The sequence below is a fragment of the Gymnoscopelus microlampas genome (assembly GCF_963454915.1).
Source record: "Gymnoscopelus microlampas genome assembly, chromosome: 16".
In the NCBI taxonomy this organism is placed as follows: domain Eukaryota; kingdom Metazoa; phylum Chordata; class Actinopteri; order Myctophiformes; family Myctophidae; genus Gymnoscopelus; species Gymnoscopelus microlampas.
The window spans coordinates 17,204,605-17,348,783 of NC_139953.1; the positions used below are offsets into that span (position 1 = coordinate 17,204,605).

The window sequence follows — 144,179 nt, forward strand, 5'->3', positions numbered from 1 at the left end:
GTCACGGAGTAAAATTAATACTTTTTTTTTTAACAATGTGTTTATTGAAAATGTTTTACTTACAATGACAACATCAGAACACTCTCATACATACATACACACATACCCTCCCTCCACCCCCCTCCCACATCCCCTTAACAAATACTCTCATTTCCAAAAAAGCCATACCAACATAACCATAACAAAAGCACTACATTAAGACAGTAACAAACAAATTACACAATTAAAAAGAACACTAACATAAGATAAAGGGTGCAAAAACACTTTAAAAGAAACATGCACAGCTGAGATTAATAAACTGATTATCAGCCAGAGCCATGAGCTGCAGTGTGTGATAGTGATCACGTTACCTCAAGTGTCTCAAACTAGATAAGATAAGAGCTTTATTGTTAGAAGGATGCATTCCAGATAATGTAAAAGATATGCATAAACCTGTTTAATAATTACAATGGTACATACAGTACAGTATAACATACTGTACACGAACATTCGCGCACAATGCACATGCAACAGCCACCACCAGGGATCCATTTTTCTTTGTCTTTTCTTTTATGGTCATTGACGCCTGACGAAGGTTGCTGAAACATTTCAACCATGTTCTAATAAAGGCCTTTGAACCATAAAGCGATACACAGTAGGCAGTGGAGCATATTCAACCAAGACGCATGCATTATTGACTTACATTACAAATAAATCATACACACTCACACAAACATTCTCTCTCTCTCTCTCTCTCTCTCTCTCTCTCTCTCTCTCTCTCAATGTATCTATACATACTGTATGGTATACTGTATATGAATAAATTATTGTATTTGGGGAACTAAAGCAATACTGACTTTTAGTAGTGAGTCACTGCATGCTGAATTACCACCGGCGTGACTGCTGAGGTCAAACCAGAGGAAATATCTCATCCTGTTCTGGGGCCACTTCTTTTCATGATGTACCTTTTATCTAACTGTACGCATGCCTATCTTGCCCCGCACAGGCCCGTCCTTTGTACATAATGTAGACGGCTTATCTGCACTGTCCTTAGCCTGGATTTATACTTAGTCGTGCGTCGGTGTCGTGCACAGACAAGAGCTACAAGCTTACAACGCGTTGCACCGCGTCACGTTGTGAGCATGTCACCATTCGCTGCTATTCGGTGTGTGACATCTTGCACAAAAAGAATATCAAGCCCTTTACAGTGGTACTGCAGATATCAGGCAATTACATCACTGTTTACTCCTGCATCCGTGGAAAAAGATAGACAAAGGGGGGGACCACAAAGTGACTGTGAACAAATCAACTGCCTATAGTGCCTCGCAACTGAAATAAAGTAGCCATTTGTAATACAAATCTAGAAAGAGAGAAAGACAGAAAGAAAGAAATGGTGTCTGAAAATGTATGGTACATCAGAAATTGTTTGTGCATGCTATGATTGCATGCCTCAGTGCAACTCAGTAGTTTAACTTGTTTACTAGTTTAATTTTCTGTGTTAACACTACAAACAGAAATGAGGACTGGAATTGCTTTCATAAATCGTTGCTGTTGAGTGTTGATATGGTGTGCATTCGTACTTAGAGGGTGGGATGTATTGGGTAATATTTATTCCATAGCCTCTATTGGAATAGTGCTGGCATGACGTGGTTGATTGATAATAAAAATTCTGAGAAATGAATTACTTTTATAATTATGCGGTGATGGCGGGAGTGTGATGGGTATCATGGGAAATGAGGAGCTGTAGCCTAAATAGTGTGGGAACACTAGCAACAAGCTCATAATGCTGATCAATATTGGCTATAGCCGTTGGTTTTGTTTATTCTGCCTGCCGCATTAGCAAATAAACACATTAGCAAATAAACACCAGGTTTTTATATCCTATAAAAAGAATGTCACTGGTAAAAGTAAGAGTGAAAGTGGCTGGGGAAACGATATAATCAAAGCAATTAGAGCACAAATGAAAGGGGATATCCTCCCTCTTGTTAAAACAAATTATTTATCATCATTAATAAACTTTGAGAGAACACAATCCCTTCATGCTGTACCTCCCTGATAGCCCCTTTGTTAAAGTGTTTGAATCTCAAAAGCACAGCCTCACATTAGGTTTAGGATATATTCCAGATCAGTAACATACAGTGGTGTAAAGTAACTAAGTACATTTACTCAAGTACTGTACTTAAGTACAATTTTGAGGTACAGTATGTTTACTTTACTGGAGTATTTCCAATTTTCAATACTTTTACTTCTACTCCAGTACATCTCAGAGGCAAATGTTGTACTTTTACTCCACTGCAATTATTTGAAAACTTAGTTACTAGTTACTAGTTACTTTTCAGATATACATTTTTATATTATAAAACATACATTAACCACTTTAGCCTTATTTCATACATAGGCTATTTTCAAACATTTTAGTACTTTTACTTTTGCTACTTTAAGTACATTTTGATACCAATACTTTTGTACTTTTACTCAAGTAAATTATGAATTCCAGACTTTTACTTGTTGTAGGAGCCATTTTGATGGTGTTATATTATTTGGTAGTTTGGCATTATTACTTGTGGACACTGGGTGGCGGGCTCTAGTTTTGACAGCACTGGGTGGTTATTTAAGGGGTCACAGGTGCACTGATTAGTTAGGACAGAGGACATAGGTTGCTGAGTAGCCAAACAGTTTTTACCAGCAGAAAGGAGGAGACATACAGAACCACAAACCCAGAGATTCACTTCAGAAATGACTGCAATATATCAATGGTATGTTCATAACAAACTGCAACTACAATAAATGCACCTAAAACTGGATTTTTGGACTGGACTTCCATCTTGTTTGTTTTTTTTACTTTTCTACTGCGTAGGATCACTCCATACACCACTCCTCTGAAATAATGTGCAATATTGGAACAAGGGATGAATGAAATTGCCATTACACTTGTAACAGAGTACTTCTACATTACAGTATTGATACTTTTACTAAAGTAAAACATTTGAGTACTTTTTCCACCACTGGTAACACAGTAGTTTGTCAAATTGAATGTACAGTACTACTACTACTAATACTACTACTTTCCTACAGTGCATGTAGAAAACTCTGAAGGATAGACTATATAAATTCTCAATTCCTGAGGTCATCTACTCTAAGAAAGCGTGCTTTGACAAAGGATGCAGCCCATGTACCAGAATTCAAAGCATAATCTTCTGGTTTACCTTGAAGTTAGTAGTTCAAGCGACAAATGCAAGGCTCTCAAGCTCCATTGTATACACATACACTCACGTCAGTTCTCTTGTTCCCAGGAGGGCCACGGTGACTTTAAAGCCTGGCTAGCTTTGGGGGACAAATGGCCGGAAAGAGGAGAATGCATACATGCATCCAAGGTCCCACCTGCCTCTCTGTCCACTGGATGATGAATGACTCTACATGGCCACAACCTCATTTGGCTCCCAAAGCATCAGGTGATAAAACCAGAGCCCTTGTCAGGGATGGTAGCCGCTGCTCCCTCTGAGCTGCAAGGACAAGGCCTCACACCCACCCACCCACGAGGCACAGTATAGGAACATAACTGAATATTCAACGTGGACGATGCACTCAGGAGGCAACGTGGGAATGGAAATGCGCAAGACTTGGCAAAACGGTATGTGACTCGTTTAGGATGAGGTGCAGACTTATGGTCGCTTTGTTTACACTCTGGACCAAAAAGAAGTTTTTGCAAGTAATAATGGTCACGTTATGTGACGCAGTATAGGTCATACTACTCCTGAACTTAAAAGAGACAAATTAAATCACGCCGATAACGGCCAGCGGCAGAGTCTGTAGTCTACAAAAGCTAATTTTTACTTTTCATTTTACAAGCTGCCAGACTACTCTTTACTAATGAGGGGTGTTAGATGTGGATGTTGTTGTGTGTTTACAGTGCAGTGCACTGAGGTAGTAAGGAAGGGGCCACTTGGTGACCACAACACACTGGAAAATGTTTAGACAGCCGATTAATTGTCTTAAAGGGCCTCACTGGGCTTATCATTCATCAAATAAGCGCTGCGATACCGCTAATCCATTCTACTGAGGGGGGGGGGGGGGGTTAATTAAAGTAACAACAACAAAATACAAGCCACACCTAATTATATTCAATCAGTCTGCAATCATAACATTGCACGTCCCAATTACAGAATTACCCCCACCCCACCCCCTCCAACATAATCACACACGCTGCATTTGGGTTTGAGCAGCCGGCCCATCGGCTTTGAAATGTCTAGCCAGTTTCTCATTACAGTACGCTACCAGGGGATAATTGATTTGGTCTGATTCAATAGCGGACAGGACAATCTCAAAGGAAATGGGCTGTCATCTGCCTCCCTGTCTAATAACACATAGCCTTACTTTACTCTGCTTATCCCCAAAAGTAATGAAGATGTATTCGCAGACGGGAGGCTGGCCGCATACAAAGAGACACTTCTCAATGCGTGAACAAGAATTGTTCCTTCCTCAAGAAAATGTGTCTTTATTCATGAGAGTAAAATGTAATGTGTGTGTATAATGTTGCTGCCCTAGCCGTAATATTATTATTATTATTTTGTATTTGGTTATAATTTGGTATTGTTATGATTGGTTGGAATTATGTTTGTATTATTTGTGGCTTGTATTATATTGCTTTCTTTTGTTGGTGCTGTGCATGCTGAGTGAATGGTGGAGAGTTGGGTGTGGCGCTGATTGCTGGTGTGAGTGTTAGTTTTGCCTTTGGTTCACCTTGAGAGTTACTTTTTAACTATTTGGTAAATTCGTTCCTATTTAATTTGTTGATAGTTTGATCCTTATTTTTGTTTAATATTCTAAAGCCTTAATTGTTCCTTTGCCTACAATCAGGCTTTTTAAATTAGTTTGGGTAAGTAAGGTTAGTAGATGACATTTTGTCTTGGTGCTGCTTACTTTTTTTTTGAATGTTACAAAAGTTGTTCAACAATTCAAAGCTCAAACCAAAATGGGAAAAATCTTTTTTAGAAGTCAGCTATAAAAGTAGCTGTTGGATGGGGCGTGCCGGTGGGTAACCAGATTGTTTGCCGACCACATGATTGTGGTTGCCGTTCAATTCTGGCTGCAGACCGTGTCTGTGTTCATTACATGTATCACTGCACTATAGTCCTCGAAGACTGAGAGAGGCTGTTGTAAGTTTCTCAAGAGATGATGTGTCATTGTTTTCTGAGTCTGGAATACATCACAACTGGGAAAGTTGACTTATTCATGTACGCTATGGTTGGATAACTGAAAGAAAGATGGAGGTGATTGATTAGCTATCAGCCATACCTTCTCACATTCAGAACTGATTTGTGATGCAGAAGGAGAGGGGATACTGTATATATAATAATTGAAAGCCACAAAAACAATATCTGTTGATTCAGTTCCACAGTTTGAGCACATTTTCAGTTTGAATAAAGACAGCTAACTTGTGTTGATATCGCTCTGCCTGTCTCTTGTGATTGGCATAATTGTGATTACATCACATCTCAGCCAGTTCATGTTGTTGTATCTTGAATTCAGATTTCCCTGACTTTATTATCTGACATATGTAATAAGGTGTTCATACAGTATGGCACTTCCTGGTATGAACCTTATATAGACCGTATATCTGACACCACGTGACAGCACTATAATACCCAGGGGTCATACCTCAACTCAAACCTTTCTCACCTTTAAGTGTGTTCCATACCATCTGTCATGGTGCTCTTACTGAGAATGAGTTTCTCAAACCACATTGCATATTTAGTGTAGAGGTTAGAGACTTGACACTGACAAATAGCCTATTAACCCTTTCCAAATGTCAGTGGTTTTCCAGAGGCACGCTGGGAAGTGGGAAGACAATATATTCATTCTCATAGTCACTGTTGATAGTCTGTACATATCCATTCATATTGTCATATTGCCGATAGATGTTTATTGTTTTGTTTTAGATGTTTTTTTTAGATGCTCATTCATACATTCACTGTTGATAGATTGTACAATTCAATTCAGAAAATGTCGAGACACAAATAAGAGTAGAAGAAACACAATAAACCACTTATTTCAGGGATGGGTGCATAAGATGTCTAGTGGTTGGGGCCGGGCAATTGAAAGCGGAAGTGGGAAAAAGAAGAAACTGAGAAATATGGAAAATAGCAAGAGGAGGAAGACAAATGAGAAATACAGGAGGGTGAATCAGCAGAACTGTCTGGATCAAAAACCATTAAAGCTCCCTTCTGTATACCTACAGTACGACTGCATGGCCACACACAAATAAGACTCCATGGAAATGCAAATAATCCCTCCCCCAACATTAACGTTTTGTTGATACTACTCATTCAATGCCGAGTTGGCAGTGCCTGGTATCGAACCCATATGACTCAAAGTGGAGTAATTATACTGACTGAGCTAACCAGGCACACACCATGTTGTTAGTTACTGTTCAGTACGTGGATTTGATGAGAAGTAATATAACCAAGCAAAAGTGTATTGTTTAAAGGAACCTTAACTCTCACTCTTACTTGACCTCTGCTGTTTTACTGATGTTGCTGCGTTGCTTGTCTTGACCTGACTTGTCTTACTGTAAGTATAAGAAGAATGTACTGTACATAGCATGGACTCAAGGCAGATACTGTAACTTTTACTAATGCAAAAATAATCACAGTTCAAGGAAAGCATTTCCTTTGTCTGTGATATATTGTGTGTGTGTGTGTGTGTGTGTGTGTGTGTGTGTGTGTGTGTGTGTGTGTGTGTGTGTGTGTGTGTGTGTGTGTGTGTGTGTGTGTGTGTGTGTGTGTGTGTGTGTGTGTGTGTGTGTGTGTGTGTGTGTGTGTGTGTGTACACGCTTCATCTTTAATTCAGAAGTTATTGAAACACGAACCAAATGTTATCAATGCTATATTTTCTTGTCCCTCGTCAATAATATTAGCTACTGGGGGAGGTGGACATAACTGCATGCTAAGGAGCTAATTGCGGAAAGGCACTCTCTGGTGATGCCTTCATCAGGTGGAATTTCCCTAACTCATTATCCCACAGGTTTAATAACTATAATCGTATTTATCCATGGAGCAGGGAGATGGTAGTCACGGATACCTTTCTATTTACTGGATATTATGTCTCCGTAACAGTCATTTGTTATTTTTTGATGGATGGTTTTGTGCGAGGGCTTCTCATTAGTTGCCATAGATTATTGTGTTCCCTACTGAACTGTTACTGTAGAATAGAGAGCAAGGTGTCAGCATCGAAATGTATGTTTATTCTACGTTTAATCAAGAACTCAATGGGCAGATAGATGAAAACATAGATGGATGTCTCATGAGTGCATGTGATGTATGGATGATAGACGGATGAATGAATATATGCATATTCAGTACAGTACGAGGTGGATGTTTGCATATCGAGGTAGATGGGTTTAGTTAGTCAGCCATAGTATATATATATTTACATTTCTAAATTCAGCAATTCCCTGTCTATTCTTCCCCCCACTCACAAATAACCATTACAGTTTTAGCCACTATCTAACTATATAAATGGCGAGCAACTTCCGTGCCCTCGGTGTCCACACCCCACAGCTCTGTTATCGACTAAACACAACACCGTCAGACCACATGTCGCCAACACTGTCGCCACGGCGGGCGGCCTGAATTTACGTTTCGCGTAGGGCACCTGGCATGCCTCACTACACCGTTCCCACCTCGCAACATAAATAATTCTACTCACCAAATGTCGGACACAACGGAAGTGGAAGCAGCTTCCTACCGCTTACCGTGCGTACCACCGAGGCCAACACAACACGACGGCCCGCCATTGAAAATCCCCAAAACAACAACAGCACGTTGCTCTGCTCTGCTCCACACACCAGGCTACGTTCATGACACCAAAGGATTAGCCAGTGATGTCATCATTACTGCTCAACACACCAGGCTAGGTTCATGACAGCAAAGGATTCGACAGTGATGTCATCATTATGCAACCCGGAAGTACACATCGCCGGCATTGGGATGCCAGGTTGGGATGCCACGCCAGAAACAAGCAAAAACCTGCATGATTTTTTTTTTTTTTTTTTTTTTTTTTACCGTTTGGAGATTTTCATCCGACGACTTTGGCGCGGACCACCAGGGGGTCCGCGGACCCCCTCAAACATAAAAAATATTATTTCTTCCCAATTTTTTTTCTCAATTTTTTTACTTTTACATTACAATTTTTTTTTTTTTTTTTTTTTTTTTCTCCAAATGTTCATCCCATATATACACGCGCCCACGCTGGGCCCCGTGCGCGGCTAGGGGTTTCGGGTGGCCGTAGGCCGCCCGGACCTCTAGTGTTCTATATACTAGGAAATAGCCCATCTACCAGCTCATAACGCACCATGATGCAACGCATTGTGAGCTTGTAGACTGGCTGATTAAGCTTTTTTATTTTATTTCTTAATTTTTAAAGTTTGGCTGTAATGACATGCCCAAAATAGGGACGCAAAGTTGAAAGTGCTAAATGAGCTTAAATGGAGATAATTTTCAACATTAGCTTATCTCTATATTTTATTTCTGTAGGCTACTTTAAATGCTTGTTATGTCTTTGAATGCCTTTTACTGCCTGCATGTTGGTGAAGCACTTTGAAATGCCTTTGTGCATGGAATATTGCTGTTTATGATAACCATGAACAATTAATTGAAATGCACATCAAAAGCATGGGAAAGCTATTTTCACCATTATTTTTGCTAAGTAGGGCTTAAGTGGTTAAGCTCTGTTTTATACTTTGTCGAACAATGGTGTGGGCGTCACGAAAATAGCAGATCTACAAGCCTGTGGCATCGTGACACATTGTGAGTTCGAAATTCTTCACATTTTCATCTATTTAATGAACGACATGCCCCAAAATACGGACACCAGGTTGAAAGTGCATGGTTAATTTAACTTAGTTAAGGGTCAAATTAAACACTGAGGATTTTACAATGCATAGCTTCTCAGTCCCCCAACAGAAAGAGTGCAGGTGGGTTGACAAGATGGAGAGAGTGGCGGTGAAGAGTAACAGAGAGAGTACAAGAAACTCATCCAAGACCCAGGTCCAGATGTTGATTGGTGTCTGACATGGCTGGGTGTTTGGCACCTCTGGAGGATGGTTGAAAATATTGCATCACTCCATTGCTAATCTCTCAAGAACAGATTCTGCTCTGCGTTTGAATCTGTCGGGGGGGTTCGTCATAACGTGTACGCACTGACCTACAAGTGGGCGTGCCTTCAGGTCAGCAAGCAGGCCGCGCTTTACCCAATCAAATGTAGTGGGCGGGATTTACTGTCTGCTCTGCTTCCCACTAAAAACAAAACCGAAACTCATTTAACAATAGCGTCCTCGGAGCAGACAACCAAAGAAAGGAAAGATATTCACATTTTAACTTGCTCTTTCATCATAGAAACAAGTGGGCTTATAACCAAAACGATCCATGTTCTCTGGGAGAAATGGTGTTAGTGTTCTGTGTAGAAATATTGTTAGTGGGAATGAAAACATAGTCGCACAACAGGAAAGTGAAAGGCTGAAGGCAGACCATAACCCCGGTTTCCTTGCGCACGTGTGCTCCATTTTGCTCCCCCCAGAACATTCAAGGGGCTTTATTTTGTCATTGTGTTGAAATAAATTCCAGCATTGCATGGAATCAATAACATTGGTTCTCATTATCACAGCTTGTCTCTGTTTAGTCCAATACAAACTTTGTAAAACAATGTGTGATCTTTGTAAAACAATGTGTGTCACCTAAGGAGTCAAAGAAAAATATTTATGTTTGTTGTTCAGCACATTAAGAATGTCAACCGCAAGGCTGCTTCTGCTGTGACAGACAAGGTCTACCTGTTTATACCTGTCTGTCACATTGATTTGGAAGACTGAAGGCTGATGTGTGTATCTGCCTGCCTGCTTGTCTGTCTGTCTGTCTGTCTGCCTGCCTGCGTGCGTGCGTGCGTACGCATGTCTGTGTGTACTGTAGTTTATGGCAGGCTGATGTCTTGGAGCTCTGCCTTTGAACCGTCACTCACTGTTGGCGTCAGGGCTTGCATGTCAGAGGCTGTGTGTGTTGGTCAGTATAATACACTGTACACCTAATAATATAGCTGATGTGTGCTGATCAGACTTTTTACCACATGAAGCCTGGCGTCACGATTCTGATCACGATAATAAGCAAAAAATTGGCAATAATAGCAGATTTCCTCCTGACACCTGCACTTGTGTTGCAGGCTATTGATGTACTGTACACTGTATACTGGTGTTTTTGTAATTTCAGAATGTGAAACGGCCAAACGGGGTCATAATCACTTATCCTATAATTGATTCTAGAGCAGTGATTCTCAACTCTTTTCATTTCAAGGACCCCCGATTTGATATCTATTAGGCCATGGATTTGGTAGGATTTGGGACACTGTAAAGTCTTCAATGTTAAGTTAATTCAAAGCTGTAAGGGTCCATTTGGTGCCTAATTATCAATCACTTAGCTGGGAACCCACTGGAAACTCAAGGACCCCTGGGGGGGTCCCGCCTCCTGGACCCCAAACAGTAAACCCGAACCAAACCCGCACCCTAACCCTAACCGCACGCGGATGCCACATAGTCGGAGAAAAGGTCTGTCGGATTAACGCATGCCTCCCCTGGACCCTACCCTAGGTTGAGAAGCAGTGTACTTAAGGAATGCGCCCTCCAGACGTTTCTACCTTTGGTCCCTAACCCTCTGCTGACCCTTACACACCTTCGCCCCAAACCTCTTCATTACCCCTACCCCCAGCCTCCACCTTCCAACCCTTAAAAGTACCCAGTGCAAATAACATATAAGCAGTATTACTACTTTGTAGATACGACCGGCAATCTTGTTTTAGCAAACAAGAGTGGTTGTATTTTGTTAAAACCCACAAACAACCAATGTAATTTATTTCATTTTTGATTAGTTTGTCGGAAAACCCACAAACAACCAAAGACAACTAGTTTGTCCCTAGTAGTTTGTTGGTTACGGCTATGCCTTACTACTTACCTTGTCAAAGACAATATTAACAGTCCAGCCATCTGCATGTACTTTTGTGACTTGGCTTGATATACTTTTCTCTTCACTGAAGTAAAGACATTTTTATGGCGTAACTTTGTAGGAGACAAGCCATCTTTAAGAGGGTCTGTCTAAGTGGTTGTCTGGAGCTAATCGCTCAAACTGTTAGAACGATCAGTGCCACATTTCTTGTGCACACTGCCAGTAGGCTAACTTAGTACCTCCACACATTCTCATATACGTTATTCTGAAACCTTTCCCAAACTTAATACATCATAGTCATACGTCAGATGTCGCAGGCTGGCCGAGATCCGCCATTCCCATGTGGATCTTGAGAGCCACATGATTTGATTTTTCAAGTAATGGAAAGACTGATCTCCGTGGTGGCAATAGTCTCCATTCTCCAACTTTTGTCTAAAAAGCTAATTTTAACATTTTAAGTACGTTTTTCAAGTAACACACTGGAGCTAGTAGCCAGAACTGAGAACGTAATTAAATTAAGTATGTTCTCTGTCCCCTGGAGAAATATGAAGTATGGGATAGGGGTTCTCACAGTTTTAGAATAGCAACATACTAAAGTGCCAACTTCTTTGATGGACCCTCTGCAGCGTTTCCTCATTATACAGTTGGCACATTAGTACCGGACGGAACATTGTGACAGTAGTTTTGGATTCCACGTTCATGAATTATTAATGCAAATAAAAGTAAAACTGCTAATCGAGTATATGTAAATGAAATGAAATGAAAAGCATATGCAAAGGCCAGTCCCCTGAACTTTTCTTTTGGCAAGTTTGGAGGCGATAAGAGGAATAAGGCATAGTGCAACACATACAGTAGCCTACACACACTTGCACGCACGCACGCACGCACACGCACACGCACACGCACACGCACGCACGCACGCACGCACGCACGCACGCACGCACGCACATTACAAACACACAAATCGCACTGCTAGTAGCTGGGTACCAAAGTACAGAACTTTAATGAGATTCAGCTTTATTGTCTATCTCAGAAAGATGAACTGCTGTGTACAATTCATGCATCCTATTGTACTTGGGATTTGAATAGTGATGGAACACATTCACACTGATGATTTCAATTAACAATATGGCTGTAAAAGTATCAATCACTACAAAATTACAAAAACTTAGTGTCTGTCTGTCTGTCAAATAAAATGGCGTGTGTTTACTACTATAAGGCTGCAAATATGAACCTATGAATATGGACCTTAAGTTATATCGTATCTGTATATAAACATTTTGGCTGTGCTTTATAAGATGGAGGAACCAAGTATCCAGTAAAAGACTTGCAGGTCTAGTGTGTTCCACCACTTTCACCTACAGGAAATGAGAGTGTGGATAAGAAATGGGAACAAAATTACTGACATTTCAGTGAATCTCCAATTTTCCCCTCAATGCCTAGGCCTATACCACTTACTTATAGCACTTTAAAGTAGTAATGGAGAGTAAGTTTCTGCCAGGGTTTGAGCTGTATTTTAAATGGTCTTTTCACCTTTAAGTGCGTTCCTCAGAATTGGATGCATTGCAGGGTTAGCTAGTGACTTGGGTGACTTGGAGGCATGCCATTAAGCTGTCACTCCATTCAGTACTGATGCTTGTGTTTGCTGTGTCACTCCAAATATCCACTCAAAGTAGATGTGTAAAGCTACAAAGTGGTAGATGGTTCATAAAATGGAGGAATGACCATAACCTTATCCCTAATGCTAACATTCCATGAGTAATAATCCAAATGAGTGTACCGTGTAATGTCTGTGTTTTAAGTAAAGGAAACACTGAGGAGCAAAGCTGTTGTGCAGACTTTTGTTCTTTGCATTGGTGAATGGCAAGTTTTGCCTGTTTAAGATACTGTTTACTTTAGCACTATAAACTACCATTGCCAAGAAAACAGTTGTTTTGTGATGATGACACTGCAGTTATTTTTGCTTCATGGAACACTGCTTGGGCAGAACATAGTTTTATATTGTAGTGTATTGATGCATTAGCTTTATAACTGTTTTATGACAGGTGGATTTGCACTGCTACAGGGCTGGAGAGTAATGGTTTACATAGGATTGCAGTATTCTGATTACAATATTCTAATTCTTCCCCAAAACATCATTCATAGGAAGTTTAGGCTCATTTTTTCAAGTGTGTCACTGATTATAATAATACAGTTTGAAACACATTCTGCTAAATTGATTCCATTTCTCACTCAAATGCATATGTTACAAACAAAACCAAACACCAAACAAAACCCAATCCCATTTCATGTTTTGAGTTTGAGCCCTGAATTATAGCAATTACCGCGTTGTACTTTTACAGGCATAATAAGTAGTCTTTTTGTGAAATCTTTTGAAAGTGACCTCTCCCAAACGGTGGCTGTCTGTCACTGTGATAGAGTTGTGTACCTGCTCTCTAGTGCTTGTCAATCTCCGTCTCCACTGACTGACAGGCTGCAATCTGGAGGGGAGCCATAAATGTGTCACTTCAGCTGGACGTCAGGGGGCCTGGCGGTGGAGATATGATTTATGTAGCCGCTGATCGTGTCAGTTGCTCTGTAAATTGATCATGTCACTTATTCCTGTAAACCAGCGCCACTCAGAGAGCCGCAGAACCCGGATAAAAATTGAAAAGGGCATTTCAGTGACTTTTCCAAAATTACGTTTGAGATATGTTTTACAATTCGCTTATTACCATTATGATAATGTCAAAATTAAATTCTGCCAACTAGGTAATACATGTATTAACCTATATGGACTGTTCTGTTGACTCTGTCAATTCAAATGTCGTTCAAATTTGCCAATTTGAAGCCAGGGGGCTCAATATGGACACACGCTGAATTAAGACAGAAACAGGGTTCTGAAGCATAAATGATTTCGTTTTTTGTGTTTGATAAAAAATGCATTATCAGTGGATCAGATAAATGTGTCCTGTTTATTTGAGCTTGCTTCAAAGAATCGTAATAGTTACTCAGGTCTTCTTCAGATTCTCTAGTCTGTAGAAGTGGCCACTCTGGAGAAGGAAAGGAGAGAGAGAAACAGATGGTCATGTATCCAAACACATGCTTTTTCCCATAGGGTTCAGACTACTGTGTGTGTGTGTGTGTGTGTGTGTGTGTGTGTGTGTGTGTGTGTGTGTGCGTGTGTGTGTGTGTGTGTGTGTGTGTGTGTGTGTGTGTGTGTGTGTGTGTGTGTGTGTGTGTGTGTGTGTGTGTGTGTGTGTGTGTGTGTGTGTGTGTGTGTGTGTGTGTGTGTGTGTGTGTGTGTGTGTGTGTGTGTGTGTGCGCATTGTGTGCATTGTGTGCACTGTGTATGCGAGTGTATGTACAGTGTGTGCGCGTGCGTGCGCGCGAGTGTGTGTGCGTGCGTGTGTGCAAGCGTGCAAGCGTGCGTATGTACGTGTGACTCAGCTTGTATGGCAGGCAGCTGCCATCAAGTGGCAGAATTTAGATCAGTGCCCCTCACGGTCTCGTTTGGTTTTATAATTCACTCTGAGGACATCTGTTGTGGGAGAATAGTTTCAAACATGTGCACAGGCTGGCCCGTACTGCTGGCGTAGCGGTCCGGGCACCTAGGCTATACAATTTTACCTGACAGCTTGTCGTGGGTTCGAGTCCCGAACCCGACGGCCTCTGCTGCGTGTCACTCCCCATCTATCTCCCCATTTCCTGTCAGCCTACTGTCCTATCTATAATTAAGACATAAAAAGCCCAAAATACATCTAAAACAAAACAAACATGTGCACAGGCTGAGATGTGGGCAGATCACTGAGCCAAGCGAATCTCGGACTAGATTCAGTCACATGAATTTTTTGTGCAGCTGAGATTCAGCAAGGTGTTGATTATCAAATGGAACACCTGGTGAGAGATGAAAGGGAAGTATCTCGAATGCTGACATGTGTGAGTGTGTGCATGCGTCCGTACGTACGTGCGTGCGTACGTGCGTGCGTGCGTGCGTGCGTGCGTGCGTGCGTGCGTGGATGTGTGTGGATGTGCTTGCTTGTGAATGATATTGAGTATAAAAGAAGGACCCCTTCCTTGCCTGATGTAGTGTAACCACAATTATCTTACTTTAGGGTATTATTCCAACCACAGGAAGTCAGGAGAATGTCATATAATTTCCATGGCAACTGGTTTATAAAGGCCAGGAATTTGCATGATACATGTTTATTCTTGGATGGCATTTGAAACACGATCATCCATTTGCACATGCATTTGCAATCCATTACAGATTATTGATTACCCTACTAATAAATATAATAATTTTGATTACTATGAAAGATTTATGATTTATTTTTTAAAACCAGTATATTCACACCTAAAAACAGGTCCAAGTAAAACACATTTAGTTATGACAGCAGCACTCTAAGAATCTTTATTTACCACATTTTTCTTTGTAATTGTAACTGAAAACACTTGTATTTATTTTGCAATTTAGTTATGTATCTACATGCAATCAGTTATTTCCCAACACTGTGTCCTCATATGTACAATAAGATGTGTCACAACACTAAGGGACCTCCTTGGTTCAAAAAAACGAATTATATTGTTGATCAGTAAGACTTGTACAAGGCAGAGCCCCCTCCCCTTTATGTTTATTTTAGTGCAGATCAGGGGAAAAAAAGGCAAGGAATCCAAGGATAACAGTGGTCAATTATATTCCTCTGAGTTTGGTAAAGCTCCAGCACTTCTCTGCAAAAAGAAATGTCAAGATATTCTAGGCAAATTATCTTACTGCACTGGCAGATAATTTTGCGATTGCGACTGTTAGTTTTGCTCATACTTTTCTGTGCCTCTGAAGAGGAGATGTAAGTTTCCATTAGTGCTGCTCTGATGAGTATATTCTCTTAAACTAAGGCTGTGGAAAATTCATCAACTTGCCCACAGTCTGCGCTGCATGTCTGACCATTAAATCAGGCCCAAAGACATACACAGTAGGAGAAGGGTTAATTACACATAGCTGCACCTCACTGTTCTAATGGGCTGTGCCCACCTCTCTCCACCCCCGGATCACCCTTCTTCTATGTCACCACTTACGTTACAAGAATCAAAACATTTTAATTGCTTTTTCTTTGCTACTTCTTTGTGTGGCTCGATTGCTTTGCCAGATAAACTCTGCAGAAAGTGACCAAATATAGACACTATACACAGTACACATTACCTTTTAGAGTAGTGTTGTTATTCTACAGTATTTGTAACATTATACACACAAAAATATGGAGCATGCACTCATAAACCCACAACACATGGTGACCATGTTAGTGGCACAGGTATGATTCTGGTGCTCCATAAACTGTCCTCTCTGCATAGAGGATATTATAGCACCGCATATATAGATATATGAGCTATCGCACTCATCAACAGAGATTTAGCAGACAGGTCAGTTACATCACATATCACTCCTTAATGTCCTCATGTCTAAACATCACACCCCGCACCCAAACCAGCACATCACCCCTCCATAGCTCACCCACACACTGTCACACGTTGGATGTGGTTGAAGACCCAGACGGCTGGATGTCACTGCAGCGGTACATTGCCCAGATAGTTTGTTGGGGTATATGTCCGTGGGTTATTTCCATGCATGGCTATTTAAATACAGAAAGGGTTTTCTCAAACAGTGGGTTCGAGACACCAAAAGTGGATCGTTTGATGTTCAGAAAAGGTCACAAACAGAGACTTAGAGAAATGTTCTATTTTAAATATTGGGTCATAACCTCCAAAATGATGTTGTTTGCCGGAAAAACAGATTTTCAAGCTACTGTACATACGTATACATTAGACTTTATTTACATTTATACTCACTGGGGCCATTCCCGCTGACGCGTTCATCACAGGGTCATGGCCAGAGCGGTGTAAAGAAAGAGTGGCTACAACTCCATTCACGCCAATGGACCTATTTGTTTACAGCCATGGCAGATCATGGAGCATCAGTTCCTGGAAGTTAGCAGCAATCACTAGCAGCGCAGTTGAGTTGCAGCAGAACAGACTGATGCACTTTTAAAATCAGATTGTATCATGATATCACGTCTGAATCAATTTAACATATCATTGGAATTATCAGAGGTTTACTTGAATCACGTTATAATCAAGCCTTTTGTACTTGCGTTGTCACCACTCTCTCTTTACTTCGCTCTGGTCATATAGCTGCAGCTAACACAATGAATTGTGGGTAGGCTACATTTGATTTACATTTGACCAGTTAGCAAACATTGACAATACTTTTGACTATTGTCAATGATTGCCGTTTGGCACACCTAAATTAAATGGACTTATTAATGAACACATCTGGGAAAAGGGTCCATTTAGAAAACGAAAACAGAAATGACCACATTGCAATTTGCACCTTGAAGGTATCTGGTTGCATAGTGGACATTTTGACAACTAGCCTACAGTATAGTATGTCATGGTGTCTTTGTCATCCTTGAAATATTCATGTTGTTCACATCCACTACTTATTATTTACAGGCGAGATTTATTATGAATAGTAAGCATGCGATTCCGAACACAGACCATAATTTGTGTTGTGTTGCACTGCACTGCCTTGCATCACTTTTGTTGCTCTAGCAGGGAGCTGTTTAATTTCACAGAAGTTGACTCAACCTGACAGCACTCTGTCTTGGTTGCATCCGAGCCATGGTGGGAAGCTGGGAACAGAGAAACAAACTCATTAGCACTTTCACTGGCAGTGAGAACCTGGGACCTCAAAGTGCTTCGGTCCCCAGGCATCCTACGCAATTACGCACGCACGCACGCACGCACGCGCGCGCACACGCACGCACACAATCATTTGTCTATACCACAAGCTAGGGAGAGGCTCTCTGTGTCCAGACCCAGAGTGTCATGATGAGATAGTGTTGCTTGGTTACGTGCGGTAGGTTGCCCATTAAGGCAGCCTGTCTGCAGCGTGTCAGAGCTGCCATGCAAAGGTCAACTGCAGGGCGTCAACTCAAATAGCAGCGCTCATGAACTCTTTAATGACGAGGGTTGGAATAATCGCGTTTGCATGCGCGCATGCATGTGCGTATATATACAGTGTAAACGAGTGTGTGTCACAGCATGCAACCAAGTAGAAATCAGGCATGTACTGTATGTGTATGTGCAAGTGTGTGTATGCACATGCATGTGTATACATGAATTTTCTTTATGATTGATTGAATCCGACCTGTGTGTGTTTGTGCGTGTGTGTGTGTGTGTGTGTGTGTGTGTGTGTGGAAAGAGAGAAACAATTTGAAAGACAAAGTTAGAGAAAGAGACAGAGGAAGGAGGAGTCGGTGAGAGGTGGCAACAGAGAAATGGAGGGAGGTTGGCGCCCCGGTGGCTCACCTGGTAGAGTGCATACTCTCAGTCTCTAGCCGGCTCGGGGTTGAGTCCAACCCGAGGTTCTTTGATGCGCGTCCTTTCCCCTCTATCTCTCCTGCCATGTCTCTCTCCACTGTCGCTTGAAATGAAAAAAAAACTGAAAAGAAACAGAAACGAGGGGAGTGTGTGCAAGGAGGAGAGAGTGAACAGCAGGCTGCAGTGTGGTTGTCTTGAGACATAAAACCCATCAGCTTTAGGGGGTTAGAATCCAATCCAAGGCCAGACTCTGCTAGGTGTGAAGAAGGAGGAACACTGAAAACACTGAAAGAGAGAGAGAGAATAGAACATAATAAATTAGAAGAGAGAGACAGAATTAATACAGTACAGTAAGAGAGCAGAGGTGAGATAATAATGAGGGAAGGATGACATACAATACAGTTCCAGAGCCAGACTCGGACTCATGTACTTATGTGGATGGTCCCAGAGCACCCCAGTGTATTGTGGTTTTTCAGATGCATGCTACAGTATAGGCTACGTTCGGGGTATTGACATGAACTAAAAGGTTGCTGTATTAAGTTGTCAGATGGGTGGGCCACGAACATTTCCAAGATGATTTTCAAGTGGGCCCTGATCCAGAACAGGTTGGTGAAGTGGTTAAACAACACATCATCTTGCACTGGGATCTCTGTGAATGTGCTGTAACTCCAAAACTTTCCAACAGAGGAAGAGCACAGCAGTGCCTATGCTGATTGAGAACCGCATTTTCTCACCTTGAGACGAAAGAAAAGAAAAGAAAGAGAAAATAAACCCCCACAAAATTCAGCCTGCAGCTGGTTGATTGGTTGGTTGAGGTGGTGCAGTCAATGTTCTTTTAAAAAAAGAATCCTATATTATTTTAACCTTCGTTATCCTCTCCTGTTTAATGCAGTTCTCTTTGGCTTGTAAATACATCTATAGAGCTCCCCCTTCTTTGCCGAAATGATGGATGAGCATTGTGGAATTGCTTCTATACTCGGTAATAATGTTTTCCGTTCATGCACTTCCTGGCCTCTCCTCTTGACATGGTACTGTATACATAATAACATAATAAGTGAAGGAAGAATAATTCTATTCCCAGCGTTTATCGTGAAAATACACAGCTTATTATAGGGTGGGGGTCCTTTATGTGTTTTCACAAACCATCATTGTCCCTTGAGGGGAACCAATAGATCTACTGTATGTGCGTGTACCTTGATCTCTTTACAGCATCAGTACATTGTGTCTCTGCCTTGTGTGCTCTTGTTCTGCTCCTGTGATGTTTAAGTCAGTCGAGTAAGACCGTAATGGTGGGCGCTATTTCACCAACCGCAATTTACTGTCTGACGCTTCAAGGGCATGACGGTGTACATTAACCTCTCACAGAGATCTCTCACATACGTGTCGGCTTTGAGATGTCTCAAACAGCCCCTGCATACATGCAGTCACTGTGTGACATTCTATTTGCCTACTGTGAAATGGAAATGTCCAAACATTTGACAACATATAAGTCTGGATATGGGTTTCAACAAAGTCCCTGTGTTCTTCTTGTTTACACACATTTCCCCACTGTACAAGTAATCCCCTCAAATTCCCTGTCAAAACACATTCGCTTATGTTTTGTTTGTCGGAGAATTTGTTTTCTTTATCTTTTTTTTTTCTCTCAAATGAAAGGGAACATGGAAATGTTCCCTGGAAAAAGGCAAAAAAATCTCATTTTATCATCTACCCAGGCTTTTGTGAGCCCCCCAGATCGTTTTTAAGTTGCTTGATTCACTATTTAGATATTTGATATTCATTTTATCAGACACGCCCCCTTCCTATATACAAACCCATTATAACTTCAAACTAAATTTTTAACATGTTAGATTTATCAAAAACACCCGTCCTTGGTTCTGGTGACTCACCCTGCCCTCCTAATACGTGAGGGGGCCGTGTTTTTTCGATTACTTTTTTCATTTATTGTATTTTTTTTTTATTGTATTTCATTTTTTTCATTTTCCAAAAAAAATATTAAAAATAAATGAAAAAGGTTATCGAAAGAACACGGCCCCCTCACATATTAGGAGGGCAGGGTGAGTCACCAGAACCGAGGACGGGTGTTTTTGATGAATCTAACATGTTAAAAATGGAGTTTGAAGTTATAATGGGTTTGTATAGGAAGGGGGCGTGTCTGATAAAATGTATATCAAATATCTAAATACTGAATCAAGCAACTTAAAAACGGTCTGGGGGGCTGACAAAAGCCTGAGTAGACGATAAAATGACCCAAGGTTTTTTTGAAAGTGAAATTAAACTGAAGTGCAGCGAGATCAGACCCATCGCATAGAACATTTTAAAAAACGGCAGCCAGCCAACAATGTTCCTCGAGTGATATTGAATCCAGTCACTGTTTTTGTGTTAAAACTGCACAGGGGAGTAGAAAGTACATCTTTTATGAAGGCTGTTCGCTGTTCCTTACGTCGCAGGAGCAAGATGTGAGAATGTTATACTCGAGCTCAGTGTCTTTGTTGCTCCGCAGAGGGAGTAAGAGAGAGTGTGATTACAATTTGTGCAGTGTTTGCACGCTCATTTGTCTCTGAAATGGATGTAAGGCATCCACTGTTCCATTAAATTTTACAGTGGAGAGCTACCTGCTTGCTGTGCACATTCCTCACTGGGGTTATTACTGGTCTACTGGGAGGGTTTCATTTCTAGACCAAAGGATCTACTGGACCACTGAGGAATAAGCTGTGTGTGTGTGTGTGTGTGTGTGTGTGTGTGTGTGTGTGTGTGTGTGTGTGTGTGTGTGTGTGTGTGTGTGTGTGTGTGTGTGTGTGTGTGTGTGTGTGTGTGTGTGTGTGTGTGTGTGTGTGTGTGTGTGTGTGTGTGTGTGTGTGTGTGTGTGTGTGTGTGTGTGTGTGTGTGTGTGTGTGTGCACGTGCGGGGGCGTGTGCAGGCGTGTCCTGAGGGTTCAATTAACCACTCGAAAATGTTCAAACCAATTGAACCGATCAAACCAATCTACAATCTCAGCTATTTTCAAACAAATTTAGAAGAATGTGTTTTTTCTCTTTTTTAATTTCTTTATTCAGAGAATAGGGCTTAAGTAGTAACAGTTAAATGAACACAGGATTTTACTAGTGCTGCATGCATCTAAGCATGTATTTGAGTTTCAGCTGTATATGCTTTCTCATCTCCTTGTAATGAAGTCATTTTTTTCACACACACCCTTTGGTGTCTGAAATAGGTCATGAATCTGATTCACAATCAGTAGCAGGATGGCTGACGGGAGATCATAAGACATCATCGGCACATTAAAAGAACATTATGAGTGCATTAGCCTCATTATGAGCAGGATGTTATAATCTGTAGAATACGCCGAAAGATAACCATAGCTATTTGATACTTTCTAGGGCAACTGTACAACCGATTACAGTGTCATAACACAGTCATTCTACACTCATAATGTACTTCTCCGTGTCATAGGTGATCTTATTTTAGAATTAGCAAATGGACGGACCGGTCGGCTGGCCAGCGGACCAATGCCCCATCACTATATGACTCAGACATAACCACACAGTATACAGAGCTATGACTCCATTATATAGAGCAGTGGTTCTCAAACATTTTCATGTCAAGGACCCCAAATTGACACTTATTAGCCCGCCGACCCCCATTTGAAAAGATGTATGCCAAGGACCCCCATAAGAGAAGATCTTTAGGGCTCTAGCAGTGATTTTCAACCATTGTAATTTCAAGGACCCCCCAGTTTGATGTGCATTAGGCTACGGACCCCCATTTAATGGCATTTCAATCTCTGGGACCCCAATTTATATTGTAAAATCAATGTTAATTTAACTCACTGAGAGTGTACAAATGGAACCAAATGGACCCGTTAGGGTCCATTTGGTTCCATGTGTCTCTGAGTTACAGACCCATAAGGGTCAATTTGATTCCTAACTATGTATCATTTAGCTGGGGGCCCCCTGGAACTCCCTCAAGGACCAATGATATAGAGTTCCCACTGCAGATACACCCCAATATGGCGTGTGTCATGCTGACTGTGACAGCATGACATCAGACCCAAACAAACCGTGTCATCATGGCATCAGACTAAAGAAGACCCAAATAAACCGTGTTGTCATCATGAGTCGGTTCGGCGGTGCGATGTAAGTGTGAGCTCTACTTATTATATCGCACATTATTTTTGGAATTACATCATAACATTAAGAAAAACAAGTGTCGATTATTCTTACATTTGAAAGGGGATGCTATTTGCGCTCTGACTAAACAACACTGCCAAAGAAATAGGCAAGCTAGGACAAAGTTCAAAAGATAAATGCCCTACTAAAGAGTGCAAGTGAAATACGATATTTAAAAAAACGATCTAAAGAGCACATCAACGGCTTTTTCGCTGTTACTTTGACATGATCCTTGTTGACCTAACATTGTTGTTTTTTAGCAATATGCTAACAAGTCTCAAGTCTGCAGGTCCATGCAATACACACAGTAAATAACCGAATTTGCAATATTGATAATGCGCTGGACCACTTTTAACGGACGAAAAGAGCCAGGAAAACTGCAGGATATTTGTACATTTCCAATTAATAATCTAACTTTCATTTTAGCCGAAAACCCACTGATGAAGATTAAACAGCATTGTTTCCCCCTCTGTCTAATAAAAAGGCATGCTTGGGAGAAAATAAGAAAAGAAAATGTCAGAGAGAAAATAATGAGGCACAGAGTACTGTATAAAGGCTTTTTTTTTCTCTTTGTGTTCTAATGTACGTATAAAAGTGGCTCTGTCACTGCAGACAGTACAGTAGCTAATTCGCCAGGCATTCTCTGTGCATAATTGGGCCACCTAAGCAGTGGAACACAGTGCCTATGATCTGGGCATCGGTTGACAAGGAGTCCCCAGCGAGCCTCAAGTACACAAACATCTTATATCCCCATTAAGAGTTTTGAGACAAAACTTTTACAGAAAAAACACTCTTCCTCCTGTGCTGCTGTTTATTAATAGAGGAGGAGGAGGAGGTGTGATCCCATTACACCTCCTCGAGACACACATCATCGCACATCACTAAGCGAAACCTTTCCTGACAACAACTAGAGCAGCCAGAATTTTATATATTTATTTATTTTGGTTTTATTCAGATTCAGGTGAGCGTAGAGACAGGAAACCTGGAGGCCGAGAGAAAGGGGAGACACTTGAGACATGATGATTGTACTTTCTATTAAAGCATGTCTCGGCCTTGCCCCTTCCTGTCTCAGACATTTCAACACCTTATGAGCTGGAGTGCTGGCTGTATTACTGTTGTGCAGTAATCTTTTTCAAGATTTCAAGATTTCAAATTGGTATTGTTACATCTTATATACAAGTACACGAGTGGAAAATTATTTGGTTTTGTTTGCTCAACATTGTAGCAGCAATAACAATAGCAGCAATTGTAAGACAAAATAAAAGTATTTTTTTCAGCTGAGCAGGCGTAACTGAGCGTGCAGAGCATGCATTCACAGAGGAGTCCCGTCAGCTTAACGGTTTAGCTTGTGCCCTGTTCAGTAACAGGAGTCTCCATGTCTTTCCAGGTCAGGACACCAATTTTATCCAATCAGGACAGAGAACTCAGACAGGATACAGATTAAACAAGTGAAATTTCAAGTGATGACACAAAGAAATGAGCAGACACATTTGACACGTTTTAATCCATTTTCGGACCACTTCCAAGGGAGGCAGCGTTCCTTCTAGCATAGCTGCTAATTTTGTTTGTTGTTGTCAGCTGTGAGCAGAGCTCTCGGTTAGTACCCTGGGGACATCAAAGTCTCCCGCTTGCTCCGCCTCACGCCGAAAAACAAGTGCACCTTTTTGAATCTGACTGGTTTTCCAATCGTACTGTGACATATACTCTCTTTATGTCTACTATTCTTTTGCTTATTGTCCCCACCAGGCCGAAAGGCATGGCGAGAATATGTTTTGCACCCTGTGTGTGTGTGTGTGTGTGTGTGTGTGTGTGTGTGTGTGTGTGTGTGTGTGTGTGTGTGTGTGTGTGTGTGTGTGTGTGTGTGTGTGTGTGTGTGTGTGTGTGTGTGTGTGTGTGTGTGTGTGTGTGTGTGTGTGTGTGTGTGTGTGTGTGTGTGTGTCCGGCACCATAAATCCGGAGGCCGATTTTTGCAAAACACATTTTTGGATATCATTCTGACAGATTTTGTCCAAACCTTACGTAAATCGGTACACAGTATCTCTATAGTCATGTGATCAACACGGATCTGTCGAATTTTCCGTATTCCATCCGGCTTGGCTAAGATTGGCTTCCAAAGTTTGCAAGATTGTTTTGTTTTGAACAAAATGCCTCAAATCATCAACGCAGCGACGTTGCATGCAATTTCCATGAAATTTTGCACGCAGATTCCCACTAGGCCGAGGAAGAAATGGCACCCTTTTCACATTGGCCTATTATAGCGCCACCAGGAGGCCACAATAACCTACCTGACCTGGCGGAGACCTGTGCTCCGAGGAGCACTTTTTCTAGTTTTAAATATTCTTCATCAAAATCCAATGGCGTCATTGAAAATTAAACAAATTACAGTATGCTTTGGAAAGTGGCATTGTGTACCTGTGTTAATACACTGTTGTAAGTGATAAATAACAAGGCAACACATTTCATTCTCATTAATTCTTAGAACTTCGTTCCTGTTAAGCCACGCTACCCTATAGCAGCACATTTATATTTGGCTAGGGGTGCAACAGTTAATAGAACTAATCGATTTAATCATTTATAAAAAAAATATTTAATCAAATAATCGATTTTTTTTAAATTGCTGATCTACAAGCTCACAACTACAACAAGCTATTAGAGAATTGTTTGACGTTGATTCGTTGATATACAGTATACGTAAAAAAGAGAAGGGAAAAAAACGCGCATCTCGATTATTCAGTGAAACGACAAAATAATCGATGGAATGATTGCAGAAAATAATCGATAGTTGCTGCCCTATAGCGGTGCCTATAGCTGGCACGGAGCAGTTCAGGGCACTGGTTCTTGATGACAACAGGCCCCTGATAAGCTATGAAAACTTCTCTGATTATGGTTGCCTGATTGCCTGTCTGCCCCCTCAGGACTCCTCCAGTGGATCAGTGCGGGTTGAGCAGCCATAAGAAAATCTCTCTCTCTCTCTCTCTCTCTCTCTCCATTTTCAAACCCACTTCTATTTTCTCATTACTCAGGGGCGAACGTCGCCAGAGAGAGAGAGAGAGAGAGAAAGAGAGAGAGAGAAAAAATAATACTGTGCCTGTCTTTAAAGTGGCCAATATACGGAGTCACAGATTGAAACGGAGATTGCTGGTCGCAGGCATCTGCGGCCCTCTCTCCTCCCCTTGTCTGTTTTGAAGTGATCCAATATGTCTTCTTATGGATATTTATCTGTATGGCCCAAATACTCAGCCTGTGTCTCGCAGGGCAACGGGTGTTCCAGCGACATCAGAAAGATGGATTAAGTCATGCGTTAAATTGCCTCTTTGAGGGAAATGAATAAATAAAATTGAGGAACTAATTCCTTGACTGTGCTCCAACTCTCGTGTGAATGTCATTGCATAATGCAACAGGACAGATGTTGCTTCTGCCCTGTTCGATTCTATTCTATTCTGTGCTGTTCTATTCTATTCTATTTTTGTCTCCGCCAGGCCAAAGGCCCGACCGCTACGCCAGCGGTCCAGGCCTGCTCTGGGGATTTCTGTCTGTTTGTTTGTTTGTTTGTGTTTTTCTTGTCTGTTCTTCTTTGTTGTACTCTGGTCAGATCTTCTCTGGTCAAGCAAGTCAAACAAAAAATTCTAGTAGTATAGAAGTATAGAAAAGTGAACCATGTTCTAATGAAGAAACACTACAAATCATAATACCATAATATAGTTTAGTTTAGTTTTCCCAGGCATTCTACTTCAAAAACCACATAAACGCCAATTATGCAAGCAACATACAGGAATTCCACAAGATGTCCAACATAATAGACATTGTATTTAAATCTCTGGAATGCATTTAGGGAGAGTCCCTCAGTGTCATATCGAGTTGTAATAAAACATCAAACCATTTGCCCACAAGCATTATTCAATTCAATTCAATTCAATTCAAAGGGCCATTATTGGCACGAGAGAACAGACGTTTACATTGCCAAAGAAAAAAACTAAACAAACCAAACAACAATCAAACAAAAATCTAATCATCATACGGTATGATAATAATACATAGCCTTCATTTGGCACAGACTATAGCTCAAAGTACAATTGATTAAAATAGCCGATATACATACAGTAGTGTCTATTACAAAACAGAAAATTGGAAGGTATAGTATTGAGTAATATTGACTTTGACTGTCACTCCAACAGGCCAGTTCCTCTATTCTCCTCTCAATCCAGTTAACTCTCTGTACTTCCTCAATTCCTCTTCCAATCACCTGCTGGCACAATCTGTCATTGCCAATCAGCTGGCAGGTGGCTGCTTCTGTCTTGATTTTATCACCGTAGAAATAATTCTTCCATCCGTCCCTCCCTCCCTCAGGAGTCAGATAAAAAGGTGTGTGACTGTGTGGTCCTTTGCATGCGAAATCTACTGTGTGCTGGAAAGATGGTGAGGGAAACTGCCAAGGGTTTGTTGGCCAAACTCTCAATACAAACAGCACTCAATATTCCTGGAGTAGCCACCTCATGTACTGTATTTGTGTGTGTGTGTGTGTGTGTGTGTGTGTGTGTGTGTGTGTGTGTGTGTGTGTGTGTGTGTGTGTGTGTGTGTGTGTGTGTGTGTGTGTGTGTGTGTGTGTGTGTGTGTGTGTGTGTGTGTGTGTGTGTGTGTGTGTATATATATATACTAGAGCTTGCTGGTTTGATTTGATTTATGTAATTGCTAAAAACCATCACAACAATTGAGGGTTAAAAGACAATCGAGGATAAAAACTCAGTAAAGTCAGATACAAATTTCCATTGTGGTCCTAAAACTGAGAACATAGACACAAAAAAAATAAAGTTTGCCGTAGCAGACATCATATACAGTAAATTATGTGATATAATGCATAATGCAATAGGTACTGTAAGTTGTTCGCAGAAGGTCATTGAGGTTGTACAGTGTCTGTTTGAAAGCAATCACCCCATTATATTGTGCACTGTGGCAGGAACATAATGCAGTTTGGTGCATAGGAGCATTTAAATAAGTTGGTAAGAAAATGCATTTAAAAATTGATTCCTTTCACAAAACATGGCTACCATTATTGGACCATATTGGCACCCTTATTATTGAAGAAGAAGAACTCAATAGTTAAGCCCCTGTTTACAAATGTTATATTGTAATTTTATTTTCATTTACTCTTTACTGTTGTCACTTATGTTGTTTGTGTTAGACATAAAATTGCAGACCTCTTTGTTATATTGGTCTTGACTACATGCTGCCTTTTCTGTCTGCTAAAAATATAATACATTTGTAAAAAAATAAAATTAAAAAATTGGTATTTTATATATTCCTGAAGGACAGCAGAAAAAAAGGAACATTTAAAAAATCTCTGGCAAGTTAGGCCTAAACATCTGGAATGGGGTTGAGTGTCTGAGCTCCATAGATAGAGCAGAGGGCAGAGGGATATCAGTGCTTGGCCTATTATCTGCTCTAATGGAGCTTCTTCTGTCAGAAACAAAAGGCCCTGGGTTGTTTTCCATCAACTCCTCTGCTGAGAGGTTACTGGGCGTCCCCCACTGATGGAGTCAATTAAAAGCTCCATCCGTCAAGTGGCTCTGGATGCCTTTGTCTGAAACTCTGAGCTTCCCTGACAAACACACTCACATTTTCACTTCGATTTATTTTTCTTTCTTTCTTTTTTTCCTTTCTTTATTTCTTTTGACTATTTCATACACAACCATAAACAAAAACTCTCTCTCTCTCTCTCTCTCTCTCTCTCTCTCTCTCTCTCTCTCTCTCTCTCTCTCTGAATCATTCAGCCTTTTTTTCCCCGTAAAAGCTGTTTCTGTCATCACTGTCACTGTGTTGTGACTCTATGTGCATGCTATCTTACAGGTCGTTCTCTGAGAGGTTTTCAACATACAGAATATACAATATGCAATGCATTTAAGACTCCAGCATGAGCCACTATGTGAATCTTTTCACTCTTCCATACTTTTCACTTAAAACCAAAAATGAGCCTGGTGTAGCCACAATATATTGTATACTGAGAGCTATTTAGCGCAAAAGGGAAACACAATAATGGGCCAGAAAAATTCACCTCCATGCATTTGTATTTCTCCCTAAGAGGATTAGCTGAGGTATGACTTCCAGTTTTCTGATATTTGGGATTAGCTCTGGTTTGTGTATGCAGTGGAATGAGAGTGCTAGGTCTGCATTTTGAGCATGAGATGAGACAGTTGGAGGAATGTATGCGGGTATACGAGAGGGCTGCTTGTGTACAGCTAAAAATATATATCAATAAGAATGTTCAAACTCCACCCGCACCAACATCTCTTGTTCCACGTCTCTCAATTGTGACTGACCTTTGAACTTTTAGACCCAAAAGTTAATCATTGATTGTGGGCTGCCTACTATCCATTTCCACAAGGTTTAATGGAAACCTGTCTAATCTGTCTAAAATTCAACAAACAAACAAAAATAGAAAAAGGTTAGCTGGCTCTTTGACAGGTATGGTAGCTATGGGCAGTCCTTCAGAATAATGTAAGCTACAGTCAGTAAGCATAGAAAGCTCTAACCAATTTGATTTTCACTTTGTTTTCTATCATGGGCCAATGATTAAGTAGAAAGGTAATTCCTCTTTATTTTGTCTGTTGAATTGGAGACAAAATGTTTGGCTTTTCTTTAATAAAATTGTCTCCCTCGCTCATTGATGCATGTGTCCATCTAAACCTGTATACAACAATATGCTTACTTCCCACCACCGTGCGGAGACTGGGATTTAATTCCTCCATGGTGTCTCCGGCTTGGCCCGGGTGCTCCAACGAACGCAGTTGAAGCTGGCAGGGGAGGGCGTCCTCTGTCGCTGCACTAGTGACTACATGTTGCACGGAACTGGGAGGAATAGTGTGTTCCTCTGCATGCGTTACGCCCACCCAGGGAAACTCTTCACTGTCGGGTGAAAAGAAGCGGCTGGTGACTCCATGTGTATCGGAGGAGACCTGTGGTTGTGTACATCCTCCAAGAAGCAACATGTAGGGGTTGGCAGTGACTACACATGGGGGGGGGGGGTTGGCAATGACAAAATTGGGAGAAAAAATAGAAAAATCAGCAAAAGTTGTTGAAGTGAGGAGAAACTATTATATTGAGGATACTTTCACCAGCCCTCTTTAACTATACTATACATGAATGATTTATCAGACCAACTAGAGCATACATGGGCAACTGGCGGCCCGGGGGCCACATGCGGCTCTCACCTTCACTTAATGTGGCCCGCAGGTTAATATCGGAATACTGATATATTGATTTCAGCTGTTCCAATTCCAAACATGCAATCATGACCCGCTTTAATTACTTAAGTCTATATTATTAGTTTAATGACTTTTTTTTATGTCCAATGTATTTGTATTTAAGTTCATAAAGTTAACTTAAGTATAACTAAATGCATTTGAAATTAAATTAAAAAAAATACTTTTCAGGATTCCATTTCAATTTTTTTTATTTTTTTTTGCTACTTTTTATTTTATTTTTGCTACTTTTGTGTGACATACTAGAATGACGAAGTACTGCATTCATTTACGAAAAATGATAAAATATGGAAATAAGAGGTTTCTGCCCGACAGCAACAATGTGCAATGTGGCCCCCTTGAGTGAGTGTGGAAATATAGTCGCCCTCTCCATCATCAAAGTTGCCCACCCCTGAACTAGAGGCAAGAAAACGGGTTGTATGATTGGCAACACCTTAGAATCATCTTCTCTCTCTCTCTCTCTCTCTCTCTCTCTCTCTCTCTCTCTCTCTCTCTCTCTCTCTCTCTCTCGCCCCAGATCTTAATGCTATGAGACACTCACTCTGTTTACTGCTAACTAGAGGAAAAACACATCCTGCTAAATTAATGGAAAAATCTAAGGAAACAGTAGACTTGATATGCTTCCAAATTGAATATCATTAACAAAAATATTGGCTGACATTTTGTTCAAATTATCCATAATCACCCAGGGAAGAAGTTGGGCTGAGCAGATATGTGCTCCCATATAAATCTCACTATATGCTAACATTTCAACCAAGTGATGGGAATAAATTGAACGAATAGGCTGAGGCTCATTCATCTTGACTGGCCCTCTCATCACTGGCCCAAAAACAATAACCCACATTAATTACGTTCAATGTTAGCCTTGTTAACACAGTGCACATAGAAAATGGAAGGACTGTGGTGGCTGTGAGAGTAATTGGATACATCTGAAGCAAGGAGGCTTCTGAGAGAGAAATTATGTCTCTGAATTGGATGAACCTGCCTCCAATATCCACTTGGCTGATTATGAAAAATGTGCTAGCCTTTCAGCTATAATGGCTGTATACATTGCTACTGATCACAACACTATAGGCAGAGATGACATTGGAAGTTACAACGGTAATAATCATTGCGACGCTGGTTGGGATTGTGACTGATTGTGCTTTGATTATCATTATGATTGTGATTATTGCCATAATGGTGCAGTATTACTATTATTATAATATAATTGCATTGATCATGATGTTTCCTGATTTTAATTATGATTACACTTGTTATGAACGAATAAAGAGCAGTAGCAGTAGCAGTGGCTCAGGAGGTAGAGTGACAACCGGAAGGTTCCCGGTTTAATCACAGCTCCTGGCATTGTGTCAGTGTCCTTGAGCAAGACACTGAACCCCTACAGTAACTGCTCCCGATAAGCAGGTCGGTGCCTCCGCTGTTGGTGTGTGAATGGGTGAATGTAGTGCACAGAATTGTAAAGCACTTTGAATAAAGGTGTTACAGTAAATGCAGACAGTAGAAGGTCACGGTAATATTATATTTAACCCAATGTTATCTTTAATCTTTTAATTTGAAGATTACTTTGTTCACATTGTTCATAATGCTTCTTCTGTCGATGTTTACTGTATGGCTTGTAAATAGGACGCAAGGAGAGCTTAATTAGAATGTCCATCAAGGGTGAATCTAAATAAAAAGATAAGTTTAATAATTGCCAGTCAAGTCATGATACTGTAGTGTACTTGGCTCATTGGATGCTAATTGTCAAAACAGAAAACAAAGCTGATGCACATACCTACATGGGGACCTTCTGTGGAAATGACAGCCTGGGCTCTGTCTCATGTGTAAGGAAGCTTCCCAAGGAGGTAGCATTTTTATGGCCACTTATTAGGACTGTCTTAGTACAGTAGTACTAAGTAGTAGGGCAAGTGGGCACTGTCATCAAGGCGATGAGACACTGGCTCTTTTTTCTTCACAGGCTTGTTTCTTCGCAATCCACGTATTTCTGTAATGGGAAGCATCTCTTTGGTTCTGGCCTGGTGTTGATTCAGACGTTCAGATGTTTGAAGGTCATCCAGTATTGGTCAGACAGGGGATGCAGAAACTCTGTAAAGTCCGTACCAGGTGGTTGCCTGCCCACTAGATGTTTCAAGGTTGGGTAATAAGCTTGCCAAGCTAGTTGTTAGATTCTACCTCTGAGAAGCAGCAGCAGCAGTATTAACTCAATCACCATTTTTCATGATCAGCTAATTGGAAATTGGGAAGCAAGTCCATCTGATTTAGACACATTATTATTCTATAATCTCACAAGCCTCACTGTGATTTGTTCAATTAGTCTACTGTAGACTAATGGCAGTTACTGTCATTGCTCTGCACTGTGCTAACCAAGCTAACATTGAACATATTAAGTTTTCTATCAACTGTTTTTGTTCTTTTCGTTCTCCCCATTTTAGTCATTGCCAATCTCCCCTCCATGTGTATAGTCCCTCACTGCCAATCCCTACTGTTTGGTCTTAGGGAGGCTTTAGACAGCCACATCTCCTCCAATACACAGTGGGTGGTTCTAATAAACTATTTTTGTTATTTAGTCGTTTTCCTCCACAATTTAATTTCCCCTCATGTCCCTGCAACCCCTGCTGGTCTTGGGGAAGGTTTAGACATCCACGTTTCCAGCCGCTTCTTCTCACCTGACAGCGAGGAGTTTCACCGAGAGGGTGTTATACATGTGGAGGAACATGCTATCCCTCCAAGTTCCGTTCCCTACTGAACAGGCACCCCGACCATACTGTTGGAGTGGCTAGTGCAGCCAGCGACAGAGAACTCCCTCCCCTGTTGGCTTCCCACCCACAAACCTAACCCATCGTGTTTCCCACCCACGAACGTGGCCAATCATGTTTATTGGAGTGGCGGGCCAAGCAGGAGCTAGGCACCGTGGAGGAATCTCCATGGTGGCGAGTGGGTGTACCCCATGAAGTGTTTTATTGTGTCAATGAGACAAGGATTTTGAAGACAATACAAGTAAATTCAAGCAAATTTCAGAGTAAAATAGAAAGGAGTTAGGATTCATGCTCTCAGGCTCACCTCCACAAGTATCTCTTCAGCTCCAATCCTTCATCCTTCCCTTCCTCCCCTTCTTGAGTGGATTTGGATATTTCATTCATTCTCTGATCAATGGAGTCCAACAGAGCTGCAGTCAATAGCTCTGCTTCCACTGCAAGGCCAAAACGAGACTACCCAAGGCTTTCTCATTATCTATGTCAGTTTCCTGCAGAACAACATTTACCGTCCATCCCCTTTGACTTGAACTCCAAACATACAAGTAGTTAGTTTGATCTTGTGTCACGGTATAGCATGTCGTGCTGTTTCTCTGTCTCTATCTGCACTCTATTTGACTATAGAAATGTGTCTAATTGTTAGGTATGAAGGGTTAGGTTGTGTGTGTGTGTGTGTGTGTGTGTGTGTGTGTGTGTGTGTGTGTGTGTGTGTGTGTGTGTGTGTGTGTGTGTGTGTGTGTGTGTGTGTGTGTGTGTGTGTGTGTGTGTGTGTGTGTGCGCGCGCACATACTGTATGATATAAAATAGCTTAATATTTTTTATGCAGATGTGCAAACTCATGAGTGGTGAAAAATGTGTCAAGTTTTGAAATCAAATCCCTTTTGTGGGGTCCGGTACCTGAAATTCAATAGCCGGGTGTCCCTTATTTCCAAGAAAAATAAGAATCACCCCAAAAAGTATAAAATCTCATTGTCTATACGTATGTACAGTTTTTGTATAATATTTACAACCTGTATTAATATGAGCTGTTTGCACTTCAGAACACTCCCAATATCAGCCACTCTGAAAGGAAAATTGCCAAGCATGAAAATGCTGGTTATTTGTTAGTTTTTGGGCGGTGTAGCCGCCCCTATGTGAGGTTGGGATATTGACAAATGCTGCACTGTGATTGGACACCCATTGTACCCCCCCCCCCCCCCCACCCATTGTACCCATTTGTCAATGTCCCAACCTCACATATAGGGGCGGTGTAGCCGCCCCTATATGTGAGGTTGGGACATTGACAAATGCTGCACTGTGATTGGCCACCCATTGTACCCCCCCCCACCCATTGTACCCCCCCAACCCTGTACTGTGATTGGCCACCCATTGTACACCCCTTCCACCCACACAATGGGTGGCCCCTGGCCATTGTACACCCCATTGACCCGCTGACTCTATTCAGCACTGTGATTGGCTAGCGAGACACATGATGAAATTATGATGAAATTAACACATTTAACGCCAAGAACGTAGTCCTACGGTCCATTAAATCCAACTGTTAAGCGCCGAGACCGTAGTGCTACGGTCCGGGTGCTTTTTCCTTTTTTTTGATTATTTTTTATTTTTTTCAATTTTCTACACGGACCATTTTCAGTGTAACACCACCGGAACAGAACTATTTGCGAAACGGGTTTGCCGTTCCCGTCGGCCTCCATTCTAAAGCGCACACAAAAACTCCATTTTCTCTCTTGTAGTTTTTTCTCCTCGGTCATCACTGTTTACGGGGCTCATCAAAGGCACGGGGGTCATCAAAGGCACCACTCTCTTCACACAGGGTGTGATTTTTACTCTCTTATCTAGTCAAGAGGTTCCCAAGCCATGCTAAGGACCCCCAAATAGGCAAAAGTAAATTCATAAGTGTGTTTTTTTTGTCTGTGCGTGCGTGGGTGGGTGCATGCATGCGTGCGTGCGTGCGAGTTTCAAATGTAGACCTCTGAACAGTGCTATCAGTGTTGTGTGTGCATGCGATGCGTGCGTGTATGTACACTATGCGTGTAAATTTCAAATCTACAGCACCTGCTTAAACAGTGTTATTATCGGTGAGTGCTTTCTCCCTCTCAAATACAAATGACATATGTACTCATAGCGAGGACTAATACCATATTTTGTCTTCTTGGTTTACAACGTGGTGAGGACTGATGACTAATGACAATTATGATTGCACCACGTACTAACGGGTTTACGCTATGCATATCATTATTGTCTCCGCCAGGCCGAAAGGCATGGCGAGAGAGTATGTTTTACCCCCTGTCCGTCCGTCCGTGTGTCCGTGTGTCCGTCCGTCATTCGATCTGTCTGTGTACAGCTAATCTCCGGCACCGTTGGCTTGCTCGCAGCCAAACTGTGCACACACAGTCCCTGGATACCAGAGCAGAACCTCTGCCCCAAATTTTTCACAGGGGCCTGTTATAGCGCCACCAGGAGGCCGATTTGTGCAAAACACATTTTTTGACAGTACTCCTACAGATGTTGTCCAAAAATCCCACAAATCGGTACACAGAATCTCTATAGTCATTAAACGAAACGGGTCTTTCAGATTTCTCATATTCCATTCTGATTGGCTAAAAATGTCTTCCAAAGTTTGCAGGAGTGCACCGTTTTGAACAAAATGCCTCAAATCATGAACACAGCATGCAATTTCCGTGAAATTTTCCACGCACATTCCCATTAGGCAGAGGAAGAACTACCATTTGAAAATTTTCAAATCAGCCTCATGGTGGCGCTATAACAGGCCGATTCGTGATTTTACCTATAATTGCACCGATCTGTGTAAAACTTTGTATGCACACTCCCTATAGGTCAAGGAAAAACCTTTGCCCTGCATTTTTCACATCTGCCTTTTATAGCGCCACCAGGAGGCCGACTTGTGTAAAACACATTTTTTTATACTACTCCTTCAAATTTTATCCAAATTTCACGCAAATCGGTACACATTATCCCTATAGTCATGTGATCACAACGGATGTGTTTGATTTTTCATATTCCATACTGATTGGCTAAGATTGACATCTAAAGTTTGCATTATTGGCTTGTTTTGAACATAATTCTGCAAATGCACCGTCCAATTGCGCTCAAACTTTGCACGCACATTCACACTATGTTGAGGAACAAATGCCACCCTTTTAACATTGGCCTGTTATAGCGCCACCAACAGGTCTAATTTAGCGAAACACATGTTTTTAACAAAATGCCTCAAATCATGAATGCAGTTAGTGTCCGATTAGCCTGGGCAGCATTCCATTTTCGGGTATATGATCCGGTCGGGAGCGGAAGTAAAAAAAAGAAAAAGTGGCCGGATAGGCAGAACCGGAAAGACGTCTCACCCCAAAATAGGTCCGTGCTAATAAAATCCTTGATACGGCATTGTTTAGCTTATTTTTTAAATGTAAATGTGCGTGCACTATCCGGAGACTATTTAGCGTCAGTATTATCCCACGGGGAAACTCTATTCCATTTAAACCGCAAAACCGGATAGGCAGAACCGGAAAGAGGATTCTTTTTTCTTTTTTTCTTTCAGTAATAATAATAATAATAATAATACATTTTATTTATATGGCGCCTTTCAGGTCACCCAAGGTCGCCTAACAAAACAGAAAAGAAATACAAACAATAAAGCAAGTTTAAAATACACACAAAATACACATAAGGCCTGCAGCAGACTCTTACTCAAGGTGAGCATAGGCCTGTTTGAATAGGTGAGTTTTGAGGTGGGATTTGAAGGTGGGGAGTGAGTCCATGTTTCGAATGTCGGGGGGAAGGCTGTTCCAGAGGCCAGGGGCAGAGCGGCTGAAGGCTCTACCCCCCATGGTGGACAAACGAGCAGCTGGGGGAACAGTGAGGTTGGTGGAGGAGGCAGACCTGAGTGACCGGGTGCGAGTTTTGATATGGATGAGATCAGACAGGTAAGGGGGGGAGAGGTTATGGATGGCATTGAATGTGTTGAGGAGGATCTTGAAGTCTATGCGGTATTTGATCGGTAGCCAGTGGAGTTGGTGAAGAACGGGGGTGATGTGGGAGATGGCAGGGGTTTTGGTGATGATGCGGGCTGCAGCGTTCTGGACCAGTTGGATTTTATGGAGGAGTTTGTGGGGGAGACCGAAGAGAAGGGAGTTACAGTAATCGAGGCGGGAGGTGACCAGAGAATGGACTAAGATGGCAGTGTTGTTGGGGGTGAGTGAAGGGCGGAGGCGGTTGATGTTGCGGAGGTGAAAGTAGGCTGACCGGATGGTGTTATTGATGTGAGAATGAAATGATAGGGTGCTGTCGAGGACGACACCCAGACTCTTGACCTGGGGGGAAGGGGAAACCGAGGATTTGTCTATGGTGAGTGTAAAACTGGGCTGCTTGGTGAGAGAGAGTTTGGTGCCAATGAGGGTTAACTCGGTTTTATTGCCATTTAGTTTGAGGAGGGATGAGGTGAACCAGTCTTTAATTTCGTGAAGACAGGCACAGAGGGAGGGTGGTGGGAGGGTGGAGGTAGGTGTGGAGGAGACATAGAGCTGGGTGTCGTCCGCGTAACAGTGGAAATTGATGTTGTGTTTGCGGAATATTGAGCCAAGTGGGAGGAGGTATATTATGAATAATATGGGGCCAAGGACAGAGCCCTGGGGAACACCAGAGGAGAGGGGACACCAGAGGAGAGGGGACAGAGGCGTGGTCTAGACCGGATCATATGTTGTCTTCTGGAACGCAGACCAGGCTTTCCTCCGAGGTGGAAAGACTGGTGATGCGAGGTTAGTGTCCGATTGTCGAGCAAGGCCTAAGAATAAATGGCACCCTTTTCACATTGGCCCATTATAGCCACCAGGAGGCCACAATAGCCTACCTGACCTGGCGGAGACCTGTGCTCCGAGGAGCACTTTTTCTAGTTTGTAATATGAAGTGAGCCATTTAAGCCTTGCTCACACTGACAGATTATGTCTTTTACTTGTATTACATGTCACTCTGCAACGTGACAAAAGTTACATTATAAGATCAACCTGGCCAGATTGTACAATGTACATAACTTATAACAGTGTACGTTTGGCCTGCGAGGCTACGTCTGCCAACTCCCTCTTCATTTATTTCTAATAACAAGCTTATTCCTCTACATGATTTTGAACGCTTGCTGACTGTCTCTGAATGCACTGGACAGCCCATACCTTTCCATACCCTGAGATCGTTTGAGTTTACCCGTTTGATTTGATTGTTGCTCAGTCACGTGGATTTTGACAGAGAAGGACACTTTTCACTAGCCTTGACACTTCCCTTGGAAGTATCTCACTCAAATAGGTGTGATAGAGAAGGAAGTAGTTTTTCTCGGGATATCACATTGGCAGGAAGAAATCAAATGTGCTTTAAGAAAAGAATGAATGACAGTAAGACAGAGCTTTTTGTCAGAGACTGAGAGTCAAGATGAACGTTGCTGCCTGTTATCTCTCTCTCTCTCTCTCTCTCTCTCTCTCTCTCTCTCTCTCTCTCTCTCTCTCTCTCTCTCTCTCTTCTCACAGAATTAGTAACAATGTGTTGTCTTACTAAAACCTCAAATTGACGACGTCATCCTTGGCCTTCAGTATATTGATAACTTCTCAGATTATTTTTGTGTGTTACACAAAATGACTATTCAATCATCTGTTGAACACCAAAAGACACATCAAAGACTTATTCAGTGGGGAATTGTCTTTTTGAGTTTAGAGAGTGGAAAATAATCCATGGACGTTTTATCCAAGGAAGGATAATATTGTGACACTGACAGGCTAGAGGCAAGCAACACAAGCTCCACAAAAATAAGGAGAAACGACAAGCCAACCAATTGGCATCTCACTGTTTTCAATGCTTTCAATGCCAACAAATGCAGGAAATGATTTTACTTACCGGGTTCCAATTGACAGATTGGAAATGTGATATTTGAACAGGAAACACATAATATCGTCTCCTTCGGGTGGAAACCTCATTTGTCCAGAACTCTCCAAGTCTGCCTGACAGAGACGATATAAAAGTGTCATGTGTGTTCAAAACTGCTACTAAGTCAAACTAAGTTATGGGGAAATGAACTGGAACAGGAAACAGGTATGCCACCTTCTTAAAACTGGGACTATGCCAGGGCTGCATCACAACGCATCGTGATATGATGCATTGTGAGCTTGTAGATCTGCTTCTTTTTTAGCGGCGCTAGCCGCTCTATACCTTTAGGTATAGAGCGGATATTAGCCCTCTATGCCTGGCTTTTGCGTCAACGTTCTGATTGGTCAGGTGCGCCAACGTTCTGATTGGTCAGGTGCGTCAACGTTCTGATTGGTCAGGTGCGCCAAAGTTGTGATTGGTCACTATTCATGACATCACTATGATGTCATGAATATAGAATTCGATGTCTATATAAACGATGACAATGACTTCATCTTATTATTCATTTGGCTAAAGTCTCCGTCTAGGTAAGTTATTTAAAGTTAATATGACGAATAGAAAGAGAAAGATACAAGAACAGATGAAGGGTGAATGTATAGAAAGTCTGAGTTCGGGACCCAGTCATCCGTTATGACAGAATGGTTTGATAGAGACGATCGAGAATCCAAGAGTCCGTTAAGGTTCTGATTGGTCAGGCCCGTCAAGGTTCTGATTGGTCAGGCCCGTCAAGGTTGTGATTTGTCAGGCAAGGGGACTATTCATGACATCACTATGATGTCAAGGTTTATTTTTTATTTCCTCATGTTTTTTTTTGTATATATTTTTATTTGGCTAAAGTCTCCTTCTAGGTAAGTTATTTAAAGTTAGATCCTCAATTTAACTTTATCTGTCGTCGACGCTCTGATTGGTCAGACCCGTCAACAAAGTGATTGGTCAAGCTTCACATGACACATGGCTATAAACACATTATAAACACATATCGATGACATAATGTATTCAAAGGTGCCGCTACCTTCACACAGGGTGTGATTTTTTTTTTTACTTTGACACATTTTGAAACATTTTGAAGAAAACTGTGAAACAAGCCACTCTGCATGATGACGAGCACTTAAAATATTTGATTGCAGGACTTACTTAGAACAGAGTATCTCTACATTGTGGTATTGCTAAGTAAAAATGTCTTCCACCATTGGATGATGTGGACCATTACACATCACCTCACACATTTCACCCATTAGCAATAGCACTCCTATATGTTGTATACTAGTATGTTACATGCTAGCCAGTGTACAGTGAAGAGATCAATCATCATTTTCCTTAGGACAACAAGGAAGACAGAAAGGGAAGGACCTATCAGATTCATTAGGTATAGCTTACATGAAGGCAACTAATTAAGGACCTTGGCAGCAACACGTGGCTTTGAATTCATATGGCCTCATTACTGTTCAGAAGCTTGTCACGTTGGAGGTGTTTGCCTCTTTTATTTCTTTCTTCTTCCTCACTGTTTCCACCATCATGGCCGTGTCATTGCCCCCCCCCCCCCCTCTGTCTCTATATATCTGTTGCTCTCTCTCTCTCCATGTCATTCCAACTCACACTTCATGTTTTTTTCCATCTTTTTTTAAGGATACACTCTTCCACCCAATTTACACTGATTTCACTCCAATCATGTTGTTAGCTTGATATAGCTTTGTGTGATTTGTTACAGTAAGTAGACCTTGTTTCGTCTGATTATTTTTGTCATTAATTTGATCAGCTTTTTGATCACTAGATTTTCAGGCTTTCAAATTTAGTCCTATATTGCGCTGTGTTAAAAACTACTGTAACACTGGTGGAGCAACCGTGCGCCTGGTGTGACTATTGTCATGGACATCAGACCCCTGAACAGTGTTTGTTACAAGTTTTGTGCGGATTAGAGCAACTGTGCGCCTGTGTCCCCCAGGAGCCCATGGGACACACACATGGCCCCAGGTGTGACTATTCTCATGGCAGTCCCCTGAACAGTGTTTGTGCCAAGTTTGTTCCGGATTGGCTGCCGTAAATAGTTTAACATCCGAAGCACTAACACTTTCTCTGATTTCCATTTCTGTGCGACTGCGTGCATGCGTGCGTGTATGTGTGTTTCCTGTTTGCTCCAGAAGTGCAAGTGGATCGCACAGATGCAGTGGACTTGGCATGTATAGATTTCTGAAGATTGGCAGGATAGTGGTGGAGGGGGTATCCATGAATTATAAAGTGTCCCCCCTATTTCAGCCAGTATAGGAACTTAGTGGTAAAGGAATTTGTATTATAATGTTAGGTGCTGGGGATATGGGGCAGCTCTACTCATGGCAAGCCACATGGGAAGGGTGGCAGCTGCCACCAGTGGTGGAAAAAGTACTCACATTTTTTACTTAATTAAAAGTATCAATACTCCAATGTAGAAATACAAGTAAATGTCCGGAATTCAAAATGCACGTTTTCAAATGGCCGAAATGTAAGTGGTTAATGTATGTTTTGTAATAATAATCTAAATCTACAAAGTAATTAGTAACTATTGTTTTCAAATAATTGTAGTGGAGTAAAAGTACAATATTTGCTTCTGAGATGTTGTGGAGTATACTGTAAGTAAAAGTACTGAAAATTGGAAATACTCAAGTAAAGTACAAATACCTCAACATTTTACTTAAGTACAGTACTTGAGTAAATGTTCTTAGTTACTTCCCACCACTGGCTGCCACCCTGTAGATCCATCACTGCCTGGGGTTGAATACTGTGCCCACATACAATTTATACAGTATATTAGTTTGTCTCTCAATTGTGTGACCTTGAACTTGCACTCTTGACCCGAAAATCTTAATATCTCTTCAGGGCAATTTAGTTGCATGACACTCTACCCATCTGTTTTTTGACCTTGATTGTGATCTTGACTATTGCCCTTCTTTGACCATCTCTTAAGAGCAGCCTGCTGATCAAGCCTCCAAGTTTCATGTAAATCTGGCCATCCATTCTCAAGTTATCTTGTAACAAGCCACATTGCTGCAGGCAAAGTAATAACTGCACAAAATGTATGTCCTGGATAGCATATTACAAATACTTCCTCAGAATAAGATAAATGCAGAAATGGAAGGAATCAATATACTCAATATATCATCTGGCCTCTCGTTTGTCTCTGCCCACCTCTCTATTCCTCTTCTCTTCTCTTCTCTTCTCTTCTCTTTTCACCAGTTTTCAGAGCAACTTTCCCACATCCGTAGGATGCAGAATACAGATTCCTCCCTTCTGGAAGGGAACAATCCGTATTCTGTATTTATGTGAGCTGGTGTAGAAACACAATGAGATTTTTATTGCTCCAAGAACGTTGTAGCTCAATAACTGTAATTTGTCCAGCAGCCCAAAGGTTACAGCCCGGCAATATATCAGCATCCCGTTATGTTATACATTGCAGATCTTTAATTGCTTTACTGGTAGGTTAATTGTGGAGGTGTACGTAGAGATCATTTGGAAATGATCCATCACTTAGTACTGTAATAATGAGTCTCCGATGTCTGGCCTAAATTCCCCTACTACCCCTGGAGGAGAGGAAGTTGTGTTCAACGAGAGCTCTCTACTCTACACTGTGTAGGGAAGGAGAAAGGGGAGTAAGATGGACCTTAAAGCTACAATCCGTAAGTTTTATATCCGTTGTTTCCCTCTCCCAATTTAGTACGACCATAACATGCATAAAATAGGGACGCCAGGTTCAAAGCAAGTCTTCCAGAAGCAATCAGTTCCTCCAGAGCAACTTCCAACTGAAGAGACTAAGAGCCCTCTCATGCTAGGAAATAAGTCAAATATGTTGTTAATTCTAAGGTTAGCAACGTACTTATAGTACGTTATTCCACCAAAGGGTGCTCCACATACATTGTACCTAGCAGATTCGAAAGCTGTATGGGAAAGGAATCATTTCTATCCTCTTCAGTAGTTATGTGGTTACCTGCAAGCCTTAAGTCAATTAGCTCCTTTCTTAACTTCAAGTCCTCCTTAAACAGCTGGCTGAATAGCAGCTGGACCTAACCATCAATTAGTTGTAGCAGGTTCCTGTGTTCTTGCTATTTTATTTGTCTAGTATGTCAAATTTGTGTCGTGCACTTTTTGGATTATGTTCTTCAGTATGTCTCTCTCCCCAGCCCCCCCCCCCCCCCCCCCCCCAACCAACCAACACATGCCACTCAGTTTACACACACATTTGCACTCAAAGAACCACAATGGGAATACGCTCTCAAGCTTTTTGGTGTGTTATCCTTTTGTTTTGACAGATGCGTACAAATGTATGGTATACCTCTTGTCAGTAAAAAACAATCAATCAATCAATCAATGCCTGGCATGCAGCTCTCCACAGTGTACTCGAATGCTATTTATGTGTGGACTGTCCACATAATGTATTTAAAGTTTCCTACCTGGACTGTGAATAAAGAATAATTAGTCTTACTCAGCTCCTATTCCCTTGCCTCCTTCGATCCGTAAGTACAAACCAGCATTGCATTGAAATCAGGTCACAGCCAATCGCTAATCCATAAAGTAGCAACACTTTATATTACTCTAACAGACGGCTGACCTCCTGTACCGCCTCAGGGATGCTGCAGGGGAGCTTCCACCTTCCACCACATCCCCAGGAGACAAGAGACATAAACGATCCCTATTTGCAATTTTCATTCTTTAAATGTCAACCGGCAGTTGATTACACAGTGCTGATTGTCATTAAAGCAACCATTCAAAGGTATTTAATGCACTCAGAGTGCAAAGGTGTTCCTTTTGAAAAGGTTTGCATTTCCATAATGAAGAGCATGTGCAAACAATTTCAGACGTCAAGCAAGACTATAAAGTCAACCTGATACTTGACACAGCAGGCCCTCTGAGCCAGTCAGTAATGACCTTTTTTTTATTTTAGCCACATTCATTGCTTTAAGAGAAAGTAAAAGCTCTTTATTTTGCTCTAAAATCAGAATGTATTCTCAACGTGTTCTAAATGGATGGAATGTCTAATAATGGATAGTGGAGGTGCATGTGAGGGTTAGGTTCAGGGGTAGATAGTAATGACAGTAATTAGTCAGGGACCATCTGCTAGTCCCTGAAGCTAAAAAAAAAAAAACAGTGCTTAAATAATACTGGTAGATATTTGCTTATCTGTCTTCCAATGTATATGTTCAGTTCTTTACACTGCATTGTTATTCAACACATTTAGTTCTTCCACTGAATGTTAGTTCTTCCACTAAAATCATTTTTACCTTAGTTATTTTTACCATAGTTATCAGTAATCAGTCATTTCTCTACTCATTTCAAAATGCTACGGTACACCTAACAAAAGCATTGCTATCAAGCGAGGGATTTATATTTTCTTCTAGACCCCCCGCCACTTCCACGGACGTTCTGACAGGCTAAAATTGCTTTATTATTCCCCCAGAGTCAGTCAACTCCCTCAGCAGTCCTAAACTCATCACCCATCACTCGTTCTTTGTCTGGGAGGAAATAAAGTGTTGAGCTTTCCCAGCTGACAGATTTGTGTAATAGATCCTGGTCCAGTCAGGGAGAGCAACCGGGTGGACACAGGGAGGAGGGGGGGGGGGGGGGGGGAGAGAGGGAGAGCGAACGGAGGGCCGTGGCACATGGCACTGCAGAGAGGAGAGCTGGGCTCCCTTTCAAAGGAGAGAATTGAGCGAAGTTGAATGGGGAGGTGATCAGGTGGCGTGGTTTGGAGAAAAGGGTGGAGGGCAGCCATCCAACTTCCCCTGCCTCTATCCAATCCAATATTATAAAACGTCCAACAGAGAAGAGAGACAGACATTAATTTTTACTCTATTTGAAGTTGCGGACAGCTATTTGCAGGACACCATGTTGTGTCAGAAGCACTTTATCGCAACAGTCCAGTAATCCAGATGGGTGTTTCATGTGTTATGTTAAAATGTTGCTTGGACATGTTGGATCTTCGCATATTTTTCTCTTTGTAGTTGTGCATACAGTATGTGTGTGCGTGCGTGCATGCACGTGTGTGCGCATGCTTGTGTGTGTGTGTGAGTGTATATGTGGGGGTGCATGTGTGCGCATGTGTTGCAGGAAGGCAGGCAGAGGAAAAGAGAGAAAGCTCTGACAGTTCGAATAGATGGTAGAAAATGCTGCCTCCTAAGATGCTGAATTTGCGTATAAAATGTGGCAGCCATTTATGAGCTTTTAACTGTTCAGCATAACTTGATATATTATGCATATATGATGGAGCAATATATTGTATTTCACTAGACAGATTTGCATTGCAGCATGCTGAATGTAATGTACTGTACTGTACAACTCAGCTAGTGAAAGTTGTTGCCTCTAGTTGCACTTCTTAATTTCCTGTCTATCTACTCTAGCCAGCAGCCAGTGCCTTAAAAATGCAGATTCCCTACAGGCAGCCAAGCTTCAAAACCTCTGAATGGAAAACGTGGACCTGGAGATGGATGCATTTTTAGCTGCTAAAAAAAGTACACTTCTTTAAAATTCAGAGGCAACTTGCAACTATGTATGCCCATAGTCTAGTTAATGACAGAGGAACGCACAACTACAGTATTATAATACAAGACAATGATTTTGTTTTCTATACGTCAGGGCTGGAGTGGGACAGAATTTTTGGCCCTAGCATTTATTGCCTTGACCGGTCCACTTCTGATCGAATTTCAATTCATTCATTAACAGGGTTAAGAGACTCTCTATCACATAATTATGCATGCAGCCTCACTCACACAGCTGATACAGTCCAAGATTGTTGTCATAGCTTACATTTCAAATCAAGTAGATACAAATTAGCCTATACCCAAATCTAGTGGTTTCAATGAGTACGTAGACTATAGTCAGGGCTGCTCAACTCCGATGACACCACAATGGAGCAGAGTAAATTGACTGTCCATATTTATCATATACTGTAGATAGATAGATAGATGGTGGTTAATGGAGAACATTACATCTCTTTTTCTATGCACAAAAACATCATTTGTATGTCTGTCTGCCAGCCAAGTCATCATTATGATGATGACTGTCGATGACAAGTGCAATTTCCCACTGTATAGGATCAGCTTTGGTGTATAGAGTATAAGGCAATCTCTAAAACAAGGCACCCTGGGACGAGCCTCGCAGTTCTTCTTATCGCAGAATTTCACAAGAGAAACCCGTTCCACCGACTAATTACGGTGACCTGGGAACACAGCAAGAGCTTGTTATGTCCCACTGATTTGTTTGTTGTGTTTTGGTTTGTGCTCCTTTCGGAGCCCTCCTCGGCAATAATGACTCAGCCCAGTATCGCACCAGCTCAATTATCCATGAAATATTCACCCACACGCACCTTACAATGACGCATTACTTTGAGGATGACTCTGTTGTTCTATCGCTTCCTCATGTGGTTTGGAGGCGGTGTGGAAAACGTTCGAAGGTTGGTTTATGTGGCTGCTTTCATTTTTGTTGTGTTTGTTGGATTACTTCTTTGATTACCTAGCCGACAGTGAAGAGGTTTGTTTGGGGTGATAAAAACAACAAAAAAAGCATCTGCTTCATTTGTATGAGACTATGAGTTTTCCATCCTCATTGCACACATGGTTGCCATGACTACGGTATGCCAACAAGCAGGAACGACAGGAAGTTTCCTGTCATTCTCTTTACAGTGTACAATGAAAAGCTAACGTGGCACCGCGGGTGCTTAACAATATGAATACAGGGTGAAAATGAGTTTTGTTTGTGTGAAATGCAGAGGGGATGCGATGTGAATGACATTTGCAAAAATTTGAAATGAGCCAGTGCGTTTCTGTCATTCAGCACCAAGCGTTGCATGTGCTGTGATAGCAGAAACTCCCAGTCTCATCTTTAATTCATGATTTACCACTTCAAGAAAAAAAAAGAAAAAAGAAATCAGCCCTTCCAAAATAATCCAGAGGCATAAAAGCGAGGCATGTGTTGCTCCAACTAAAGCTGCTGAAGAAAATGTTCAAAAAACAGAGGGAAAGAAGCTAAAGGGTGATTTATACTGAGTTGCGTACCGGTGTCGCGCACTGAAAACAGCCGATCTACAAGCTCACAACGCAGCACGCTACGATGCGTTGTGAGCTTGTAGATCGGCTGTTTTCAGTGAGCAACTGCGTATAATTCAGGCATAACTCCTGACTCCTGTCAGGTGACAAACGTTTGGCATCAAACGAAACACAATAATGCTGGTGACAATCATGCAAGGGGGCCTCTGGAGACTGTGTCTGCTGCTGACATGAGGACTTCACAAGCCATTCATCTCCTGGATGTTGTGCTTCACAGCCAGACTGGCAGGCTGGGACACTTTGTCACGGGAACGCACCCGCCTAAGCCACAAACACCGTACCTTGCATTAGGTGGGAAGAAAGAAAAGATGTCGCGATGCTTTGTCAACGGAATGCACAGAGAGATGAGGGAGAGAGAGAGAGAGAGGTCTAGGCCTGTGGCTCGAGGTGTTGTAGCTCAAAGCAGGTATTGCGAGTGGAAGGAAATGATGTGTCTATTTACAAAAAGTGGTGGAATCAAAAGGTGAGCACTGAGCAGTGAGGTGATTATTTAGAATCTGCATAAACACACACAAGCACGCACGCACGCGCGCGCACGCACGCACGCACGCACGCACGCACGCACGCACGCACGCACGCACGCACGCACACACACACACACACACACACACACACACACACACACACACACACACACACACACACACACACACACACACACACACACACACACACACACACACACACACACACACACACACACTGTGTTGTTCACTGGTAACTGCAGGTGAAGTCAAGGTAAAAAACAAAAACATAAAACATTTAAGCATTTACAGAACCAATATCAAAGCTAAGGAACCAAAATCCTTACTTCTATAAATAAAGCATCCGCAGCTTACAAATTAACATGGTTAAACTAGGGGTATAAAAAGAAACTGAAATGGGGCAAGCTGAAAAGCAAACCCAGCAAAGCAAACTCAGGTCTTTTCTATTTCTATAGGGGTTGATGATGGAGTCAGCTCATTGGCTGGTGCCAGGAACCAGGCTATGACAACAGTAATTGATGATTGAAAGTAGCAAATATATTAGAGACCAGTGATAATGGATGGACAGAATGACAGAGGCAGGGACAACACAAACAAGCATTCAAATATCTTGACATGTAGACAGACACATGAACACAGACCAAAATGCCTCTGAAAGCTCTGATTTAACCAGCCACTCGCTCGTACACACACACACACACACACACACACACACACACACACACACACACACACACACACACACACACACACACACACACATTGTGGTGCCGTACGCTTGATTTAGGTGTAGCTTGGGTTAGGGAACAGGTCACCAATGGTGGTGCCAGAGTTGTGCATGAAAATCTGAGGGTACTGAACACCCTCATATTTTTGTGAACTGTGAACCGAACATCCTAATATAAATGTGCAAAGTCTCTGCGTGGGTGTGTGCATGTGTGTGCTTGTATCTGTCCTTCGCGCATCTCACGACCGATCGACTTCAAACGCAGCGCAAATGTCGCCGACAACACAAGTGTTGTGCCCGGTGTCAAGTCGGTTGGATAGACAGATGTCTAGAACCGCCGATCCCAAACGATATGTCCATATATAGGCATAGATCCGGTTGTCTGTAACCACCGATCTGACCAATATGCCCATATAATGGGCTCCATGTATGGGCATACATGTGATACAGTCACATGTAGACAGACGCAATTGTCTATGTCATAGACATAGAAATAAAATGATTACAGATATGTAATACGTATCTATAAATATTGTTTTATTACGTTTTATGATACACTATAAGGGAATCAAAGGTCAGATTCAGGAGTCTCCTCAGCTTTTGGTGAAATCCATTCATGGATCTTCTTGCGTGTGGTGGGGTACGGCACATACTGCTGGGCTGTGCCACTCACGTTGAACTGGTGGATCTCTGCTAGGAACTTCCTGGGTTCGGGGGGATGTGTGGTGGGGGGATCATCTGTCATACAATGCAGCCAGCCGTGCCATTCAGCAGGCACCATGCTGCCATCCACCTCCCACGTGGTGTTCTTTCCATTCATTTCTCTTGTGTAAATCACCCAGCGGTGGCGTCCAAAGAAATAGTGCTTGCTGTCCTCGTAGTATTTGTTTCCATACTTATCCACTCCGACCAGTGTTCCTGTCTTCACGTCATTTACTCTGAATAACTGGAGGAGAAAGCCGCGCATGCCACCGTGGCCTCTTAGTTGGCCAAAAGCCCTCCGGACGATATTCACATACCCCGACATCTTGACACAGAACTGTTATCACAACGGACTGTTCTCCTAGTAAAACTCATCTATGACGTATCGTTGACGTATCACTCCAAATATGGGTAAGGTTACAGCCCGATCAGCCCCATTAAAAAGTGTGATGACAAAGAAAAAATAGAACAAGCAAAGTCCAAATTAGGTTCATATTTTGTTTCATCCTCTACCTGTTGCAACTCCAGATGAGCCTGACATAGCACGATTCATCCACACTACTAGCATTACCTTCATTGGGATCAGGGAGCCAGATTAACACAGTACTGTGACTGTCACTGTCTACAAAGAATCTGATGTTAGTAAATTGAAGTTCATAGCCACATACCCTACTTATATCATGCCCTTCAAATAGTGGCGAGAAGTAGGAACTTGAAATATATTTTTTACTTGAACTGTTGGGCCGCGGTGCCAATTCTTTTAAACATTTACAGTTACTCATTAGCTGAAGTGGGTCCGTGGTGCTGAATGCTTTGAATTTGTGTGAGAGAAAACTGTTATAGCCTAGGCTTGTAAGCGCGGGCATGTGTTTGTTTGCTGTAAAGTGATGTAACGTCAAGCTTTAATGGGTTATTATATCGCACCATAATGCAGCAGTAGCCTATAGTCCTCATCTGAACCAGTGGCACACAGGTCTGCAGTCTGTACTGTACCACAGTATAGTTTTTACATAGCCGGTTCGGAGGGTCCGATCACACACTCTGCCCCCGACTTGTTCCGCCACTGAGGTCACATGCTGTCACTGCTCTATTCGGCTGTGTGTTTCAGTCAAAACAGTGGGATTAAGTATGAAAGGGGGAAAAAACACAGCAGGTAGGCTATACCTTTACTGCATTTGTTTTTACTTTCTGTTTATTATTATGACACATTGTTTAGGTTGTAAAACATATACTAACATTGTTTTTTCTTGGCTTTTAAAAGTAATGTCTGCGATTGTAATATACAGTAATTTGTGTTTTAGAAAGTGGGCAGTGGCAATGAGGGGGCTTTTGATGGATGGAACTAATTTAAGAAAATGGAACAAATGAGGGTGATCTAGTTAATTTTTGGGGACTGTGATTTCTTTTTATTATTAACTTTGAAGGTGAAATAATTCATTTTAATTTGCATGAGCTAGTTCTTGTAAAGTGTTACTTGCATTTCACACTAAGTAAATGTCATGTTACAATTATCAAACTATGCTTAATACTCTTTTGTACCACTTTTGTTAACCACTTGAAGTGGATAACATTAGCCAGAAATATTTTTGGTGAAGAGCTTTGGTGTAGACAGAAAAAAGCAGGAAAAAGTACAGAGCCAACTCATATCCAGTGTATGGTGTAATTTCCCGATCATTTACAATCTCTGCAATATGATTATTGTCTCCGCCAGAGTATGTTTTCACTTTGTCCGTCCGTGTGTGTGTCCGTCCAGCTTTGTCCGTCCGTGTGTCCGTCCAGCTCCATACATGGGCACATGGTCTGTGAACACCTAACATTGGTCAAGCTTCACGTGACATCACAATATGTAATATAAATAGGTAAGACAGAATTCATCAGGAACAGTTTTACCACCTCGCCTGGCGGAGACCTGTGCTCCGAGGAGCACATTTTCTAGTTGTGAGTGCTTTTGATTTGCGATAAACGTTATTATTATTATTATATAAACGTTATTATTATTTCACACTAATTTAGGATGTTGCCTGCTTTCTTCGTGTACTGTATGTCTGAAGCCACAGCGGTCGGGGTGGGTGGGCAGATGGCAGTCGATGATTCTCTCTGCTAGAATTGGGCTATCATTGCCTGCGGCAGGTTTAATTTATTGAGATGTTGCAGACGGTACATCCTCTGCTGAACCTTTTCAGACATAGAGAATAAGTTTTACCTCCCACCTGAGGTCCAGGCAGATTGCAGTTCCCAAGACCTTGAATTACTTGCAGTCATGACTATTCTGCTGTTGTACAGACCGGGCTAGGGGCTTATCTGCCAGAGGCCTTAACCCTAATTTATACTTCATCACATGATGGTGTCACTTGACGAAAATAACTTTCAAGCTAACAAGGTGTCGCAATGCAGTGTTACCTTAAAAATGTGTCTTTAGTAGACCCTCAATGTGGTCCTGAGAGTTTTCCCCTAATTAAGGGTGGTGAGTGATGATTCAGTTGAGTGGCGAGGTCGGAGAACAAGACGACACCAGGCAGTATCACATGACAACTTTTTAAGTTTATAAAAAGTCATACTGTGTAACTTTTTTAATTAAACAAAAGTTATTTTTGATTTAGGCTTTCACTGGTATATTATAACCATTCCAAATAAATGACTTTTTTTTGTGCAACTTCTCCAAACACTATTAATCGTTACTTTTATTCATGAGTATCGGCCCCCGACATTCGTGCCAAAATGACCTAGGCACCGGAAGAGTACTGGAAGTATATTTATTTATGTATTTTACAGCTAATAAATGCAGTTTCATTCTGACATCGTGTTGTTGCTTTCCAAAATCCTCAAGCGCCAGGACCCTGCAGTATTCAGGCCGGGGTGTCGCTAAAACAGACAACTAATTTGAATGTTCCACAGTATGACTACAGAGAATACTGTATACAATAGTATGGTTCACAGTATGTGACGAGAAGATATGAGTTATAACAGATATAGAACGGAATTGAGTATGCAGTACAGATTAGAAGAAAATATGATGCACTACAATGTTGATTAGTTAGTCCCTCAACAGTTGCATCTCATCATTGGGGCATGCAGTACAGTATGTGATAAACTGACCATGACGTCACTTTAGTTTATCTATTCTATGCTTACATAGAAGTGAATCTTTACAAACATAAAGGTTAAGCACGTCAAACCTAAAATACATCACAGTTATTTGTGGCGAGCGACACTGTCGTACACTGTCGACGTTTTTTTGTGACCATGCCAGGACGACATCTCTGTATGGTGACCCTGGTGCTGCTGACTCATAGCTTGTGGGGGTGTCCAATTGACGTACATTAGTGTTGAAGAGCCATGAAGAACTAAATAGAGAGCATGCAACCCTGTGCTGCACCAGTCAGTGTGCCAGAGCAGTGGTTTTTCATATCAAGGTCCATTTCATATCAAGGTCCACTATTTATTCGGCATTTGATCCACGGACCACCATTCGATGAGATTTAGCCTCTCAGACCCAAAATATTTTGTAATCGTTGGATACATTTTTGTCCTCAATTCTATGCTGTATTGATGTTGGTACCATAGGAGAGATAACAGGCAAATGTTGATCAAAATAACAATGATTTAATTAAGTAATGTAGATGTTTAACAATAATTTAACTCTTGAGAGTGTAAAATGAAACCAATCATTTTACACTCTCAAGAGTTAAATATCTGTAAGGGTCCATTTGCTTACCAACTCTCCATCATTTAGCTATAGGGACCTCCACCTGGAACCACTGGTGGTCCCCGGACCACTGGTTGAGAACCAGTGTGCTAGAGGTTTGCCAGCCTAGCATCACATGCTGCCCTGTCCTCGGTCCGGAGGCAGTCTAAATCTTGGAGGATAAAGTGCAGTCCAGTGTTGACTGCATCATCCACGGATCTAAGACAACACAAAGGTCAAGCAGTGAGTGGGGTCAGTGGTTGATTCGAGGCCGGACTCTAGCACAAGTCTGTCAAAGGCCTCCGTGACCACAGAGGTCAGATAAACAGGCCTGCCGCAATTAACTGTGAAGGTTTTCGATGGACAAGCGATGTGGCGCTAGAGGGAGGTGCCACCGGGGCACTGGCTCAGGAGGGAGAGCTGCCTTGGAATGAGTCTTCCGGCTGCGTGATGAGGTGTCCTTGAGCAAGATACTTTTAACCCCTAACTGCTCCTGATGAGCAGGTTAACGGTGCCTCGCATGGTTTCCTCTGCCATCGAATGTGTGTTCAAAGTAGTGCATATAGTAAAGTGCTTTGGTTGTGCCTTTATGCTTTTTGGGGATAAAGGCACTTTATCTAAAATTGTGCTTCTGCATCTGTGATAGTCTGGAAGTGGGTATTAACTTGAGGTTATCCTGTTGCTTAAAAGGGCTGGCCTATCTTCAACTCCAAGGCCATGTGGGCTAAAATGTCCCGAGAGCGATCATAGCCAAAGGCAGTCCCAAAAAAATCATTCATTTCTAAGTAAAGATTAGGGTCAGGTTTTAATCCTTGGTGAAGAAAGATCGGGCTTCAGCCCTTATCAGAGTGGAACAAAAACTAAGATAATCTCCTCTGTATATTTCCTCAACTAGTCGCAGAACTAGGGGTTCAATTGGTGTTGTGTGTACACAAGCTAATCTTTGTTTTGCTGTGAGAGCCACATGGTCAATAAAGGACTAGGACCAGGCATGACAAATGAAGGAACGTATGGATGTGGTGAAGGGATGAGGTTGAAAATCAATCAACTCTGACGTTCCATATTCCCTGGAGAAGGGGCACCTGCAATTGCTGTCACTCACACTAAGCTGGGCTCAAGTGAATGTGGCCAAGCCACAGTTGGACTTCAGGTTGAAACTGATTCAATGACTTTGTATTACCCACTACCTTCATGTTGCAGAAACTCCTCTCCTGACAATGAGCCCCAAGCGGATTAAAGCAATAGATTTTCTTTACAGCATGCTTCCTTTTTGTTGCTGTAACATCAGAACCACACACTGAGTTGACTGAAAGCTGACATGAAAAACTCTTCACAGAGTGCATTGTTGACACCACACTGTTGTTTACACAGAGACATTGGCACTACCATATGTATCCAGCAGTCTCAAAGTGAATGTGAAAAGAGCTGTGTTGATAGGAAACAGTGATGAAAATATGCTTGTTTGGCTCAAATGAGGAACTCAAAAATGAGGAATATTCTGAGCTCATCAAAGAGGGTGAGAAAGAGAGTGAAGTGAGCGCACTGCTGATATACAGTGCTTTGTTTGCTTTGATGATCATTATTTCTCTGGGATATGAATTATGAATCCATACTCCGAAAGTGTAATTGAAAGTGAGCAGGAACGTTTGAACCGTGCCACCAGTCTCCGTCAGTCACACTAATAAGCTTCCATCTGGCTTTGATGTCGAAGTGTCACTTCCTCTGGAAAGGAGGAAACCGAAGGACTCAGAGGGCCCTATCTCTCTCTGTCTCTCTCCTGCTCTCTAGTTTACGTTTTTCGTATTTTTATCTCTGCCACTGTCAGATATCATCAGTGTATATGTGAGATTGCATCTTAAGTGGTGACACACAGCCAGATAAATTACTGCGCACACACAGGGATACACTTAGCATATGCCAGACCAAACACACACATAAGGACACACACACATGCAGAAACAATCAATCCCGCTATTAATCATTCTAACCAGGGGTCATCAACATCTCCCACAATATTGGCATGAAACAAAGTGACAGGTATGCATGTGACTAAACAAGAGAGATTTCCATTATTTATTGATTGCGAACGCATGTGACGAACAGCAAGACAGAGAAATGAAATGCGGGCTGATGAAATTCATATTACAATACCATGTGCCACTCTTGACTTGATTTTGGTGGATGTAGCCTGAAGCCTGATTTGTACTTTGTCGTATGGCAGTGTCACATGCCGGGAAAAAAGCCGATCTACAAGCTCACAATGCGTCGAGGATGTGACACATTGTGAGCTTGTAGAACTGTTATGTACGGTCCGTGACACGGACGTACGATGGAGCATAAATTAGGCATAACTCTTCTCCCCTCCGCCCTCGCTCCCTCTTCCACCTTTACTCCGTTAACGCGTCTTTCAATCACAGCGCTGGCATGATGTTTAAACATAAATCACAAGCATCTGTGCTTATAAACATCGGGGTTTGTTTTTTTTGCGATGGCCTGATAATGAGGTAGAATAAATCTCTGTTGCCCACAGTCGCCATTGGTCCAGTGGTAAAGGGTTGTTGTAAAGCCACATAAACTGCCCCAGCCATTTTAACAAGGACATGACGCAAACGTACCGCCCGACAACATTATTATATGAGATACAATGATTTATGAATAGCCTATATACTGGAGCCACCCCCAATATAAACATATGTATATAGCTAAAGTAACGGCTCATGAATCTATTATTTATCTGGATAGAAAGGAAAGTGTGTGAAAATAAAACAGGAATAAACTGCAATGTGAACGATGCTTGTGTAATAAAAGTTACTTTAAACAGCGGTCAATACCGACTTGAATTCTCTCAAGCGATGATGACATCAGAATATAGGCAGCAGAGACTTCCAATGGCCGATGCTATGTTCTTCTGCAGCTTGTGTGGTACTCTCGTTAAACACTGGACATAACAAATGACACATTGATCGTCCCTCTCTCTCTCTCTCTCTCTCTCTCTCTCTCTCTCTCTCTCTCTCTCTCTCTCTCTCTCTCTCTCTCTCACTTGCAGTCTCTCTCTCTCACTTGCAGTCTCTCATTCTCTCTCTGCGAGGAAGCAGAGTCTCTGCCAGCAGCCAGCTCCCGCTGCAATCAAAAGGAAACATTTATCTTTATTATAGTCCACTCTAAGCCACGGGAACAAGCTGTGTAAAGTCTATTCATCTTGTCAAGGCAATCCTTAATACTACCTAGGATGGCTGCCGCTCATATAGTCTGAAAGGCTCTCAAACGTATTCAGAACGTAATATCCGAAGGTTCAACTTGTTCATTTTTCAGAGATGTCACGTATAGACCAAAGGGAGAAGCCTGGCCCAAGCAGAGCACAAAGGTATGGAGACTATGGGAGATTAACTGATTATTGAACCAATAGGCTCTCAGACTGAGAATGTAGTGATTCTGAATTCTTCACTGTAGTGTGAAAAGAAGGCCACCACTGGGACCCAGCTGAAAGACTGTTATAAGTTAGATGGGCTCAGCTGACAAGCTGTGTTGTTTGGCTTGATTTCCTTTCGTTTTGAGTTGCCACGCCACAGATTCTGAGCTCGCTCCATGGAACATCACTGTGTTTGAGATAGAATGCAGGTTCACACCTAGCTTGCTGTCTAACCACTTAACCACATACATAGACCCTAGAGTCCTTATTCTGGGCATGTCATAACAGGAAAATATTCAGTGAAAATAGGAGAACATTCTGTGACATTTTTTTAGGCCCAAACTCATATTGTACTAGGTATTTTAGTTTGTTAAGAAGCAGCAATGTGTTTGGTGAATGTAGCAACAATTCACCGAAGGGTACAAACCCTTGTCCTAACCAACATTTGTTGTTCTGAGTCTGTTGATTGTAATCTTAAAGTGTGTGTGTGTGTGTGTGTGTGTGTGTGTGTGTGTGTGTGTGTGTGTGTGTGTGTGTGTGTGTGTGTGTGTGTGTGTGTGTGTGTGTGTGTGTGTGTGTGTGTGTGTGTGTGTGTGTGTGTATGTGTGTGTGTGTTAATCTACACTTCAGGGCAGTCAGATAATTCCCACCAAGTTTCATGAAAATCCACCATTCAAACTTTAAGTTTTGTGTCAAAGCTTATCTTGGTATGAATCTAACAAAGACAAACACACTCAAACTAAGACAGGACATATTGCAAATATCTAAAGGGTGATTGATATTTAGTTGTGCACCAGTGTTGTGCACCGAAAATAGCCAATCAACAAGCTCACAAGGCGCCACGCTGCGACGTGTTGTGAGCTTATCGGCTGTTTTTGGCGCAAGACACCGGCACAACCAAGTATAAAGCAGATGTTACAAGGCATTATGACCCACTCTTCATGCTCCACTTGGCTGAACAAGACTAACACCAATATAGGGTATTTATGCAATAACGTATCTATATGTCATGTACGCATGACCCCCACAACCCAGCAGCCAGTGCACTTTATTGATGGGATCAGTCAATTGACACAATTCAGAGCTGAGGTGATTCAGAGCCAATTGTGTCCAGAAAATGAGAGGATCAGTGTTGCTGTCTAGTGGGGTCTGATGTGAAATGACAGAGGAATCACAATTGTTGTCTTTACAGGTGACTTGGATTGATACATTGCGATGCAGTGGCAGCCGGCTCGATAACACAACAGGGAATCTGTCCAAATGCATTATGTCTAATCCCATTTGTCAACAGCAGTAGACAGGCTTACATTTAGGGTCATACTGTATAGCACACGCGTGCGTGCGTGCGTGCTTGCGTGCGTTTTTTAAAGAGAGTGAGTCTGTAATTCTGGCATAGGTCAGTACAGCGAGTGTGAGTGATGTGCAACCTGCATTCAGCATGAATTTCAGTAATAAGACATAACATTATTTGTTTACATGATGAGCTCTGGGGGGAGGGGGGTCTCAGTTTCTTTATCCTCATTCTGCCAGACGCATCAACATTACATGCCTTTGATTTCTTAGTACAAGATATGTGTCAATTGCATGGCTCGATTTTCTGCAGTATCAGTGGCAGATCCATAAATAATAAACATCAGCAAGGTCTATTGTTCCTGAATGTTTGTGCTTGCTGGGAGAACAGCCTCTTTCTGTCAGCCAAGCCTTTCACTTATGCCTTAGTTTGTTTGGCTTTTGATGCATATTTAACTAAGTTATGCATATGCACACAAAGTCCTCTGTGTTGATTTAACTCGGAGTGTAAAATTATGAATCCATTTGGTTAAAAAAAAATTAAATGCTCAGAATGAACCGTTACGCGTCTAATTGGGTCCATTACTTACACCATCGGAGTTAAATTAAGACGCTGATGCCTTCACAGTGCATGCCGTAAATTCTTTGTCAGCCGGGCTAGTATTAGATTATTCTTTAACTTCCCTGACCCATGTCCACAGTTGCGTCATTGCGGACAGTTATGTTTTGATCTAAATGGGACAATATCCCCCACAGAGCTCATGGGGTCTGGTTAACTGCTATACCAAGACTGGAAGGTTGTTCTTAAGAAAATAAACTCTTAAGTTTAGTGCCTGACCCTGAGGCTCTAAGTCCACTCCAAACCACAGTTCTAAACAGTTTTTCCCTTCATCTTGCATCATTTAATTGAGAAATGCATTAATAAAACAAGCCTCCCACAAAACTAGAAGGAGCTAGCATGGAAATCTATGATCTCATAGAGTTCTTGACAGAGATTAGACCCTGGATTTTTCTTTCTTTTTTTTCTGAAATTACTTTGTGCTGTCCAAGTTCATACAATCTTTTAAGCTAGAATTGCTTGAAATTGGTGGCTTTGTGGTGCAGAGCTCAAGCATTAACTGATGAAAAGAGAGAGTGAAATTACATGACCTTTCAGATGTTCAGCTCATTTCACTTCACTATGTAAATTGGGCCAATTAACGCACAGGTGGATTTGCCATAATTTGGATCTGAAATATACCAACGAGTTGAACCATAACTGGAAAACGGCCAGGTGCACTAAACTGTCTTTTGCTGCCATTTTCTCTTGTGCCACAACAGTGCCACCTTGTGGTAGAGGTAGTACGTACTCTAATGTATCTCTCTCTCACACACACACACACACACACACACACACACACACACACACACACACACACACACACACACACACACACACACACACACACACACACACACACACACACACACACACACACACACACTGTGTGTGTGTGTGTTGTGTAAATGGTGCATTTATATGTTAGTGCATTACATTCACCCATTCATACACCGATGGCAGAGGAATAATATGCAATAGATTGTATGCAATGTGTATATATATATATATATACATATATATATATACACATATGTATATATATATATGTATATATATATATATATGTATATATATATATATATGTATATATATATATATATATATACATACACATATATATATATATATATATATATATATATATATATATATATATATATATATATATATATATATATATATATATATACATACACATATATATATATATATATATATATATATATATATATATATATATACATACACATATATATATATATATATATGCATTAATCACTTAAAGGGATAGTTCACCCCAAAATCCCTTGAATTCATGGATATTTTTTGTTTTTTGTTTCATTCCTAAGCAAATAATTTGATGACCGACGGTAGCTCCGGTAGGACACTCAAAGTGTCAACTTTGAGTCTCCTACCGGAGACATTAGCATCTTTCCTCCGGTCATCAAATGATTTGCTTAGGAATGCGACAAAAACAAAAAAACTCCATGAATTCAAGGCTTCATGGGGTGTGTAATTGATAGAAAATAAGTCATGTTAGGGTGCCTACCCTAACCTACCTTTAAGCCCTATGGTATAGCCTACCTGCTATTCGCTGATCTACAAGCTCACAACAATGTATATACATCCATCTAGATAGATCTTCTGAATGTCAAGAAAAATGTATTAATATTAATTTAAAGAGTTATCTCAACCACTAAACCCATTAACCACTTAAACCAGCTATACTTAGTACACTAATACTTAGTTGACCAGGGTCGGCTCTGTAATTGGTCTGCTCTTTTCTCCCTCTACACCAATCTCTTCACCAAAAATATCCGATCTACAAGCTTGCAACGTATCACATTGCGACTCGTTGTGTGCTTGTAGATCTGCTATTTATGCAGAATGTTCCACCCAGTATACAGTAGGATGCTAGGGTTCAAGCTGGTTAATATAACTCTTCTCCTTCTCCTTAGCTATCAGACATTCTGAGAGATCCGGGCAAAAGTTGGTGTCTTTAGCAGTAGCACTCTGAACCAACGGAGCCGACCCCCTGGTCCGATGTTGCATTATAGATGGCCCCCTCACATGTTCTCACACCGTAGGATTTGCGTGAGTACAGCACATTTGATCATTTTTCAGAGAGGAAATAATAAGCAAAGTGGAGAGATCTGAGAGTTGGCATGTTACTGGTCGGTGTAGGTTGTGATTTTTCAGAAGCGTATTCCACTAATGATGGGTTCTTTAAATGACAGTTCAAAAATAACATGCTGTGTGATGTATTGAAATAGAAGCACAGTGTCATTTTCCGTTACCTGATCTCACATCAATTTCAACTGGGTGGCCTCCAGTTATGTAGAAGACAACGTTCAGCCAACTCAGAGGATCAGTGAACATAAAAGTTCAAACCGTACAAACGATCGGGATTATCCTGTCGCAGTTCATTTGAAGGATTTTAAACATGATATTTGCAGTTTTTGGTTCACTGGTATTGAGCAAGTTCGCCTTCCTAAGAGAGGGGGCAACCTTGACCTTCTACTTAAACAGCATGTTGGATATACACACTACAAACCTTAACACCAAGGGGACCGATGAACTTTTACTTTTGCTTTGCATTCCATTTCTCCACTCCCAGACTCTACGCATAATCCTCTGCCTGGATTGAGGTGGCAAAGTTGACATTTGTCATGAGTTCTCTGAATTTATTTTTTGTTATTGAGATGTTTTGATGTGTTGATGAGTTTGTTTAAATTGTGATTATCCACTGTCATTTTGTATTGTATCGAGTAATTTGTGTATTCAGTGATTAGATTGATTGAAATGAGAGCATTTATTCAAATATAATTGCTTTTGTGTGAGTGGTTACTGGTTGGAGTTTGTGTGAGTGGTTGCTGTAGACCCCTTGTTTGTGTATATATTTGTGGTGCTACCACTCAAACATTGCCTTTTTAATAATATATTTTTTCTCTGTTGGGAGCAAACGAAGATGGTGTGCAGGTTCTTCTGTTTCATCTTTTTTTTAATGTCTGCTGTTAATATTCATCCCCAGCACTTTGATATTTCACAATGTTACTGCTGCTTTGTCACATACACACCCGTTCATACTGCCAGTCTTGTGATAAATAGCACTTTTAGAAAATGAACTGTTCATGATCATTGTAGATGTGTGTAGACTGTGAGCAGTGTCATTTTGATCGAGAAAAAGAGACGCAAATAATCTCATAACACCTTCAATCATTAGACCTTGCAAAATGTTCAGTATTTGCCATTGCATACAATTAAAAGGCCGATAATGTCGAGTAGTATATCCTTAATTATGATTACTTGTACCTTTTATAAACTTTCATGTACTTACAGGGTTAGGGTTAGGGTTTGTTGATTTATTATTTTTGAACCTTTTTGTCTCCGCCAGGCCGAAAGGCATGGCGAGAGAGTATGTTTTGCACCCCGTCCGTCCGTCCGTCCGTCCGTGTGTCCTGTCCGTCCGTTAGCTGCTAATCTCCAGCACCGTTGGGCCGGTCGCTGCGAAACTGTGCACACACACTGCCTCGATGCCAATTCAGAACCTCTGCCCCAAAATTTTCACACTGGCCTGTTATAGCGCCACCAGGAGGCGATTTGTGCAAAACCCATTTTTTTATATTACTCCTACAGATTTGATCCAAACGTCATGCAAATCGGTACACAGTATGTCTATAGTCATGTGATCAACCCGGATCTTTCCGATTTTCCAGATTCCATTCTCATTGGCTAAGGTTGGCAGGATTGGTCCGTTTTGAACAAAATGCCTCAAATCATGAACACAGCTTGCGATTTCCGTGAAATTTCACACGCACGTTCCCACTAGGCAGAGGAAAAAATGCCACCCTTTTCACATTGGCCTATTATAGTGGCACCAGGAGGCTACAATAACGTACCTGACCTGGCGGAGGAGACCTGTGCTCCAAGGAGCACTTTTCCTAGTTTTTTTATGGATCTATCAAAATTGCTCTTTCTGACATATTTTCTTTGTCTCCGATAAAGACATCACAGCAAGGCCATGGTAACATGTGGTTTACAGTAAGAATAAGTGAAAATAGGCAAGCATAATTGGGGGAACCATCTATGAAAAATGAGCTGGGAAAAAAGGAAAAATAGGAGTCCCAGGGTTTTTTCTGAATTCATCTGATAAGAGATGCAAGACATGTAAAACTAAAGATCAGAAGACGTTCATTTTCCTTTTGATACCAAACACATGTTTCATAAAGCACCAATTAAAAATATGCTTTAAATGCTTATTAAGCAAAACAGTGCTGTTTCGAGTTGATGGTATAACTCTCTGGTAACATCACTATGCCTGTATGATCTGAGGGATCTAATTTAGTTGGTATGGGAAGTTATGAAATGCATTGCAGAAAAGGACACACGCACACGCACACACACACACACACACACACACACACACACACACACACACACACACACACACACACACACACACACACACACACACACACACACACACACACACACACACAATAAATGAGCTTCTCTGTATTTGTTCATGTCTTATGTTTAAATGCTCTTATTTGATTATTATTTCAGAGCAGAATCAACCATGGGGTGCACCATACAAGTGGCCATATTCCTTAAACCCACTAGAGGGCTCTAGCCCAAGTAAGTACTCAATTCAATTTAATTGTCACAGGTTTACAGGTGTTGTCCCTGGCTACAAGTAGAGGGATAAAACCGGTGTTGGGGATCTAAATTCAAATTAAAAAGAGATGAAATGGGTTCAAAATATCTGATAAATGTTTTTTTAAATGTTGGCCTTTTTTTTTACGGTTAATCCACTATAAATACCTAGTTTTAATAAAGTATACCTCTCCAGGAAATTAATTCCAGAAATAAAATTAAGCTATTGGTTTGTTTTTGTTTCCACATAGAAAGTAGGAAACTTATGTTATTGGATAATTAAGGAATGATGTTCAGGTAATTAAGCTATAAATAACTCCAAAAATAATTGATAGAGTGTTGCAAATCCTATTTACAGAGTGATGCTTCAGGAGCTTTTATTTGAAATGTTCACCAAAAAATAAAATAATAATAATAATAATTTCATTATTTTGGAACACTCTTGTTTCAGCACATTTAAAGGACAACTTCACAGTTTTTCAATCTATTTTCTTATAATTCGTCCTTACTTGTCCTTACTCATACTCGCTCTGTGTCTCAGAGGAGGGCTGTGGACAGTTCAGAAACCTGCCTACCTTTTTATTTATTATTATTAATGCAAGAATAATGGCTTCTATTTCGAGCATGCACCTGTCTGTGAAGAGAAAGGCTGTAGTCTCTATTAGCTTTGAATCCCCATTGATGATGTCATTAGTGGGCAGGTTTCTGAACTGTGCATAGTCCACCAATGAGACACAGAGTAAGTAGATGTGCTATCTTATAATGAACATTAGTGTTCTTCATTTATATGAAGATAAGGTTGAAAATGGGTGAAGTGCTCCTTAAACAAGTTACCCAACCGGTCTCCTAACTCAACCATTCATCATCACCCTTATCTCTGTCCTGAGTCATGTGTGTGTCTACTATCTACAGTACTGTATGTCTGCTCATTCAGGTACTGTTAGTGGCGACATGCAGTGATTGTGTAAACTGCACAGCAGCAAGTCTCTGTTTGACAGGTCAAAGGGGAGAGAAGTCGGGTTAGTGTGAATCATCTGAATAAACAGAGTCAAACTTCCTTTTCAGCCACACATGTTGCAAGCAGTGTTGCCAGATTCTGTGACAGAAACAAGCAACCAGGTCTAGGAAAACAAGCCCAAAAGAAGCGACTATGGAGCCACGTGAGCACTTTAAACATACATCAGCTATTTGAAAATGGCTGATCTACACAAGCTCACACTGTACAAGCTCACATGTGTGCTTGTAGTTATGCTATTTTCAAATAAAATCTTGGGGGGAAATTACAATAAGCAGACCTGGCAACACTGGTTGCAAGCGTTGGATTGAGAAAGAACTGATTTGTAAGAGTTCAAACCTAAATGAAGAATATTTAGGCTATTAGGACAAACTATAGGACTTGGGGCCATGCATGTCGGGAACGACGGAAGTCCTTCCATTTGTATTGGCTATTCAGCACAAACGTTACGCAAAGCTCAGCCAATCAGTTAAGCCGATGGGTTGGGTTGGCCAATCATGGAAGCCGTACATACAATCTACATACAATCTGCACTGAGAATTGCGTTTTCCTCAGACCCGCAGTCAGACAGATACAGATATTCGTGGTTATTTGGTTCTCGGAAATCGTTAGTCCATCCAAATTGCCATTCGGCACTGCAAACCTCGGGGTCATATGAGACACCAAGTTTGAGAACGTTGGGTAGGACGCCGGGACAAATCTCTGTGTGACACGCACGCACCTGAGATCAAATGAATAACCCATTCTATGGTATCTTGCTGTGTATTTTGTAATCTCTCACACTGAAAAAAATAAAAAATGTTACGCAATCACTTTGTGTTTGGGTTTTTAGCTTTTATTAACGAAGCAAATATTTTACTGGATGCAAACAAAGGTCCTTCCTGTAGTTTGAAAGAAGAAAATGGAAATGAAATCAACCCCTTCGTACTGCATGAAATGAAACTCATTATTAGCAAGTCTGTGAATAGGTTGGAATTTGGGAAATGAACAGATGTGATGAAAACTCATTCTAAAGGGGGTAGTTGCATAATATAATTACCATCCCAAAATGAAGCCATCAACTTTTCAATATGAAAGTAAAAAACATGTACACACACAAACACGCACGCACTCACTCACGCACTCACACACTTCATAATTGTATAACAACTTCTCAGTTAGTTTGACAAAATGGTAGATTTTTATTGCTAAAGCTGTCTTGATGTTCTTCACATTGTGATTTAAATTAAAGGTGTAAGTTATATTTTGGGTTAAAACAAAACTTTTTTGTTTTGTTATAAGGTAAAGCTCTATATTCTGATCTGATTTTGCGTCTCCCCGTCTCTACGGCTCTTTAGTAAACAGAAAATGTTCAGGTGGATCACTAATTTCATACAATCAGGAGAGACATACATTTAAAGTGTTCCTATCCTTTTGTTTAATCATTTTCAATGTCATTTGTTTATCCTATATCCTGTATGAGCTCTCTGTCCTTGGATCAAATTGGTATCCCAATCTGAAAATGTATTTTCTGTTTACTGAACAGCTGGATAGACAGGGAGACTCTGTTACTGAACAAATACACTACATAGAAATTAATACTATGGGAATATAGAGCTATTTAAGAAAAATCTCAAACTATATACCTTCAGATTATAACTAAAGGACAACCACGTTTTAACACAGAACTTGTAACAGGTACACAGTGAAATACAGTGTTAATTTAACTCTGAGAAAGAGGACACTTACGGTTAAATGTTTACATTCTCAGATTTAAATCTATACCCTGATGAGAGGGATTTTGACAGGATCCAGGTGACGGCATCTTCTTGACTCATTCCTTTTACGCAGCATTAGGATTGCTGATCTTCCCCATGAAGAGGATGCTCTTGGTGGAGTGCTCCAGGATGAAGACCAGGAAGGGCCTGTTGAGTTTCATAGTGTCTGGCATGCTCATGGGCATGATCTCAATAGTGGTGGCGGCTGCCGCCTCCGTTCCTGTCTCATCCACGCTCAGAACGGCCTTGTGGGACACCTGTAGAAGAACCAGGAAGATGTGGTGAAAAGCTATGTCGGACGCTTGTTACTTTAGCATCTAAATCTTGATTTATACTTTGTTGTACAATGGAAGTAGAATAGCCGATCTACAAGAAAGACTCCATCATAGGACGGATGATAAATTAAGCATAACTCTGCAAGTACATGATTCTGAAACTGTTCATGCGTTTCCACCATTTATACAGTTTCAGATATTTCAAAGACTTGCAACTCTTCTCATACAACCATTATTTCCACATAGATCACAAGGCATTTTTGTCCTGTAAGAACCATACATCGGTCTGTCATACCTTGGAGACCTTGACCCTTGGCTCCACAGAGATGCCGGAGAAATCAGCAGTATCTTGGAAAGCATGGGTGATGCCCATCTCCTTCAATGTGTTCTCCAGGGAGGCAGAAGCTGAGATGGAAAACTTGGGCAGGAACAGATCCACCGAGCTGGAGCACACATAAAATTCAGTGGAGTCAGTGTTATGCCATTTGCTCAAGTAAAAATTAGTTGGGGAAGGCTTGGGTTGAGTTTTGAGGTCAGTTTTAAAAGAAGAGAGGGTGGGGCTGATTTGATGTGGGTTCAGAGTCAGTTCCATTGAGAGGGTGGTGGCAACTGAGAAACTGCTTAGTCCCTCCATACATTATTATACACATAAGGTTTGTATATTTAACTGAACAAACTGGTGGCTGACTCATGCATACACAATATAATTTAGTTGACAAATGTAACCAAATAGACCGTTTTTGGCACTGGTTCTCAAAGAATAGTTCAGGGACCCCCAGCGCTCATCGAGGAGGTTCCAGGGGGTCTCAAGTTAAATGAGGAACAGTTTAAACACTTAAAGGACCAGGCAGGTTTGGCCATTTCAAACAAGATGTTGAACTTTTTATTTTTATTATTATATTATTATTTTATTGTATTAGTGCAAGAATAATGGCTTCTATTTCAGCACGCTAACTTTTGTTTGGAATCCCCATCGATTATGTCATTGGTACGTAGGTTTCTGACCTGTTCATAGCCCATGAGATGCTGAGTGAGTGGACGGAAATTGTGCATATTATAATGAGCATTAGTGAGGAAAATGTATAAAAAGATAAGTGGGTGGAAATATGAGAAAGATGAGATTGAAAATGGGTGAAGAAAGATCAGGTTGAAAATGGGTGAAGAGCTCCTTTTTTGTGTGTGTGTGGGGGGGAGGGGGGGGGGGTATTTTGAAAAGGTTGAAAAATCTTCCATTAAGGGGGTCCCTGCCACAACAACCTTTCAAAGGGGCGTCTGCGGCCAAATACCTATCAATTTGGAGCCCTAGACATGAAAATGTTTGAGAGACGCTGCTTTTACATGTCCATGTGTACACTCTTAAACACTCAGGATTTTACAGTGTAAATCAGGCTACTCTCCAACTGAACAAAAACCCTTCCCACAAACTCATAAAACCGTTGAAAAGCAATTCCTAACCCTTTTACCTTCTGAAGAGGGAGTCGTGCCAGTTTCTGATGTGCTCCTTGCTGATGTACGCCTCCACCTCCTGCAGCTTGCCCTCCTCAGGCAGCACGATCATCATGGAGGTGTTGCTCTTGTAGGGCAGCAGGATGACGGAGGTGTGGTTCGTCGGGTCCTGGTAGAAGTCGTAGCGGCCGGTCCTCTTCATCATGTCCACCTGGACCGTCAAGGCGTCGCTCACCTTGAAGTCGTCCTTATATGTCTGCGAGGCCTCAAATGGTTTCTCCCACTTCCCTGCATGAGGCCACATTTAATGCTGGTGTTAATTTTACTCACAGAGTGTATACAAATGTAGCCAAATGGATCTAATCCATTTGGCTATTTGGGTCTAATTTGGTTACATTTGTTCACTTTGTACATTCTCTACAAATGGATAAATGAACACTGAGAATTGCACTGTATAAGAGAGCAAATATTTGACTATCATGGGTTTGTTTTTATTATTACCATTATTTATTTTGCTGTGTGGAGGGAAGATAAATTATAGAAACTGCGAGTAATATAAGTCAAATAGATTTCAGTATAATCCATAAACATCATATATCATGTTTATATCTGTTTGCAGGGCATATGGAGGTAATACTGGTGCATTGTTGCCCTGTCTCATGCACTGTATATCCTTTATAAAAAAAACGAATTATGTTCACGAACAGACATTCAATGCACCAGTCACCACCACGGTTTAGATGTTGTCTGAGAGCCGGGAGGATTTTCATGACATGCAGTTGCCAAGGTATATAAACTACACACAACAACAACAACAACCAAACAGGCAATCAATCCAAGCTTGTTGTGTACGTCTGCATTAATGAGTTTGTTGTACACGAATGCTTGTGATGCATCTCCTACCTCTGAAGAAGACGTAGTTGATCAGCACCATGGCGGTGTCGGGGTCCAAGGAGGTCAGCAGGTCTGTGATCTTGTCCCCGGTCTTCTTAGCGATGAAGCTGTTGATCTGGGCCACGGCTCCGGCCTCGTTGGCAAAGTCGACGTCGAAGGCCTCGCCGGCGTAGTAGTGCTTGATGTCCGCAAGGAACTTCTCCGCGGTCTTGAAGCCTTGGCGCAGGGCCACGGCGTTGCCGACGTCGAGCTGCTGGGCGTCGCGTTGGTGACCGAGCATGTGAATGAGGTGCTCGTACGCCTCGTTCACCTGGTCCTGCGTCATGCTAGGAGCGTCGTAGCCCAGGGCGCCGAACAGCTGGCTGTGGGTGTCACCTGCGGCTCCTGTGGCCAGCATGGCAAGGGCGGTTGCGATGCCCAGCGGGGAGTAGAAGATGTTCTCGCCGGCGGCAGCCTTGGCACGCAGGTTCTTGTAGAGGGCAAAGGCAAAGTCAGCGTTCGGGGGAGACAACTTGAGGCAGATGTCCTCCACGCCGTGGTTGTGGGCCGCGCCGGGGCCATGGTGGAGGTGGTGGAACACCTTCCCTGTGTGACCCATGTGGTCTCCGTCGTGTGGCATGGCCAAAGCCACGGCCAACAGTGCCGCGAACGCACAACTAGAAAAGCCACGCATCTTTATCACCTGTGAAGATGAGACGGGAGGAATTAAAAGGATTGTATTCCTTATTTCTTAATCTATATTAGTTTGGCAAGCTCTGAAGTTTAATACACACATAGGGAAATATATACGCACAGACATCAGTCAGTCTCTCTGATAAAGTAGTTGATGGTCATCGTATCACGGATATCAATATGCTCACTGCCTTTTAGTTTTAGCCATGATTTTTCTGCCACTGTTCTTTGCTATTGTTCAATATTTTATTTTCTTGTTTTTTGCTCTGTTTGCCACTGTTCTTTGCTATTGTTCTATATTTTATTTTCTTGTTTTTTGCTCTGTTTTTGTTTTTAGTTTTTCTTGCTCTGTAAAGCACTTTGAGCTGCATTTATGTCATGAAAGGTGCTATATAAATACAGTTTATTATTATTATTACGTAGATGCACATGTGTGTACTGGGTCAAGCAGATAAAGGTCATAAATCATGACAGTGTAAACCATGAGCTGCAATAATGAGACCCTTAAGTCAAATTATGAGAAGAAAGTCTGTTGCAGGAGGACCTGAGATATCTTTAAATTACCTGTATTTTCCATAACACAGGATGAATGCAAAATAGTTTAAATTAGCCAGCAGGGACAAGCAGTTTTATTACTTACTCTATAACTTAATCTGTTAACTGCTCTCACACATAATCAAACATTTTACAATGACAAATTCTTCTAAACATCAACTCGTAACAAATTCTTCTAAACATCCAGATAGGAATTTTATCAAAAACACTCAGTAGCTGCTTTTGAAAAATGTTGCAACACACTTACCATCAGTGTCTTCTTCACAGAAGACAGCTTGGCAGCGATTGTACTGTTATATGGTCCTGGGTCAGCTGACCATCCTGTCAATGATTTACTCTGCCTGCTCTGTCCAATGCTCTTTGTGATGTTGTAACAGAACTCACTCAGCTCTCAGGAGTCAAGCCTGGCTTCTGAGTGGGTTTTGGTGTAAATATTTAGGCTCTTAGAGCCTGGTTTCTCCTGTCTTGCATCACTTCATATTAATAAGTTATTGGAGAAAGATTTCTACACTTTTTCTCTCTATATCAAGACCAAATGAAATAGCAGAAATCAATAGCCATTGACTCACGGTCACGGGAAAGGTACATAGAGGGTTAATTTAACTTTGAAAATGTTCGCTTGAACACTTTAAAGTTCTCAACATTCAGGATTTTTGCCCTATAAACCCAAATAATAATTACACATTTGCTATAATCCATAACTAGATTAGAATAGACATTTTCCAATGATGGATATATATTTTTGTCTGTCTGTCTGTCTGTCTGCGTGTTCTGGGTAATCTCGGAAACCGCCGCTGCGATCTGTGCCAAACTTTGCATATAGCAGCAGAACAAGGAAGTACTCAAATGATTTAGCTAACACATCCAAACCTTGTTGGTACTGAATGAATACAAAACTAGAAAAAGTGCTCCTCGGAGCACAGGTCTCCGCCAGGCCAGGTACGATATTGTGGCCTCCTGGTGGCGCTATAATAGGCCAATGTGAAAAGGGTGCCATTTATTCTTCAATCAGACACTGCATTCATGATTTGAGGCATTTTGTTCCAAAAATGTGTTTTGCTAAATTTGACCTGCTGGTGGCGCTATAACAGGCCAATGTGAAAAAGGGTGGCATTTCTTCCTTGGCCTAGTGGGAATGTGTTTGTGAAATTTCATGGAAATCGCAAGCTGTGTTCATGATTCGAGGCATTTTGTTCAAAACGGACCAATCCTGTAAATTTTGGAAGCAAACCTTAGCCAATGAGGATGGAATATGGGAAATCGGACCGATCCGTGTTGATCACATGACTCTAGAGATACTGTGTATCGATTTGCATGACGTTTGGTTAAAAACTGTAGGAGTAATGTTAAAAAATGGGTTTTGCACAAATCGGCCTCCAGGTGGCGCTATAACAGGCCCATGTGAAAAATTTGAGGCAGAGGTTCTGAATTGGCATCCAGGGAGTGGGTTTGCACAGTTTGGGAGCGAACGGGCCAACGGTGCCGGAGATTAGCTGCTAACACACAGACAGGACACACACACACACGGACGGACGGACGGAGGGTAAAACATACTCTCTCGCCATGCCTTCGGCCTGGCGGAGACAATAACCAAACAAGAAAGAATGACATAGATGTCATGATGGACGGCGCAGCCGCCCCCCCCCCCCCCCCCAAAAAGAAAATAGTTTTGGGGGTCCAAAAGCATGGGATGAAAAAAAAAAAAAAAAAAAGGAGGTCCGCGTTCCCCCCCCCCCCCCCCCCCCCTAGGGGTCCCTGGAGACCCTTGGGGGTCCCTGGGGGTGACCTACAGACACGGCGAAGGAAAACTGTAAAGCCACAGCCATGCATGCAAGATGTTGCACATGAACTCTGCAGCCGCACTGAGCAGAGATGCTCATAGGCCTGCGTCCTGCGTCGCTGACGCACAATATTGTGAAAGGACGCATTCATGACACCGTCGTGGCGTCCATGGGACGCACTAGAGTTGTCACCAACAACAGAGAAAAATATAAAAATAATTTGCGATAAAATTATTAGTGCACGATAAGTATCGGCCCGATAATTATCGGTTCGATATCAGGAATTATGACGTCATCCTGATAAAACCGATAACATTAATAATAGCTCTGATAATATATAATATTTGTCAACTGTGATCTGCATGGACTCTCGGTTAGACACCGTTGTACTGGAGAAGTATAACTCTCGGTTAGACACCGTTGTACTGGAGAAGTATAACTCTCGGTTAGACACCGTTGTACTGGAGAAGTATAACTCTCGGTTAGACACCGTTGTAGTGTTGTGCTAGTGTTGTGCTAGTTACTGAAAACCAGTGACCAGTTACCAATGCCATTACTAGTTACTTCATTTAAAAGTAACTCAGTTACTTTACTAGTTACTTACACCAAAAAGTAATGCGTTACTGTGAAAAGTAACTTTGAAGTTACTTTAAAAAAAAAGGGCTCCCATTATTGCCCTTATAGCCTTCATTTCAGTACTGTTATTGCATTGGGGAATAATACAATCTGTTGATCAACTTGACATGCATTTGCATCACTGAACTCTGCTAAGCAATGTGGTATACCAGGGGTTGCGATATAGGATTGTAACCTGCTGGTCCCAATGTCCGGAATGAATCAAATTTATCAGACATCTGATAAAAAATACCGGTCATAATTATGTTGAAGCATTAATTACAATTAAGCAGGTGCGTAAATACAGCCTTAAGGTCCTTACACACCGGCGAAAATAGCGAATATACGCAAAATTCGGACTCGTTCCGAATAATTAAAAGACGCTTTTTTCGCTTCGCTTTTTCGCTTTTTCGCTCCATGTACGGAGCCATTGACTTTATAAGGTTTTTAAAAAAAAACGCATTATTCGCACGAAAAAATCGCCCCGGTGTGTAACAACCTTAACACTTAGGCCTACAGCATTATATTTTGGATTGAGCTATTTGAACATGAACCATGATGAACGAGTAATATACACATTTTATATACAGTAGCAGGGTCATCTTGCACAAATACATTAATTACCTACACTACCATTTGTGCCTGGCAATCTCCTTCTCACCCATTGACTTGCATGTTAAATGATGGCGTTTCCCCTTAAAAATAATCGATCATTTCAGGAGCAAGAGCTTAAAAATCTCTCCTAAATCTAGTCAACAAGGCCTGCAGTAGGCTATGCACTGGACAAATATGCATGACATTATTTCAATACACTAAAAAACAGTGGTGGAAAGTAACTAAGTACATTTACTCAAGTACTGTACTTAAGTACAATTTTGAGGTATCTGTACTTTACTTGAGTATTTCCAATTTCCAATACTTTTACTACTACTCCACTACATCTCAGAGGCAACTATTGTACTTTTACTCCACTACATTTATTTGAAAACTTTAGTTACTAGTTACTTTTCAGATATAAATTATGATATAATGAAACATACATTAACCACTTTAACCCTATTTTATACCTAGCCGATCTACAAGCTCGATCTGCTATTTTCAAATATTTAGTACTTTTACTTTTGGTACTTTAAGTACATTTTGATGCCAATACTTTTGTACTTTTACTCAAGTAAATTTTGAATTCTGGACTTTTACTTGTAACAAGAGTATTTATTGCAGTTGGTACTTTTACTTAAGTAAAGAATTTGAGTACTTTTTCCACCACTGCTAAAAACATGGGAAATGTTAGAGGGAGTAATAGCCATGGATACACGACGGTCGACTGTCACGATGTCCTGTTCAACAAGATTTCAAATGTATAAAAATCTTTGGAAAATAGCAGATCTACAAGCTTGTAAATCTGTTATTTTCAAATGGCAGATATGTGTAGGGCTGAAGTGGTTAATGTGTGTTTTGTTTATAATATTCTAGAGCTTAATCTACAAAGTAACTAGTAACTAAAGTTTTCAAATAATTGTAGTGGAGTAAAAGTATAATATTTGCCTCTGAGATGGAGTAGAAGTAAAAGTGTTGAAAATTGGAAATACTTTCCAATACTTTACTACTACTACTACTACTACTACTACTACTACTACTACTACTACTACTACTACTACTACTACTACTACTACTACTACTACTACTACTAATAATAATAGTAAAAAAAATACCTCAAAATTTTACTTAAAATTTTCCTAAGTACAGTACTTGAGTAAATGTAAAAAAAAAAAATCAGAAAAGGCCTATTTTCATTCCAGCTAATAAAATTCACAATATCGGTTGCATATCGGTTATCGGTGACCGATATAATCCAAACCTCTCTAAAATCGGTTATCGGTATCGGTCACAAAAATCCCTATCGGTCGGACTCTAATTACCAGTGATGTTACATGAAGGCCACTGTAAGACCTTATGTCGAAGGCCATATCCTGCCATGGCTATGTACATTCAGAGGAGAAAAACAATGCATGAGGTGGCATGAAAAGGTATTAAGCATTAACATGTACATCATTGAAGCTACTTTGTGTAGACGTGAATTGAAGTAATGCTGTTGTGTGGGTGGGTCTTTAAAAGTGAAGATGGGATGTGCTATTGAGATTTTTTAAAAAAAATGCATGTGTGTATCTATCTATCGATCGATCTATCTATCTATCTATCTATCTATCTATCTATCTATCTAACCCACCACGACAACAGATAAGTCATCTAGGCTTTTTTCATTTTTGTTATTTCATGTCATATGAAAGCAGGGAATCACAGCTACAAATACTTTTGTAAATACAGTATTCAATCAAAATACAAAATAGCAGATCTACAAGCTCACAAGGCGGCGACGCGTTGTGAGCTTGTAGATCTGCTATTTCATGACACATGTTTTGTTTGTAACTAGTGTTGCCATGTATAGTAATTATAAGCGACCTCGTTCTCTGTGAAGTTGCTTGCAAATATTACTAGTTGCTTTTTATTTGTTTTTATTATTTTGTTGTGAGCTTGTAGATCGGCTATTTCCAAATCGTCTATTTTCAAAAAGCCGATGCATATAGGTTTATAGTGCTCATATAGCCTAATAGTCACTTACATCTTTGGGCTTGTTTTCATTGACCTGGTTGCTTATTACTCTCTCGAAAATCTGGCAACCGTGTCATAGTTTATACCACCGAAGAAGAAAATGCGGAAGTGGTCGTCTTTACAAGGCCATGAAAAAGCATAATAACGTGGACTTGCGTCGATCAGTAAGTAATTAATAGCGGACAGTACTGTGTTTGGCTAAAAACAGTGTGTTTGGTAACCTCATACAAGCGCACTGTTATTTTCGATTCCACTTTTACCACACATTTAACCGTATTTACTCCAATTTGCAAATGTTCTTTGTGGTTTTGATTCCTGTGGAAATGTGTAGATTCAGGGTTAAGATGTCATGGGAAGAATGACTTAATTTTGTGATGCGACAAACATCCGTGTTTATGTGAAACTTGTGTGTTATTGCAAAGGAATTCCACGAGTGGTCTTGCACATGCGCAGTAAAGTTGTTTACATCTGAAAGAGCATTTCATCCCAGCATATGAGAACGACTGCACGTTGAATGCGAGCTGGTAAACAATTGTGCATGGAAAATGGTCATTTTGTGTGTTATTTTATTATACATGTTGTTTGCGTAGTTTTAATAGTATTTTCCATTTGTGTGTTTTCTGTTTACAGTTAAATAACCTACTGCAACAGCGACTTACAATGCTTATCTTTAGCACCCACTTTAAGGAGAGCTAATGTGTGTAGTTTCTCTTGGGCTGGCTGAGGCTATCAGATACTGTACCAAGTATTAGTAGTTTAGTAACCGTGTGTGTGTGTGTGTGTGTGTGTGTGTGTGTGTGTTAATAAATTACCAAAAGTCAGTATCGGTTTTGCGTGTTTTTATGTGTAGTTGTTGTGTTGTAGTTTGAGTGTTTTACGCCAAATCTACTACGTGTATTCGTCCCTGGACCGAAGGGAATAGCTTGAGTTAGGTTGAGCTCAGATATCGGTACAGTTATTTAACAGCCAGCCCGTGCGACGAGGAAAGTACGGAGATTGGTGTTGTTCACGTGAGGAGTGCTAGGCTAGCTCGACGTCGTGGGTCTCTTGTCGACGAGCGTCGTGGGAGAGGCGAAACGTAATCATCTCTGCCAAACCAACCCCCACGAGACGAGAGGGACTTCGGTTCCGAGTCGGACAAGCAACGTGGAGGACGTGCGGGAGAGCCAGCTGTTCATCAAAGAGCGGAGCAGAGCGGAGCGACCCATTCCGAGAGGAGGACGCGCTCGGTTGGCCGACAACAATTACCAAAGCAACATCATCATCAAAGAAATGTGTGCTTTTTGCAATGTGTGATTTTTGCATTTGACTGTGCTGTTGTCGGACGATGAGACGAATTAGTTTAGAACTGTGCATGATAGCACTGAAGGCTAACAATATTAAAATATTCTGTTACAAATGGTCCGGAATTCCACATGTAGCCTACTAGAGTTTCACAAGTACAAAAGTATTGGCTTCATAATGTACGTAAAGTATCAACTGTAAAAGTAGTCATTATGCACAATGTCCCATTTTCAAGTGGTAACATGTAGCCTAGCCTATAAAAAATATGTTTTAAACTGCCCATGTACAAGCTGACCTCATGGCACCAAAGCTAATTGTGTGTACTGGTATTTCAAGGGCTGGCAGAGAATAACGCTTAGTTTATCGTAGTTTAAGTTGCGTTGTCAGCTCCACATCTGCTATTTGCAAACATTTTTGTACTTTGGGTACTGTAAGCCCATTTAAATACTAATAGTTTTACTGAAGCACATTATTATCTCCGAATCCTTTCTCATCATGCAGTACTTGTACATTGCAGTATTGATACTTTTACTTAAGTAAAACATTCGATGACTTCTTTCCACCATGCCATTTCATTTATATTTGAATCACGTCAGTTTGCAATGCAATTCATAACTAAAGGTCTATAAACCTGTGTGATATAGTGACGTTATGAAGTACTGCTAACTGGGAAAGCAGCCCGTCCAGCAGGGGCCATTCACACACTCTATGTTGTCTTGACAATGACGTTGGCTGTAGTACCCCGGATGCGATGTTACAAACAGATGACCTGAATGTTGTGGTTGTCCTATGCTAAACAACACATACAGTAACGTAAAAAGGAATACATAGGTTTGATGACAGGAAATTCATTTATATACTATTGCTATAAAACAACAAAGCTAGCCTACATGTTTAAGGTGACATTACACTTATGCTATTGTGCTCCACTATGTTTTCACATTTCAATGTGTAAACATACAGATGCATTTACTATGTCCATGTGTATGATGCGACAGATTGAATAGCATGTTATTGACTTCATTGATGCAAAACATTTTGTATAAGTGATTAATGTCCCTGAATGGGTTTGAGCCTTATTGTTGTTGTAATGTGTGAACATGATGGCGCTCACAAATTGTGCATTTTGAGACTCGGGCGGAATGCAGTGATTCCGTGCCGCCACGTTAATATTGGAGCGTCGGGTTTATATCCTTAACCCAGCCAGGTTGTGTAGCCTACATAACTCTCTATGACATAACTCCATAACATAGGACAAGCTACTGTAAGTTTGTAGACCTCAGTGTCCATGAAAAGAATGTCGGGGCTCCCGAAAATTATCTCGCAGAATCGCTGCTGCGCTGAAAATAGCAGATCCACAAGCTCACAACGCGTCGCAATGGGACCTGTTGTGAGCTTGTAGATCTGCTATTTTCAAATAGCCAACGCAGCCATGCAGATCTGCAAGCTTAACCGAGTGACTGTTAAAGCAGTTTGTTTAAATTACTTTATAAAATGTTATATTTTCACAGGGATTATTTATTAGTGTAGATATACATTTTGGAGTGGATATATGTGTCCAGATGCCTGTCAGACCGTCTGCGCCGCAGGTCTAAAATGGAATAAACGGGCGCAGGCAACGTCAACGACTGGTCTCGACCAGACGTGAGATCTCAGCGTAAAGTAGGATGAAGGCCACGTCAGGATATATTGATAAATGCCGAAAGGTGCGGTAATATCGCCGTACGTTCATTATTCGGGCTGCACCGCGTTGATAAATGAGGGCCACTGTGCCTTCCTTCCGCCAGACAGCTTTTTGTGTATTTACTATGAATATCGCCCCTATACTTAAGGCTGACAAATAACGTAATACACATCCATTCTCTCTACGTCCTGCGTGTCTGGAGGATGTTGGGTCTTTTGAGCAATTGAGCCAATGTGTATTCTCAGAATCCCATTTCACACTCGAGTGTGAAATGTGTCTGTCTGTGTCCCTCATTCACAGAACCGGTTTTCTACGTCATGACATAAGCGCACAATATAAACAGCACACACATGTCCTGGCCTCGTTCTCTTCATTTTTGATTGTTGAGACAGCAGAGAGGCAGCAATGGCACCAGCGTAAAAAAAAAAGTTTGTCCAGAGCAAACTCATCGACGCGAGGACGCCTAAACGAACGGTAGCCACCGCGATCGACCGCCTAAACCACTTTCAGGACAAGCTGCTTCAGGCTGCAGCATCAGTCCTGCTTGGTAAAATAAAGGCTGAACTCAGTGGACATTGGACAATATTTTGCAATAGGCCTACTCGCGTATAAAGATTTCCCGCTTTCCAAACGGGAACTAGTTGCAGTTTGTATTCGATTCATGGAGGATGGAGGACTCATCAAAGAGCGGGCAGTGGAATTTATTGACACCGCGGATTTAACTGCACGGTGCATCACAAAGCGCTCCTAAAAGAAACCAATCATCTACCAACTATTGTAGTGTGGCAGCGGTGGCCTAGTGGTTAGAGGGGCGGCCTTGATACCGGAAGGTCCCTAGTTCGATTCCCCAATTCATCACATCAATCATGAATCACCGCTGAATAGCCCTTGAGCAAGGCTTCCATGCAGGGTCCGGCTGGAAACAAGCTTCGTGCTTAGTCCGACACCCTGGGTAAACAACAAACTTTGCTTTGCTTTGTAGGCTACCCGTGTCTAAGCTAAAACATAAACATGTAGGTCGCCTACATAGGCTACTTTGGTAAATAAATCTGGTTATTTGAAGAGGAGGTTATTCAACTCTCCAGCTGTCTATCTGCGACTCTCTCCCCCCCTTGCGCTTCAACTACATGCAAAAAGGCCGTTCGCAGCTCGCGATGCTTAAATGAAGAAATGTGCACGGAAAATCATCTAAAACTATGCGAAATAAACCCCAAAAAATATCAAAAATAAAAGCGGGGCTTTATTGTGGCTTAAATAGATTCAAGTCGACACTTATTAATGTTTTGGTGCATTCTATAATTTAATACAAAATTCTGATGCCTCTCTGCAGAGTGATACGGCATGAAGTGTGTAGAGGGGAGGGCGGGGCTTTAGGCTGCGTGGACACTGGTGTTGGAACAATGGCGGCGGTGCAAACATGTTCAGATGTGAGAGGGGGCATGTTCAGACCTGAGAGGGGGCGTGAGAGGGGGCGTCTCCCTGCATGAAGCCAGCAACCAATCGGTGTTTGGAGCAAAGAGGGGGCGTCGCCCTGCATGAAGCCAAGTTGCAGCAACCAATCGGTGGCAACGAAGCAATGACGACGCGTTCCAGACCCTTTTTTAGCAAGACCGCCCCCTTTTTCCCACAAACAGAGAGTCCCTGACCAAATCACGCCCCGTTACGCCCCTTTTTCGCCTAAGCCACCTCCTCTCTTTATATAGCTCGAGAGGTTAACTCCTACATACCTCAGACGTCTTTCATCTCTGTCTATAGAGGACGGCTCGCTTCGCTTGAGCCGTCCTAAAAAGGGCAGCATGTTGAACTAGACCGTTTTGGTAACAAGCACTAATATGACACAAATATGAAAAGAACACAAACTATACCTTGACGTTTGCGCTCTCAGATTTGTGTAGATGTGAAAAATAGAGATAGCATGTCTATAGGGCAGGTATTTCATGAAGGCCATAGCCACTGTGAACCCTCAGTGTGGCCTATTTTGTGAAATAAACTGCTATTTCTATGTATTTATTTATTTCATACTATGTATAAAACATTTTATCATCGTTAACCCTCAAGTTCAGTTCATAATTAATGTGGACTTAAAATCATTATTTTATTTGATGGCCTTGCTGCTCAGGCATTTGACGTTTGTGCCCTCAAACGCCAAAGGCCAAGTGGCCTTGCCCCTAAAATTATGAAATTGCTTGGCTGAAGTAGCTTGGCTACTAAATACTGCAGCTACTAGCCTACAAATGTCATCTGCATGCAGTATTTAATGACACATTTATATCTTTGAACACATACCCATGTTCCATCTAACAACACATTAGCTGTCTGACAGCAATAAATGTGTCCTGGTGAGAGACTGCAGGCTGATTCATTGGTTGACATTTCTAGTGTCAGCCGTGACAGATCTGCTGTGTGACTCATCAAACATTTCTCTATTCATCACTTTCCACAAAGCAGGCTAAATATCACTGTGACATCCCCACAAGGCTAGTGTCTAATGGCGCGGTATAAATGAGCTAATGTCCCATGGCTATTGAACTCTATTGTTATGTGGAAATCTTGTTGTTTTTTCATGTTTGATGCAGACAGAGTAGGCCTATGTTAGGGTTCAACAGGTGAATGTCTTGTAGAGTGAAGAAGCGACAAAAGGAATACAGTTTTGGAAGGAAAATTATTTATTTTGTAGGCTTGAGAATGAAGAGGGCGGTCAAGTCAAATCACAGCCATTTACAGTAAATGTCCTCACTTATCATAACTCAGAACAGGATGAAATGAATAATTATTTATTTAAAGGCGATGTAAGTGATTTGTATGATGTACTCTGTGGCCCTTTTATGCCCATACATGGATATCTCTGTATCTGTCTGTCTGAGTAAAAGCACAACTCTGTACTCTGACAGCAATGAATTCTAGTTAAGTCTTCTCTAGACAGGGAATCTTGAGTCAAGAAAATAGAACACACCACAGAGCATCTCAAGAGACAAGTCTAGGTGTCCGCAAGTAAGTTTAGCCGCTATAAGCCATTAGATGGTGGGCCAAACATTTTAAGAACATTAATTTAAGAACATGCGCGACAGACAGATCGCCTTATATACAATAATAACTTAATTTCTATAAAAGTTCATACGGTAAATATATGTGTGTGGTATAATTGCATACTGATATATCTGATTACAGCAAATACCGTGGAAAATAATAATTATTTGAGTTGTTTTAAAAAAAAAAAAATCTTACAGTTTATGTAGATTAAATGTTGTTATTGTGCTCTTTTGTGTTTTTTAACAAAACGTATGCGCCTGAATGAGCTATGAGATACCTGAATATTCCTCTGGGATTTATAAAGTAATAAAAGTATCGGTAGCACTTTACAATAATGACCCGTTATAAAGCATTTATAAACGTTTATAAGTAGTTTGTAGACTATTAACAAATCATTAACAACCTGTTTGTTGACATTCGTAAATGATTACTAAAACCTTTATAACTACAGTTACAAATCATTTGTAAAGTATTAGTAAGTAGTGAACTATTCATGAATAAGCCATTTATATACATCTGTAAAATATTATTAAATCATTTGTAACGACCCATTCTAAAGCATTTATAAACGTTTATAAGCAGTTTGTAGACTATTAACAAATCATTAACAACCTGTTTATTGACATTCGTAAATGATTACTAAAACCTTTATAACTACGGTTACAAATCATCTATAAAGGTATTAGTAACTATTCATGAATAAGCCATGTATAATACATCTGTAAATGACGATTTAATCATTTGTAACTGATGTTACATAATATATACAAGCTATTGGTAGCTTGTTCATGTTTAACATATGCTTTGTTAAACATTCCTAAAGTATCTATAAATCCTTAGTACATGTTATTATGTGCCCTATAGTAAAGTGAAGACAGTTCATCATTTACAACTGTCTGTTAATGTGTTTGTTCATGTTTAACATGCTTTGTAAAACATTCCTAAAATATCTATAAATCCTTTGTACATGTTATTATGTGCCCTACAGTAAAGTGAAGACAGTTCATCATTTATGACTGTCTGTTAATGTGGACTTTCTCCGTACCTGTTGCAAACTACCTGGCTTTCATGAATGCAGACACCAAACAATTACTAGAATTATCATTCATGTTAAGCAAATGATGCGTAAGACATTCGTAAAGAGTATGTAAACCATTTGTGGTGTTAGGGACCAAAAAAGTCACTACAAAGTACTACCAATCAACTCTAAATTGCCTGAAACGTACTCCTAACAGGTTTTTGGGGGAACGATTTTGGCCTCCACACTTAGTGATTATTTCGGATTTAACTTTCGTTTCGGTGGTGACCAACTTTCGTTTCGGTAGTTTGATTACAAAATGTAAGTTGTGTAAAAAATAATCTGACTATACTAAGTTGTTATTTGTTATTATTATTATAGTTATTTGTTTAAGTCAGGCTATACTCTACTCAGAGTCATAAGTTTACAAAATGTACTAAAGCACAGTGAACGTCTGTGCGGTTTGTCTTCATCACTGAAAATAACGTACATGTAAACTGATGTCATGTGCAGTTGGGGTGAAGAAACACAACCATTTCACTCCTAATAATACCTATTTGATTTGACATCCTGACTTGCTGCTGTAGCTGAGGCTTGAACCTGTTACCTGCGGCTCACTAGTCAGTGACTCCATCCATTCACCTACAGCTGTTTCCTTGGAATCTGTGGTTCTGAAACGTTTTGTTGTCAACCCCCCAAATTGACATGTATTTGGGCAGTGGACCCCAATGTGAAAAGATGTAGTGTCAGGGCCCCCCATGAAAAAGATTTATATTTATGCTGTAACACATTTTTTTAAAGTTATTTGTCTTGTTTGTTGTTCAAGTCAAAGCACCAGGAAGGCTGTACTTGTCAGCCATCTGTTAGCTCAATGGGTTGAGACGCAGTATTCATGATCCAGAGGCCATGAGTTCAAATCCCATTGATGTCTTTCCTATGATTCTTTCCTTTGCAGACTGGCTTCCAGAAGATCAACTGAAAACTACCAGGAAGGCTATATTTGTCATCCAACTGTTAGCTCAATGGGTTGAGACGCAGTATACATGATCCAGAGGCCATGAGTTCAAATCCCATTGATGTCTTTCCTATGATTCTTTCCTTTGCAGACTGGCTTCCAGAAGATCAACTGAAAACTACCAGGAAGGCTGTACTTGTCAGCCATCTGTTAGCTCAATGGGTTGAGACGCAGTATTCATGATCCAGAGGCCATGAGTTCAAATCCCATTGATGTCTTTCCTATGATTCTTTCCTTTGCAGACTGGCTTCCAGAAGATCAACTGAAAACTACCAGGAAGGCTGTACTTGTCAGCCATCTGTTAGCTCAATGGGTTGAGACGCAGTATTCATGATCCAGAGGCCATGAGTTCAAATCCCATTGATGTCTTTCCTATGATTCTTTCCTTTGCAGACTGGCTTCCAGAAGATCAACTGAAAACTACCAGGAAGGCTTTACTTGTCAGCCATCTGTTAGCTCAATGGGTTGAGACGCAGTATACATGATCCAGAGGCCATGAGTTCAAATCCCACTGGTGTCTTTACTGTGATGCTTTCCTTTGCAGACTAACTTCTAGAAAAACAAGTTAAAACCACCAGGAAACCTGTAACTCTCAGCCAACAGCTTAGCTCAACTGGTAGAACGTCTGTCCAATAACATGACTTGACTTGAGTGGGTTCGATTCCCACTCGAGTCAAGTGTCCCCGGTAACTTGAGGCAACGGATAAATTGACTGATATCCTTAGTGATACTTCCCTTTGCAGACTAACTTCTAGAAAAACAAGTTAAAACCACCAGGAAACCTGTAACTCTCAGCCAACAGCATAGCTCAACTGGTAGAGCGTCTGTCCAATAACATGACTTTATAGATGATTTGTAACCGTAGTTATAAAGGTTTTAGTAATCATTTACGAATGTCAATAAACAGGTTGTTAATGATTTGTTAATAGTCTACAAACTGCTTATAAACGTTTATAAATGCTTTAGAATGGGTCGTTACAAATGATTTAATAATATTTTACAGATGTATATAAATGGCTTATTCATGAATAGTTCACTACTTACTAATACTTTACAAATTATTTGTAACTGTAGTTATAAAGGTTTTAGTAATCATTTACAAATGTCAACAAACAGGTTGTTAATGATTTGTTAATAGTCTACAAACTACTTATAAACGTTTATAAATGCTTTATAACGGGTCATTATTGTAAAGTGCTACCAAAGTATCTATCTACAGATCCTATAAAAATGCTAAAAACAGCTTAAATGTTTAAAAAGTGAGAAATCGTCTTTGTCACTCCTTGCATATGCCAATGGCCAACCCATGAGAATGGATAGAGTTCACAATTTTAAAGCAAAAATCATCGGTCTATGCCTTGCTAAATCGGCTTTGTCACTCATGCCAATGACTGGTGCCCATGTGCAATTTCAAACTTGTCAACTCCTCAGTGAGAAGAACAAATACGTGAATGGATGAGGACAGTCTTAACTGAGTGACAGGGTTTACAAAAATGCCAATAAACAGCTTGGGGAAAGTGAAAAATCAGCTTTGTCAGTCCCTGCATGGGCGATGGCAATGCTCAATGCCTATGTGCAATGTCAGATCTATTGGCCAACCCCCTGAGGAGGGAAATGCATGAGAACAGACTAGGAGTTTTCTTTATTGTATATTACGATTGTAGTATCAACCTGTTTGTCCCTATTATAGGAATATAATTATAGACTATCGTGTAAAAAAGAAAATATTTGAAAACAGCAAAAATAGCTGATCTACAAGCTTGATGCGTTGTGAGTTTGTAGGTCTGCTATTTTCAAAAAATGCTATCACACAATAATGCCATGCTCAAAAGCACTGCCCAGCAACACATACAGTATTAGCTGCCGTAGGACAAGGTATGGTTAACAGGATTTTATTACTATGTGCTCATGCTTTCATTCCCAACTGCCAAACCTCCAGTCCTTTCTTCTCTACCACCTACAAATGCTTTCCCCTCAGGGAGTTTTTGCTGACACCAGAAACAGTTTGTTTTGCAAAAGCCCTATCCTTGACCTGTAAGACAAGGCAAGTTTAGTTGTACTGTATTGCACACAATAGAAAATAAGAACAAGAAAAGTTTGAAATAAACTCTTTACAACTACTTGGCAATGTGTTTTGAGTCACAACAATTCTCTTCCTCTGGCAACCTGAGCTTCACTCATAAAACAGATTTTGGGGAAGGGCGGGGGGGGGACCAAATATTAATTCATGGATTCATCCATCATTTGGATTCCATAGAAGCCAGCATGAACCTGGCCCCCAGATGGACAGGGTCGGCAATGACGTGGCCAAACAAAATTTTCCTATCGTGAGTTTTTATTTTGCTTTAATCCATGTGAATTGCAATGCATGTTGAGGTGCCTAGAGCACACCTCCAAAACCGCTTTCACTTCTGGCCATTAGAACGGTGAACAGTGGTGGTCAGTCGGACAAACTCTATGTGGTTCTGACGGCTGTACCCTACGACACAGCCATGGGTAGGCAACCCGCATCCTGGCAGAAGTCTGTGCTCAGAGGACTTTTTTTGTTAAAGCTAGATTTAGTGTTAAAAGTATTATCTGCCTCATCGGCAGTTGCTGATGAGGAATGGATGCTAAATTTGCAGAATCGGTTGGGTGCTTTATAATGTAAAACGTTTACAGTTTTAAACCGCTATCTAGACTGTACAATATTCTTCCAGCTAGAACTTACAGTATGTATATATTATTATGTTGAACGTGTTTTCTGATCACTGTCCATTTCATCTGCAGTCTGTGGAGATAAGTCTGTCGCTTGGTGTTTTCACTAAACTGTAGGCTATATAATTTTTTAATGAAAGACCGTTTTGCAGGGTGTTCAACTTTATGTTAATTCCAGACAGTTACCTATCAAGACAGGAATTGAGGAAACTACCAGCGCACAGGGCCCTGGCTTGTCCTGGGAAGAGTCACGAGTGCCATTAGCCTTGCAGCCTGGATGCAGCAGGTTTTACTGCAGGTGGTATCTCAGAAAGCCTCTTGGGGCTGGAACAGCAACAAAATAAGAGAGAGCCATCTAGCATGACGACTGCACAATTTATCTTTTTTCTTCACTTGATTTCAGCGCTGAGGTAATGTAGAATTTACACTGTAGAATCTTCGTTCTAGATTTATCAAAGCAAGTGTCAGACTGCAGTGAATAGAAGCCTTATGTGTGACAATGGCCAGTTCCAATAGTACGATTACACAACATGAGCCACTGTGGCAGTTTTAGGTTGATGAGCCAGAAGGTCATGAGAGCATGAGAGAAGGGATTCTTCCAGTCTTCCAGGGATTGCAGCCCTGCTTTGGGCAGGAGGGTGGAACACTTGGGCCAGGCCTCCAGAGTAGGGCAGGGCAGCTGGTGTCAATACAGCATACTAAACTCGGCTGAGCCCTCCCCGAACATCACTGGCACGTCCTCTCTGGCTGTGCCGTTCAGCTGGATTACTCTGTGTGGCTCCACTCAAAAGGCATGTTCCCACTGACCTTATTAACCGAACAATTAGTCAGATTTTTGTTCAAGCTTACATTATGGCCCATGACCTGTAAAAGTCAGCAAGTGAATGACAGTTTATGAACCTTGTGAATGTTATCCTGACAGTTATTCTGTTCACCCTGCCCTGGACTCGAATAAAGCCTGATTTATGCTTTAGGCCAAAGTGTTGTGCGGCATGTCACTTGACAAAAATAACGTATTTTAAAAGAAGTGTCAAAACAAATTGTTTTTGTTGAGCGACACGTTGCACGACTCTTTGTCGCTGATGCATAAATCAGGCTTTATAGTCCAAAAACATATGAAACTATATGACAATGGCTGGAATTCTGCAATGCTTTAGTTTTATTTCCACATAGTCTGGTCTGGCCTAGTCTTTAGCCATACATTTGAATGTAGTAACCTTCTTATGTTTTTGGACGTTTCCTGAGATTTTGTGTTAAACAGGCAAAATGATTTGTGTGGCTTACAAATGAGATATTTAATAGATGAGAAATGAAGACGAGTTGAAAAACGAAAAAGTTAAAAGCACACTTAAAATGTTCTCCCACTGAGCGGAGAGTATACATACTGCATTTATGCGTTTAGTTTAGTCTCCCCAGAACTTTGTTTGGAGCTTGTGTCTCTAGCCTACCTGTGAACTACGTTTGAATAAAACAGAGGCAAAAATACGTTTCTGGTCAAATATATTCTACCAGTGTAGAGTGTAAGAAGTTTATGATTCCTGGCAGCCTTGAAATTCTTTAACAACAAGTGATTCAATGTTGTCTGCGGCTAGCTTTAGAAAAACTCTGGAACACTAGTGAGGGTTTGTCGTCCACAAACAGACCGTGCCATGTCCTTCACAGTCTGCACTCTATCATTACCCACATGAACCCTAGTGTACCTATCTTGGCATGCTATTATACTTTCTGCGAAAATAGACAATCTACAAGCTCACGTGTCGCAACAAGCGCCGTGAGACTGTAGATCTGCTTGTTTCGCTACTCAGTTGACTAACAGGAAGTATATTGGGTTTAAGTGGTTAACCTGTGCCTCAGCCAGAGCCCCCAGTCCCTTGGCTTGGACCCCTGCCTGTTGAACATCAGCTCTAATCCCCTGACCCACAGCTGCAGTTTAACCCATTCAATACAGGAACGCATCTGTGTCATTTTAGATTTTAGATATATCCATTATTGTATACTTTGGCTATTCAAAATTAGCAGATATACAAGCTCATAGCATGGCACCAAGTGCCGCGCTATGAGCTTGTAGATCTGCTATTTTTGAAAAATCATGAAACTTTGTGCAAATCTTTGAATATATATTTGTTAAAGCGAACATTTGTAACTCAAAATCTTTGCTTCTGGGAGTCCCTGGAACAAAATGATTTGAGATGGGGGGCCGCGACCAAATACATATAATTTTGGGGGTCCTTGACCAGGCCCCCAGAGCCTTGGTAGAACATTGAAGCGGCCGTCACCTGGTGGTCAATCTGAGAATGCAAAAAAAGTTTGTGCGCCTGCTCAGAACTCTATGGACACGCCTTTTCGACTCAGTATTGGTACTTCCGGCAGACAGATTCTATTAGACCCAATTTTAAACTTCCAGCAGTCTTCCGGGTGCTTCAAACACCAGTGAGCAACTTTCATAGAAATGAATAGCTGGGGCTGGGGCAATCCGCCCTCTAGTTTTTATTATAATTCTATGTCCTGAAAAAGGTTGAGAACCACTGCTATTATAGCAACATACGGTTTTCAGAAAACTGTTTAAAAGACATTTGTAGATGCGTTCCCAGATTGAATGGGTTAAGTCCCTGCGCTGCACGCACTTTGAACCCTGGCCTCTCACTCACTCTCGCTTTGCACAGCCCTGATAGAGCAGCTATGGTGGGCTGCACGCTCTGTGCTCTGTGTGGTTGGCTGACAGCCCCAGGGCTTCCATGGGACTGGCTGCGGCTAACCCGATCCAGAGACCAGTGACAATAGAGGCAGAGCTGATGCCAGCCCTGAGGGGGAGAGCAGGAAGATTCTATTGCTGTGTAAGACTTTACATAGTGATAATAATAATGTATTTTCTTGTTGTCCTGCCCTGGCATTATCCATGACTGCTGTACAGGTCGATCTCGTGTAAGACCGGCCAAACTCCAGGTTGTCCTCCTGGCTATGTGCGGGGGTGGAGATGGTCATGAAAGGATATCGATGTGTGTGTTGTTGACCCATCGGTTGAGCTCCAAGCAAATAGCACCAGTTCATTTAAGAGATTCTCTGAATTTCTACAGCTGTGTGTGTGTGTGTGTGTGTGTGTGTGTGTGTGTGTGTGTGTGTGTGTGTGTGTGTGTGTGTGTGTGTGTGTGTGTGTGTGTGTGTGTGTGTGTGTGTGTGTGTGTGTGTGTGTGTGTGTGTGTGTGTGTGTGTGTGTGTGTGGTGGAAAATGTGGACATGGCTCTCGGCCCACAGTAAACACAGACTGGTCAACATCAATTCTGAACTCTTATGTAACTGCATACTTTCAGTAAATAGTTGCTATATTTCACTCTTTATATTTTATTGCACATGCATTTAAAAACAATCACGAAAAAGGAACCTGAGATAATGGTACTGAAATAAGATGGCAAAACAGCGCAATACTGTAGTCTGAAAGGTGCATTAACAACTTTAGCCAGTTTATACTTTGGTGTATGATGGTGTTGCGTGTCACACATAGCTCATCTACAGGCTCACAACGCATTACGTCGCAGCCCGTTGTGAGCTTGTAGATGTACTATTTTCTGAAGTTTTTTTTTTCTTTTGAGGAATTTCACCTTTTAATGACATGCCAGAAAGTGACATGCTAGGTTGAAAGTGGTTAATTGATCACAGCCAGCTTGATGTCACCCTGCTAACACTGATACTAATTACCTGACAGCTCGAATTGAATTCTCACAGCAAAGGTAACCCAACCTCTGTTAGACATGCAGCAAGCTGCCCTTGGTACAAAACTGTTGGTTGTGCAGCAATGCCACCTTGTGGCCGCAATGTTTTTAGAAGGCAGTTTCAAAACAAGCAGACTGAGACATTACAGAAACAATGGACAAAAGCACAGGCTATTGCTACAGTATGCATTCAGTCTGTCAGCTCGATAAGTTGTGATAAGCACTAATTTTTGCCACATAATTGCACAACACTTATTGGGATCCAGGTCGGGTCAAATGCATTTTATCCTTACTTCAAATAATAATTTGAAACAATTCATCTAATTTGGCAAAAAGAATCACATAAACGTAACTATTTAGTGGCACAAATACAAGATGATCTCAACCAAGGAGCATGGGTACGGTATATTATTAAGGAGAGTACAGTGGGGTGGACTGTTTTTCAACGTGGGTTCCGGGGACCCTCCAGGGGTCCAAATTAACCCTTAAGGGGACTCCAACAGTGTACAAATGGAACCAAACGTCACCATAAGGATGGAGAAGTTAACAATGAACAGTTTACAGTGTATATTGGGGTCCCAGAGATGGGAACAAATAATAATTTGGTCGTCACTCCTTTGAGATATTTGTCACTGTATATTTGCACATACGGTGAGATGAGTCCTCTGTATTTAACCAATGTTATATAACAGGACCAGTGGGTGTTACAGGGCAGTGCCCAGAGAGCAGTCAGGGGTTAAGTGTTTAGTTTTTGTTATCTCATTAGTTTTAGTTAACTATAACCAGAATGGCTGATATATCGGTCACTATTTGACTCTTTTGACAACATTGGTATCGTCAATTATGCAGCCGATGTGTCCAGATCTTTTTGCACTTTCAACCAGCCGTCCCTATTTTGGCCATGCCATTATAGGTGAGCATTGCCAAAAGTTTTCAATTTTAAATTGCACATCTACAAGATTACAACGCATTGGGAACTTTGACACGCAACCCAGTGAACCAGGGACCGTCTGTTTCCCATGCAGCCTCTCTGTACCCATTCAGCTATGGCCACCCACTCAAAAGGGCTGTCCGTGGCCTAATAGGGGTCTTTGAAATTGAAAAGGTTGAGAATCACTGCATTAGAGGTAAGATGAAGTAGCAATACAGTAGAATCCACAGAGTGATGATTATCTCCAGCTCTGATGGGGTTACGTCACAAGATGCTGCTGAAGATTGATGAGTCATATCTCTCTCACTGTAGGAAAGTAGATCAAACAAAGGTTTAGGATTGAGGCAAAAACTAAGGAATATCACCTCAATATGACAAACATAGGTTCAGTATTGGGCCCATTTTTTAAATTTTGTATATAAATGACACTGTTGGATGAATCAGAGCTTATATTGTTTGGTAATCGCACAATAAACATCCCTGCATAGGTGATGATTGATAAAACAAGTTCATGGGTGTGACATTAGACCACAACTTTGTTTGGAAACCTCATGTACTGTAAGGCATGTTGAAGAAAGGACCATTTTGTTTTGTTTAAGAGCATTGTAATTATAAGTAAGGCAAGGCACATACTACAATCATATCATAATCATTCAATCATTAGATAACCTACCTGTCCTTCTCCATCAGGTAGATATGTTTCTCACTCTCCTCTTGACCCTTGTCCTTCATCATTGCATTCACCTCGTCAAAATCCTTTGTATTCATGAGTCCATTGCTTTCCTCTACTTTGTCTTCATCTCCAGAATCATGGCGTAATTCGTGGTCTTTTGCACCAGCCACAGCCTCTCTCCTATTCTCTGTCGTGACCTCAGTCACCTCTCTGACCCCACAGTCAACTTCAACAGTAGAGATTTCCTGGCCTTCCGCTGTGAATTTGACTGAATTCACAACAGCGATGTCTTCCACACACTTTATCGTCCTTGTAACAGCTCTTATCTCCTTTCTTTGCTTTCCCATCTCGCGTTGCCCCACTAGTCCTTCCTCCTCCCCTCCTCCCTTGAAATTTCTCTCATGTTCCTCTTCTTCAATCTCTACTTTTGTTTTCTCCTTCACATGCTCCGAATTTCCAAAAGCCCTGGCCTCTGTCTCTTCTCTGACCTCTTTCTCCAGTGCTTCATCTCCTGAATGCTCTGGGTACCGCTTCTCTGCCTCACTTCTCTCCGCCTCCCTCTCATCACAGCTGTCCATAGGGCGGTCGCCTACCGTGACTGACCTCACAGCCACACCCGGGCCGTCTCTGAACTCTGCAACCCCTTTTGTCCTTTGCACGCTCCCCTGCCTGACATCACTCTCGTCCGCTTCCTCCCCTGCCTCGATCCCCAAAAACGCAGCCTGTGTCCCGCCATCCAGTTCTTTACGCTCCGAGCTCCTCACACCATTATTTCTCTCCTCATCATCATTATCGTCCTCTTCCGTTTCTTTTTCACGGTTCATATATGTCGCAATTTCCTCCCCATCTGAGTTTTCTGGATGGAAAACTCTGTTCTTTTTACTACCATCTCCCTCATCTCCATCTGCCACTTCCTCCCCGTCCTGACAGCTTGCCTCCCCTTCCTCCCTGACAAATCTAATATTTTCTCTGTCCTCCTGCCTCTCATCTTCCTCCTCCTCATAATCCTCATCATTATGTTCCCTCACATACAGAGCTCTCTCCTTGAATTCCTCTTCACTTCTGGCTTCATACTCTGACTCTTCCTCCTCATCTCTATCATTTACGGTCTCTCTGAGCCCGGTGTCCTCTGTTATTTCCTGCTGTAATTTGGGGAAAGTACCTCTATTTTTCTTCTCATTCCTCTTCTCCCGATCCATAGGCTCGTCTCTGTCCCTAGGCTGGCTCTGCAGGTCATTATGCTGTGTCAGTGAGCTGCTCTCCTGATATGGGGTGTGACAGTGTTCAGATCCCTTCCCCGATATGTTCAGAAGTTTTGGTTTCCCCCTCCTCATTTGTGCTCTTGTTCCCATCTCAGCCCTCGTTCCTTGTCTGTCATGTTCGTGAGAGGATTGGCAGACGTCCTTGTTCAGTTCCAGGATGTAGCTAAAGGCATCCTCCTCATCCGAGTCCAGGGTTGACAGGTTGTACATCCCTTCCTCGGAGCTCTGAGAGAAGTCGTCCATGCACAGCTTACAGGAGACCTCCGTGGCTTTCTCCATCCACGACCAGACGTCCTGGTCGACAATGTTTATGTCAAGTCGTAACGGGCTGTTTGGATGTGTGGCACTTGTAGGGTTCTTCTGTTTTGATCGCGGTGTGGGCACACTGCCCATGGTTGGTTCCATGCTGCTTTGGGGCTTATACGATGAAACGATGCTTTTAGTATTGGACAGGTTGGAGGTGTGTTGCATGTTCAGGTGAATGGAGCCGGCATTCGGCTGCCGTGGAGAACCACTTCCCCATCGCTTCCACAGCAACTGCTCGTTTGTGTTCTCCAGGCCCTCCAGCAGGGCTTGGGCTTCTGGGTGCTGGGCAAGAGACTCTCCAATGCAGATCGACTCAGCTGATGTGAAACCCGGGATCTCAGGGATGTTTATGCTTGTTTCAATGCCTGATGGGTACTCCTGTATATAGAGTGTAGTATATTAGTATATCAGTATAATGAATCTTTTTTCTTTTTCTTTCAGAGTTAACAGAGGACTTCGGAATAATTAAAGTTTTGTTATTTTTTTATATTTATGAATGCAATGGTCTGTCTTATTATAGGAAACCTGTTCACCTCATCAACCCCTGCATAATGCTCGAGGAACATGGACACGTATGTAATGATGGACCGCTCTTCTGGTGAACTGCATATTACATCTGCAGAATGAATGATTCACACATTAGGGCAACAGACAACGACAGTACTGTTACATTTACGCAGAGCACGCCCCTAACTACTCAAAACTTTATAAATTGACCTGCACATGAGTTCCATGCACATCCGAGCAGGACTTATTAAGTTATTTTATATGTCTTGTTTTATCAAATACAGGTAAAATAGGTAAAATAGATACAGGCAAAATAGAAAATGAGACACTTGGGTGTTGGATTTGGATTTTTGTTATGATAAAAACAGCACTCTAAATTGACTATTTATTGTCACACAGACATTTCCGGCAATATTTCTCTGCTTATGCATTTGGCAACTGTACCCAGGCCATGGGTAATTATAGATCTATAGAGATTATGCAGGTCTATCCCAGCAGGGGGAGCCACTATCACACAATGTGAGTTAAGTAAAAATATATAAATGATGAAATTATATCTTTGAGACACACTAGTGCAATCAGTGAGTTCCATGCACATCAGATTGTGACTTATTTGATATTTTGGAGAATATAACACATAATACAATAATCAGCAGTGTTTTAAGATGTTCTACCTTCAGGGTCCAGAAGAGGGGGTATGCCCAGATTGTGCTGGGCAATCATAAAGGCTCTGTGAACATTCTCCCTGGGCTCTTTGGTCAGGCTGTCTCTTAGGTCCACCAGGGCAGGGTCTATCGACTTTATCATGGCAAGGAAGGCCAAGCCACTCATCCAACTCTTGCCAAAGTCATACACCTCCACGCCGAACCTGGAAGAAGTAGTCCGACACAAGCAAAACAAAGACCAAAGTGAGCTTTAAAATACCAATGAATATACCTATATATGTATTTGAATATACATTGAAATACCTGTGAAATGTTTTTTTTTTCACACTTATGTCCAATTCATGCATGCAACATTGCATCATTTTTGGGGTGCAGCACCATCTTACAATGAAGTATACATCGGGCGTTATAACCCTTTATCTCGTAGCCAGGTTGTTGACAAAGACAATACAACCATGTGCTTAACCAGCTTTTCCCTTTATTTTTCAACTCACTTTGATGTGCATGTTTGAACCCAGTGCAGAAGTGTCTTGATAGCTTTCCCATGGTACTTTGGCGCCCTGGCAGCCTTTCTGCCTTTGGTTGGCAGGGTGCTACTGGAGTAGCTGATGATGTCATTGTACTGGGGTGAAAGGTCACTGAGGGAGCTGCTTGTGGATAAGGAGGTGAGGCTGGAGGAGAAACGCTTCTGGACACCCCCTGTCATTCCCTTTATCTGTGGGGCAGAAAAACAAAGTGTTAATGGTAGATCTCTGTGTGTGTGTGTGTGTGTGTGTGTGTGTGTGTGTGTGTGTGTGTGTGTGTGTGTGTGTGTGTGTGTGTGTGTGTGTGTGTGTGTGTGTGTGTGTGTAAGAGAGAGATAGAGGGAGAGGGAGAGTAAGAGACAGCTAAGATGAGTAATAGAGCAAGGGAGGAGAGCAAAAGATGGATGAAAAAATGCAGGAAGAGGTGTGGATAAAAGTGAAAGTGGGTCAGAGATGGAGGGCTAGATACAGAGACAGACATCTAACCTGGAAAAATAGGATAATGTTCCACATGAGGTCAAGAACAACAGAAGGAACCCCGTCAGCGATACCTGAGGCATCAATGCCAAGCAGCTTCACCTGAAAACAAGCCAGTAAGGAGAGATTAGTACTTGTTGGCTTGTCTGGAAAGTAAAACAAAAACATAAAGGACAAAATATATCAGAAGAGTGTCTCTGTGACTGCTATTGTCACAGAGAATGAATGCTAATACACCCACATGTCTGTCGTCCAGGAACGCCAGGGCCTTGGAAATGTTGTTAAGTCTGAAAATGTGGTGAGACGATGGCCTGAACCTGTATAGCTACAAGGACAAATCACACTAGAAACTTTACTTATTGATATAGTCTATAATAATTACCATATCTTCAGTAATACTTCTTGATTAACGACATCATTTATGTTTTACCAATTCAAAGATATGTATTTTTTTTGCTAACAGAATACAGCTGGGGTTTATATGCAAGACATTTTGTCAGCTTAAATGGCCACAAACTAATTTCATAATGATTGCAAAATAATTCATTAATCTTTAACGTGGCAACATGACTCTGTACAATCAGACCAGTTAACTGGTTAAATGAACATAGCCTGAAGACGTTAGAGCTCTACGTTTTCACCTGTGACTGATTGATGGCATAGAAATTGCACTAATTTAGATTTAGATCACTCCTAGCTTTCTCTGTAGCTTGGATCTTACCAGTTTGTATCCAGATAGTTCCTCCAGTAATGCCATAAGTACTCTCCCATCCTGAATATCTGTGAACAGGTCCTGTACTTCGATTGGAGGGTCACACTGTAAAATGATGAATCAAATACCTTACTTTTTTTACATTGTTTGTAATTTGCAGTGCAATGCAAATTAATGCAGTGCAATGGGTTTAATTTGCCTTACTCTCTGCAGAAAGACATTCATCCACTTTGTGAAAGTTCTCTTCTGTACGACTTCCCTTTCACCTTGAGTAAAAAAGAGACATGGCCTTGTGAAACACTCGTTGCATTGTAAAGCCCAGGACAATAACACTACTTTCAGATGTAGCTCACAGTAACTGTATTTGTGGCAAGCATTGCAAGCAGGTAAGAACAGGACTCTGTCACAGCCTGGGGTGATAGAAGTACAACTGTATCTGCTTCTAGAGCAATGCCGATTGGGAAGGTATTTTACTATGAAATTAACTAAGTTGTCTTCTTGGCCCATGAACAAAACAATATTATGAGGTGCTGTGTCTGGTTCATCAACATACTGAAAGATAGTTGGTGATTGGGCAATCAGCTGCCACAATGCCAACAGGAATTGACTGGAAAATGAAAATATGAAAAAGGTAGCACCCTACCTTTTACAGAGCAAAAGAACAGTCTTTCTGTCCCAAGCAGACAGAAAGACAATCTCCCAGTGTCAATTAAAAATACTGTAGCATCAGAGCTGAAGTGTTTATATTCCTGTTAATGCACTGTACCTTGAGACCACTTTGCTTGTTGATGATCACTGACCATTGATTCCTCCTGTCCATCCCAGCTGGCCTTCTCCTGCATTGCCATGGTTAACACTTTAAATGTAGGGAGTGGTCAATGTCCACGACACTTCACCACCGCTTCTGTCCATGGAAAGTCTATGAAACAAGAACCATTCTAAGATCAGTGCAGTAGTAATCCCAGGTACATCCAGGTTCATGCACAGCAGGAAATGGCAAAGTGAGGGAGTGTGGTTCCTGCCTGTACATGCTGGGACCTCCTCCTCCTGACCCAGCACCCCGCCCCCTCCTGACATAGCATCAACTTATCTTGTATCATGGTGGTAGGTTGAAGTTGGCAGCAGCCTGGCATTACATGAGATATGGTTTTTCTGTGGGGTGACCCTGCATATTATCAGTGGTTCTCAAACCTTTTCATGTCAAGGACCCCCAAATTGTATTTGGCCCACAGACCCCCATCTCAAAATATTCTGTTCCAGGGACCCCCAGAAGCAAAGATTTGAGTTAAAAATGTTTGCTTTCAAAATATATATTCGAAGTTTTGCACTAATGTATAACATTTTTCAAAAATAGCAGATTTACAAACTCATAGCTCTATGAGCTTGTATATCTGCTATTTATAAATAGCCAAAGTATAAAATAATGGTTTAAGTGGTTACACAGATGTGTTCCATAGCTGGCTTTAACTTTTTTTTAATGAATAAAATGTAATTCTGTCCAATCTGTATGGTATTTTGTCTCCCTGCTCTTCTATTGAGACATTCCGATCGTGTCAAAGGCCATGTCTCACGTAGACACAGGATCTGACATGAATTTTGACCTGATGGTCAAGATTCATGTGTCCCTCGAGCAAGCAGGCCTGCTCTATTAGCTCAATGGTAAGAATTTCAGCACTTGCGCAGGAAACCGGGTTCAAATCCGGGGTAGAAGAGGAAAGTTACATAGTTCTGCTTTAAGACCAGCTTGTCATCTAATACAAAAAATGAAACAGGGGGAACCTGTTTCATTATACAGTGTGTGTATGTGTATATACACATACAAACATCCCACCCAGTTTGTGTGTGGCGTGCGTGTTGTGTCCTATCACCACAAAACATTGATGCATAGACGTCAGTAGCTGTTAATCTGTAGTCATTAAACATAATTATAATTGTTATGGAGTGCACCTTTAATCATGTGTCGAGGAATTCCGGTTCAATCAAGACATTGCAGCAAACAGAGTCGGAGACACTTGCGTTTTTCTAAGATAGTATTTTATTACATATTTCACTGCCGATAAAGACCACCAGACCATATACGTACATAGATAGCAGGTAGCTTGTGTCTTCATAATAAATACCAGGCCAGGCTGGCCAGCATGAAGTGGCGCCTTGATTCTATAATATTCAGATTGTCTGCACATGTATCATAAAACCAAGGATGAATGACACCTTCGCATGCACATACTAGGCAGTTAGTCTGGTACACACAATTGGAAAGACAGTAAGGTTAACAGTGAATACAATACATTATACCACATGACAGGACACCTCTTTCAATTGAGGAAACAATCCAATCCTATACCCAAGAAAAATATCAACAAAACATGCATTTGTTTGGGGGAGGAGGATACTATGACCTGCATGATGTGTTAAATATCGAGTTATAAAAACAGTATGGCAGCTAAAATGTCACCCAGAAATTCTCCTGCTCTCCTTTGAATGTTTAACAGAGAAGATTCATTTTAAATGAGGTAGGTCTATAGAACATGGGATTTTATAGTGAGTCAATCGCTTTCTTCTTTGACTATAACTATATACTGTATATCCAGGATAGGAAAGAGAATGAACATTGGGTAATGACAGGGGATGCGGTGGTTACTGGAACTGGTTACCAGCCACCTGCGTGAGTGATGAGACAGGTAACCATGCCCAGGCTGATTAAAACTCGATTTATACTTTGTCGTACGACGGTGTCATGTGCCGAGTTTACAATGCATCACACGCAAGAGCAAAGATTGGTTAATTTGTCCAAAAAAAAAATGGTGTGCCTGTAATGCAAGTTGGTTTGTTTTGCACAATGATCCAATACACTCAGTTTTACCAAGTTCAATCATTTAAAATATATATAATTTTATTTACATAACTTTTTAATTCAAAAAGATTGTGGTAAGACTTGGTAATAACATTGGATCCTTAAAGTGCAACATCTTTATTTAGTAGTATATACTGTACTTGGGTCTACTGAATGGATCTTAATTGGCATATTCAAGGCTGTTTTGAAAGGAAAATCCTCATAGGAATGTGACAATTGACAGTGTTTGACAGGAAGAGCTTACCCTGGTCCAAACAATATCTGGCTGCCAAGTATTGCTTTACCTGCTTAAAGAAAGGCTGATGGTTATAGAATGAGACCATCGCCTCCGTGGAAAGCAGGGGGTCTCTTTGTCACAGAGAACTTGTTCAAAGAACATCGCACGTAAACCTCCTGGGCCTCCAGAAGTTACGCCTTTTCATTCCTTGAGTTTCTCTTTGCAACCTTGTTGGGCCACGCAAGCAAATCCTCTTGGCAAGGGGCAGTTTCACAAGGTTGCAATGAACAGCATTAAAATGATTCTGGATTATATTAAAACAATATGCTGACTTGCATTCATCATCTGACAGTCATCATCAAAACAAGAGGGAATTTAGAAATTTGAAAGGAATAAACTTAAATGAATTTTCTGGTAATTTTATTAAAATATTTGGTAAAAATAAAAAATAAAAATTATGTATAACAAGTAAATGTACCTGGGCAAATACAAATTCACAAAACTGTTGACCACAAGTTTTAACAAATTCCTTTACAGATTCAGATACCCCTGGAGAATACTGCACAATCTTTAAGTTGATTTGAAAGGTTTGTTGCTAAGGACAGAATACAGAAAAACTAATGACAAAATACCCCTGCCCCCTCCTTCTGACATAATGGACTCAGTCTGGTCACAGAATGACTATTTTTATCTATATTATCTAAATGCACTTATGTTTTTTTTTGTACTGGATTGATGGCACTAAAATAATTCCATTGCTAATAAATCCATCCAAGACATAACATGTGATTGTTACATTAAGCACGTCATATTTCCATGCCTAAATCAAATTACAGTCCAAAGACTTTTCCCTTCTTCTGAATGAGTTCTTCAGGTCATGTCTTTCTGAGCACAGAGCTCAGTTTTGCTTGTACACAAAATGTTCACATCTCTGCATCCGCTGACTCTCGCCTCTGAAAGTAAAACCACCCTTCAAGGTTCACAGAAACACGTTTAGTCGGTCACTTCCTCCCCATGATGAAGCTAGGAGCCTCAGCATCATCATCAGCCTCTCTTTCGTCCTCCTCTTCACTGCTGGCCGACTCCTTCTTCTCTGGGTCCTCCTCATCATCATCATCCTGCTTGGCTTTCTTAGCCATCAGCTTCTTCTGTTTGAGTTTGTCCCTCTTCTTTCTCTTCTTCGCCGTCCTCTCGTCTGCCGCCATCTTATTCGCGTCCACCTTGTCGAGGTAGTCCTCGTCCTTTTTCTGCTTCTCTGACATCTTGTCCAGGAAGTCTTGTCTCTGGTACTCTCTTCGCCGAAGGTGCCGATAGACGTGGAACTCCCCGCTGCCGGCGCCGGCGCTTGAGCCCATCACGTCCCGCACGAACTCCGGAGGGGCGCGCGGGTTCCAGTCTTTCGGTCGGTCCGGGATGGGAGCGAGTTTATCGGGGTTGCGCATTAATCTCTCTAACTTCAAACGTTGCTCCTCTGCAGGAGTTTTGGCGATGATCAAAGGCTGAGTCTCTTTCCCCCCTGCTTTTCCACCTGCTTTTCCAGCGTCCCCATTTTTCTCGCTGGGCGCCGCCATGTTTCAAAACACAGTCTTCTTCTTCTGCTTTGTTTGTGTACCAGCGTCATGCAGAGGATTAAATAAATAAAAGTCGACTTCCGGTTAGCGAGCTTCAAAGTAAGGCGCACAAGACTGATTCATTGATTGAATACTTTATTATTCATTTATTTGTGTATTTATTTCAGATAACGAAAAGCAACATAAATCATATTAGGAATATATATATATTTAAAAAATCATGGAAGTGGACAATCTTTGCAGACCACTTTGCATGGATTTCATACTTTTTAAATTGTACTACTTAACATGATGTTAAGTTTTCACATCTTACTCATTTACTTGTTCAAGTATAAAAAGTGGTGTTTTTCTTCCAAATAGTAGAACTAGTATGGTGTGAATGCCTGGGTTTTCATTTTCTAACAGACTGGCGTTCAGCTCATAGACTGTAAAGCTTCAGCTGCGTCAAAATATGACGTTGACCTGGCTGGTGAATTATTCATACGTTCGGTTGTTCGTGAATTATCGGTCCGTGACCCTGAAACACTCGTGTATATTTGTTTAATGTATAACTTAGCATCTAACTATTTTGAAGGTTATAACATTTATGTCACCAATAATTTTGTAATGAAATGATATTATATATTTATTTATTGTGTAACCCTCATGATTGACGTGTCTATCAGCCAATGAGCGGGGGACTTGCGTTCCCGTTGGGCGTTCCTAACCTTGCGTCAGCAGGCTTTCCGCAGTACCTGTGGAAAGCCTGGTTCCTATTTTGAATTAACTTGTGTGATCCGGTCTAAAGCCTTGCCTACTGTATCCGGTAATGTACACGTTCATTTGCATGCACGCACCGTTTCCGTATCCGCTCTAGTACCCAGACCAGATCAGCAACTTGCTACGCGTCGCGAATTGATCCCAGCCTAGGCGTTCTAGTCAATGTTGCCATGTCCGCTTATCACAAGCGACTTTGGGCTTGTTTTTCTGGAAAGTTTCTTGTAAATATTGGTAGTTGCGGGTAGCTTGTTTCTAAAATGTAGTTGCTTATTTTGGGTTTGTTTCCTAATTGTCGTTTAAACTAGTGGTTCTCAAACATTTTCATGTCAAGGACCCCCAAATTAATCTGTATTTGTCCACGGACCCCCCATCTAAAAATAGTTTGTGTCAGGGCGGACCGCCGTACCAGATTTATGTAAATATATTTTTTGAAAATAGCCAATGTATCCACCTGTTTCCATAGAGGTATAATATAGCCTGTTTCCTAGGCTTTTCACTGTGTTCCACTTCCTGTCTTTTGATCCAATGAAATCCAATGAAACCGGTCAGATGACTAATGATATCCAATGAAATCCGACAGGAAGTGGAAAACACAAGCCTAGGAAACAGGTGGATATGTTTAAAGGGCGAAGGGCTCCCTTCTTTTGGGCTTGTTTTGATAGACATGGTTGCGTATTTCTCTCACGCAATCTGGCAACACTAGATCTGGTCGCTTCCATTTGGCTGTTTGTGTGTGTGTGTTGTCATCGTGTATGTGAGTGTGGTTTACAAGTTTAACCTATAGACACTAGTCTCAGTCAACCCGCACCTCATCTCTCTACATTTATTTAGATCCGATCAGCTGAAGAAGACCATGAACAGCATACTGAGGTCAGCTGCAAGGTGTTTGCGGGCCGGCGGCGTGGCAGCCGTGCGTCAACACAGGCACACCGACGGGCATGTCTTGTCTCTGGCCTCGGCCCCTGTCCGGCCCCTGTGCGCCGCTACGGGGGACATCCTGAAGGACCTTGGGCAGATGGTGAAGAAGGACAAGGTGGTGGTGTTCATGAAGGGGACGCCGGCACAGCCCATGTGTGGCTTCAGCAACGCGGTGGTCCAGATCCTCAGGATGCACGGAGTGGACGATTACTCTGCGTACAACGTGTTGGAGGACCAGGACCTCAGACAAGGTCAGTCAGTCACTCAGTCTGTTTTTAAACGTGACAGCAACAAGTAATCTAGTCCTGGAACATGACTGTCATATATCATGACAGTCATGGATGAACTTCAACCTGGTGTTTGCACTTTCTCCATTGACGGCCCGTACATCTACATAAACGTTCAGATTTCAAATATAAAGTGCTTACCCCATGGCCACGGATGTTACAATTATAACCGTTCCCTCAGAAGTACCCGTATCTTCCGTATTGTTCAATTAAAAAGCATTTTAATACGATTATTAGTTAGATAATGATGTATCAGAGTGCAATACACCTCCCAACCGATAGGGTCGCATGGTTGAAAGCGTATGACGAAAATACGGAGGAAATTGCCACCGATCGGATTAAAATGCTTTTTATTGAACAATACGGAAGATACGGGTACTTCTGAGGGCCTGTATATAATTGTAACATCCGTGGCCATGGATAAGCACTTTATACTTGAAATATGAACGTTTATGTAAATTTACAGGCCAAAATGGGACGGTGCAAACACCAGGTTGAAGTTTATCCACAGTCATGTTTCAGGGCTACAAGTAATCATACATTTAAACTTCGTGTGAAGCCACACCGTTGTACGATGGAGTGTATTAAAGGCTTAAGACAGTTTTCTCCACAGTTTCAGTTCAGTTCAGTTGGAATGTATACAATCAGTTGGTTAGTTTTCCTTATTTGGGTCAAATGCCACATTTAAACAGATATTTTAACAGTCTTTTAAGGTTACAGGTCTTTTTTTCCGTCTTTTTTTAAGGTCAGATATTGTCTGGCTTCCCAAACATTTATCAGCCTTGTGCAGCAGGACCAACAGCAGGGTGTGGTACTTTAAGCCAAACGTTAGACTACACTTGATTCTACTGGGCTGGCATGACATCCAGGTTATTTATTGTATTTGACCAGTGGTGGAAAAAGTACTCACATTTTTCACTTAAGTAAAAGTATCAATACTGCAATGTAGAAATACTCTTTACAAAATTACAAGTAAAAGTCCGTAAACAAAAGTATTGGTACCAAATGTAGAAAGTACTCATTATGCAGAAGGTCCTATTTCACAAGTTTTCAAATGTATACAATTATTTTTAAAATGTGAGCTTGTAGATCGGCTATTTCCAAATGGCCAAAATGTATACAGGGCTGATTTGATTTAAATTATGTTTTAAATGTTTTGTAATAATAATCAAAATCTACAAAGTAACTAGTAACTCAAGTTTTCAAATAATTGTAGTGGAGTAAAAAATACAATATTTGCCTCTGAGATGTAGTGGAGTAGAAGTAAAAGTACTGAACATTGGAAAGACTCCAGTAAAGTAAAAAATACCTCAACATTGTACTTAAGTACAGTACTTGAGTAATTGTACTTAGTTACTCTCCACCACTGTATTTGACCATGATAGTAGTGAGCCTTTACTTGTACACACATAGCAGGGTATGTTTGCTGAGTTGTAGGAACAAGGAACTGGTTTCTTTCAGACCATTGCATCACATCACATCTGAACAGTAGAATTTATTGTCGTTTGGAGGAAGCCTCATCTTGTAGCAGCAGGAACATAACAATACTAACTTCATAAGTGCTGAGCAGTAGAAGTTCTTGAATGTGAAAGCTGCATTTTAATGAGTAATATAAAACAAACCGAAGTGTCAAGACATTGACAAAATATATTTTCAATGTGTCTTTCAACATAGTAATGGAACATTTAACTTTTAATTATATGATAAAATCTAAGAAGTTGTACTCACTCGCTGTTTATTTTTTTATTTTTTTTTATTATAATTTTTATCCCACGATTTTGTAACCCATATGTTTTCACCCAGTGCCAATTGCCTATGTAATCCTGGGCGCTACTCTCCCTCTGCCAGCCTAGGGAGAGCCCAAGCTGAAGCTCATGCCTCCTTCAATGCATGAGGAGCAAGCAGGCCGCTTCTTATCACCCGACAGGGGGGAGGTTCCCTGGTTAGACATAGCGCGTGGAAGGAACACGTTATTCCAACCAGTTCCTTTCCCCTCCATCAGGCGCCCTGGCTGACCAGGGGGAGGCAGTATAGTGACCAGGATTACTGCATGTTTTTGTGAGGGTATTAACTACCCTAGGAGACACGGGGAGAACATGCAAACTCCATACAGAAAGGCCCTTTCACCAACCCCACCTAGGGTATGGGCACTGATGACGCGGAGGAGAGAACACGCCCCCAGCGCCCACAGCGTCCCCGGCGGGAATTGAACCCAGGACCTTCTAGCTGTGAGGCGACAGCGCTACCGACTGCGCCACCGTGCCTCCACTCGCTGTTTATTTGATATCACTGTAACTAGGGATGGGACGATATGAAAATTACATGTCACGATTATTGTGGCAAAAATAATTGCTATTAACAATATTGCGAGAATATGCTTAGAAATGAAAATGCCACTCTTGTTAACTTAACCACGTTAACGTTGAACGTTCGTCAAAAATAACCGATCTACAAGCTTGTAGATCTACTATTTTTGGAAATTGTACTGAATTTGCACATCAACAAAAGCTAATTCATCGTAGTGTACGATGGAGGACAATTTCACAATCTTAAAATCTCTGCTATACGATTATTGTGATTATTGTGAGCGTTTTTTATCACGATAATAACGATTATCGTCCCATCCCTAACTGTAACTTTATGAGACAAGTTAAATCCTGGCAAAGCATTGTGAGCAACAGTTTAGATTCAAACGGACACTGCAATATGACAAAGCACACTGCCAATGTTACAGTACAGCATTGTCATTTTGGATGAATTCCTGGTAGCCTGTGTAAGGAACTGCACATGAGAAGAGACAGACTGGAATGTGTTCCTCAAGCACAGAAGTAAATGTCAACAGATTTATCATCAAGACATTAGAAATATCTGGGTAAATCTTTGATAATCATCACTCAGAATTTAATCAGTGTTGTTTAATGCACATTTTCTAGTGATAATTTAATTACATACACAAATATCACTTTTTCAGTGCATTATTGATTATAAGCCTAGAATGAGCTACTCTGCTGAGTCTGCTACACTTACACAGTTGCGCTAAAATCATGGAGAGATTTGTTCAATGTTCATTATGGGTGTTTTTGGCTTTATTGGGGAAATTCAAATACCCATAAATACTACATCTATCTTCGTTGGATCAAATTAATCCCATGTCTGATATCAGTACCGGTCAGTTTTTTTGGAGTTTGATCTAGGGCGGTCACAATCATGACATTTTAGTTGAGTTTAATTGTCACACAAATAAGCAATGTTTTTGGCATTGAACATTCGAACATATACATAAAAACTACATTTCTGTTTGGCTTTTAGGCTTTGTAAACAAAAATTGCACAGGACAAATATGACAAATAACTTAAAAACATACAATAGGACGGACATATTTAACATGGAAACGATTATAACAATATCAAATAATTGGGATTAGCCGATTATGTCATAATTGTGACAGGCCTAGACTAGTCTGAACTATGTCAACGTTTCTATCTGCTGCAGGCGTCAAGGACTTTTCCAACTGGCCAACGATCCCCCAGGTGTACTTCGATGGCGAGTTTGTGGGAGGCTGTGACATCCTGCTCCAGATGCACCAGAACGGCGATCTGGTCGATGAGCTACGGAAACTGGGCATCAGCTCTGCGCTGATGGACTCAGAGAAAGAGGCAAAGTAGACGGCCAGAGATGACAAACCAAAAAGGCAGGGCTGGACAAAGACTAAATTCCTTTCCGTACCCCCCCCCCCTCCCCCCTCCACCCCCACGCACGTGACAAGAGTGCATATCTGAGAGGAATGAATACAATAGGTATAAGCAGTAATGGTCAAGTAGTACCCACATTAACAGATTTGGAGCTTTTACAATTTTCCCAAACGATTACACAGATCCACTTCCTTCCAAGATCGTCACATACAAAAGTGCCTAGGAGATGCGAATTTGAGATTTGTTACACTAGAAGTGGTAGCTTTGTGTCTCTGGCTTACAAAACATCCCCTATAAACTAGGTATCCACCAGCAACTGGGGGCGGGGGGGGGGGGGGATAGGAGTGGACAGTTTCATCACGAGTGATCAAGGGTCGATCAGTTCAAACGTAGGATGGTGGGGATTTAAAAGCACTGTTACCCTTTGATCATCCCTTAAAGACCTATCCAGTAAAGGGGATGCATTTTGTAATGCCTTCCTCTTCCTGACCTCAATAACTGACACAAACGGTGATGGTACTGTTCACTTGCCTTATTTGTTGTTTCTTTGTATCCCAAGCCATGCCCGGCTCTAAGATGAAACCACCCTCAGGTGAGACCTGGATGTTTAGTATCACATCCGAACATACACTGCCTGTATCCCTGCTAAGAAGGAAGAATGAAACACCAGAGCAGAACTAAGGGTATAAGCCAGTATAAATAGGTCACTTTCTCCCCATAATAACGGGAGTTGGTGCAAGTTGACCATTCATATGGTGGAAACGGGTACATGTCAAGGACAGAGTGTGGCGGACCATGTTTTGTAAAGGCACTCGTTTACCTTTTGATCACACCTAATTGTGACACTTGCACATTATCAGCATATGGATGGTCAATATTAAAGTAAGCTTTTTAAACTAATTGTGGAGAGAGTCTGAACATTAGATTTGGCAGAGTTGTAATGTTTGCTCTATAATGCGTCTGGCTGCTTGGGAAAATATTTTCAACTGCTACACTCGTGCTTCCTCTCATGTCTAGTGTTGTCTACTGTTTTCAGATAATGGGCTCTATGCACAGCAGCCATATTGGAAAGCAATAGAGCACCGAAGTCTGACATAATTTACGCATCCTACCTGGGTCGCGGACCCCCCCCCCCCATTCTGAATTCATAGACGTATTTAATATTGTCAAATAAGAACTGTGTGCCAAAAATAAACAAATTACGCCAGCGGTTTGACTCTTATGGATATGAAGCATCAACTGACGGTGAGAAAACGCTATCCGCCTAATTAGTTACATTTTCACCAGAAACGGACTGTATGAAATATGAGTGACTGACTATCATAAACGATACAGATCCATCTCCCTGACAATATCGCCGAGACAGTTTGTTTATTTTTGGACCACAATTCTTGAGACGATTCTAAGATGACCCAATGTTATTCTCCATAGAAAAATTACGACCCAGGGGATGAACGAGTGACATCAGGACTTCTGTACTCTATTGGGCCTCTTCCTTACTTCCTTCACAGGTGTTAACAATTCTACTAATGAAGGCTCTGTACGTTCCTTTAGTGTAGCACAGTGGTTCTCAAACTTTTAATTCCAAGCACCCCCATAACTCTGAGAGTGTACAAATAGAACCAAATGGAACCTTACGGGTCCATTTGGTTCCATTAGTACACACAGTTATACACCCGTAAACCATTTGTACATTCTCAGTTACAATACACACCCGTAAGGGGCCATTTAGAACCCCTCAAGGAACCATGAGGGTCCCTGGACCCCAATTATACCCACTGGTGTAGTAGTCTTTCCAGTGAGCCAACATGCACAATATCAGCACCCTGATTCTGTTTGACCAGACTGGAACACAACCTCAATTAGTATAATTGGTAAGACCAGTGAAGGAAGTAAGGAAGAAGCCCAATTTATTTTTCAATATAGCTGCTGTGCATAGAGCCTATTCACATACACGCACTGTTAACCCGCTGAAACGCAACAATACACTTCTTTATTACCTCCTCTCCATGTATGCCTGAAGATCACTGACAGTGTATACGGATAGACATCAGATTAAGCTTATGTTTGCTATGTCTGACTAGGTCTGCGGTATTTGTTATTTTGTACGAAAAGGAAGGGAGGTTATGTTATTTTGTGACTGAGCCTAAGATCAAGCCTGGTAAACCCTCCCTCCAGAATCTCATTTCCATTTGTTTTCTGGAGTGAGTCTGGCCTGATCGCCCATTCTGCAATATTGGCTGTGGGCTGGACTTGGGCGGGAGTAATACCGTTGACTGACAACCCTTTCAGCCAATGATCGTTTTTCCCCTTCAGCCAATCAGCAGTTCATTTTTACCACCTCCAGACTATGTGACGCAACGGGACTTTTGAGACGGCCATGCCCAAAATAGGTTGCCTTATTGGGATACATGCGTGTCACTCCCAGCCCCTGCCGGTTCTCTAAATTTATATTTTTAAATAGGCTCTGTCATGATTAATTGACCACATATATGAAGTTAAACAACTAAATTCTATCCAAACGATATCTTAATAGTACATTCCGTGCCTCAAAAAATAAGTTTGAGACCGTTTTAAAAACGAAAGTAAGAAGTCAAGGCACTCGGACAACAACAATGGCTGCCGTTCGTCTTTTGTCAGCTGCACTCAGGCTGCACTCGGCTTCATTCGGGCTCACTCGAACTCGCCAACTATCACAGAACGATGTGCGACGACGCTGATAGGCTCGTCAGTTTGGCGTACACAGCCAATATTGCAGAATGGGCGTTCAGGCCAGACTCACTCCTGAAATCAAATGGAAATGAGATTTCCGGAGGGAGGGTTTACCAGGCTACCTAAGATCCTCCCTGATCACTATCAATCATATTCTCTTCTGCATAACACTCATCTAAACAATACCAATGTAGTACACTGTAAGATATTGTACATTGAAAGAATATTGTTTTAAATGTATTTTAGATGGATGTAAACTGTCAAGCAATAAAATATTTTGTGGCAAGCAGCCAGATATTTTGGAGTTTGCAGTGTGAAATCTGACATGGTCTTTTCTGTATGTGATATAGGCCTAACCTATGCAAATCCACACATGTATAATCACAAACATTTCTCATTAGAGGCAAGTAAGCAAACATTTTTTATTGAGGTACATTTTAGTTATTTTTGTTCTTTGTATTTATATTGACTCCTGTGTGAGATTTGAACCTCTAACCATCGGTTTATAAACCCGCCTTTTTGTTTGAGCCATGAAGGCATGGAAGATCTACTGTAACCCAAAAATGTGACCTGTTTAGAGTCTAGATGGAGTGCGGAAATGTTCCTTAGCATTTTTGAATCCCAAACCTTCGTACTTCAAAGCTCTGTCTTTTCATTTGTGCCACGAAGACATGGAAGATGGATGTGGCAACCAAATACTTAGCCTTTTAGAGTTAAGATGGAGTGCGGAAATGTTCCGTATCCGCTTTGAACCCCCATCTGTCCGTCTGTGCCACAATGATATGAAGATGCATGTGAGAACCAAATACTTGACCTTATAGAGTTCAGATGACCTTTTAGAGTTTAGTTGGAGCGGGGAAATGTTCCTTAGCAGTTTCGAACACTAAACCCTTGGATTATAAAAACCTGTCACATGGCTTGTGCTACAAAGGCATGGAAGATATGTGAGAACCAAATACTTAACCTTTTAGAGTTTAGTTTATAAACCTGTCATTTTGAAATTTGCAGTGTGACATCTGACATGGTCTTTTCTGTATGTGACATAGGCCTATAACCTTTGCAAATCCACACGTTTATAATCACTAACATTTCTCATTTCTATTTTGGGACCTATAGGTCACTGTGGTCTCATGTTAAGTAGCCGTTCCAGTTCTGGCTGGTTTTGTTTGGATGCTCAAGTTTAATCTGCTTCAAACTGTTGGTGCGTCACTCCCTTCTGCAGTTCTCATTGTCCAAAATGGATTAAAAAAAATCTCATTTTAAATAGCTCAGTATTGCGGGTAATCCATAGTCTGCAAACGGGATGAGGCAGCATTTGTGATTAGAGTGAATAATCTACTTTTGGTACATAATACACAGGTTTCCCTACAGTTTGGTCATCCTAGGTCTTGTGGTCTAGAGCAGATATGCTCAGGACAGAGTGCAAAACTGTAATGTGTCCCGGAGTAACCTTCGCTTAGCACCTCCGTAGGAACTAATTTGGATGGTAAAATCGGTATGTCATACCCATTTCACATACAATGGAGGAGTCATGGACCCAATGTAATTACATTTGAATTAAATTAGGTCCATGACTTCTCCAGAAGGCTCCACAGTGAATTTGAGCATCCCAGAATTGGTTGGCACTCAGATAGTTCATCTTGGCACTCATCACACCTGTTGGGCCTATTACACGAAAGGATTAAATAATTAAATAAGCCTGGATTTAAGTCAAATCCAGGTTTGACAAAGTCTGGTCCGTACAGCCTGGGCCCTATTCCTCGAATTCCTCAAAAGGAGCGACTTTGTCGAGCCAGGCTGTGGCGAGCCAGGATAATGAAGCCAGGCTTCACGTAATTCTATAAAAGACCATGAAAGTCAATAGCAGAATCCTTGAACTTGACCAATCATGGAGCCCAAAACCAGAGCGGCGTTCTTCTCTGTGGCTGTATAGCAGCAATTCACTCTCCGTCTAAATTCTCAAAGGTGGGTGAAGTATTACATTCTCAATTAATCATTACATTCTCAATTGCATGCTGCATGCTAGCATGGCACATGAGTCAGGAGTACAAACCATGGCTCAAATGATAAATCAGGGGTTCATAATCGGAATATTGTGGGTTCAAAACTCCCGAAGAACATTTTTCACTTTCCATCTAAATTGTGAAAGGTGAGTTAACTATTACATTCTCGATTGCTTCTTCCATGCTAGCATGGCTAAAATGATAAATCAGGGGTTTAGAATCTGAAGGTTCTGGGTTCAAAAATCTCAAAGAGCATTTTTCACTTTCCATCTAAATTGTGAAAGGTGAGTTAAACTATTACATTCCCGATTACATCTCCTATGTGGATGTTTCGGTAGTGACACAATGGTGAAAAAAAAGGACCAAAGGACCAAAAAAAGTCACTACAAAGTACTACCAATCAACTCTAAATTGCCTGAAACGTACTCCTAACAGGTTTTTGGGGGGACGATTTTGGCCTCCACACAGTGATTTTTTCGGATTTAACTTTCGTTTCGGTAGTGACACAATGGTGAAATGTACTAAGTCCAGAGCTCGATGAATGTTAGGGACCAAAAAAATCGTCACTTCAAAGTACTACCAATCAACTCTAAATTGCCTGAAACGTACTCCTAACAGGTTTTCGGGGGGACGATTTTGGCCTCCACACTTAGTGATTTTTTCGGATTTAACTTTAGTTTCGGTAGTGACCAACTTTCATTTCGATAGTGACCCAATGTACTAGGCGTAAGTATGTAGTTGTAAGCCTGCCTTTAAATGTCCATTGCCGCATTGACAATGCATTGGGCGCTTAAAGTTGAATATCTCCCAAACTACAAATGATTTCAAAGAAAAAATCTCAAGCATGCATGTCCACAGTAAGGTGGAGCACAATTGATATGAATGGAGTTTCTAGGTGAAAGTTTTTTTTTGAGGTCCCAAAATCTTCCATCGACCTCCATTATAAATCTCTGAACTTTTAAAGGAGTACTATTCTAAAACAATGAAACATTTCAAAGATCCCTTTTCAGGCAAAAATGTCCATATTAGGATGAACATTTTAAAGTTTGAATGGGGTTTCTATTCTATATATGACATTTTGAATCTTTACAGTCAGTTCACCTTCTTTTGGGTCTTGAGTCGAACCAATTACTCCCGCGGAGACATCAAATTTCTCTTTTGGGCCTTGAGTCTTCGGGCTCAAGGCTCAAACGAGAAATTTGATGTGTCCGCGGGAGTAATTGGTTCGACTCAAGACTCTTTTGGGTCTTGAGTCTTGGGGGGGAAAAAAAGTGCCCCAGTTAGTTTTGAACCGGGAACCTTCTGGTTACAAGTCCTGCATCTAAACCACTGCACCACAGAGGTTCTTACCTGTTCTGTTGACTTGCATGTAATTTTCTGAAAGATTATATAAAGGTAAAAGCCCCAGGTAAAAGTTAGAAAGATGTCCTTGCGGGATTTGAACTCAGGTTCTTCAGTGTGCAAGGCCTGAATCTTAACCACTGCTCCACCATGGTACACACTTTCTATGGTCTCTTGCACGCACTTCAGTGAAAGATCAGATAAAGGTGCAAGAGTCGAATACCTGTCCTGGATGGATTTGAACTTGTAACCTCCTGGTTGCAAGTCCTGTATCTAAACCACTGCACCACAGAGGTTCTGACTTGTTCTGTTAACTTAGCCTGCCAAAGTTTGTACCCTTTTCCCTTTAAATATCCATTGCCATCGACAATGCATGAGGCGCTTAAAGTTAAATATCTCCAAAACTACAAATGATTTCAAAATAAAAAATCTCAAGCATGCATGTCCACAGTAAGGTGGATTTTTTGAACTGTGAATGGAGTTTCTAGGTGAAAGTGTTTTTTTGAGGTCCCAAAACCTTCCATCCGCCTCCATTCTAAATCTCTGAACTTTTAAAGGAGTACAATTCTAAAACTATGCAACATTTCAAAGATTCCTTTTCAGGCAAACATGTCCACAGTAAGACGAACATTTTAAAGTATGAATGAGGTTACTAGGCATAAGTATGTAGTTGTAAGCCTGCCTTTAAATGTCCATTGCCGCATCGACAATGAATGGGGCGCTTAAAGTTAAATATCTCCAAAACTACAAATGATTTCAAAATAAAAAATCTCAAGCATGCATGTCCACAGTAAGGTGGATTTTTTGAACTGTGAATGGAGTTTCTAGGTGAAAGTGTTTTTTTGAGGTCCCTTAATCCTAACCCTAACCTTCCATCCGCCTCCATTCTAAATCTCTGAACTTTTAAAGGAGTACAATTCTAAAACTATGCAACATTTCAAAGATTCCTTTTCAGGCAAACATGTCCACAGTAAGACGAACATTTTAAAGTATGAATGAGGTTACTAGGCATAAGTATGTAGTTGTAAGCCTGCCTTTAAATGTCCATTGCCGCATCGACAATGAATGGGGCGCTTAAAGTTAAATATCTCCAAAACTACAAATGATTTCAAAATAAAAAATCTCAAGCATGCATGTCCACAGTAAGGTGGATTTTTTGAACTGTGAATGGAGTTTCTAGGTGAAAGTGTTTTTTTGAGGTCCCAAAACCTTCCATCCGCCTCCATTCTAAATCTCTGAACTTTTAAAGGAGTACAATTCTAAAACTATGCAACATTTCAAAGATTCCTTTTCAGGCAAACATGTCCACAGTAAGATGAACATTTTAAAGTATGAATGAGGTTACTAGGCATAAGTATGTAGTTGTAAGCCTGCCTTTAAATGTCCATTGCCGCATCGACAATGAATGGGGCGCTTAAAGTTAAATATCTCCAAAACTACAAATGATTTAAAAAAAAAAAATCTCAAGCATGCATGTCCACAGTAAGGTGGATTTTTTGAACTGTGAATGGAGTTTCTAGGTGAAAGTGTTTTTTTGAGGTCCCAAGACCTTCCATCCGCCTCCATTCTAAATCTCTGAACTTTTAAAGGAGTACAATTCTAAAACTATGCAACATTTCAAAGATTCCTTTTCAGGCAAACATGTCCACAGTACGATGAACATTTTAAAGTATGAATGAGGTTACTATGGTGAAAAATACATTTACTAAGTCCAGAGCTCGATGAATGTTAGGGACCAAAAAAAGTGTCACTACAAAGTACTACCAATCAACTCTAAATTGCCTGAAACGTACTCCTAACAGGTTTTCGGGGGGACGATTTTGGCCTCCACACTTAGTGATTTTTTCGGATTTAACTTTCGTTTCGGTAGTGACCAACTTTCGTTTCGATAGTGACCCAATGTACTAGGCGTAAGTATGTAGTTGTAAGCCTGCCTTTAAATGTCCATTGCCGCATTGACAATGCATTGGGCGCTTAAAGTTGAATATCTCCCAAACTACAAATGATTTCAAAGAAAAAATCTCAAGCATGCATGTCCACAGTAAGGTGGAGCACAATTGATATGAATGGAGTTTCTAGGTGAAAGTTTTTTTTTGAGGTCCCAAAATCTTCCATCGACCTCCATTATAAATCTCTGAACTTTTAAAGGAGTACTATTCTAAAACAATGAAACATTTCAAAGATCCCTTTTCAGGCAAAAATGTCCATATTAGGATGAACATTTTAAAGTTTGAATGGGGTTTCTATTCTATATATGACATTTTGAATCTTTACAGTCAGTTCACCTTCTTTTGGGTCTTGAGTCGAACCAATTACTCCCGCGGAGACATCAAATTTCTCTTTTGGGCCTTGAGTCTTCGGGCTCAAGGCTCAAACGAGAAATTTGATGTGTCCGCGGGAGTAATTGGTTCGACTCAAGACTCTTTTGGGTCTTGAGTCTTGGGGGGGAAAAAAAGTGCCCCAGTTAGTTTTGAACCGGGAACCTTCTGGTTACAAGTCCTGCATCTAAACCACTGCACCACAGAGGTTCTTACCTGTTCTGTTGACTTGCATGTAATTTTCTGAAAGATTATATAAAGGTAAACGCCCCAGGTAAAAGTTAGAAAGATGTCCTTGCGGGATTTGAACTCAGGTCCTTCAGTGTGCAAGGCCTGAATCTTAACCACTGCTCCACCATGGTACACACTTTCTATGGTCTCTTGCACGCACTTCAGTGAAAGATCAGATAAAGGTGCAAGAGTCGAATACCTGTCCTGGATGGATTTGAACTTGTAACCTTCTGGTTGCAAGTCCTGTATCTAAACCACTGCACCACAGAGGTTCTGACTTGTTCTGTTAACTTAGCCTGCCAAAGTTTGTACCCTTTTCCCTTTAAATATCCATTGCCATCGACAATGCATGAGGCGCTTAAAGTTAAATATCTCCAAAACTACAAATGATTTCAAAATAAAAAATCTCAAGCATGCATGTCCACAGTAAGGTGGATTTTTTGAACTGTGAATGGAGTTTCTAGGTGAAAGTGTTTTTTTGAGGTCCCAAAACCTTCCATCCGCCTCCATTCTAAATATCTGAACTTTTAAAGGAGTACAATTCTAAAACTATGCAACATTTCAAAGATTCCTTTTCAGGCAAACATGTCCACAGTAAGATGAACATTTTAAAGTATGAATGAGGTTACTAGGCATAAGTATGTAGTTGTAAGCCTGCCTTTAAATGTCCATTGCCGCATCGACAATGAATGGGGCGCTTAAAGTTAAATATCTCCAAAACTACAAATGATTTCAAAATAAAAAATCTCAAGCATGCATGTCCACAGTAAGGTGGATTTTTTGAACTGTGAATGGAGTTTCTAGGTGAAAGTGTTTTTTTGAGGTCCCAAAACCTTCCATCCGCCTCCATTCTAAATCTCTGAACTTTTAAAGGAGTACAATTCTAAAACTATGCAACATTTCAAAGATTCCTTTTCAGGCAAACATGTCCACAGTAAGACGAACATTTTAAAGTATGAATGAGGTTACTAGGCATAAGTATGTAGTTGTAAGCCTGCCTTTAAATGTCCATTGCCGCATCGACAATGAATGGGGCGCTTAAAGTTAAATATCTCCAAAACTACAAATGATTTCAAAATAAAAAATCTCAAGCATGCATGTCCACAGTAAGGTGGATTTTTTGAACTGTGAATGGAGTTTCTAGGTGAAAGTGTTTTTTTGAGGTCCCTTAATCCTAACCCTAACCTTCCATCCGCCTCCATTCTAAATCTCTGAACTTTTAAAGGAGTACAATTCTAAAACTATGCAACATTTCAAAGATTCCTTTTCAGGCAAACATGTCCACAGTAAGACGAACATTTTAAAGTATGAATGAGGTTACTAGGCATAAGTATGTAGTTGTAAGCCTGCCTTTAAATGTCCATTGCCGCATCGACAATGAATGGGGCGCTTAAAGTTAAATATCTCCAAAACTACAAATGATTTCAAAATAAAAAATCTCAAGCATGCATGTCCACAGTAAGGTGGATTTTTTGAACTGTGAATGGAGTTTCTAGGTGAAAGTGTTTTTTTGAGGTCCCAAAACCTTCCATCCGCCTCCATTCTAAATCTCTGAACTTTTAAAGGAGTACAATTCTAAAACTATGCAACATTTCAAAGATTCCTTTTCAGGCAAACATGTCCACAGTAAGACGAACATTTTAAAGTATGAATGAGGTTACTAGGCATAAGTATGTAGTTGTAAGCCTGCCTTTAAATGTCCATTGCCGCATCGACAATGAATGGGGCGCTCAAAGTTAAATATCTCCAAAACTACAAATGATTTCAAAATAAAAAATCTCAAGCATGCATGTCCACAGTAAGGTGGATTTTTTGAACTGTGAATGGAGTTTCTAGGTGAAAGTGTTTTTTTGAGGTCCCTTAATCCTAACCCTAACCTTCCATCCGCCTCCATTCTAAATCTCTGAACTTTTAAAGGAGTACAATTCTAAAACTATGCAACATTTCAAAGATTCCTTTTCAGGCAAACATGTCCACAGTAAGACGAACATTTTAAAGTATGAATGAGGTTACTAGGCATAAGTATGTAGTTGTAAGCCTGCCTTTAAATGTCCATTGCCGCATCGACAATGAATGGGGCGCTTAAAGTTAAATATCTCCAAAACTACAAATGATTTCAAAATAAAAAATCTCAAGCATGCATGTCCACAGTAAGGTGGATTTTTTGAACTGTGAATGGAGTTTCTAGGTGAAAGTGTTTTTTTGAGGTCCCAAAACCTTCCATCCGCCTCCATTCTAAATCTCTGAACTTTTAAAGGAGTACAATTCTAAAACTATGCAACATTTCAAAGATTCCTTTTCAGGCAAACATGTCCACAGTAAGACGAACATTTTAAAGTATGAATGAGGTTACTAGGCATAAGTATGTAGTTGTAAGCCTGCCTTTAAATGTCCATTGCCGCATCGACAATGAATGGGGCGCTTAAAGTTAAATATCTCCAAAACTACAAATGATTTCAAAATAAAAAATCTCAAGCATGCATGTCCACAGTAAGGTGGATTTTTTGAACTGTGAATGGAGTTTCTAGGTGAAAGTGTTTTTTTGAGGTCCCTTAATCCTAACCCTAACCTTCCATCCGCCTCCATTCTAAATCTCTGAACTTTTAAAGGAGTACAATTCTAAAACTATGCAACATTTCAAAGATTCCTTTTCAGGCAAACATGTCCACAGTAAGACGAACATTTTAAAGTATGAATGAGGTTACTAGGCATAAGTATGTAGTTGTAAGCCTGCCTTTAAATGTCCATTGCCGCATCGACAATGAATGGGGCGCTTAAAGTTAAATATCTCCAAAACTACAAATGATTTCAAAATAAAAAATCTCAAGCATGCATGTCCACAGTAAGGTGGATTTTTTGAACTGTGAATGGAGTTTCTAGGTGAAAGTGTTTTTTTGAGGTCCCAAAACCTTCCATCCGCCTCCATTCTAAATCTCTGAACTTTTAAAGGAGTACAATTCTAAAACTATGCAACATTTCAAAGATTCCTTTTCAGGCAAACATGTCCACAGTAAGACGAACATTTTAAAGTATGAATGAGGTTACTAGGCATAAGTATGTAGTTGTAAGCCTGCCTTTAAATGTCCATTGCCGCATCGACAATGAATGGGGCGCTCAAAGTTAAATATCTCCAAAACTACAAATGATTTCAAAATAAAAAATCTCAAGCATGCATGTCCACAGTAAGGTGGATTTTTTGAACTGTGAATGGAGTTTCTAGGTGAAAGTGTTTTTTTGAGGTCCCTTAATCCTAACCCTAACCTTCCATCCGCCTCCATTCTAAATCTCTGAACTTTTAAAGGAGTACAATTCTAAAACTATGCAACATTTCAAAGATTCCTTTTCAGGCAAACATGTCCACAGTAAGACGAACATTTTAAAGTATGAATGAGGTTACTAGGCATAAGTATGTAGTTGTAAGCCTGCCTTTAAATGTCCATTGCCGCATCGACAATGAATGGGGCGCTTAAAGTTAAATATCTCCAAAACTACAAATGATTTCAAAATAAAAAATCTCAAGCATGCATGTCCACAGTAAGGTGGATTTTTTGAACTGTGAATGGAGTTTCTAGGTGAAAGTGTTTTTTTGAGGTCCCAAAACCTTCCATCCGCCTCCATTCTAAATCTCTGAACTTTTAAAGGAGTACAATTCTAAAACTATGCAACATTTCAAAGATTCCTTTTCAGGCAAACATGTCCACAGTAAGACGAACATTTTAAAGTATGAATGAGGTTACTAGGCATAAGTATGTAGTTGTAAGCCTGCCTTTAAATGTCCATTGCCGCATCGACAATGAATGGGGCGCTCAAAGTTAAATATCTCCAAAACTACAAATGATTTCAAAATAAAAAATCTCAAGCATGCATGTCCACAGTAAGGTGGATTTTTTGAACTGTGAATGGAGTTTCTAGGTGAAAGTGTTTTTTTGAGGTCCCTTAATCCTAACCCTAACCTTCCATCCGCCTCCATTCTAAATCTCTGAACTTTTAAAGGAGTACAATTCTAAAACTATGCAACATTTCAAAGATTCCTTTTCAGGCAAACATGTCCACAGTAAGACGAACATTTTAAAGTATGAATGAGGTTACTAGGCATAAGTATGTAGTTGTAAGCCTGCCTTTAAATGTCCATTGCCGCATCGACAATGAATGGGGCGCTTAAAGTTAAATATCTCCAAAACTACAAATGATTTCAAAATAAAAAATCTCAAGCATGCATGTCCACAGTAAGGTGGATTTTTTGAACTGTGAATTGAGTTTCTAGGTGAAAGTGTTTTTTTGAGGTCCCAAAACCTTCCATCCGCCTCCATTCTAAATCTCTGAACTTTTAAAGGAGTACAATTCTAAAACTATGCAACATTTCAAAGATTCCTTTTCAGGCAAACATGTCCACAGTAAGACGAACATTTTAAAGTATGAATGAGGTTACTAGGCATAAGTATGTAGTTGTAAGCCTGCCTTTAAATGTCCATTGCCGCATCGACAATGAATGGGGCGCTTAAAGTTAAATATCTCCAAAACTACAAATGATTTCAAAATAAAAAATCTCAAGCATGCATGTCCACAGTAAGGTGGATTTTTTGAACTGTGAATGGAGTTTCTAGGTGAAAGTGTTTTTTTGAGGTCCCTTAATCCTAACCCTAACCTTCCATCCGCCTCCATTCTAAATCTCTGAACTTTTAAAGGAGTACAATTCTAAAACTATGCAACATTTCAAAGATTCCTTTTCAGGCAAACATGTCCACAGTAAGACGAACATTTTAAAGTATGAATGAGGTTACTAGGCATAAGTATGTAGTTGTAAGCCTGCCTTTAAATGTCCATTGCCGCATCGACAATGAATGGGGCGCTTAAAGTTAAATATCTCCAAAACTACAAATGATTTCAAAATAAAAAATCTCAAGCATGCATGTCCACAGTAAGGTGGATTTTTTGAACTGTGAATGGAGTTTCTAGGTGAAAGTGTTTTTTTGAGGTCCCAAAACCTTCCATCCGCCTCCATTCTAAATCTCTGAACTTTTAAAGGAGTACAATTCTAAAACTATGCAACATTTCAAAGATTCCTTTTCAGGCAAACATGTCCACAGTAAGACGAACATTTTAAAGTATGAATGAGGTTACTAGGCATAAGTATGTAGTTGTAAGCCTGCCTTTAAATGTCCATTGCCGCATCGACAATGAATGGGGCGCTTAAAGTTAAATATCTCCAAAACTACAAATGATTTCAAAATAAAAAATCTCAAGCATGCATGTCCACAGTAAGGTGGATTTTTTGAACTGTGAATGGAGTTTCTAGGTGAAAGTGTTTTTTTGAGGTCCCTTAATCCTAACCCTAACCTTCCATCCGCCTCCATTCTAAATCTCTGAACTTTTAAAGGAGTACAATTCTAAAACTATGCAACATTTCAAAGATTCCTTTTCAGGCAAACATGTCCACAGTAAGACGAACATTTTAAAGTATGAATGAGGTTACTAGGCATAAGTATGTAGTTGTAAGCCTGCCTTTAAATGTCCATTGCCGCATCGACAATGAATGGGGCGCTTAAAGTTAAATATCTCCAAAACTACAAATGATTTCAAAATAAAAAATCTCAAGCATGCATGTCCACAGTAAGGTGGATTTTTTGAACTGTGAATGGAGTTTCTAGGTGAAAGTGTTTTTTTGAGGTCCCAAAACCTTCCATCCGCCTCCATTCTAAATCTCTGAACTTTTAAAGGAGTACAATTCTAAAACTATGCAACATTTCAAAGATTCCTTTTCAGGCAAACATGTCCACAGTAAGACGAACATTTTAAAGTATGAATGAGGTTACTAGGCATAAGTATGTAGTTGTAAGCCTGCCTTTAAATGTCCATTGCCGCATCGACAATGAATGGGGCGCTTAAAGTTAAATATCTCCAAAACTACAAATGATTTCAAAATAAAAAATCTCAAGCATGCATGTCCACAGTAAGGTGGATTTTTTGAACTGTGAATGGAGTTTCTAGGTGAAAGTGTTTTTTTGAGGTCCCTTAATCCTAACCCTAACCTTCCATCCGCCTCCATTCTAAATCTCTGAACTTTTAAAGGAGTACAATTCTAAAACTATGCAACATTTCAAAGATTCCTTTTCAGGCAAACATGTCCACAGTAAGACGAACATTTTAAAGTATGAATGAGGTTACTAGGCATAAGTATGTAGTTGTAAGCCTGCCTTTAAATGTCCATTGCCGCATCGACAATGAATGGGGCGCTTAAAGTTAAATATCTCCAAAACTGCAAATGATTTCAAAATAAAAAATCTCAAGCATGCATGTCCACAGTAAGGTGGATTTTTTGAACTGTGAATGGAGTTTCTAGGTGAAAGTGTTTTTTTGAGGTCCCAAAACCTTCCATCCGCCTCCATTCTAAATCTCTGAACTTTTAAAGGAGTACAATTCTAAAACTATGCAACATTTCAAAGATTCCTTTTCAGGCAAACATGTCCACAGTAAGACGAACATTTTAAAGTATGAATGAGGTTACTAGGCATAAGTATGTAGTTGTAAGCCTGCCTTTAAATGTCCATTGCCGCATCGACAATGAATGGGGCGCTTAAAGTTAAATATCTCCAAAACTACAAATGATTTCAAAATAAAAAATCTCAAGCATGCATGTCCACAGTAAGGTGGATTTTTTGAACTGTGAATGGAGTTTCTAGGTGAAAGTGTTTTTTTGAGGTCCCAAAACCTTCCATCCGCCTCCATTCTAAATCTCTGAACTTTTAAAGGAGTACAATTCTAAAACTATGCAACATTTCAAAGATTCCTTTTCAGGCAAACATGTCCACAGTAAGACGAACATTTTAAAGTATGAATGAGGTTACTAGGCATAAGTATGTAGTTGTAAGCCTGCCTTTAAATGTCCATTGCCGCATCGACAATGAATGGGGCGCTCAAAGTTAAATATCTCCAAAACTACAAATGATTTCAAAATAAAAAATCTCAAGCATGCATGTCCACAGTAAGGTGGATTTTTTGAACTGTGAATGGAGTTTCTAGGTGAAAGTGTTTTTTTGAGGTCCCAAAACCTTCCATCCGCCTCCATTCTAAATCTCTGAACTTTTAAAGGAGTACAATTCTAAAACTATGCAACATTTCAAAGATTCCTTTTCAGGCAAACATGTCCACAGTAAGACGAACATTTTAAAGTATGAATGAGGTTACTAGGCATAAGTATGTAGTTGTAAGCCTGCCTTTAAATGTCCATTGCCGCATCGACAATGAATGGGGCGCTCAAAGTTAAATATCTCCAAAACTACAAATGATTTCAAAATAAAAAATCTCAAGCATGCATGTCCACAGTAAGGTGGATTTTTTGAACTGTGAATGGAGTTTCTAGGTGAAAGTGTTTTTTTGAGGTCCCAAAACCTTCCATCCGCCTCCATTCTAAATCTCTGAACTTTTAAAGGAGTACAATTCTAAAACTATGCAACATTTCAAAGATTCCTTTTCAGGCAAACATGTCCACAGTAAGACGAACATTTTAAAGTATGAATGAGGTTACTAGGCATAAGTATGTAGTTGTAAGCCTGCCTTTAAATGTCCATTGCCGCATCGACAATGAATGGGGCGCTTAAAGTTAAATATCTCCAAAACTACAAATGATTTCAAAATAAAAAATCTCAAGCATGCATGTCCACAGTAAGGTGGATTTTTTGAACTGTGAATGGAGTTTCTAGGTGAAAGTGTTTTTTTGAGGTCCCTTAATCCTAACCCTAACCTTCCATCCGCCTCCATTCTAAATCTCTGAACTTTTAAAGGAGTACAATTCTAAAACTATGCAACATTTCAAAGATTCCTTTTCAGGCAAACATGTCCACAGTAAGACGAACATTTTAAAGTATGAATGAGGTTACTAGGCATAAGTATGTAGTTGTAAGCCTGCCTTTGAATGTCCATTGCCGCATCGACAATGAATGGGGCGCTTAAAGTTAAATATCTCCAAAACTACAAATGATTTCAAAATAAAAAATCTCAAGCATGCATGTCCACAGTAAGGTGGATTTTTTGAACTGTGAATGGAGTTTCTAGGTGAAAGTGTTTTTTTGAGGTCCCAAAACCTTCCATCCGCCTCCATTCTAAATCTCTGAACTTTTAAAGGAGTACAATTCTAAAACTATGCAACATTTCAAAGATTCCTTTTCAGGCAAACATGTCCACAGTAAGATGAACATTTTAAAGTATGAATGAGGTTACTAGGCATAAGTATGTAGTTGTAAGCCTGCCTTTAAATGTCCATTGCCGCATCGACAATGAATGGGGCGCTTAAAGTTAAATATCTCCAAAACTACAAATGATTTAAAAAAAAAAAATCTCAAGCATGCATGTCCACAGTAAGGTGGATTTTTTGAACTGTGAATGGAGTTTCTAGGTGAAAGTGTTTTTTTGAAGTCCCAAGACCTTCCATCCGCCTCCATTCTAAATCTCTGAACTTTTAAAGGAGTACAATTCTAAAACTATGCAACATTTCAAAGATTCCTTTTCAGGCAAACATGTCCACAGTACGATGAACATTTTAAAGTATGAATGAGGTTACTATGGTGAAAAATACATTTACTAAGTCCAGAGCTCGATGAATGTTAGGGACCAAAAAAAGTGTCACTACAAAGTACTACCAATCAACTCTAAATTGCCTGAAACGTACTCCTAACAGGTTTTCGGGGGGACGATTTTGGCCTCCACACTTAGTGATTTTTTCGGATTTAACTTTCGTTTCGGTAGTGACCAACTTTCGTTTCGATAGTGACCCAATGTACTAGGCGTAAGTATGTAGTTGTAAGCCTGCCTTTAAATGTCCATTGCCGCATTGACAATGCATTGGGCGCTTAAAGTTGAATATCTCCCAAACTACAAATGATTTCAAAGAAAAAATCTCAAGCATGCATGTCCACAGTAAGGTGGAGCACAATTGATATGAATGGAGTTTCTAGGTGAAAGTTTTTTTTTGAGGTCCCAAAATCTTCCATCGACCTCCATTATAAATCTCTGAACTTTTAAAGGAGTACTATTCTAAAACAATGAAACATTTCAAAGATCCCTTTTCAGGCAAAAATGTCCATATTAGGATGAACATTTTAAAGTTTGAATGGGGTTTCTATTCTATATATGACATTTTGAATCTTTACAGTCAGTTCACCTTCTTTTGGGTCTTGAGTCGAACCAATTACTCCCGCGGAGACATCAAATTTCTCTTTTGGGCCTTGAGTCTTCGGGCTCAAGGCTCAAACGAGAAATTTGATGTGTCCGCGGGAGTAATTGGTTCGACTCAAGACTCTTTTGGGTCTTGAGTCTTGGGGGGGAAAAAAAGTGCCCCAGTTAGTTTTGAACCGGGAACCTTCTGGTTACAAGTCCTGCATCTAAACCACTGCACCACAGAGGTTCTTACCTGTTCTGTTGACTTGCATGTAATTTTCTGAAAGATTATATAAAGGTAAACGCCCCAGGTAAAAGTTAGAAAGATGTCCTTGCGGGATTTGAACTCAGGTCCTTCAGTGTGCAAGGCCTGAATCTTAACCACTGCTCCACCATGGTACACACTTTCTATGGTCTCTTGCACGCACTTCAGTGAAAGATCAGATAAAGGTGCAAGAGTCGAATACCTGTCCTGGATGGATTTGAACTTGTAACCTTCTGGTTGCAAGTCCTGTATCTAAACCACTGCACCACAGAGGTTCTGACTTGTTCTGTTAACTTAGCCTGCCAAAGTTTGTACCCTTTTCCCTTTAAATATCCATTGCCATCGACAATGCATGAGGCGCTTAAAGTTAAATATCTCCAAAACTACAAATGATTTCAAAATAAAAAATCTCAAGCATGCATGTCCACAGTAAGGTGGATTTTTTGAACTGTGAATGGAGTTTCTAGGTGAAAGTGTTTTTTTGAGGTCCCTTAATCCTAACCCTAACCTTCCATCCGCCTCCATTCTAAATCTCTGAACTTTTAAAGGAGTACAATTCTAAAACTATGCAACATTTCAAAGATTCCTTTTCAGGCAAACATGTCCACAGTAAGACGAACATTTTAAAGTATGAATGAGGTTACTAGGCATAAGTATGTAGTTGTAAGCCTGCCTTTGAATGTCCATTGCCGCATCGACAATGAATGGGGCGCTTAAAGTTAAATATCTCCAAAACTACAAATGATTTCAAAATAAAAAATCTCAAGCATGCATGTCCACAGTAAGGTGGATTTTTTGAACTGTGAATGGAGTTTCTAGGTGAAAGTGTTTTTTTGAGGTCCCAAAACCTTCCATCCGCCTCCATTCTAAATCTCTGAACTTTTAAAGGAGTACAATTCTAAAACTATGCAACATTTCAAAGATTCCTTTTCAGGCAAACATGTCCACAGTAAGATGAACATTTTAAAGTATGAATGAGGTTACTAGGCATAAGTATGTAGTTGTAAGCCTGCCTTTAAATGTCCATTGCCGCATCGACAATGAATGGGGCGCTTAAAGTTAAATATCTCCAAAACTACAAATGATTTAAAAAAAAAAAATCTCAAGCATGCATGTCCACAGTAAGGTGGATTTTTTGAACTGTGAATGGAGTTTCTAGGTGAAAGTGTTTTTTTGAAGTCCCAAGACCTTCCATCCGCCTCCATTCTAAATCTCTGAACTTTTAAAGGAGTACAATTCTAAAACTATGCAACATTTCAAAGATTCCTTTTCAGGCAAACATGTCCACAGTACGATGAACATTTTAAAGTATGAATGAGGTTACTATGGTGAAAAATACATTTACTAAGTCCAGAGCTCGATGAATGTTAGGGACCAAAAAAAGTGTCACTACAAAGTACTACCAATCAACTCTAAATTGCCTGAAACGTACTCCTAACAGGTTTTCGGGGGGACGATTTTGGCCTCCACACTTAGTGATCTTTTCGGATTTAACTTTCGTTTCGGTAGTGACCAACTTTCGTTTCGATAGTGACCCAATGTACTAGGCGTAAGTATGTAGTTGTAAGCCTGCCTTTAAATGTCCATTGCCGCATTGACAATGCATTGGGCGCTTAAAGTTGAATATCTCCCAAACTACAAATGATTTCAAAGAAAAAATCTCAAGCATGCATGTCCACAGTAAGGTGGAGCACAATTGATATGAATGGAGTTTCTAGGTGAAAGTTTTTTTTTGAGGTCCCAAAATCTTCCATCGACCTCCATTATAAATCTCTGAACTTTTAAAGGAGTACTATTCTAAAACAATGAAACATTTCAAAGATCCCTTTTCAGGCAAAAATGTCCATATTAGGATGAACATTTTAAAGTTTGAATGGGGTTTCTATTCTATATATGACATTTTGAATCTTTACAGTCAGTTCACCTTCTTTTGGGTCTTGAGTCGAACCAATTACTCCCGCGGAGACATCAAATTTCTCTTTTGGGCCTTGAGTCTTCGGGCTCAAGGCTCAAACGAGAAATTTGATGTGTCCGCGGGAGTAATTGGTTCGACTCAAGACTCTTTTGGGTCTTGAGTCTTGGGGGGGAAAAAAAGTGCCCCAGTTAGTTTTGAACCGGGAACCTTCTGGTTACAAGTCCTGCATCTAAACCACTGCACCACAGAGGTTCTTACCTGTTCTGTTGACTTGCATGTAATTTTCTGAAAGATTATATAAAGGTAAACGCCCCAGGTAAAAGTTAGAAAGATGTCCTTGCGGGATTTGAACTCAGGTCCTTCAGTGTGCAAGGCCTGAATCTTAACCACTGCTCCACCATGGTACACACTTTCTATGGTCTCTTGCACGCACTTCAGTGAAAGATCAGATAAAGGTGCAAGAGTCGAATACCTGTCCTGGATGGATTTGAACTTGTAACCTTCTGGTTGCAAGTCCTGTATCTAAACCACTGCACCACAGAGGTTCTGACTTGTTCTGTTAACTTAGCCTGCCAAAGTTTGTACCCTTTTCCCTTTAAATATCCATTGCCATCGACAATGCATGAGGCGCTTAAAGTTAAATATCTCCAAAACTACAAATGATTTCAAAATAAAAAATCTCAAGCATGCATGTCCACAGTAAGGTGGATTTTTTGAACTGTGAATGGAGTTTCTAGGTGAAAGTGTTTTTTTGAGGTCCCAAAACCTTCCATCCGCCTCCATTCTAAATATCTGAACTTTTAAAGGAGTACAATTCTAAAACTATGCAACATTTCAAAGATTCCTTTTCAGGCAAACATGTCCACAGTAAGATGAACATTTTAAAGTATGAATGAGGTTACTAGGCATAAGTATGTAGTTGTAAGCCTGCCTTTAAATGTCCATTGCCGCATCGACAATGAATGGGGCGCTTAAAGTTAAATATCTCCAAAACTACAAATGATTTCAAAATAAAAAATCTCAAGCATGCATGTCCACAGTAAGGTGGATTTTTTGAACTGTGAATGGAGTTTCTAGGTGAAAGTGTTTTTTTGAGGTCCCAAAACCTTCCATCCGCCTCCATTCTAAATCTCTGAACTTTTAAAGGAGTACAATTCTAAAACTATGCAACATTTCAAAGATTCCTTTTCAGGCAAACATGTCCACAGTAAGACGAACATTTTAAAGTATGAATGAGGTTACTAGGCATAAGTATGTAGTTGTAAGCCTGCCTTTAAATGTCCATTGCCGCATCGACAATGAATGGGGCGCTTAAAGTTAAATATCTCCAAAACTACAAATGATTTCAAAATAAAAAATCTCAAGCATGCATGTCCACAGTAAGGTGGATTTTTTGAACTGTGAATGGAGTTTCTAGGTGAAAGTGTTTTTTTGAGGTCCCTTAATCCTAACCCTAACCTTCCATCCGCCTCCATTCTAAATCTCTGAACTTTTAAAGGAGTACAATTCTAAAACTATGCAACATTTCAAAGATTCCTTTTCAGGCAAACATGTCCACAGTAAGACGAACATTTTAAAGTATGAATGAGGTTACTAGGCATAAGTATGTAGTTGTAAGCCTGCCTTTAAATGTCCATTGCCGCATCGACAATGAATGGGGCGCTTAAAGTTAAATATCTCCAAAACTACAAATGATTTCAAAATAAAAAATCTCAAGCATGCATGTCCACAGTAAGGTGGATTTTTTGAACTGTGAATGGAGTTTCTAGGTGAAAGTGTTTTTTTGAGGTCCCAAAACCTTCCATCCGCCTCCATTCTAAATCTCTGAACTTTTAAAGGAGTACAATTCTAAAACTATGCAACATTTCAAAGATTCCTTTTCAGGCAAACATGTCCACAGTAAGACGAACATTTTAAAGTATGAATGAGGTTACTAGGCATAAGTATGTAGTTGTAAGCCTGCCTTTAAATGTCCATTGCCGCATCGACAATGAATGGGGCGCTCAAAGTTAAATATCTCCAAAACTACAAATGATTTCAAAATAAAAAATCTCAAGCATGCATGTCCACAGTAAGGTGGATTTTTTGAACTGTGAATGGAGTTTCTAGGTGAAAGTGTTTTTTTGAGGTCCCTTAATCCTAACCCTAACCTTCCATCCGCCTCCATTCTAAATCTCTGAACTTTTAAAGGAGTACAATTCTAAAACTATGCAACATTTCAAAGATTCCTTTTCAGGCAAACATGTCCACAGTAAGACGAACATTTTAAAGTATGAATGAGGTTACTAGGCATAAGTATGTAGTTGTAAGCCTGCCTTTAAATGTCCATTGCCGCATCGACAATGAATGGGGCGCTTAAAGTTAAATATCTCCAAAACTACAAATGATTTCAAAATAAAAAATCTCAAGCATGCATGTCCACAGTAAGGTGGATTTTTTGAACTGTGAATGGAGTTTCTAGGTGAAAGTGTTTTTTTGAGGTCCCAAAACCTTCCATCCGCCTCCATTCTAAATCTCTGAACTTTTAAAGGAGTACAATTCTAAAACTATGCAACATTTCAAAGATTCCTTTTCAGGCAAACATGTCCACAGTAAGACGAACATTTTAAAGTATGAATGAGGTTACTAGGCATAAGTATGTAGTTGTAAGCCTGCCTTTAAATGTCCATTGCCGCATCGACAATGAATGGGGCGCTTAAAGTTAAATATCTCCAAAACTACAAATGATTTCAAAATAAAAAATCTCAAGCATGCATGTCCACAGTAAGGTGGATTTTTTGAACTGTGAATGGAGTTTCTAGGTGAAAGTGTTTTTTTGAGGTCCCTTAATCCTAACCCTAACCTTCCATCCGCCTCCATTCTAAATCTCTGAACTTTTAAAGGAGTACAATTCTAAAACTATGCAACATTTCAAAGATTCCTTTTCAGGCAAACATGTCCACAGTAAGACGAACATTTTAAAGTATGAATGAGGTTACTAGGCATAAGTATGTAGTTGTAAGCCTGCCTTTAAATGTCCATTGCCGCATCGACAATGAATGGGGCGCTTAAAGTTAAATATCTCCAAAACTACAAATGATTTCAAAATAAAAAATCTCAAGCATGCATGTCCACAGTAAGGTGGATTTTTTGAACTGTGAATGGAGTTTCTAGGTGAAAGTGTTTTTTTGAGGTCCCAAAACCTTCCATCCGCCTCCATTCTAAATCTCTGAACTTTTAAAGGAGTACAATTCTAAAACTATGCAACATTTCAAAGATTCCTTTTCAGGCAAACATGTCCACAGTAAGACGAACATTTTAAAGTATGAATGAGGTTACTAGGCATAAGTATGTAGTTGTAAGCCTGCCTTTAAATGTCCATTGCCGCATCGACAATGAATGGGGCGCTCAAAGTTAAATATCTCCAAAACTACAAATGATTTCAAAATAAAAAATCTCAAGCATGCATGTCCACAGTAAGGTGGATTTTTTGAACTGTGAATGGAGTTTCTAGGTGAAAGTGTTTTTTTGAGGTCCCTTAATCCTAACCCTAACCTTCCATCCGCCTCCATTCTAAATCTCTGAACTTTTAAAGGAGTACAATTCTAAAACTATGCAACATTTCAAAGATTCCTTTTCAGGCAAACATGTCCACAGTAAGACGAACATTTTAAAGTATGAATGAGGTTACTAGGCATAAGTATGTAGTTGTAAGCCTGCCTTTAAATGTCCATTGCCGCATCGACAATGAATGGGGCGCTTAAAGTTAAATATCTCCAAAACTACAAATGATTTCAAAATAAAAAATCTCAAGCATGCATGTCCACAGTAAGGTGGATTTTTTGAACTGTGAATGGAGTTTCTAGGTGAAAGTGTTTTTTTGAGGTCCCAAAACCTTCCATCCGCCTCCATTCTAAATCTCTGAACTTTTAAAGGAGTACAATTCTAAAACTATGCAACATTTCAAAGATTCCTTTTCAGGCAAACATGTCCACAGTAAGACGAACATTTTAAAGTATGAATGAGGTTACTAGGCATAAGTATGTAGTTGTAAGCCTGCCTTTAAATGTCCATTGCCGCATCGACAATGAATGGGGCGCTCAAAGTTAAATATCTCCAAAACTACAAATGATTTCAAAATAAAAAATCTCAAGCATGCATGTCCACAGTAAGGTGGATTTTTTGAACTGTGAATGGAGTTTCTAGGTGAAAGTGTTTTTTTGAGGTCCCTTAATCCTAACCCTAACCTTCCATCCGCCTCCATTCTAAATCTCTGAACTTTTAAAGGAGTACAATTCTAAAACTATGCAACATTTCAAAGATTCCTTTTCAGGCAAACATGTCCACAGTAAGACGAACATTTTAAAGTATGAATGAGGTTACTAGGCATAAGTATGTAGTTGTAAGCCTGCCTTTAAATGTCCATTGCCGCATCGACAATGAATGGGGCGCTTAAAGTTAAATATCTCCAAAACTACAAATGATTTCAAAATAAAAAATCTCAAGCATGCATGTCCACAGTAAGGTGGATTTTTTGAACTGTGAATGGAGTTTCTAGGTGAAAGTGTTTTTTTGAGGTCCCAAAACCTTCCATCCGCCTCCATTCTAAATCTCTGAACTTTTAAAGGAGTACAATTCTAAAACTATGCAACATTTCAAAGATTCCTTTTCAGGCAAACATGTCCACAGTAAGACGAACATTTTAAAGTATGAATGAGGTTACTAGGCATAAGTATGTAGTTGTAAGCCTGCCTTTAAATGTCCATTGCCGCATCGACAATGAATGGGGCGCTTAAAGTTAAATATCTCCAAAACTACAAATGATTTCAAAATAAAAAATCTCAAGCATGCATGTCCACAGTAAGGTGGATTTTTTGAACTGTGAATGGAGTTTCTAGGTGAAAGTGTTTTTTTGAGGTCCCTTAATCCTAACCCTAACCTTCCATCCGCCTCCATTCTAAATCTCTGAACTTTTAAAGGAGTACAATTCTAAAACTATGCAACATTTCAAAGATTCCTTTTCAGGCAAACATGTCCACAGTAAGACGAACATTTTAAAGTATGAATGAGGTTACTAGGCATAAGTATGTAGTTGTAAGCCTGCCTTTAAATGTCCATTGCCGCATCGACAATGAATGGGGCGCTTAAAGTTAAATATCTCCAAAACTGCAAATGATTTCAAAATAAAAAATCTCAAGCATGCATGTCCACAGTAAGGTGGATTTTTTGAACTGTGAATGGAGTTTCTAGGTGAAAGTGTTTTTTTGAGGTCCCAAAACCTTCCATCCGCCTCCATTCTAAATCTCTGAACTTTTAAAGGAGTACAATTCTAAAACTATGCAACATTTCAAAGATTCCTTTTCAGGCAAACATGTCCACAGTAAGACGAACATTTTAAAGTATGAATGAGGTTACTAGGCATAAGTATGTAGTTGTAAGCCTGCCTTTAAATGTCCATTGCCGCATCGACAATGAATGGGGCGCTTAAAGTTAAATATCTCCAAAACTACAAATGATTTCAAAATAAAAAATCTCAAGCATGCATGTCCACAGTAAGGTGGATTTTTTGAACTGTGAATGGAGTTTCTAGGTGAAAGTGTTTTTTTGAGGTCCCAAAACCTTCCATCCGCCTCCATTCTAAATCTCTGAACTTTTAAAGGAGTACAATTCTAAAACTATGCAACATTTCAAAGATTCCTTTTCAGGCAAACATGTCCACAGTAAGACGAACATTTTAAAGTATGAATGAGGTTACTAGGCATAAGTATGTAGTTGTAAGCCTGCCTTTAAATGTCCATTGCCGCATCGACAATGAATGGGGCGCTCAAAGTTAAATATCTCCAAAACTACAAATGATTTCAAAATAAAAAATCTCAAGCATGCATGTCCACAGTAAGGTGGATTTTTTGAACTGTGAATGGAGTTTCTAGGTGAAAGTGTTTTTTTGAGGTCCCAAAACCTTCCATCCGCCTCCATTCTAAATCTCTGAACTTTTAAAGGAGTACAATTCTAAAACTATGCAACATTTCAAAGATTCCTTTTCAGGCAAACATGTCCACAGTAAGACGAACATTTTAAAGTATGAATGAGGTTACTAGGCATAAGTATGTAGTTGTAAGCCTGCCTTTAAATGTCCATTGCCGCATCGACAATGAATGGGGCGCTCAAAGTTAAATATCTCCAAAACTACAAATGATTTCAAAATAAAAAATCTCAAGCATGCATGTCCACAGTAAGGTGGATTTTTTGAACTGTGAATGGAGTTTCTAGGTGAAAGTGTTTTTTTGAGGTCCCAAAACCTTCCATCCGCCTCCATTCTAAATCTCTGAACTTTTAAAGGAGTACAATTCTAAAACTATGCAACATTTCAAAGATTCCTTTTCAGGCAAACATGTCCACAGTAAGACGAACATTTTAAAGTATGAATGAGGTTACTAGGCATAAGTATGTAGTTGTAAGCCTGCCTTTAAATGTCCATTGCCGCATCGACAATGAATGGGGCGCTTAAAGTTAAATATCTCCAAAACTACAAATGATTTCAAAATAAAAAATCTCAAGCATGCATGTCCACAGTAAGGTGGATTTTTTGAACTGTGAATGGAGTTTCTAGGTGAAAGTGTTTTTTTGAGGTCCCTTAATCCTAACCCTAACCTTCCATCCGCCTCCATTCTAAATCTCTGAACTTTTAAAGGAGTACAATTCTAAAACTATGCAACATTTCAAAGATTCCTTTTCAGGCAAACATGTCCACAGTAAGACGAACATTTTAAAGTATGAATGAGGTTACTAGGCATAAGTATGTAGTTGTAAGCCTGCCTTTGAATGTCCATTGCCGCATCGACAATGAATGGGGCGCTTAAAGTTAAATATCTCCAAAACTACAAATGATTTCAAAATAAAAAATCTCAAGCATGCATGTCCACAGTAAGGTGGATTTTTTGAACTGTGAATGGAGTTTCTAGGTGAAAGTGTTTTTTTGAGGTCCCAAAACCTTCCATCCGCCTCCATTCTAAATCTCTGAACTTTTAAAGGAGTACAATTCTAAAACTATGCAACATTTCAAAGATTCCTTTTCAGGCAAACATGTCCACAGTAAGATGAACATTTTAAAGTATGAATGAGGTTACTAGGCATAAGTATGTAGTTGTAAGCCTGCCTTTAAATGTCCATTGCCGCATCGACAATGAATGGGGCGCTTAAAGTTAAATATCTCCAAAACTACAAATGATTTAAAAAAAAAAAATCTCAAGCATGCATGTCCACAGTAAGGTGGATTTTTTGAACTGTGAATGGAGTTTCTAGGTGAAAGTGTTTTTTTGAAGTCCCAAGACCTTCCATCCGCCTCCATTCTAAATCTCTGAACTTTTAAAGGAGTACAATTCTAAAACTATGCAACATTTCAAAGATTCCTTTTCAGGCAAACATGTCCACAGTACGATGAACATTTTAAAGTATGAATGAGGTTACTATGGTGAAAAATACATTTACTAAGTCCAGAGCTCGATGAATGTTAGGGACCAAAAAAAGTGTCACTACAAAGTACTACCAATCAACTCTAAATTGCCTGAAACGTACTCCTAACAGGTTTTCGGGGGGACGATTTTGGCCTCCACACTTAGTGATTTTTTCGGATTTAACTTTCGTTTCGGTAGTGACCAACTTTCGTTTCGATAGTGACCCAATGTACTAGGCGTAAGTATGTAGTTGTAAGCCTGCCTTTAAATGTCCATTGCCGCATTGACAATGCATTGGGCGCTTAAAGTTGAATATCTCCCAAACTACAAATGATTTCAAAGAAAAAATCTCAAGCATGCATGTCCACAGTAAGGTGGAGCACAATTGATATGAATGGAGTTTCTAGGTGAAAGTTTTTTTTTGAGGTCCCAAAATCTTCCATCGACCTCCATTATAAATCTCTGAACTTTTAAAGGAGTACTATTCTAAAACAATGAAACATTTCAAAGATCCCTTTTCAGGCAAAAATGTCCATATTAGGATGAACATTTTAAAGTTTGAATGGGGTTTCTATTCTATATATGACATTTTGAATCTTTACAGTCAGTTCACCTTCTTTTGGGTCTTGAGTCGAACCAATTACTCCCGCGGAGACATCAAATTTCTCTTTTGGGCCTTGAGTCTTCGGGCTCAAGGCTCAAACGAGAAATTTGATGTGTCCGCGGGAGTAATTGGTTCGACTCAAGACTCTTTTGGGTCTTGAGTCTTGGGGGGGAAAAAAAGTGCCCCAGTTAGTTTTGAACCGGGAACCTTCTGGTTACAAGTCCTGCATCTAAACCACTGCACCACAGAGGTTCTTACCTGTTCTGTTGACTTGCATGTAATTTTCTGAAAGATTATATAAAGGTAAACGCCCCAGGTAAAAGTTAGAAAGATGTCCTTGCGGGATTTGAACTCAGGTCCTTCAGTGTGCAAGGCCTGAATCTTAACCACTGCTCCACCATGGTACACACTTTCTATGGTCTCTTGCACGCACTTCAGTGAAAGATCAGATAAAGGTGCAAGAGTCGAATACCTGTCCTGGATGGATTTGAACTTGTAACCTTCTGGTTGCAAGTCCTGTATCTAAACCACTGCACCACAGAGGTTCTGACTTGTTCTGTTAACTTAGCCTGCCAAAGTTTGTACCCTTTTCCCTTTAAATATCCATTGCCATCGACAATGCATGAGGCGCTTAAAGTTAAATATCTCCAAAACTACAAATGATTTCAAAATAAAAAATCTCAAGCATGCATGTCCACAGTAAGGTGGATTTTTTGAACTGTGAATGGAGTTTCTAGGTGAAAGTGTTTTTTTGAGGTCCCAAAACCTTCCATCCGCCTCCATTCTAAATATCTGAACTTTTAAAGGAGTACAATTCTAAAACTATGCAACATTTCAAAGATTCCTTTTCAGGCAAACATGTCCACAGTAAGATGAACATTTTAAAGTATGAATGAGGTTACTAGGCATAAGTATGTAGTTGTAAGCCTGCCTTTAAATGTCCATTGCCGCATCGACAATGAATGGGGCGCTTAAAGTTAAATATCTCCAAAACTACAAATGATTTCAAAATAAAAAATCTCAAGCATGCATGTCCACAGTAAGGTGGATTTTTTGAACTGTGAATGGAGTTTCTAGGTGAAAGTGTTTTTTTGAGGTCCCAAAACCTTCCATCCGCCTCCATTCTAAATCTCTGAACTTTTAAAGGAGTACAATTCTAAAACTATGCAACATTTCAAAGATTCCTTTTCAGGCAAACATGTCCACAGTAAGACGAACATTTTAAAGTATGAATGAGGTTACTAGGCATAAGTATGTAGTTGTAAGCCTGCCTTTAAATGTCCATTGCCGCATCGACAATGAATGGGGCGCTTAAAGTTAAATATCTCCAAAACTACAAATGATTTCAAAATAAAAAATCTCAAGCATGCATGTCCACAGTAAGGTGGATTTTTTGAACTGTGAATGGAGTTTCTAGGTGAAAGTGTTTTTTTGAGGTCCCTTAATCCTAACCCTAACCTTCCATCCGCCTCCATTCTAAATCTCTGAACTTTTAAAGGAGTACAATTCTAAAACTATGCAACATTTCAAAGATTCCTTTTCAGGCAAACATGTCCACAGTAAGACGAACATTTTAAAGTATGAATGAGGTTACTAGGCATAAGTATGTAGTTGTAAGCCTGCCTTTAAATGTCCATTGCCGCATCGACAATGAATGGGGCGCTTAAAGTTAAATATCTCCAAAACTACAAATGATTTCAAAATAAAAAATCTCAAGCATGCATGTCCACAGTAAGGTGGATTTTTTGAACTGTGAATGGAGTTTCTAGGTGAAAGTGTTTTTTTGAGGTCCCTTAATCCTAACCCTAACCTTCCATCCGCCTCCATTCTAAATCTCTGAACTTTTAAAGGAGTACAATTCTAAAACTATGCAACATTTCAAAGATTCCTTTTCAGGCAAACATGTCCACAGTAAGACGAACATTTTAAAGTATGAATGAGGTTACTAGGCATAAGTATGTAGTTGTAAGCCTGCCTTTAAATGTCCATTGCCGCATCGACAATGAATGGGGCGCTTAAAGTTAAATATCTCCAAAACTACAAATGATTTCAAAATAAAAAATCTCAAGCATGCATGTCCACAGTAAGGTGGATTTTTTGAACTGTGAATGGAGTTTCTAGGTGAAAGTGTTTTTTTGAGGTCCCAAAACCTTCCATCCGCCTCCATTCTAAATCTCTGAACTTTTAAAGGAGTACAATTCTAAAACTATGCAACATTTCAAAGATTCCTTTTCAGGCAAACATGTCCACAGTAAGACGAACATTTTAAAGTATGAATGAGGTTACTAGGCATAAGTATGTAGTTGTAAGCCTGCCTTTAAATGTCCATTGCCGCATCGACAATGAATGGGGCGCTTAAAGTTAAATATCTCCAAAACTACAAATGATTTCAAAATAAAAAATCTCAAGCATGCATGTCCACAGTAAGGTGGATTTTTTGAACTGTGAATGGAGTTTCTAGGTGAAAGTGTTTTTTTGAGGTCCCTTAATCCTAACCCTAACCTTCCATCCGCCTCCATTCTAAATCTCTGAACTTTTAAAGGAGTACAATTCTAAAACTATGCAACATTTCAAAGATTCCTTTTCAGGCAAACATGTCCACAGTAAGACGAACATTTTAAAGTATGAATGAGGTTACTAGGCATAAGTATGTAGTTGTAAGCCTGCCTTTAAATGTCCATTGCCGCATCGACAATGAATGGGGCGCTTAAAGTTAAATATCTCCAAAACTGCAAATGATTTCAAAATAAAAAATCTCAAGCATGCATGTCCACAGTAAGGTGGATTTTTTGAACTGTGAATGGAGTTTCTAGGTGAAAGTGTTTTTTTGAGGTCCCAAAACCTTCCATCCGCCTCCATTCTAAATCTCTGAACTTTTAAAGGAGTACAATTCTAAAACTATGCAACATTTCAAAGATTCCTTTTCAGGCAAACATGTCCACAGTAAGACGAACATTTTAAAGTATGAATGAGGTTACTAGGCATAAGTATGTAGTTGTAAGCCTGCCTTTAAATGTCCATTGCCGCATCGACAATGAATGGGGCGCTTAAAGTTAAATATCTCCAAAACTACAAATGATTTCAAAATAAAAAATCTCAAGCATGCATGTCCACAGTAAGGTGGATTTTTTGAACTGTGAATGGAGTTTCTAGGTGAAAGTGTTTTTTTGAGGTCCCAAAACCTTCCATCCGCCTCCATTCTAAATCTCTGAACTTTTAAAGGAGTACAATTCTAAAACTATGCAACATTTCAAAGATTCCTTTTCAGGCAAACATGTCCACAGTAAGACGAACATTTTAAAGTATGAATGAGGTTACTAGGCATAAGTATGTAGTTGTAAGCCTGCCTTTAAATGTCCATTGCCGCATCGACAATGAATGGGGCGCTCAAAGTTAAATATCTCCAAAACTACAAATGATTTCAAAATAAAAAATCTCAAGCATGCATGTCCACAGTAAGGTGGATTTTTTGAACTGTGAATGGAGTTTCTAGGTGAAAGTGTTTTTTTGAGGTCCCTTAATCCTAACCCTAACCTTCCATCCGCCTCCATTCTAAATCTCTGAACTTTTAAAGGAGTACAATTCTAAAACTATGCAACATTTCAAAGATTCCTTTTCAGGCAAACATGTCCACAGTAAGACGAACATTTTAAAGTATGAATGAGGTTACTAGGCATAAGTATGTAGTTGTAAGCCTGCCTTTAAATGTCCATTGCCGCATCGACAATGAATGGGGCGCTTAAAGTTAAATATCTCCAAAACTACAAATGATTTCAAAATAAAAAATCTCAAGCATGCATGTCCACAGTAAGGTGGATTTTTTGAACTGTGAATGGAGTTTCTAGGTGAAAGTGTTTTTTTGAGGTCCCAAAACCTTCCATCCGCCTCCATTCTAAATCTCTGAACTTTTAAAGGAGTACAATTCTAAAACTATGCAACATTTCAAAGATTCCTTTTCAGGCAAACATGTCCACAGTAAGACGAACATTTTAAAGTATGAATGAGGTTACTAGGCATAAGTATGTAGTTGTAAGCCTGCCTTTAAATGTCCATTGCCGCATCGACAATGAATGGGGCGCTTAAAGTTAAATATCTCCAAAACTACAAATGATTTCAAAATAAAAAATCTCAAGCATGCATGTCCACAGTAAGGTGGATTTTTTGAACTGTGAATGGAGTTTCTAGGTGAAAGTGTTTTTTTGAGGTCCCAAAACCTTCCATCCGCCTCCATTCTAAATCTCTGAACTTTTAAAGGAGTACAATTCTAAAACTATGCAACATTTCAAAGATTCCTTTTCAGGCAAACATGTCCACAGTAAGACGAACATTTTAAAGTATGAATGAGGTTACTAGGCATAAGTATGTAGTTGTAAGCCTGCCTTTAAATGTCCATTGCCGCATCGACAATGAATGGGGCGCTCAAAGTTAAATATCTCCAAAACTACAAATGATTTAAAAATAAAAAATCTCAAGCATGCATGTCCACAGTAAGGTGGATTTTTTGAACTGTGAATGGAGTTTCTAGGTGAAAGTGTTTTTTTGAGGTCCCTTAATCCTAACCCTAACCTTCCATCCGCCTCCATTCTAAATCTCTGAACTTTTAAAGGAGTACAATTCTAAAACTATGCAACATTTCAAAGATTCCTTTTCAGGCAAACATGTCCACAGTAAGACGAACATTTTAAAGTATGAATGAGGTTACTAGGCATAAGTATGTAGTTGTAAGCCTGCCTTTAAATGTCCATTGCCGCATCGACAATGAATGGGGCGCTTAAAGTTAAATATCTCCAAAACTACAAATGATTTCAAAATAAAAAATCTCAAGCATGCATGTCCACAGTAAGGTGGATTTTTTGAACTGTGAATGGAGTTTCTAGGTGAAAGTGTTTTTTTGAGGTCCCAAAACCTTCCATCCGCCTCCATTCTAAATCTCTGAACTTTTAAAGGAGTACAATTCTAAAACTATGCAACATTTCAAAGATTCCTTTTCAGGCAAACATGTCCACAGTAAGACGAACATTTTAAAGTATGAATGAGGTTACTAGGCATAAGTATGTAGTTGTAAGCCTGCCTTTAAATGTCCATTGCCGCATCGACAATGAATGGGGCGCTCAAAGTTAAATATCTCCAAAACTACAAATGATTTCAAAATAAAAAATCTCAAGCATGCATGTCCACAGTAAGGTGGATTTTTTGAACTGTGAATGGAGTTTCTAGGTGAAAGTGTTTTTTTGAGGTCCCTTAATCCTAACCCTAACCTTCCATCCGCCTCCATTCTAAATCTCTGAACTTTTAAAGGAGTACAATTCTAAAACTATGCAACATTTCAAAGATTCCTTTTCAGGCAAACATGTCCACAGTAAGACGAACATTTTAAAGTATGAATGAGGTTACTAGGCATAAGTATGTAGTTGTAAGCCTGCCTTTAAATGTCCATTGCCGCATCGACAATGAATGGGGCGCTTAAAGTTAAATATCTCCAAAACTACAAATGATTTCAAAATAAAAAATCTCAAGCATGCATGTCCACAGTAAGGTGGATTTTTTGAACTGTGAATTGAGTTTCTAGGTGAAAGTGTTTTTTTGAGGTCCCAAAACCTTCCATCCGCCTCCATTCTAAATCTCTGAACTTTTAAAGGAGTACAATTCTAAAACTATGCAACATTTCAAAGATTCCTTTTCAGGCAAACATGTCCACAGTAAGACGAACATTTTAAAGTATGAATGAGGTTACTAGGCATAAGTATGTAGTTGTAAGCCTGCCTTTAAATGTCCATTGCCGCATCGACAATGAATGGGGCGCTTAAAGTTAAATATCTCCAAAACTACAAATGATTTCAAAATAAAAAATCTCAAGCATGCATGTCCACAGTAAGGTGGATTTTTTGAACTGTGAATGGAGTTTCTAGGTGAAAGTGTTTTTTTGAGGTCCCTTAATCCTAACCCTAACCTTCCATCCGCCTCCATTCTAAATCTCTGAACTTTTAAAGGAGTACAATTCTAAAACTATGCAACATTTCAAAGATTCCTTTTCAGGCAAACATGTCCACAGTAAGACGAACATTTTAAAGTATGAATGAGGTTACTAGGCATAAGTATGTAGTTGTAAGCCTGCCTTTAAATGTCCATTGCCGCATCGACAATGAATGGGGCGCTTAAAGTTAAATATCTCCAAAACTACAAATGATTTCAAAATAAAAAATCTCAAGCATGCATGTCCACAGTAAGGTGGATTTTTTGAACTGTGAATGGAGTTTCTAGGTGAAAGTGTTTTTTTGAGGTCCCAAAACCTTCCATCCGCCTCCATTCTAAATCTCTGAACTTTTAAAGGAGTACAATTCTAAAACTATGCAACATTTCAAAGATTCCTTTTCAGGCAAACATGTCCACAGTAAGACGAACATTTTAAAGTATGAATGAGGTTACTAGGCATAAGTATGTAGTTGTAAGCCTGCCTTTAAATGTCCATTGCCGCATCGACAATGAATGGGGCGCTTAAAGTTAAATATCTCCAAAACTACAAATGATTTCAAAATAAAAAATCTCAAGCATGCATGTCCACAGTAAGGTGGATTTTTTGAACTGTGAATGGAGTTTCTAGGTGAAAGTGTTTTTTTGAGGTCCCTTAATCCTAACCCTAACCTTCCATCCGCCTCCATTCTAAATCTCTGAACTTTTAAAGGAGTACAATTCTAAAACTATGCAACATTTCAAAGATTCCTTTTCAGGCAAACATGTCCACAGTAAGACGAACATTTTAAAGTATGAATGAGGTTACTAGGCATAAGTATGTAGTTGTAAGCCTGCCTTTAAATGTCCATTGCCGCATCGACAATGAATGGGGCGCTTAAAGTTAAATATCTCCAAAACTGCAAATGATTTCAAAATAAAAAATCTCAAGCATGCATGTCCACAGTAAGGTGGATTTTTTGAACTGTGAATGGAGTTTCTAGGTGAAAGTGTTTTTTTGAGGTCCCAAAACCTTCCATCCGCCTCCATTCTAAATCTCTGAACTTTTAAAGGAGTACAATTCTAAAACTATGCAACATTTCAAAGATTCCTTTTCAGGCAAACATGTCCACAGTAAGACGAACATTTTAAAGTATGAATGAGGTTACTAGGCATAAGTATGTAGTTGTAAGCCTGCCTTTAAATGTCCATTGCCGCATCGACAATGAATGGGGCGCTTAAAGTTAAATATCTCCAAAACTACAAATGATTTCAAAATAAAAAATCTCAAGCATGCATGTCCACAGTAAGGTGGATTTTTTGAACTGTGAATGGAGTTTCTAGGTGAAAGTGTTTTTTTGAGGTCCCAAAACCTTCCATCCGCCTCCATTCTAAATCTCTGAACTTTTAAAGGAGTACAATTCTAAAACTATGCAACATTTCAAAGATTCCTTTTCAGGCAAACATGTCCACAGTAAGACGAACATTTTAAAGTATGAATGAGGTTACTAGGCATAAGTATGTAGTTGTAAGCCTGCCTTTAAATGTCCATTGCCGCATCGACAATGAATGGGGCGCTCAAAGTTAAATATCTCCAAAACTACAAATGATTTCAAAATAAAAAATCTCAAGCATGCATGTCCACAGTAAGGTGGATTTTTTGAACTGTGAATGGAGTTTCTAGGTGAAAGTGTTTTTTTGAGGTCCCAAAACCTTCCATCCGCCTCCATTCTAAATCTCTGAACTTTTAAAGGAGTACAATTCTAAAACTATGCAACATTTCAAAGATTCCTTTTCAGGCAAACATGTCCACAGTAAGACGAACATTTTAAAGTATGAATGAGGTTACTAGGCATAAGTATGTAGTTGTAAGCCTGCCTTTAAATGTCCATTGCCGCATCGACAATGAATGGGGCGCTCAAAGTTAAATATCTCCAAAACTACAAATGATTTCAAAATAAAAAATCTCAAGCATGCATGTCCACAGTAAGGTGGATTTTTTGAACTGTGAATGGAGTTTCTAGGTGAAAGTGTTTTTTTGAGGTCCCAAAACCTTCCATCCGCCTCCATTCTAAATCTCTGAACTTTTAAAGGAGTACAATTCTAAAACTATGCAACATTTCAAAGATTCCTTTTCAGGCAAACATGTCCACAGTAAGACGAACATTTTAAAGTATGAATGAGGTTACTAGGCATAAGTATGTAGTTGTAAGCCTGCCTTTAAATGTCCATTGCCGCATCGACAATGAATGGGGCGCTTAAAGTTAAATATCTCCAAAACTACAAATGATTTCAAAATAAAAAATCTCAAGCATGCATGTCCACAGTAAGGTGGATTTTTTGAACTGTGAATGGAGTTTCTAGGTGAAAGTGTTTTTTTGAGGTCCCTTAATCCTAACCCTAACCTTCCATCCGCCTCCATTCTAAATCTCTGAACTTTTAAAGGAGTACAATTCTAAAACTATGCAACATTTCAAAGATTCCTTTTCAGGCAAACATGTCCACAGTAAGACGAACATTTTAAAGTATGAATGAGGTTACTAGGCATAAGTATGTAGTTGTAAGCCTGCCTTTAAATGTCCATTGCCGCATCGACAATGAATGGGGCGCTTAAAGTTAAATATCTCCAAAACTACAAATGATTTCAAAATAAAAAATCTCAAGCATGCATGTCCACAGTAAGGTGGATTTTTTGAACTGTGAATGGAGTTTCTAGGTGAAAGTGTTTTTTTGAGGTCCCAAAACCTTCCATCCGCCTCCATTCTAAATCTCTGAACTTTTAAAGGAGTACAATTCTAAAACTATGCAACATTTCAAAGATTCCTTTTCAGGCAAACATGTCCACAGTAAGATGAACATTTTAAAGTATGAATGAGGTTACTAGGCATAAGTATGTAGTTGTAAGCCTGCCTTTAAATGTCCATTGCCGCATCGACAATGAATGGGGCGCTTAAAGTTAAATATCTCCAAAACTACAAATGATTTAAAAAAAAAATATCTCAAGCATGCATGTCCACAGTAAGGTGGATTTTTTGAACTGTGAATGGAGTTTCTAGGTGAAAGTGTTTTTTTGAGGTCCCAAGACCTTCCATCCGCCTCCATTCTAAATCTCTGAACTTTTAAAGGAGTACAATTCTAAAACTATGCAACATTTCAAAGATTCCTTTTCAGGCAAACATGTCCACAGTAAGATGAACATTTTAAAGTATGAATGAGGTTACTATGGTGAAAAATACATTTACTAAGTCCAGAGCTCGATGAATGTTAGGGACCAAAAAAAGTGTCACTACAAAGTACTACCAATCAACTCTAAATTGCCTGAAACGTACTCCTAACAGGTTTTCGGGGGGACGATTTTGGCCTCCACACTTAGTGATTTTTTCGGATTTAACTTTCGTTTCGGTAGTGACCAACTTTCGTTTCGATAGTGACCCAATGTACTAGGCGTAAGTATGTAGTTGTAAGCCTGCCTTTAAATGTCCATTGCCGCATTGACAATGCATTGGGCGCTTAAAGTTGAATATCTCCCAAACTACAAATGATTTCAAAGAAAAAAATCTCAAGCATGCATGTCCACAGTAAGGTGGAGCACAATTGATATGAATGGAGTTTCTAGGTGAAAGTTTTTTTTTGAGGTCCCAAAATCTTCCATCGACCTCCATTATAAATCTCTGAACTTTTAAAGGAGTACTATTCTAAAACAATGAAACATTTCAAAGATCCCTTTTCAGGCAAAAATGTCCATATTAGGATGAACATTTTAAAGTTTGAATGGGGTTTCTATTCTATATATGACATTTTGAATCTTTACAGTCAGTTCACCTTCTTTTGGGTCTTGAGTCGAACCAATTACTCCCGCGGAGACATCAAATTTCTCTTTTGGGCCTTGAGTCTTCGGGCTCAAGGCTCAAACGAGAAATTTGATGTGTCCGCGGGAGTAATTGGTTCGACTCAAGACTCTTTTGGGTCTTGAGTCTTGGGGGGGAAAAAAAGTGCCCCAGTTAGTTTTGAACCGGGAACCTTCTGGTTACAAGTCCTGCATCTAAACCACTGCACCACAGAGGTTCTTACCTGTTCTGTTGACTTGCATGTAATTTTCTGAAAGATTATATAAAGGTAAAAGCCCCAGGTAAAAGTTAGAAAGATGTCCTTGCGGGATTTGAACTCAAGTCCTTCAGTGTGCAAGGCCTGAATCTTAACCACTGCTCCACCATGGTACACACTTTCTATGGTCTCTTGCACGCACTTCAGTGAAAGATCAGATAAAGGTGCAAGAGTCGAATACCTGTCCTGGATGGATTTGAACTTGTAACCTTCTGGTTGCAAGTCCTGTATCTAAACCACTGCACCACAGAGGTTCTGACTTGTTCTGTTAACTTAGCCTGCCAAAATTTGTACCCTTTTCCCTTTAAATATCCATTGCCATCGACAATGCATGAGGCGCTTAAAGTTAAATATCTCCAAAACTACAAATGATTTCAAAATAAAAAATCTCAAGCATGCATGTCCACAGTAAGGTGGATTTTTTGAACTGTGAATGGAGTTTCTAGGTGAAAGTGTTTTTTTGAGGTCCCAAAACCTTCCATCCGCCTCCATTCTAAATATCTGAACTTTTAAAGGAGTACAATTCTAAAACTATGCAACATTTCAAAGATTCTTTTTCAGGCAAACATGTCCACAGTAAGATGAACATTTTAAAGTATGAATGAGGTTACTAGGCATAAGTATGTAGTTGTAAGCCTGCCTTTAAATGTCCATTGCCGCATCGACAATGAATGGGGCGCTTAAAGTTAAATATCTCCAAAACTACAAATGATTTCAAAATAAAAAATCTCAAGCATGCATGTCCACAGTAAGGTGGATTTTTTGAACTGTGAATGGAGTTTCTAGGTGAAAGTGTTTTTTTGAGGTCCCTTAATCCTAACCCTAACCTTCCATCCGCCTCCATTCTAAATCTCTGAACTTTTAAAGGAGTACAATTCTAAAACTATGCAACATTTCAAAGATTCCTTTTCAGGCAAACATGTCCACAGTAAGACGAACATTTTAAAGTATGAATGAGGTTACTAGGCATAAGTATGTAGTTGTAAGCCTGCCTTTAAATGTCCATTGCCGCATCGACAATGAATGGGGCGCTTAAAGTTAAATATCTCCAAAACTACAAATGATTTCAAAATAAAAAATCTCAAGCATGCATGTCCACAGTAAGGTGGATTTTTTGAACTGTGAATGGAGTTTCTAGGTGAAAGTGTTTTTTTGAGGTCCCAAAACCTTCCATCCGCCTCCATTCTAAATCTCTGAACTTTTAAAGGAGTACAATTCTAAAACTATGCAACATTTCAAAGATTCCTTTTCAGGCAAACATGTCCACAGTAAGACGAACATTTTAAAGTATGAATGAGGTTACTAGGCATAAGTATGTAGTTGTAAGCCTGCCTTTAAATGTCCATTGCCGCATCGACAATGAATGGGGCGCTCAAAGTTAAATATCTCCAAAACTACAAATGATTTCAAAATAAAAAATCTCAAGCATGCATGTCCACAGTAAGGTGGATTTTTTGAACTGTGAATGGAGTTTCTAGGTGAAAGTGTTTTTTTGAGGTCCCTTAATCCTAACCCTAACCTTCCATCCGCCTCCATTCTAAATCTCTGAACTTTTAAAGGAGTACAATTCTAAAACTATGCAACATTTCAAAGATTCCTTTTCAGGCAAACATGTCCACAGTAAGACGAACATTTTAAAGTATGAATGAGGTTACTAGGCATAAGTATGTAGTTGTAAGCCTGCCTTTAAATGTCCATTG

The 144,179-nt window shown here is 40.3% G+C and overlaps 5 protein-coding genes across 6 annotated transcripts; 1 reads left to right on the forward strand and 4 right to left on the reverse strand.

The window, feature by feature from the left end:
* Nucleotides 1-48,266: 48,266 nt before the first annotated feature.
* On the reverse strand, nucleotides 48,267-48,725 carry LOC311062860 (NADH dehydrogenase [ubiquinone] 1 alpha subcomplex subunit 12-like; the record flags this gene model as incomplete). The annotated part of the gene is made up of 1 exon (XM_084082079.1): nucleotides 48,267-48,725. The coding sequence occupies one exon, from the start codon at nucleotides 48,723-48,725 to the stop codon at nucleotides 48,267-48,269; it is 459 nt and encodes a 152-aa protein (XP_083938205.1).
* Nucleotides 48,726-64,862: 16,137 nt separating this feature from the next.
* LOC311063630 (alpha-1-antitrypsin homolog) lies at nucleotides 64,863-68,101 on the reverse strand (the record flags this gene model as incomplete). The annotated part of the gene is made up of 4 exons (XM_084083155.1): nucleotides 64,863-65,070; nucleotides 65,384-65,531; nucleotides 66,552-66,822; nucleotides 67,438-68,101. 4 exons carry the CDS (start codon nucleotides 68,099-68,101, stop codon nucleotides 64,879-64,881), a joined length of 1,275 nt encoding a protein of 424 aa, XP_083939281.1. The 3' UTR covers nucleotides 64,863-64,878.
* Nucleotides 68,102-87,738: 19,637 nt separating this feature from the next.
* LOC311062665 (uncharacterized protein) lies at nucleotides 87,739-95,127 on the reverse strand. Of its 2 annotated transcripts, XR_014602524.1 has the most exons (11): nucleotides 94,920-95,127; nucleotides 94,358-94,419; nucleotides 94,163-94,258; nucleotides 93,683-93,766; nucleotides 93,451-93,543; nucleotides 92,935-93,155; nucleotides 92,450-92,643; nucleotides 91,802-91,884; nucleotides 89,701-91,646; nucleotides 88,544-89,333; nucleotides 87,739-88,384 (listed from the first exon to the last, which is right to left on the reverse strand). XR_014602524.1 is itself a non-coding variant. In XM_084081872.1 (10 exons), exons 1-10 carry the CDS (start codon nucleotides 94,999-95,001, stop codon nucleotides 89,210-89,212), a joined length of 2,985 nt encoding a protein of 994 aa, XP_083937998.1. In that variant the 5' UTR covers nucleotides 95,002-95,127; the 3' UTR covers nucleotides 87,739-89,209. The 2 variants fall into 2 exon arrangements, 1 of the variants encoding a protein (XP_083937998.1); XM_084081872.1 differs by having other exon boundaries at nucleotides 87,739-89,333.
* Nucleotides 95,128-97,267: 2,140 nt separating this feature from the next.
* Nucleotides 97,268-98,854, reverse strand: prkrip1 (PRKR interacting protein 1). Its single transcript, XM_084081868.1, has one exon. The coding sequence runs from the start codon at nucleotides 98,793-98,795 to the stop codon at nucleotides 98,226-98,228; it is 570 nt and encodes a 189-aa protein (XP_083937994.1). The 5' UTR covers nucleotides 98,796-98,854; the 3' UTR covers nucleotides 97,268-98,225.
* A 1,408-nt stretch (nucleotides 98,855-100,262) lies between these two features.
* LOC311063179 (glutaredoxin-related protein 5, mitochondrial-like) lies at nucleotides 100,263-107,460 on the forward strand. Its single transcript, XM_084082457.1, has 2 exons — nucleotides 100,263-100,723; nucleotides 104,252-107,460. Exons 1-2 carry the CDS (start codon nucleotides 100,408-100,410, stop codon nucleotides 104,422-104,424), a joined length of 489 nt encoding a protein of 162 aa, XP_083938583.1. The 5' UTR covers nucleotides 100,263-100,407; the 3' UTR covers nucleotides 104,425-107,460.
* The last annotated feature ends 36,719 nt before the right edge of the window (nucleotides 107,461-144,179 follow it).

Coding starts and splice junctions, on each gene's coding strand:
- LOC311062665 (XM_084081872.1), bottom strand. CDS start 95,001: ATGGCAATGCAGGAGAAGGCCAGCTGGGATGGACAGGAGGAATCAATG. Junction 93,156..93,450: donor ACATTATCCTATTTTTCCAG/GTTAGATGTCTG, acceptor TCTGCCCCACAG/ATAAAGGGAATGACAGGGGG. Junction 91,647..91,801: donor ATTATGCAGGGGTTGATGAG/GTGAACAGGTTT, acceptor CTCTATATACAG/GAGTACCCATCAGGCATTGA.
- prkrip1 (XM_084081868.1), bottom strand. CDS start 98,795: ATGGCGGCGCCCAGCGAGAAAAATGGGGACGCTGGAAAAGCAGGTGGA.
- LOC311063179 (XM_084082457.1), top strand. CDS start 100,408: ATGAACAGCATACTGAGGTCAGCTGCAAGGTGTTTGCGGGCCGGCGGC. Junction 100,724..104,251: donor GGACCAGGACCTCAGACAAG/GTCAGTCAGTCA, acceptor TATCTGCTGCAG/GCGTCAAGGACTTTTCCAAC.